At 39.4% G+C, this 137,586-nt stretch overlaps 16 protein-coding genes and 2 long non-coding RNA genes across 30 annotated transcripts in view; 4 read left to right on the top strand and 14 right to left on the bottom strand.

The window, feature by feature from the left end:
- Positions 1–3,761, bottom strand: part of ccdc191 (coiled-coil domain containing 191) — a 9,704-nt gene extending 5,943 nt beyond the window's left edge. The window contains exons 1-9 of one of the 3 annotated variants that reach the window (XM_027175084.2): positions 3,635–3,761; positions 3,410–3,509; positions 2,796–2,834; positions 2,576–2,711; positions 2,082–2,204; positions 1,591–1,993; positions 1,153–1,282; positions 420–610; positions 60–309 (exon numbers count right to left, since the gene is read on the bottom strand). In XM_027175084.2, the coding sequence (XP_027030885.2) occupies positions 60–309; positions 420–610; positions 1,153–1,282; positions 1,591–1,993; positions 2,082–2,204; positions 2,576–2,711; positions 2,796–2,834; positions 3,410–3,460 (1,323 nt within the window). In that variant the 5' untranslated portion in view covers positions 3,461–3,509; positions 3,635–3,761. Of the gene's footprint in view, positions 1–59; positions 310–419; positions 611–1,152; positions 1,283–1,590; positions 1,994–2,081; positions 2,205–2,575; positions 2,835–3,409; positions 3,510–3,634 lie in introns of all 3 variants that reach the window. The other 2 variants (XM_047808511.1, XM_047808512.1) reach the window with 2 other exon arrangements.
- A 10-nt stretch (positions 3,762–3,771) lies between these two features.
- qtrt2 (queuine tRNA-ribosyltransferase accessory subunit 2) lies at positions 3,772–14,968 on the top strand. Of its 5 annotated transcripts, none has more exons than XM_027175134.2 (9): positions 3,772–3,868; positions 4,724–4,927; positions 5,049–5,104; positions 7,009–7,085; positions 7,243–7,452; positions 8,566–8,765; positions 10,345–10,514; positions 13,306–13,411; positions 14,206–14,968. In XM_027175134.2, the coding sequence occupies exons 2-9, from the start codon at positions 4,728–4,730 to the stop codon at positions 14,426–14,428; spliced, it is 1,242 nt and encodes a 413-aa protein (XP_027030935.1). In that variant the 5' UTR covers positions 3,772–3,868; positions 4,724–4,727; the 3' UTR covers positions 14,429–14,968. The 5 variants fall into 5 exon arrangements, with proteins under 5 accessions (XP_027030935.1, XP_027030940.1, XP_027030915.1 ...); XM_027175139.2 differs by lacking the exon at positions 3,772–3,868 and adding an exon at positions 3,876–4,024 and having other exon boundaries at positions 10,345–10,496; XM_027175114.2 differs by lacking the exon at positions 3,772–3,868 and adding an exon at positions 3,876–4,024.
- Positions 14,969–24,558: 9,590 nt separating this feature from the next.
- On the bottom strand, positions 24,559–40,663 carry drd3 (dopamine receptor D3). Of its 4 annotated transcripts, none has more exons than XM_047808412.1 (8): positions 40,058–40,663; positions 37,412–37,738; positions 36,156–36,268; positions 33,180–33,316; positions 31,116–31,309; positions 29,182–29,316; positions 28,202–28,556; positions 24,559–26,784 (listed from the first exon to the last, which is right to left on the bottom strand). In XM_047808412.1, the coding sequence occupies exons 2-8, from the start codon at positions 37,697–37,699 to the stop codon at positions 26,588–26,590; spliced, it is 1,419 nt and encodes a 472-aa protein (XP_047664368.1). In that variant the 5' UTR covers positions 37,700–37,738; positions 40,058–40,663; the 3' UTR covers positions 24,559–26,587. The 4 variants fall into 4 exon arrangements, with proteins under 4 accessions (XP_047664368.1, XP_027031775.2, XP_047664369.1 ...); XM_027175974.2 differs by having other exon boundaries at positions 29,182–29,253; XM_047808413.1 differs by having other exon boundaries at positions 37,412–37,711.
- A 1,844-nt stretch (positions 40,664–42,507) lies between these two features.
- On the bottom strand, positions 42,508–44,938 carry si:ch211-161h7.8 (thiosulfate:glutathione sulfurtransferase). The gene is made up of 4 exons (XM_027175005.2): positions 44,750–44,938; positions 43,694–43,816; positions 43,176–43,338; positions 42,508–43,088 (listed from the first exon to the last, which is right to left on the bottom strand). The coding sequence occupies exons 1-4, from the start codon at positions 44,880–44,882 to the stop codon at positions 43,034–43,036; spliced, it is 474 nt and encodes a 157-aa protein (XP_027030806.1). The 5' UTR covers positions 44,883–44,938; the 3' UTR covers positions 42,508–43,033.
- A 2,069-nt stretch (positions 44,939–47,007) lies between these two features.
- On the top strand, positions 47,008–56,795 carry kpna1 (karyopherin alpha 1 (importin alpha 5)). Its single transcript, XM_027174964.2, has 14 exons — positions 47,008–47,153; positions 49,376–49,509; positions 49,794–49,907; positions 50,476–50,575; positions 50,942–51,036; positions 51,725–51,856; positions 52,667–52,755; positions 52,949–53,048; positions 53,263–53,426; positions 53,839–53,917; positions 54,017–54,142; positions 54,262–54,389; positions 54,713–54,891; positions 55,008–56,795. Exons 2-14 carry the CDS (start codon positions 49,384–49,386, stop codon positions 55,193–55,195), a joined length of 1,620 nt encoding a protein of 539 aa, XP_027030765.1. The 5' UTR covers positions 47,008–47,153; positions 49,376–49,383; the 3' UTR covers positions 55,196–56,795.
- Positions 56,796–57,764: 969 nt separating this feature from the next.
- fam162a (family with sequence similarity 162 member A) lies at positions 57,765–60,204 on the bottom strand. The gene is made up of 5 exons (XM_027174992.2): positions 59,991–60,204; positions 59,172–59,255; positions 58,840–58,951; positions 58,230–58,338; positions 57,765–58,113 (listed from the first exon to the last, which is right to left on the bottom strand). Exons 1-5 carry the CDS (start codon positions 60,040–60,042, stop codon positions 57,994–57,996), a joined length of 477 nt encoding a protein of 158 aa, XP_027030793.1. The 5' UTR covers positions 60,043–60,204; the 3' UTR covers positions 57,765–57,993.
- Positions 60,205–60,922: 718 nt separating this feature from the next.
- On the top strand, positions 60,923–63,754 carry mix23 (mitochondrial matrix import factor 23). Its single transcript, XM_027174979.2, has 5 exons — positions 60,923–61,025; positions 61,921–62,046; positions 62,160–62,306; positions 63,108–63,167; positions 63,360–63,754. The coding sequence occupies exons 1-5, from the start codon at positions 60,975–60,977 to the stop codon at positions 63,408–63,410; spliced, it is 435 nt and encodes a 144-aa protein (XP_027030780.1). The 5' UTR covers positions 60,923–60,974; the 3' UTR covers positions 63,411–63,754.
- Positions 63,755–64,455: 701 nt separating this feature from the next.
- LOC125140245 lies at positions 64,456–65,853 on the bottom strand. Its single transcript, XR_007139529.1, has 2 exons — positions 65,743–65,853; positions 64,456–65,510 (listed from the first exon to the last, which is right to left on the bottom strand). It is a non-coding gene; the product is annotated as an uncharacterized LOC125140245 (long non-coding RNA).
- A 1,206-nt stretch (positions 65,854–67,059) lies between these two features.
- On the bottom strand, positions 67,060–68,339 carry LOC113661071 (cystatin-B-like). The gene is made up of 3 exons (XM_027175029.2): positions 68,149–68,339; positions 67,436–67,537; positions 67,060–67,340 (listed from the first exon to the last, which is right to left on the bottom strand). The coding sequence occupies exons 1-3, from the start codon at positions 68,218–68,220 to the stop codon at positions 67,212–67,214; spliced, it is 303 nt and encodes a 100-aa protein (XP_027030830.1). The 5' UTR covers positions 68,221–68,339; the 3' UTR covers positions 67,060–67,211.
- A 1,652-nt stretch (positions 68,340–69,991) lies between these two features.
- LOC113661079 (cystatin-B-like) lies at positions 69,992–71,357 on the bottom strand. Its single transcript, XM_027175041.2, has 3 exons — positions 71,092–71,357; positions 70,395–70,496; positions 69,992–70,299 (listed from the first exon to the last, which is right to left on the bottom strand). The coding sequence occupies exons 1-3, from the start codon at positions 71,161–71,163 to the stop codon at positions 70,171–70,173; spliced, it is 303 nt and encodes a 100-aa protein (XP_027030842.2). The 5' UTR covers positions 71,164–71,357; the 3' UTR covers positions 69,992–70,170.
- A 571-nt stretch (positions 71,358–71,928) lies between these two features.
- LOC113661107 lies at positions 71,929–75,759 on the bottom strand. Of its 2 annotated transcripts, XR_003444973.2 has the most exons (3): positions 74,770–75,324; positions 74,222–74,426; positions 71,929–73,859 (listed from the first exon to the last, which is right to left on the bottom strand). It is a non-coding gene; the product is annotated as an uncharacterized LOC113661107 (long non-coding RNA). The 2 variants fall into 2 exon arrangements; XR_007139528.1 differs by lacking the exon at positions 71,929–73,859 and having other exon boundaries at positions 74,060–74,426; positions 74,770–75,759.
- Positions 75,760–83,037: 7,278 nt separating this feature from the next.
- On the bottom strand, positions 83,038–84,295 carry LOC125140243 (cystatin-B-like). Its single transcript, XM_047808652.1, has 3 exons — positions 84,143–84,295; positions 83,436–83,537; positions 83,038–83,342 (listed from the first exon to the last, which is right to left on the bottom strand). The coding sequence occupies exons 1-3, from the start codon at positions 84,206–84,208 to the stop codon at positions 83,208–83,210; spliced, it is 303 nt and encodes a 100-aa protein (XP_047664608.1). The 5' UTR covers positions 84,209–84,295; the 3' UTR covers positions 83,038–83,207.
- Positions 84,296–99,218: 14,923 nt separating this feature from the next.
- Positions 99,219–100,476, bottom strand: LOC125140244 (cystatin-B-like). Its single transcript, XM_047808653.1, has 3 exons — positions 100,324–100,476; positions 99,617–99,718; positions 99,219–99,523 (listed from the first exon to the last, which is right to left on the bottom strand). Exons 1-3 carry the CDS (start codon positions 100,387–100,389, stop codon positions 99,389–99,391), a joined length of 303 nt encoding a protein of 100 aa, XP_047664609.1. The 5' UTR covers positions 100,390–100,476; the 3' UTR covers positions 99,219–99,388.
- Positions 100,477–109,555: 9,079 nt separating this feature from the next.
- Positions 109,556–117,389, bottom strand: LOC113661088 (cystatin-B-like). Of its 2 annotated transcripts, none has more exons than XM_047808654.1 (4): positions 117,206–117,389; positions 110,636–110,739; positions 109,923–110,024; positions 109,556–109,827 (listed from the first exon to the last, which is right to left on the bottom strand). In XM_047808654.1, the coding sequence occupies exons 2-4, from the start codon at positions 110,705–110,707 to the stop codon at positions 109,699–109,701; spliced, it is 303 nt and encodes a 100-aa protein (XP_047664610.1). In that variant the 5' UTR covers positions 110,708–110,739; positions 117,206–117,389; the 3' UTR covers positions 109,556–109,698. The 2 variants fall into 2 exon arrangements, with proteins under 2 accessions (XP_047664610.1, XP_047664611.1); XM_047808655.1 differs by lacking the exon at positions 117,206–117,389 and adding an exon at positions 110,835–110,928 and having other exon boundaries at positions 110,636–110,716.
- LOC113661098 (cystatin-B-like) lies at positions 113,151–114,434 on the bottom strand. Its single transcript, XM_027175065.2, has 3 exons — positions 114,243–114,434; positions 113,558–113,629; positions 113,151–113,457 (listed from the first exon to the last, which is right to left on the bottom strand). Exons 1-3 carry the CDS (start codon positions 114,312–114,314, stop codon positions 113,329–113,331), a joined length of 273 nt encoding a protein of 90 aa, XP_027030866.1. The 5' UTR covers positions 114,315–114,434; the 3' UTR covers positions 113,151–113,328.
- LOC113661066 (cystatin-B-like) lies at positions 116,141–117,315 on the bottom strand. Its single transcript, XM_027175018.2, has 3 exons — positions 117,092–117,315; positions 116,522–116,623; positions 116,141–116,428 (listed from the first exon to the last, which is right to left on the bottom strand). Exons 1-3 carry the CDS (start codon positions 117,176–117,178, stop codon positions 116,276–116,278), a joined length of 342 nt encoding a protein of 113 aa, XP_027030819.1. The 5' UTR covers positions 117,179–117,315; the 3' UTR covers positions 116,141–116,275.
- A 1,697-nt stretch (positions 117,390–119,086) lies between the features above and the next one.
- On the bottom strand, positions 119,087–121,162 carry LOC113657995 (cystatin-B-like). The gene is made up of 3 exons (XM_027170152.2): positions 120,892–121,162; positions 119,530–119,631; positions 119,087–119,436 (listed from the first exon to the last, which is right to left on the bottom strand). Exons 1-3 carry the CDS (start codon positions 120,961–120,963, stop codon positions 119,308–119,310), a joined length of 303 nt encoding a protein of 100 aa, XP_027025953.1. The 5' UTR covers positions 120,964–121,162; the 3' UTR covers positions 119,087–119,307.
- Positions 121,163–122,428: 1,266 nt separating this feature from the next.
- Positions 122,429–129,697, top strand: si:ch211-161h7.4 (titin). Of its 2 annotated transcripts, XM_027177089.2 has the most exons (19): positions 122,429–122,822; positions 123,056–123,099; positions 123,239–123,309; positions 123,595–123,716; positions 124,258–124,315; positions 124,417–124,612; positions 124,703–124,780; positions 124,859–124,933; positions 125,046–125,216; positions 125,695–126,095; positions 126,277–126,663; positions 126,803–127,381; positions 127,612–127,842; positions 127,975–128,218; positions 128,307–128,377; positions 128,571–128,732; positions 128,831–128,991; positions 129,099–129,189; positions 129,283–129,697. In XM_027177089.2, the coding sequence occupies exons 1-19, from the start codon at positions 122,799–122,801 to the stop codon at positions 129,366–129,368; spliced, it is 3,252 nt and encodes a 1,083-aa protein (XP_027032890.2). In that variant the 5' UTR covers positions 122,429–122,798; the 3' UTR covers positions 129,369–129,697. The 2 variants fall into 2 exon arrangements, with proteins under 2 accessions (XP_027032890.2, XP_027032880.2); XM_027177079.2 differs by having other exon boundaries at positions 127,612–128,218.
- Positions 129,698–137,586: the final 7,889 nt, after the last annotated feature.

Below are 137,586 nucleotides of genomic sequence, written 5' to 3'. Positions count from 1 at the left end.
AAATATATGTTTGATATTATTTGACACTTATGTATATCAGTTGATGGATATTAACTCACCAGCTGAGCGGTGGTTTCTGATTGGTTCACGTTCTCTGGCTGGACTGTTATTGGTGGTTCAGTGCAGTTGTGTTTTGTTAGTTTCCCTGAAGCGGCTGCATCGATCAGGGCCTCCATTTTCCGCCTGGTTTCTTCCCGCTGGCTAATTAGCTTCTTTCGATCTTTCTCTAATCGGCACCACAATCTCCAATCATTCAGGCAGCGCCTCAGGAGCCGCCTTCGATTGCTCTGCTGTGCTAGCTGACAGCGTCTGCGGGGAGACGAGACGCACCTCGTATTGAAACCTCAGAACTAACCCAGGGCACAGTCCTCTGTGTGTGTGTGTGTGTGTGTGTGTGTGTGTGTGTGTGTGTGCATTACCTGTTCTCCAGCCTCAGCTCTTCCTCCATCCTCTCAGTTTCTCTGTTTCTTCTCCTCACCCACAACAGCACCGTCCACACCCGCCACGCCCTCAGCTGCCTTTTCCAATCACAAAAAGCTGCTGCTTTAACAACCTGCACTCTTTTCTCCAACACCACTGAGTACCAAATGGAGAAGTGCTTCTGCATACACTGGAACACACACACACACACACACACACACACACACACACACACACACACACACACACACACACACACATCCAGGTAAATCCTTGTATCTTATTTTGGCCCGAGGTTCAGCTCAATCATAGCAACTTTAGTAACTGTTGATATGGTGAACTTTTTTGGTTAGAGCCTGAAAGGGACGACGGCTTCCAGCTGCTACAACTTAAGGAATCGGTTTATTGCACTTGGGACTATAAATGGAAAAAAGGTATATATCGGTTTTTATTAACAAAATATGGACATTTACATTTACGCCATTTGGCAGATGTTCTTATCCAGAGTAATGTGAGATAAAGCTTTTAAGTCTCTATCAAGGAATACATTAAGACTGGTTCACCAAGTTACAGACTTAGGATAACGTCAACCTAATCTCTGTTCAGGGATCATTTTATTTTTTTAAATATACACATACAGCAAACGTGCTAGTTGTAGTGTTTCAGGAAGATGAAATTCTTCACTCATTGTTTGAAGATCATTGCACCAAAGCATTTAAGCATGTTCCTTACCTGCAGGTTGAGAATGCGGACTTTGGCCTCTACTTCTTGCTCTCTGTACCGCTGTCTCTGAGTGACAACGTCAGGTTCTGGTGTAACGGCTTTCTTGACGGTGATCTGTTTCTCTTTCGTCTCTTTTCCTCTGTTCAGAAATGTGTACAAAGATACGTTGTCTTTATGAGCTGCTCTATGTCTGTCAGGATTACAGCCGGTGATACACTGGTCTTACACAAGGCCGTGATAACTAGTTTTGTGGATTTAGCTCCAAATGGATAAAGTATACAATGTGTTGTACTTAAATAATAAAAAAATATAGTTATGGTAAAGTAATAAACTTAGAGTAGAATATTATTTTTCTGCATTAATAATAATTAATAATTATTCAATAAGTCATTATGTCCTACACGTGACACATCTGCTCTTTACATGAATCATTACATGATTACGAACCTCTTTCGTGCCTTCTGCTCCATGCTCCTCTTCTCCTGCATCTCTCTGCGCAGACGCACCACTTCCTGCTGCAAAAGTTCCTCCTGTCTCCGAGCTTCCTGTTTCCTCCTCCTCTGCTCCTTGCTCTCTAGTTGCTTAGCCTTCTCCAGCGCCTCCCTCCGAGCCTCCTGCTCCCTCTGCTGCTGTTTCCGTGCCGCGTCCCTCTGCGAACGTCGCTCCTTTACCTGCTTGTGGCGTATCTCCATGGTGGCTGTCGGGTCAAGTCCTCTTTTCTTTTCCATGTCTGTGTCCTGACAGAGGCTCTGTACCGTCTCACAATCCATCAGGTCTGTTCCCATCAAGTCCTGGAGGAAGTGGTGCACCTCAAAGCTCTCATCTAGAGGCTCAAGCTGGGAATATACATCTGAAAAAAGACAGATGGGGAAAATAATTGAATGTGAGCCGTTAACATTGTTTCTTTTCTTTTTTTTTTATATCACACACATCTGTACCGTGAAAGTTTCTGTAGTTTAGCCTTTCAGGTTCCTCTTCAGTCTTCTGCTCTTCCTCTTCCTCATCCATTTCAAGCTCTTGGCGCAGCTTTTTCTTCATCCAATCATCAAGAATAATCTGAGCTGTGGGAGGACAAGAGAAGAGTACAAATAAATCCCTCAAAACGAAGCACTTAATAAAGCTGTTCTGTAGACATGTAGTCATGTATGACTAGTTGCTTTTAGGTAGGTTTTTAGGAGTAGAGAGGAAACCAGTGAAGCTGTAGGAAACCCATGTGGACACATTGGGAAACCGTTGATAATGTAAACTCGGGTTATCTGTGAAGCAGCAACGCTACCTGCGGTGCAGGACTGAAATATTGCCTAAAAAATCAGCTGAGAGTAACAAAGTAACTCACCACATCTACCACTTTGCTTTTAAAAAATAGTTGGTATAACTAAAAATTATTAAACCTAAAACAATGACTAATAAATGAGAGTGTGTACATATGTACCCTCGCTGTATGCATCATCATGGTCCTGCAGCTGGACCGTGCTTTCCAGGGCTACAGTACGCTTCGGTTTACCAGCATGAGGTTTCTGAGATGAAAACACCTCAGATACAGCGAACTCCGATGCCATCTCGACCTTCTGCGAAAAGTGAAAAATGAGCAGATCTGTCATTCTGTGAATATGTATAGATTTTTTTTGACAAACACAAACTGTCACACTGACCTTCATCCATTTGCTTATATCACCATCAGTCTGACGCATCTGCAAAATCAGTCGTAATAGTTTGGGATTAGAAATAAAGAACGTGGCTGGGGTTTATCTGGTCTTTTTCTTCATAACACCTTGTTTAATATATTTGTCTGATAATGGATCTGTCTAATCTCAGAGACGTGAAATGAACCACACCGTATGCCTCTACAAAAACACAGGATTAACCAGGATGGAACCTGACTCAACACATCCAGCTTGTTTTTTTCTCCACATGTGGTACTAGATGTTTGATTAGGTTTAATAAGAGGGAAAATGAACGATTCAAATTCTGGGGTTTGTATAAATGGCTGATTAGCTGATTATGCAAATGTCAAAAACACAGAGCACTTAAACATTTAGCAGACACCCTTATCCAGAGCGACTAACATTATTTCACGTTTATACATCTGAGCAATTGAGGGTTAAGGACCTTGCTCAGGGGCCCAGCAGTGGCAACTTGGTGGACGTGGGAATCAAACCCACAACCTTCCGATTGGTGTCCCAACACCTTAACCACTAGGCTTTACCTTTACACTTCTACAGTATTGTGCTGCTGTGGTTCAACACGTGATGGAGACTAAACTTGCCTTGGAGCTTGTTTGGGTTCCAGGTTTTGAAAATCTTTTCCAGGGAAACATCTCCGACCTGGTGTGGTGACTCTGCCTTCTTTTAAGTCATCTAGTTCATCTAACATTACAAAGAGACGGAGTTCAGCCACATGGTACACAGCGTAAAATGAAACACTGTACTTAAACTAAATAAACAATGTCAAGTAAAACAGTAGCAAGCTTTTAAGACCTAAATCTATTTACCTCAACATTATAGCGACTTATCCATCAAACAGAAGCGTAGAAAATGTAGTATGAACATTAGATCGTTCTTTGTTCAGCTGCTGCATCGAACTACACTCCACTATTCTGAAGCTAAGCGTCATTTTCGTAGTCATGGCAACGGTTTTCACCAGCGCTTCCGACCTATATTTCTTTCTGTATTGTTTTTTTTATTTGATCTATATAGCATCTAAATCACGATTTGGAGGACAAAAGGTATATTTTTAAAATATATACATATCAATAATTATATTTTGACCTTGATGGAAAGAAGGAAAAAGGATTAGGGTGACGTAAAAAAGATGCGACTCGACAGTCAGGGTCGCTCATCAACGTGCGACTTGTAGTACTTGTGTTCATGTGCTAGTTCTGGTGAGTAAATGATGTTCAAACGATCCTGTTTATAATAAAGCCAACAGATTTATATGAATTGTGTTAATACGATTTATAAACGCTTGGAGCTGTTTTTTTCTGCATCTTATCGTTAGCATTAGTTAGCTGTCTGTAGCTAACGTGCTACTGCTACATTTATTAGGATGTGAGAAATTTTTAATAACTCACATTGTCTCAAATCAGCTCAGAAACAGAGTCAAGTGTTTACAAGTTTAAAATAAGTTACTATCTTGAATATTTTCTAACATTGATCCCTAATGAGAAGCCAGAGGTTGGAGGGTAGGAAAGAAAAACAAGGATGATGTGAGGAAGAAATCCTGAGGCTGAGAAATGAACCTCATCCTCATTTGGGTGACACTGGAGAGTAAATAATGTCAATGTAAATAATGTCCTTCCTACAACAGTTTATAGTTGAGTGGAGTTTGGAAACTAAGAGCTCCTGAAGGGAACAAACAGGTCAGAACAGTTTCCGAGTTCATCACAAACCCAAAACCAATGAATTCCTGCCAAAGTCTTCATTCGTCTGATCCTTCGTTATAAAGACCTGAGCGTAAAGCTGAAAGGTCACGCGGCTATGTAACAGCAGTTTTCTGTATTAACTTTTTGTTAATCTGCTTGATGTTTTCTGTAGCTGTTCGTTGATGTGGTTATTCGGTTATCTGCTTTTGACCTCACCAGTGTCATGAAGCTGGAGATATCGAAGGTGGTTCGAGGTTGCCGTCTAGGGCTTTTGGACATCATCGGGCAAAGCGAGCAGCGCTCACTGGAAGTTCCCGGATGTCTCCTGTACACTCGCTGTGCCACTGTGCCACATTTGACCCAGGACACGCTTCACACACTCCACAACCTGCCTGCTGTCACACAGGTCACACTAGAGAGCCTGTAAGTATCTGCTGTTCTGCTTACTAAATGTCTGATTGGTGCGTAAATCGGCACCTCACATCTGGAGCTCATCATCACTTTTTAGATTCACACTAAGATCTCTTCTCTTACAATTTTTTAGCGCAGAGCACCAGGAAGTCCTGGAGGAGTTTAAGCATGGTGTAAGAAAGTTTGCAGGTTGGTAAATGTTCTCAAATGACCTTTGTTTCCAAATTGTGTGGCGGTTTGGGAGAACCTTTTCAGAATGCTGCCGTGGGTGAACTTCAGGGGCGAAAATAGATTGGGTTTTTCTGCCTATAACCAACTTTGACACCTTATCTTTGAGCGATGATCAATACATTTAATTGCGATTGCACAGAAACGATTTTAATCTTGTCTCCATCACTTTTCAAAACAATGTAATATCCATGCTGTCAATATTAATGCTGTTATTCACAAGAACATATTTACTTTCTGTCAAATGTGCCTGTGTATCTGGGAATACAAAGCCCAGGAGGACAAAGGCTTTCGAGCTTTCTGTTGAGATCCAGCGAAACACAACAACAACAACCCCCAACCCAAGCAAATACAACACACACACTCAGCAAATCACTATGAATGCTAGTTTTAATTGACACTATGTGCACGACTGACATGAGAAATAACCATCTTCCTCAACCCCTTCCTACACTTCACCAGTTGTCCCGTGGTCTTAACTTTCATTCTATTTTTTCATATATATATATATATATATATACATCAAAGTGTAAAAATACATAATGCACGATGAGTCACACTCATCACCTCATCACATCTGGATTCATTTCCCTCTGTATGTTTGTACTGACTCGGGTTTCAGTTGAATTCAGTGTGCTTTTGTTTCTTTCCTTCTCCCTGAGCAAGCAGTGTTTCTGTAACGTATAACGTTCGTGCTTTATGGAACACTTCATGTGCCGCACTCTTAGTTTCTCGACGTCGATCCTCTTCATCCGTGCTTGTAAAAAAAAAGTATCAGGTGATATATTACGATTCCAGCCAGCAGCTGTACAGGATGTGCAACTCGATTTCATCAATACCTTATGCACTGCTCAGCAGAGCGCAAATCCCAGAGCCGGTTTATTCACAGTTCATACAGAAGTCTTAAAATACTATTTCCAGGGTCACCTTTTCACACTGGGAGTCGCTGACTTTTGAAGAAATAACTGTTAAGTGATTTAAGGTGGATTAACTAAATTCAGTGATATCTATCTTGAGAAGGTTGCACTATGACGTTTTCAGCAGTTCTCTTAGTCAAAACAAAACAAATCAACAAGTTTGCGTTCTTTTGAGTTCTATTTCAGTTCCTTTGAGTTCTATTTAAGTTCTTTTTTGAGTTCTATTTAAGTTCTTTTTTGAGTTCTATTTAAGTTGCAGAAATGTGAAATAATTAAAATTACCACATAAACACTGCTCAATTAAGTCAGTTCAGTTAGTGTTTAGCAAAAAACTAAAAGGAAATAAATAGATAGATAGATAGATAGATAGATAGATAGATAGATAAAGCAACAGTGTATTTGGAGTGGACTGATGCTGCACCCAAAAGTTGAGCATGAAGCATGAAATAACTCATTTTTCCTATTTTGAAACCGCAGCAGGTTACAAACGATTGCCGACGGCTTGTTACACACGGAAAGAGTTTTTTCTTGTATTGAGCAGGCAGTTAGTGAGCAAATAATTTATAATGAATGCTGGGGTTTGCTTTATGAATGTCAATGATCAGTGGGTGGGTTTAGAGAAAATGGTATTGTTGTTGAAGAGGCAGAAAAACGCACTTTTATTATACTTTATTTTTATTTATGAATTTTTTTTGCATGGTTAGTGAATAAATGCGCTGTTCTGAAAGCATGTGGGAATGTTTTTTGTTAATGACCAAAGAGACTTTTTATTCAGCGTTAACTTTGGTTTTATCCTTTTTTTCTGATTCACACAGTTACTAGCCTTTGACCTTTAATTAATGATTACAGAAAAGACTGGACCCCAGCCAGCTCAATTTACTACATTAAAGATGATTTATCATCTGACTGAAGACTCTAAATCTCAATTTGTTTCTTTTATTGCATCAGGTCTACACGACACGCTGCTCTTCTGCTCCCTCCGTGACCCCGCTGCTCCTCATCCCGCCGGCCACGTCACCAACAAGGTCACTCGCATGCCGATAAAGTGGAACTCGGTCGTTTCTTTAGCGATAAGTTCCAGTTGTAAAGATGGAGAGCTTTTATGTTTCCCTTCGATTTCAATGCCAAGCCATATGTTTATGATTGCGAGTGCGTTTTTATCTATTTATTTATTTTTTACAGACGGTGTCTGTATGGGGCAGTGGAGGAAGAATAGAAATGTCAGTGGCCAGGTTTATGGCGATGCAGGCAGCAGTTCGGCCAGACTTCTATGAGAGCATGGCAGATGGAGAGACGTGGCCGGAGAACACGACGCGGAAGAGGGTGCGTAAAGCGGTGGAGCGCACTCTCTCGCATCTGGATGAGTGTCTTGAATTGCACCACAAAGCGCAGGTACAGTACACAACATCAGCTCGCTGCAGTACATCAAAGATGCTTTCAGACTCGTCTCCTGCACAAAGTGAGAGAGGGACGGACAGACAGACAGACTGGCACGGACAGACAGACAGACAGAAAGAGAGAGAGCTTGAAGGACGGACAGACAGACAGACAGACAGACAGAAAGAGAGAGAGCTTGAGGGATGGACGGAAAGGGAGGGACGGGCAGAGACGGCGCGACCGGTAGGGACGGGCAGAGACGGCGCGACCGGTAGGGACGGGCAGAGACGGCGAGACCGGTGGGGACGGGCAGAGACGGCGAGACAGGTAGGGACGGGCAGAGACTGAACTGGAGAGAAATTGCCTTTTGTCACATTAATTGAGCAAATTAGTATGAGCAATTTTTCAGCACAGTTTTTGTTGCTCGCAGCACAATGTTAATGAGTTTAAATTGGTTTAATTAACACGACCCGAGTCAGTCGCTTAACTTTGGCCTCTTTATTGCTGCGGAGCAACATTATCGTGTTGTTCATTATTCGATTGTTTCCTTCTGATCAAGGCAGCATTTCCTTTATTTATTAGGTCCTTTTGTATATTATTACTTAACCTTTTGTGTCCGTTTTACCGGACAAAGTCCTCCTGCATGTTGCAGAACATGTCATAAAAATACTTCTTTTTAAAAGCCTTTCCCAGCTGGATTTGACGCTTGACCTTACTAAAGAGCTCACTTGAGTTCACTTATTCTTAAAGACATTTTGCATGCACAACTATACAGCAGAATCTTTTACACACGAGGGAGAAACCTTACCGATGTCCTTATAGAATTCCATTCATCTTTTCACATGCTATCTTTATTTAGTTTTAATATTAGTATTTTGAGCGTTCAGAAAAAAAACACCACACAAGCATATTATATTGAATTTCCCAACTGGCCTTTTGTCTTTCTTTACACATCACTCGTAATAAATAATGGCGATTTTAATATTAAAAGTATTCTTTTAATCTAGAAGACTTTTTTCAAAATACAAACGAGTCAAACAATTAAACTCCACACACATTGTTCGGTCGACGCACCTCGTTTAATTTGTCGTCGATCACGATGAAGTTTTTGTGTTGCTTTTCCAATAGGAGCTGAAAGGGTCTGACATATTTGGCGTAGTGGAGGGTGGAGACATCTTAGAGGAGAGGCTGAGGTCAGCACGTGAGACGGCCAAACGGCCCGTGGCTGGGTTCGTCCTGGACGGATTCCAGTCCACCTCCATGGAGCAGGAGCTGAGGGAGAAGCTGATCTCTGCAGTGACTGCAGAGCTGCCTCAGGAAAAACCGAGGTACAAACCAACACAAAGCCTTGCTCTCATATTACATGCTGTGTGTGTTTGCGTTCCTCTGTGAGTGCTTGTTGTGCTCTGCGCCTCACATCTCCCATGCTCTCAGACTCTCTTCAGCCACTTCGACCCCCCTCCCTTCCCTCCACAGGCCTCTGTGGCCACCAGCTTCCATAAGAGTGATGCAGGAGTAGAAAACAGAGTTTTTCGAACAAACTTTGTGTTGTTCTAATGACAGCATGCAGGATTTGGGCTCATTCATAAGCCAACCGGCTTTGGAGGAAGTTAGATCGAAGAAGGTTTTTAGTCTTGCTGCAAAAATATGTTTTGAATCAGGGCCAAAAAAAAGGATTCATTAACAATATATTACATTTATTGTAGAATAATTTATTGTGCTAGGCGGCACGGTGGCTTAGTGGTTAGCACGATCGCCTCACACCTCCAGGGTTGGGGGTTCGATTCCCGCCTCCGCCTTGTGTGTGTGGAGTTTGCATGTTCTCCCCGTGCCTCGGGGGTTTCCTCTGGGTACTCCGGTTTCCTCCCCCGGTCCAAAGACATGCATGGTAGGTTGATTGGCATCTCTGGAAAATTGTCCGTAGTGTGTGTGTGTGTGTGTGTGAATGAATGAGAGTGTGTGTGTGCCCTGCGATGGGTTGGCACTCTGTCCAGGGTGTATCCTGCCTCGATGACGCCTGAGATAGGCACAGGCTCCCCGTGACCCGAGGTAGTTCGGATAAGCGGTAGAAAATGAATGAATGAATTTATTGTGCTTGTAATAACAACTGTATATTCAGTATAGGAGCATACATGACTGTGGTGAGGAACATAAAGTAAGAATAAAAAGTAAAAACAAGAGTTTAGTCAAACCCTCAGTTAAATAGTGCATTTTCTTAGATAGGAATCGAAATCCGTTTGATTTACATCATAACATCAAAAACTAAGTTTTTCAACTGCATCCTGTCACATGCACACGTACACGAGTGCTTTGCTAAATTATTTATTACATGTAAATCACTCCCATCAAAAAGCGAAACGCTTCATCGTTGAACCAAGACAATCGGTCAAAGAAATCAATCCAAAGAGCTTTGTATTGATGTTTTTTTTTTGTATTGATCTAGATTTCTTTATTGCTTTTTTTCTTTCTTTCTTTGAAGTGGACAAAGAGAACCGGACCTATGTGTTTGATAGATTGTTTTTGTTTGCAGCCTTCAATGACTTCAATTCTCACTGACCTGAAAAGGTGATGCTACTAATACGACACGAAGACATCAGCTTCATGGTCGTGGAGTAATATTTCTGACTACAATTTCCAGCCCTTTATGATGTCTCTCTCAGGACAATAAAAGACTTGTTGTTTTGAGTTCCCTGGGCTGAATGTGGAGTTGAGTTTCTTTTTTTATTTCTTTGGTTTGACTTTGCTGATTCTTGCAGGAAGTTTGTTCCGCAGAGGCTTTAACAACTGCAAACTCTGTGTCTGAGGTTAAGTTTGAAAAGACCTGAAATGTCCCGATGATTCCCTTCAGGTTGTTCTTTCTTTCTCGGCATTTTGTTCTGAAGTATTTGGTGTGTGTGTGTGTGTCAGGTTGTTGAGAGGCGTGGGTCGTCCAGATGAGGTCATAGCCTGTGTGGAAGCTGGAGTCGATCTGTTTGAAGGCTTCTTCCCTTTCCAGGTGACGGAGAGAGGCTGTGCCCTCTGCTTCAAATACACCATCACACCTGACCCAGAGACTTCAGGTACATCTCCCCCTACAGGTGGGCCACTGTCACTGCACTTACCAAGCTACACACCCAGAGCCCATGTCTTCTCAAGTAAACTCAGTCAAAAGAGTTGAAAAGAGTAACTGTAGATCTCTCTCTCTCTCTCTCTCTCTCTCTCTCTCTCTCTCTCTCTCTCTCTCACACACACTTGTATTGTATACTTGTTCATCTATAGCAAGTAATTGTGCTTTAATACCCAACTGCTATTGTGAGAAATACAGTAGGTTTCATCATCATTACTTTAATATTTTAATTTTAAATAGTCTCTAGACTGCTAGCCATTTTGTAAACAATGACCGTGAGGTGAAACCCATTAAAATTAGTGGACAAAAAGAAAAGAAAAAGGTAGATCTGGCTTGATAAGATAAAATGTTCAACTGTCAGATATTTTATGGCAGTGTTGTAGTAATTATTATGGTTCACGGTAGATCATGTCTTAATTAAAAAGAACATGTTCAGTATGTATAATTCCTGCTTTTACTACTTTCTTGCATCCATGTAAAGTACATGAGCTCAACACACTGTGGTTTTTATTTAGTACACATCCTCATCTCCACTTAATTTAATTCCTGGCTGGGGAGATTTGGCCGGTATCTGACCAAAGCATGCTTTCATTAATAGGAACAGCCAGAATAATGAGTAAATGAGAAACAGACAGCTAATTAACTTGCTATTCATGTGTCTCTGCTACTACAAGGCTACACAACCAGAGAGGTTAATGAGTCAAATTTGACCTTAATAGACAAATGTCCTGACTGCTCGCCCGCCGGGTTATAAACTGCTCACCTACACGAGTGCTGATTAACTCTGCAGCCTTCCGCTCAGGCTCTTGTCTGATTCACTTCATATATATAAATACTGACACTTCTTACCATGTGTGGACTTCATATTCTTATTAAATGTTCACGGATTTTACTGCTAATGCTAGCCAGCTAGCTCTGCTGACAGGATTTCTTTCAAGTAATAAGATTTATGAGCCATATTAATGAATGATTAGAGGATTTTTAAGTTGTAGGGGTGTGTGTGTGTGTGTGTGTGTGTGTGTGTGTGTGTGTGTGTGTGTGAAATTACTGTATACTTCTTAACATATGCTAGTTCACTATTAAGTGCTAACATGGCATGATGTCTGATAGGATTAATACATTATATTAGTATAGTTTTGTAAATGTCAACTAAATGGCTAATAAATACAAGAGTCACAAAAATTCCTTTCAGAAATTCCTTTATAAAAATCACATTTATGCAAGCTAGCTAATATCTACTGTATCATGACAGGATTTCTGAGAGGATTTTTGAATCAATGTTATGTGACTCTCGTGACTCTTTACTTCTATGAACAGCTAGCTGGCTAATATTAGAGAAACAGGACTTTAGTTCATGTTGATGGATTTTCCTGGTCTTTGGTTCTAGCAATTCCAACGAATATTAAGACAAATTAACCCTTTATTGCTAATGGGTGACATTGTGCTGATGAGAGGGATGTCATGGCTTACTGGTGATGTGTTTGGATTGCTAATTATTTGATAACTATATTCCTGCTGTGTCATTTGTGTACCGTGTGGCTGTGAGGATCTGTTTGTGTAGCTCGGGAAAACAAAATAATTAAGTCGCAGCTAAGCTGAAGTGCCTTATGTCAGTCTGTTTCCCAAGCAGGAGAGAGGTGGTAATTTATTCCGTAAGCCTCTGACCACATGAAGTCCATAACCGATGTCTGTAATGGGCTGAACATCTCACCCTCGGAGTAGCGTAATTAGACTCAGTGATGTGTAAAGAGGTGCTGTGTCAGGCAGAGTAAATCGATTACGAGCGTTGAGAGTAATGAAAATCAGAGTGGTTTGAAGTTCAGCGCTGCCCCTGGGATTTTTTTTAGATTTCTTCCAAGCACATTAGCACAATCTACAGGAGGGTTTAAAGCCCAAGTTGCTCCTTCCTGATTAAGCTACTACCATTTTAAACTACAGGACACCTTTTCATCAGAACCTTTATATTTCATCTTGGGTCCATCAAAACTTTCATGCTCATTTCGCAATCTCTTGTGTTTTATATCCCAGTTCTTTAAATCTTTTATCATTCTCTTGGCCTGTCTGTTTTTACACTCATATCTTTTGAGGTAATAAAGCAAGGGATGCTTAAGTTAGGCTTTTACCTTTCTGGAGTAGTTTTTCTGATGGCATTTGATTAAATATTAAAGCCAGTGAACAGCAATTCCAGCTCTGTTTACATCCAGCTCTGTGTGTATGTGTATGTGTGTGTGTGTGTGTGTGTGTGTACACACATAACTCCGTCTACATACAAGTGTGTGTATCTATCTATCTATCTATCTATCTATCTATCTATCTATCTATCTATCTATCTATCTATCTATCTATCTATCTATCTATCTATCTATTTTAATTTACACTAATATTGGATTCAGTTCGAGTTTATTTTTACACTTTTTACAATTGACGTTGTCTCAAAGCAGCTTTACAGAACGAAAAACATAGAACAAAAGATTATTAAAAAGAATAATATAAAGATTAATGTGATACAAAATTCAAGATCAATATTGGATACATGTGTGTGTTTGTATTTATCCCCAATGAGCAAGTCTGAGGTGACTCAGTGAGGAGGAAAAACTCCCTTGAATGGTAAAGGGAGGAACCAAAGGGGAACCTCATCCTCATATGGCTGATACTGGAGGATGTGATTTATAAATATACAAATTGTGGAAGTTTTACATCAAAGAATCTAAAAAGAATTAAAGTTATTTTAATCTCTGTATGTTTGTGTGTGTGTGTGACAGTGCTGGAATCGAACGGATATGAGCCTGCTGTAGAACAGCTGAAGGAAAATGGAGACAGCAGCCCTGAAAACATGACCCAATTTGAGATGGATCTGAAGGACACAAGGTATATGGAGGATGTTTTCTCCTACTAGCTTATTATGTCCTCAAAAACCTCATTCTAGTAACAGTGACTCTCTAATCTGATCATCTTGATAAAGAGGGTGGGTAGGTGGAACCAATATTTCTCTATTTCATACCAGGCTTTTTTGGTCACTGTGCTGTTTCCACAGCAGGTCGTTCAATTTTTGACTGAGATCAGATTGGCGAGTAAATAAAGAAAGAGGTTTTTGCAGCATCATTGTTCCTGAAGCATTCATTGCTGCAGTGCCATGTGAATCACGTCCTCTGGCGGGACAGATCATTGAAGGAGGGTTTGCATATTGTTTACTGCATGTTGCATCGTTTCCAGACATCAGCAATGATGTGTTTTAGTTTTATTAGCTAAATAACAGAAGTCTGTCTTATGGCCAAATAAAGATTTTTAATAAATACACACGCAGCTTGTATTTTACCTACTACAAAATAGCAGTAAAACAGCAGGAAGCATCACTACTCATTTGTCTAATATGCAGCTTTTTAATACAGTTCCTCCTTTAAATTCTGAGATGTAATAATGATGTTAGAAATCCTGGTGTGACCTCTGATTCCGTGCACCATTATTAAACACCATATATTTAAAATAATAAGTATTTTTATTAACCAGCTTTTGGTAGTAACAGTTTGGATGACCGTTATAATGACTTCAACTCTCTAATGACTTCAGCACACAACAAAGTACTGGAACAGTGTTCAGAAGGAAGGTGGGGTTTGGATGGTTAATAAATGATAATGTGAGACGTTCAACGCTGTGTTTTCCAGGTACCGAAATGATTTCCGCCCGCTGGTGGACGGGTGTAGCTGTTATTGCTGTAAGAACCATAAAAGAGCTTATGTCCATCATCTGCTGGTGACCAATGAGCTGTTGGCTGGAGTGTTGCTGATGCTGCACAACACTGCTCACTACCTGGGATTCTTCCATGCCCTGAGGGAAGCCGTGGCCAACGACCGGCTCCAGGACTTGAAGAGCAAAGTGTTACAGTGATCAGTGTGGACTAGATGGTTCAAGATGTGAATAGTGTTGAAAATGCCCTGTCAGTTTTAGTCTTTATCCACTTCATTTAAAAGTAGGAAGTCTACAATTTGTTAGAAATTTATAAGAATGGATTCCTATTAATGATGCGATATTTTTACACACCTTGGGCTTTACATGATAAGCTGGATATGAAGAAGTTTCATAATAAATCATTCACATCAGTGTTTACTGAAAGAATGATAATCTGGTTATTTTAAAACAAGTTTTTATTCCACAAGAACAACCGAGTCAGTCGTATGTATGTTTTAATAAAAGTCAATAAAGTAAGAACAAAAGTTATGACCCCCTTTAAACAGGGAAAGTGTTATCTGTGGTAGCTGATGCACTGCAGTGGCCAAGCTGCATTATTGGAAGATTTAGAGAACAAAAATTTCTGTGAGCTTTGCATCATATATTTTATCAGCCTGGTAAAACCAGCTTTTTCACAAACCCTCAATTTATGGTTGAATTTGTGCATAATAAATCAGAATTTTTATTATTTATAAATAATATTTGCATATTATGTATATTCATTGTGTGTCGGTATGTGTAAGTAATTTACAAAAATCGTTTTAGTGCTTTATTTCATGCCATTTATTTCAGCTTCTTCTAAATGCATTTATTTTTAGCTATGAAATAAACAATGGGTTTCAGGAGATTCAGGTTTGATAAAGAACATGGTCAAGTATAAGTACACAGCACTTACGTTAGTGATCTCCTGACACCACTGACATGGATGAACTCTTTATACTGCTTTGTGCATGATAGATCATCTGGGCTGTCTCTGACGAATCATGTTAGCTTGATGTTTGTAGAGTCATGTGATTAGCCTGACATTAACAGCAGCATGTGTGACACACTTGTGCTACGTAACAGCAGGCAGTGTTTCTATTTAAAAGGTGCTGAGTGACTTTTGCAGCCTGATCATGTCACCCAATTAGCTTGACGGTTAGAATCCAGGCCAGATGATTAAAAGTCTCACTGTGTAGTCCTGGATGTTTTTCTGCAGCCTCCACACTTCCCTATATCCTCTTCTATCTTAATGATATGGAGAGGTGAGAGGATTTATTGATTTGTCGATGCGGCGTTCTAAGTCGGTATACCTTAGTAATGCTTCAAAAGAGCAGTAATTTGATTTCTGAAGCAGACCTGTCAGAGCTGCATGTACATTTCCAAGTAAAGTAAGCTTTTTATTATTTCTTTTACATTTTGAGTTCATTACTAATCCATTAAGAAGTTAAAATCTTCACTCTGCTTAAATTTCCTACTTTCATGGATAACAGTAAGTGATGGGAAAGGGACTTGGCTTTCGATTAGACCAGAAAAGTGGTTGTTTCTACTGTATAATGTTTAAATTTGAGCTATGACATGAACACACAGATTGCACTCTCACTTTAATTTTCTGCTAAGTTTTTCCCCCCAGCAATCATGCGTTGCTGGATGGAAATGACTTGGTCTATAATTAACAAACTAATATTTTGATCTTGCTGTCCTGTTAAGTAATATTTCTGCCAAAGCCTTCTTCAGTTCTGCTTGTGTTATGACAAGCCATGCATCAGTGTTTAATCAGAGTCTGTGCTGTCATGAATTTAAAAAAATTCCAAGTTTAAGTATGAAAGATAAGAGACAATTCTCCCCGGTTGCACCATAAACAGTGTAGGACATCTTTACGTCGTCTTTTGGGTCCTGATTAGAGATAAACAACATATCCAGGTTACCTTGTCTAATGTTCTACTTACCTCTGCCCTATTTTTTAGTGTTTTTCCCCCAGAGGCTTGTGAGGTCAGACAGAGTTGAAATAAAGGTCACTGATGTCGGCTGCAGTGCGCTGAATAGGTCAAAGAAGGCGCGTGACCTTCTCTGAAATCAGACGTCGTGTGCTATCTTTTAGCTATGAATTGATTTCGCTTACATCCTGCTAGTGGTGATGAATGGAGCTTGCACTCTGTTTAAGTCTGGAAAGTTAAGTAAAGTCAGAGTAATGGAGCATGACTTTGTAGGTGACTTTGTGCTGTGTCATAAATCATAGTGGTGCTTAAAATCAACAAGAAAAAGTAAAAAGTCAAAAAGGCTTAAAAGTTCCCTGTTTGACTCTTTGGCTGTCTAATGACAGCCAGCTGTGCTGTGAACACCGTTTTATTCCCTTATTGCCCTTAACCCTCAGTTGCTCAACTGTGTAATGTGAGATAAATTGTAAGTCGCACTGGGTACGAGTGCCTGCCAAATCCCAGAAATGTAGAACACCTAAACAAACAGTTGAATTGATATCTGATTAAATATGTGTACTCAATTTTGGAAATAAAGGTCTTTGATATTTCTATGAATTCAAAAAATGACATGTATACACTAACAATAGAATTTGTCATGGATTCTTTGAAAAGGGAGATTGACATTCAATTAAAAAATAAATAAATACATCTTTCCCTCTGGTGAAGCATGGTGGTGGCAGCATTGTACCCCAAATGTTTTTAAGCAACAGGGATTTGTCAGGCTAGGAGCCTAGCAGGCTTGTCAGGATCGATGGGAAACTAAACAGATCAAAGTACAGCAACAGCCTTGAGGAAAACCTGCTCCAGCGTGCTCCGGATCTCAAATCGGGATGTCCAGTGTGAAAATGATTGCCTTTAGGACAGGTCCTTGAATGCTCTTGAGTGGCCGAGACAGAACCTGGCTTTAAACCTGATGGATGATATTTGGAGAGACCTGAAAATAGCAGTACAGTGACTCAGTCCTCGGGACTGAGACCAAAAGTCTCAAGAGAAAGAAATTGGTGAAGATCTGCAAATGCTAGAAGATTTGCGATAATTGCCATGAGAACTGGCAATGAATCCGTTTTGATTTAAGTGAAATATATATAACAAGAATAAATCCTTCAATTTGAAAAAAAAAAAATATTAAAAGAAATGTTAAATTCAAAAAACAAACTGATCTGAATGAACTTTGTATAAAATCGTTAAGAGAATTGTATTGTTATCAAAATGAAAATGGATGGATGGATGGACGGATGGATGGATAGATAGATGCATTACCTCATTATCATTTAGATTTGTAGAACTGCAACAGATATTCTGAGTACATCTCTGTCTGGAAATGATAAAATGGACCTCTATTTATTTATTCAAAATCACTTCTTTGTGTTCATCCTTCCTGCGGCTGCACTGACCTGGAGATGGAAATAAATGAGAATTTTAAAATAATATGATTTCCTCAAAACATTTATTAAAACTAAATAAGGCAAAAATATTTGCAGGATTTAATACACATGAAGTGACTCCAAGGCAGAACATTTATCCCAATCTACTGTAGCCTGAGGAACTCTTATCTCAACAGATTCTAAAACTCGGAGTCTCACCTATACAGACGAGAGGAACTTAAGGTGAACCTGATCATCGTCCTTTAAAGGTGGAAAATCTGTAATGGCAGCACCGCGGATGAATAATGGGATAATATTCCAATATATTTAAAAAAAAACGGAAAAAAAAACCAAAAGCCCATTTTCTTCATCCTCCTCATTTCCTCCAGTCTGCCACTGAAGTGGACAGAAGCGAGTGAAAAGGCCAGGCTTGTGCTATTATGGGTATCAAATAGAATCAAAATGATATCAAATAAGCCTCTTTGGTTCAATGGGATGTTTAGCACAGGGCAGTTTTTTTTGGATTATATTCATGAAAGCTTAACGGTCCCTAAGAGGATTAAGATTTATTGGCTTATAAGGAAAAAAAAAATACAGGTCCTAATTTCACCTTTAGACTGTAAGCAACACAAATGCTTTGGATATGGGTGAGGTATTGGTATGCAGGGCTGTAACAGGGCTGGATGGTACGGTGATTGAAATCCAGTGTGATAAGTGAGTGTGTGAACAAGATCTTGACTGTCTGTCGCCTCACACCACCTTTCCCATTACACTGACTGATGGGGAGGTGAGCCTCATCAAACATGTATGAGTGTCTCAGAAAGAGCGTGTATAGATTTCAGGTGGATGTAAGGCCACAGCTGTGTGAATACCCAACCACGCGTGTGTGTGTGTGTGTGTGTGTTTACATGAAAGAGAATACACTGATTGATTTATGTGCATAGTAATACAATGATGGATCTTGTCCTGTTTTCATGTGCATCGCCTTGACTGCTTCATTCAAAATCCTTCCTGCTTGTGTGTATGTATGTGGAGAACGGTGCCATCTTCAGAGCTGTTCTTCCTTCATATTCACAACATGAACAGGGTTCAGGGGGTCACATAGTGAATCGTTTTCATTTCCCATCACAAATTGTAACCATACGTGCAATCTAAAGAATTTAAGTCAATGAATCACTATCCATTCAATCCACACTATGTGGAAAAAAGGTTAAATCTAACAGAGAACATTTTAGAAGTATAGTCAGTATTTGGCACGGCCTGAAACGTTCCTGCAATGTTCCTTAAGCATCCGCTGTAACGACCGTTCCCATCTGAACATTAAACTGTGGTAACTGTGAGAAGCTTACACAGTAAAATGGTGCATCAAGGAACAATTTTAGGAATAGTTATCCAAAAATGCTTTCGTAAGTTCCTGAAGCATTTCCAAAATCTTCTAACATAAAACTCTTAAGCAGTTTCCTCTGCTGAAATGTGTTGTGTTGAGAGTTTAATATTCCCCGAATGAGTCAGATTCTCTGCTGAAAGATTTTTAAGGGAACAGTTGATTTATGTATTTTATTTTTACATATATGTTATTCATATTTAGTAAGTGTTGGCTTTACAAATATATATTTAATGCTTATTTTTTTATTTGGATAGTAACCCTTGTCAGTTCTGAAAAAATGTACTTAACTTGCTTAGTTAAAAATGTCAATAATGTGATGAGTTTTTCAAGGGCTCACTTTTCCCCCCAAGGCTTAAATTGAGCCTATCCATTACATCTTACATGAAGAATGTGGATAATCTGACATCTTATCCTGGGTGTATCCCTGCCTTTACGTGTTCCCAGGAGAAGCTCCAACTACATGGTGATGTGACCAAACCTTACCCCAGATATCCAGCTGTTTCTACCTGTTCGATCATGAAGCCTTAATTAAGCCTTAATTAATTTTTTTCCCTCGCTGATTTAAGGTTTAGCATTACTTTGTCCCTTTTGGATTTGCTCTATTATTAATTATGTGCTTAAACATCACTAAATGCAGAATCACAGTATAATAAGAACTGATTCTACTAAAAGGTGGAATTTATTTTTAGTTGATGATTTGTTCATGATATGTAAAAATGATTTACTCAATAAACTGTCCTATTTCTTGTTCATATAACGTTCACCAGTTGGTCTGGATGAGTATTTGTACACAGTATGTCTGTGTGATTTGTCATGAATTAATATTTAAATTAATCTTTCTCATCCATAAAGTCCACATTTCACTGTCTGTGGTTCCAGCATGCTGGCTGTCCACAAGCTTCCGTCCCTTTTACACAAAATCCATCTGCTAAGAAAGTAATTACAGTGGATTAATGCAGCTTTTCCTTAACTGGAAATTCCATTTTCTACAACCTTCTGGAACTGGTGTGTGTGTGTGTGTGTGAGAGAGAGAGAGAGAGAGAGAGAGAGAGAGAGAGAGAGAGAGAGAGAGAGAGAGAGAGAGAGAGAGAGAGAGAGAGAGAGAGAGAGAGAGAGAGAGAGAGGAGAGAGAGCGACAGACAGACAGACAGACAGACAGACAGACAGACAGATAGAGGAAGAGAGAGAGAGAGAGCAAGAGAGAGAGAGAGAGAGAGAGAGAGAGAGAGAGAGAGAGAGAGAGAGAGAGAGAGAGAGAGAGAGATCTGGGCCTGAATTTTGCAGTGATGACTTTAAAGTAGGAAATAAAATTGGGAAAGTTTGTTGAGGTAAATTATCACACAGTTCAGGGTTGTTTTCCTCTCCTTTTTGCATGAATATGATGTGTATATTGATATGTAATTAATGATTTAGTGTGTGATTAAAGCAGATTTAAAGCAGCCACTGACTTTACATGATACAATTTAGAGTTGTTGTTGTTGTTGTTCAGTGTTGTGTGATTTTAGACAAAAGCATCTGCTGTGAGAAGTGGAAGACCATGTCTCCTTTGCCATGACTGACAAACACAGAGGCCACGCCCCCTTTAATGCTGCTGGAAAACACAGAGGCCACATCTCCTTGACTGGTGCTGAAAAACACAGAGGCCACGCCCCCTTTACCGGTGTTGACAAACACAGAGGCCACGCCTCCATTACTGGTGCTGAAAAACACAGAGGCCACGCCCCCTTTACTGGTGTTGACAAACACATAGGCCACGCCCCCTTTACTGTGTTGACAAACACAGAGGCCACGCCTCCATTACTGGTGCTGACCAACACAGAGGCCATGCCTCCTTAACTATAACTGAGCAGCATGAAAAAATGCATGAAGAAAGTGATATACGGTATTAGAAAATCCATTTGCCAAAATTTCTGGATAAAAGTAAAAACCTACCAGTAATAAATACTTTATAAAATCATACATAGCATTTTTTTTGCCCAGAGACTGGTGTGAACATGATTTATTTATTATGCATAGATTTCCTGGTCAACAGATCTCTAGTTCTGAAGAAAGTATTATTGATTACACGAGAACTACAGACATTTTAAAGGAAAATAAAAATAAAGGCACCATTTTCCCACCTAGTTTCATCAGTAATTGTTTCTAATACCAGCTCAAAAATACTGTTTCATGTTAACAACATTAAATAAAAGTCAATAATGAACATTTTATTGCTGTTTTAAAATAAACATTAAACTTCTTCTGAAAAAAATAGGTCCTTCTCAAAAAAGACTGAATTATAAACAATTAAAAAATAATAAATTAAATAAAAATTATATAAAATTGTATACATTTATAAAAATAAATTACATAAAAGAATTAATTATAAATAATTTAAAAATTAAAAAAACATTTTTGTTAAACTTTTTTTTATCAGCAGTTCAAATCCTGGCTCAGGAGTAATACTGTATTATAGAAAATATTATAGTAATATTATGTACAAAGAGTTTTGGGTGGTTTTCCCTGCTGGTTTCTGTCCACTGCATCAAATCTTATTATTTAGTGCATGAGTTTGTGAGGGAAAAAGCAAAAAAAAATGTAAGATTGCTTTTTGCATTACATACCAGTTACTTATGAATATCTTTCTCATGTCCCACTCCACGGACACGGTGGCTTAGTGGTTAGCATGTTCACCTCACACCTCCAGGGTTGGGGGTTCGATTCCCGCCTCTGCCTTGTGTGTGTGGAGTTTGCATGTTCTCCCCGTGCCTCGGGGGTTTCCTCCCCCGGTCCAAAGACGCATGGTAGGTTGATTGGCATCTCTGGGAAAAATTGTCCGTAGTGTGTGTGCGCCCTGCGATGGGTTGGCACTCCGACCAGGGTGTATCCTGCCTCGATGCCCGATGACGCCTGAGATAAGCCAACTTATTCATTTTATATCAGACCTGTTTCTAGAAAATTATAAATGTTCTAATCATTAATTCTCCTTGTTTCATTTTTAGCAACAAATTTCCTCTGATGTCGTTATCCAGCAAGGCTTTTTAATTTCATGCTGATGAAAAAAAGAGAGATTTGATGAAACTAAGAGCTCACCTTGTCTACTCTGAGAGATATAAATAAACAAACACTATAAGGAGAACTGAGAACACTGTAAGGCTTTACTGAATCCTGGCAGTAAAGGTTTTGCTTAGCATGCTCACTTTTTACAGCAGTCACACTGGCATTCGGCTAAGGAGATAAATATACCGATGCTGACGTCGGTCAGAAAGCATGACAGGATGAAAAGTGAGACTCAATGAGTTTAGAATAACAACCATTGATCTTCCTCAGTGTCTGACCACTGCTGAATCAGAGCACTGATATGGTGATAAATAGAGGCTGCAGTGTGAGCAAGCTGGAGATAATGATTTTCTCCTTATCTCCTAGTGTTTTCTGTGGCTTGTAGTCCAATGACACCTTCAATAACATAATGGATGAAAACTGCAGAATAATTAAAGCATCGTTATGATCCATCTGTGTCTTTTATATTGTAATTAGTCTGGTGTTTAATTTAAACTGAATATATTGTGGAACAAATGAGCACAACCAAAACACACATTTTATTTGAAATTCATGTTCGTCCTCTTTCTCACACAACCAAGTTTCTTTATTCTTACTATCTGTTTCAGGAAGACAGCATACTAATAAGTGTCCTACATACAGTAGTGGTGGGATGTGTCGTCCTGACAGAATGAGGATTGTTCTTTAAACAAAGGACAAAGTAGTGTCCTTCTACTACACCGTGAAGAATCTTATATTTAAATTTCCCTCATCAGACAGAATTTATTCCCTTTAGGTCCTACATGCAGCAGCTAGAAAGGTAAAACATCTGTCCTAGTCTGAATGCTGGAAATCCATAAGCTGGTAAATTTGCAAGAGTTTTGTTTAGAATTCTTGTTAAAGAAAAAGTTTAATGAGTAATATGAAAAATCGGGATTCTGTCTGCAGATATTAATACACTTATCGGACATTTTAATCGCCGTATCTACCGTGAAGGTGGATGCTGATCTCAGCTTTGTTTAAACTCACTGTCAGGACTCAGCCCGGACTTTGGCCACGTGCGTCTGTTTACGTTCCTCGTCACGTGTCTGCCCCGCCTTCGTCTGCTCCTTCCTGTCTACACACCTGTTTCCTATTGTGATTAGCCTATGTATTTAACTGTGCCACGTTGCCTTGTGCAGCATGGAATCTACTGTTGTCGTGGCGTGGCGTGGCGTGGCGTGGCGTGGCGTGGCGTGGCGTGTCGTGGCGTGGCGTGATTAAACCCCGTTTATTTCGCCATGCTGCATATGGGTCTGTTCTGTCCCGCGTTCATGACACTCACGTGTGCAGAGATGAGGTTATGGGAATCGAGCGACTCTTCGAATCAGATTCAGAAAAACCTACCTGTTTTTGTAATTAACGCCGTCCACAACAGGAAATTTGGGATGTGATGCATGACTATTTTAGGGCATTTGATTAGGGATCTTTATTTATGACTTAACCAGAATAGTAGCTTAAAGTCTTTAGACGTTACACAGAGGCTTGAATTTATTTCTAATAAGAAGGAAAATGTGGTATATGGTAAGACAGGGAGGGAGATAAAGAATGGTTTCATCTACTACTAATCAACTGTTTTTACATTTGTACATTCCGTCTTTTCCTTCCCTTGATTTGACCCTGAACCTTGGGTCGAAAGAAGCATCAAAATACTATTTCCGCGTCTGCACCTGCTCTCATGAGTTATGTTAAATACATTGTTTTTGGAGTAGCTGTATTTTAGTCACGCATAGCTTTGACCTGCTGCCCTCTACTCCTTATCACACCAAAGCCAGGTGTTTAAGCACAACAACAAATTAGGAAGTGAGTTGGTTGGTGAATACGTGTCTCTCGGGTTAAAATGAAATAGCAGGCATTCAAACCGGGGGAGAAATTTCCATAAGTATCAGCTGCTACACCACATCCACACGCTGCTGCAGCCGGTAAGGGCTGATTAATGCTGGATGAGTTTCGGAGATTGACCTGCAGAAGCAGGATTTCACACTTTAAAGTCTCATTGCTCATCATTTAGCACTTCAATACAAACACGCACACCTCCAGTGATGACTGTGAATAATGAAGCAGCACACAATCATGCAATTGGGACGACATTCCAAGCAAGCGTGTATGTTTCGCAGTTTAAGCACAGTCACATTTCCGAATGTTTGTGTGTGTAAACAGGAAAGAGCATCGACAAACTGCCAATACTTCAATACTAAACCTGCTAACTGTCTCAGGGGGACTTCATCAAATCATGTGAGTGAAGCTGGGCCTTACTTGATGTGAGCACAAAGCCTAATCGATCGCTCTCTCATGCCTCACTCTGTCTTCCTCACTTTAATGAAGTGAACTCGTATGCCTTTCTGTAATGTGAACTAAACCCACAAGGACTATGTTTTACAGAAATTTAAATGCATGATAGGGGTTCATCAATTTAATTGAAGAATTTTCACAGCTACAGGTGAATGCATAATTTAGTATACCCCCACATGGATACTGGGAATACTGGGATAGCGGCTTTAAGATGTACCGTATTAACCTGGACAGGATGCTGGTCCAGCACCGGTCACCATGTGCATACTCTTTAACACCTAGGGGTAATTTTAGTGTCACCGATCCACCTAGTTGCATGTCTTTGCAAAGGAAACCAGAAAGCCCTGGGAAACCTCACTGAGAAAATGCACAAAATGGTCATACAGACAGTAACCGAATGACATACTGTAAATGGGACCCTGGACTTATGAGTTGTGAGGCAGCAATAAGGAACACATAAGGAAATTAATTTTAATGAGTCAGTTTCATAGAAATAAATAAAAAAAGGTTTTCATTCAGCCAATAGGATCAATGTGGGTTATGTTTTACCGACGTCACTTTAAAAGTTTTTAATCTCTCATCACCTTATTAACCTTTGTCGTATCCTCCAAACTGGATTTGCCTTTAAAATGTCTTTAGAAAATAAAAATGCTCTTACAAATGTTTTTTTTTAAATATAAGCATTATTCAAAATTACATTTGTGACTTTTCCATATTTCCACATAAATTGGCTATGACATCTATTAAAAATAAACAAGAACAGTAGAATTACAAGAAATTAAATAAGAGTTACTTTGGTAAAGCGATTACTAACATTTCCTTGGAGCAGCTGGACCCTAAAAATAAAAAGCTAAAAGCATTAAAAAATATATTGCATGATATTGTTTGTACATTTGTGCTGTTTAAGAACATGTCTGCTTTCACACTCACACACACACACACACACACACACACACACACACACACACACACACACACACACACACACACACACACACACACACACACACACACAATCCCTTATAAAGAAATGCTTATAGGAAGTGATAAGCCTCTCTGACAGGACCTCACTGTGTGTAAAGGCTTAACAGAGACGAGCAGCTTGACTGGGTTAATCTGCAGTGAAGGACTTGTTAAGTTGGACAGAGGAAGAACGACGTGTGGCTGAAGAAGAATCATGGTAAATTCATTAGCTGTCTTTTGCCATGAATTACTAATTAAACAGACTGAGACGCAGCTGTCATCACTCACATTGTCATTCTTGTGAGAAGTGTGTGTGTGTGTGTATGTGCTGTGTACACCGAGATTTTCTGAGTATCTTCACAAAAAGCGGGCGCTTTTAGGGCTAAAATTTAAAATACGCTTGAGTGTGGTGTACATCTCTTGCTCTCTCTCTCTCTCTCCCTCTCTCTCTCTCTCTCTCTCTCTCTCTCTCTCTCCTTCTCTCCTCTTTTTCTTTCTTCCACTGTCCACATCCATCTCCAGAGCATCTCCAGCTGGTCTGCACTTCCTCCCTCCGTTCATCTTTCCTGTCTCATTCTCTTCTCTAACGTCTTTCCTCAAGGCTCAAGGTCATTCTTCCTAAGTGTTTCTATTTTCTATTTATCAGACCAGAGCACATGGATGTTTTTTTTTTTTTGGTTTAATTTACAATAATATAAACATGTCACAAATGTAATGGCCACCAACATAGTTTTCATGACTCTTAGGTGTCACTTCTCAATGCATTCCATTTAAATAAGCTGGTAGCGAACATTTACAAGACAATACTTTACTTCCTGTAACACCGCCTGGATGCTTTCTGAGCATTTCCATCCAAAATGGGACGTTTCAAAGACATGCAAATACAAATGAGACCAGAAACTGGAAAAAACAGCTTCTTGGAACAAAGAGCAGAACATCCATGATTTATAGAGGCTCAGATGCTGATCGTGTCCTTGAGCTCTCCTGATATGCGAGATCTTTCAGGTCTTATTACACAGAGAAGGTACCTCAAGTGATATGTAATCCATAAGCTTTTTGATGCTGATCGTGTTCTTGAGTGTTGTTTACATGATCCAAAGCACTTTTCCCTCAGCTCTCATTTCAGTGTTGAATCCAGTGGCTTCTTATGTGTCCAATTTACTGGAACTCTTAGCTGGAAGCATGAAGTGATTTAGAATATGGCCAGACAATGACCAAAGAGCGTTCAAAGGCCTTTAACATTTTGGCATTCATTTTGTCTACAGCGAGAAAAGTTTGAAGAATTCTAAAGACACGATCAGCAGGTCAGGATTTTGATGAAGGCTCGGCGAAACTCTATGTTGAATGTGGTGTAAATGACAGGATTGAGGGCGCTGTTGACGTAGCCGAGCCAGGTGAAGGCGCTGTACAGCTCGGGCGGCACGTGGCACTTCCTGCAGTGAGTGTTCAAGATGTGAGTCACAAAGAAGGGCAACCAGCAGATGAGAAAGACTCCTGGGAAATGTCCATAAACACACACACATAAACACACACACACAAACACACACACACACACACACACACACACACACACACACACACACACACACACACACACACTTTATTATCTCTTAATAAACATCAAACCAACATGGCACACTTATTAACCTCTATACCTAAGTGTGGTTATAGATTAATGTACACTAAAGGCTAGACCTCCAACACCTAGGATTTCTAAAGAATTGTAGAATTGTAAAACGGACCAGTCAGACTTTGGGCTGAGGCAGCTGTCATTAATGTGATTTAATTCCCTTCCTGATTAGCCAGACACTTCAGATTACCATCAATGCCATTCATCAAGTGTACGATACGCTGGCTTTCACAAGGCGCCGCAACAGATCGTGAGGCAGAGCACTAATTGTGTGAAATTGTTTTCTGGGAACTTAGCAAGCCATCAACCTAATTTTACAGAGCCTGACTCCGTCTGGACGACTAAATGACACTCTTCGGGGTTCCCCAGGTGGTTGTGCTTCAGGATGACAGCTTACAAAGCCGTAGCACAGAGAGATCGCCGGGTTGTGATCCGGTTTCTATTAAATTCAGGGGTGGATGAAGCTGAGAACGAGACAGGTTCACAAATCAGTGACACTATAATCCCTCATTGGATTTTTTCCCAGAAAATTACGTCAAAAGGTAAACCAGAATGAAATTCTGATAAATGTTTATCAGTAAGATACAGTATGTGAGGGCTTTTCTGTCTGTTTACTACAGTGGGCTTGCAGCCAGATTCCTAGAAGCAGGTGCACTTTATCTTTTTTTTAGCAGACGATGAGTCGCAGCAGGAAATTGAGATAGTAGGTAAAGCCTCAGCTAACTGCAAACCAATCTCTAACGACGGGCTTTTTCCCACCTGCAGCTCTTCATTGATTCACGCACATAAACCACTGCAACACAAAGCAATCCAGACCGTCCACTTTATTAGGAACACCCGTATAGCTGCTCCATCATGCAGTTATTAAAGTAGATTTCACACTGAAAATCAGAATGCAGAAAAACTGTGATTTCTGGAGTCTTCAGCATTGTTGGGACTTCAGGGACTTCAGTATTGCTGGGTTCCAACCCCCCTATTTTTTTTACACAACTCTGTCGAACTATTGCACATTTACATTTGGACGCTAAAGTTCTTCTTTTTTTAATGTACATGTGCATGTTTCCTTCTTGGTGATGGATTGTATTGTAATCTGACATATAGGTGGTCAGAAAGGTCATGTTCCCTTTTGTACAAAAATATGCTCATATATGCCTATGATCGGTTAGTGTCTATGTAATTGTGGACTATTTTTGTACCCAGTGATGATTTTAAGGTGATCCACCACCCAAATAATATCTGATCAGGGACGTTCCTACAGTTCATGTCCACATTAGTACTCACCCAGTACAATAGCCAGCATCTGTGTGGCTTTCTTCTCTCTGGACTGTCGGTTCCTGTAGCGGCTCTGGTTGTTGTGCCGTGAGACCCGAGCAGGACGAACTGTGGTGCGAGCGTGTCCGTTAGACATCTCCTTCACCTCACTTCGCCTCACAGTCGCTTGCTCTTCTTCTTGCCTCACCTCTTCATCACGGTTGGGCTCGGCTTCGGTGCGTGCAAAGGAGGCCTGGCTGATGCTGCAGTAGTTCGGCGTGTCCACCGGGGGAAGGATGGAGTTATCGACGGGGACCGTTTTAGGCCGTTTACGTCGTAGACAGCCTGATAGCAGCCGGGGACGAGCCACCTTCTCTGTGCTCTCCTGGAAAGATGACAATTGCAATTACACTATATGTGAAAATATAATGATGAATAATCAGTTAGATAGTCCATATACAGAGCAATACGCAAAACTAGAACAGTAATCCAACAACCTTTAGTTATTAAAAGTGCAGTGTGGTACAGTATTCGTAAAGATGTTTCGAAACCTTTAATGGGTATAACTAAATTCCTATTTTGTAATGCAGTATTAAATAAATATCAAGAGAAGATATCTCTGTATCTCCTTCAGTCTCCCTCACTATGAGACCGGTCCATGTTCAGTGCCGTAATAACTATCATGTTCACTGTTAAGGTTATTTGTTGGGTTGAAAATTGGTGTGAAAAATTAATATGACATTGGAGCATCAAGACCCTGTGAGAGGAACGAAGCACCTAGCGTGAAGAACCTGCGCTCAGGGATTGCAAATTTCCAGCTCACAGCTTGTATCCCTGGGGTAATAATACAGCATGACAAAGCAGTCAAAATAAACTGGGCTAAATAAAGAGCATGCTCGACTGCCGTTCATTACACAAAGGGGTCCCTCGGCACACGCGCCTATTTCAGCAGAGTATACAGTACATTTATACCAAATGTCAAGTGTTTAGCAGATGAAAGATATACACACATTTACCACATTGATCCTGATGGGAGACAGGTCACGTCTGTCTTTTTGAGCATCGTCTTGCAAACAGGTCTCCTTAGGGACAGAGTCAGAAAGAAAAGCAGAGGAAATAAGTATGAGAGGAGAAGAAAGACAAGACTGAAAGGGAGAGAAGGTTTAAAAGCGAGGTGGAAAGGTGGGGGGGGGGTAAGAGGAAGATATAAATCTATATTATATAAAGTCTTGCTTCTAATATCCATATTTATTAAAAAATAGTGCACTTCTTTAACACATAGTAACGAGATCTTGATGTGTAGCCACAGCTTCAGAAGGTGTAGGAATGAGAAAGTTAAGTGCAGACATGTTTTAATAAAGGATGATCATTGTGCTGTGTTTCAATACGGAAGAGAACTTTTACAGTGACCACCATGTACTTGTTTTTTAATGTAAAAGTGCATAATGTAAATATAAACTATATTTTACAGTTGAATTTTAAGTTTTAGTAAGGAGGGATGTCCCGTTTTGATGCTCTGTGATAAACCTATTCACATGCACATGTTATTAGACAGTGGAAAAGACTCTGTATTGCAAATCACTAAAAATAAAGAACTGACCTTATGGACGTAGTTGTTTTGTTTTTTTTATAGCTAGAACTGCTTGTGGAATGGATAAAGTCGAGCCCAAACGCATGGTAGAATTTCTTCAGGAAAAATAGGCTAGGGGGCACGGTGGCTTTGTGGTTAGCATGTTTGCCTCACACCTCCTGGGTTGGGGGTTCGATTCCCGCCTCCGCCTTGTGTGTGTGGAGTTTGCATGTTCTCCCCGTGCCTCAGGGGTTTCCTCCTGCTCGGGAAATGAGCCCGGGCCATGGCAATGAGAGCGAATGTTTTTTTTTTTACAGAATTTTAGAATTCTTTAAACAACAGACACCTTAAAAAACTTGATTGATTAACACCAAGTTAAATGGTGCAATAAGCTTTATATAAAGCTGTAGTATAGCTACCACATTCTGCTATAATACTTTCCTTTCACAGCTTTAAAAAAATGCAAGTATAAAACAAAAACACAAAGGAACACGCATCATATTCTAATTACAGAATAAAAGAAAAAGTCTTGAGTGAGAAAAAAAATGTTGCGGGTTAAAGCAGGAAGATGAAATGAAAAATTCCTGTCGACCTGTGCTGTGTTTAGGTCTAATATCCGTGTAAAAAATAGAGGAAAAGTTACTAGAGGAAAAGTTGTTAGCAAATAACAATGAAATGGCCCTGTTGGAACTGTTTCAAGGTCTCGGCTCAATTTCAGAATAACGACACGGAAACCACGTCCAGTGATCAGGGGCTTGGTTTAGATTGATCTGCTTCAGTGATAGATGATGCTTTCTAACATGCTCTGCTGGCCAAAATGGATATGAAATGGAGAAATATAAAAGCGAATTGGCATGTAACCTAAAATTGATCTGTAATGCTCCGTGCTGGAACACTAACACCTTATGCATGAGAGATTCTTCTGTTATTATCTGATGGTCATTAATTTCAGTTACGGGTGGAGAGGGGGGCATAAGGTATGCAATTATATCGATAAATATGATATGGTCATGCATTTTGGGTTGACATCAGACAGCGATTCTCTGCAGATTTGGGCCGGGACGTGTTTTGTGAAAGCCCTATCCGATTCACGTGCACGGAACATGAGTACAGCGATCATAGAAAGTAATTACATATGTGACTTCACTGGTAGGAGTTTGACGTTAAATACTGAGCATTACATCCTTGACCTTTTATGAACATCATTACAATGCAAACACTGAGCAAATCTTTAATCATCATGAATATTATTATTAATATTGATTTGAAACCTATTAAATCATCTGCATCGTTGTATGTAATGTCCATTATGTAACCAACAACCCCTCCATCCAACCTCCTACACCGCTGCATGAACGTGTGTGTTTCTCTTACTGCGGTTGGCAGTGTGGATCCTGGTGGAACTTCGCTGCTGGCTTGCCGGAAAGTTATCCTCTTCCTCCTTCTCCTGAGGAAGATGTAGATGCGCACGTAAACCAGCAACGTCACCACGAAGGGAAGGTAGAACGACACGACAGACGAATAGATGACAAAATCAGGGTTCGATATGGAGCACACCAGTGGATCATCTGCAAACACAAAGGCATAAAAACATTTTGGTAACACTATCATAAGATGATGCACGTAAGCGCATAAACTGACTAACTATAATGTAATTACAAAATGTAGATAAATGAATGGACCTGAACTTTAGGGCATTTATACTATCTAACTGCCATTATTAGCAATTACAGTCCAACAAAATGAGCTCATTTTCAGTTGCGCTCCAGACATTAAAGTCATCATGTGATAACAGTTGGAGGTGATGGTGTCAGCTGGGTCATAACAACGAATCAATACAAATGCACAGCTGAATGATTTAGTTTCTATGGTGACATACTCAAACTTTGAATGCCTAATCAGTCCAGAAGGTAGAGCAGGAGTTATTAATTGTGAACCAATGTCAGAAAACTGCTGTTTTATTCCCAGAAGGCTTCTTTGTATATCAGCCCTTACTTCTCAGCCGGAGTCTAATTAACTGATTAAGCAGATCGAGTGGCTGCAGAGTTTGCTCTGTATATCCTTTTGTAAATACTAATCAGAATTTGATTAAAAGGCCTGAAAGGTATTAAGAATTAAAAAATAAACAACAACAACTCAGCTCTGATCAGTTCTTTACTTTTGGCCTAATTGAATGTGTTGATTTTGTTTATGTCAATAGCACAGACTATAATTGATATCACAGGTTTATATTAATAGCAGACGATTTACAGTCTAAGTCTAACAACAACAACAACAACAACAACAACAATAATAATAATAATAATAATAATAATAATAATAATAATAATAATAATAATAATGATTATAAGAAATAGGGGGGGCACGGTGGCTTAGTGGTTAGCACATTCGGCTCACACCTCCAGGGTTGGGGGTTCGATTCCCGCCTCCGCCTTGTGTGTGTGGAGTTTTTATGCTCTCCCCGTGCCTCGGGGGTTTCCTCCGGGTACTCCAGTTTCCTCCCCCGGGCCAAAGACATGCATGGTAGGTTGATTGGCATCTCTGGAAAATTGTCCGTAGTGTGTGTGTGTGTGTGATTGAATGAGAGTGTGTGTGTGCCCTGCGATGGGTTGGCATTCCGTCCAGGGTGTATCCTGCCTCGATGCCCGATGACGCCTGAGATAGGCACAAGCTCCTCGTGACCCAAGAAGTTCGGATAAGCGGTAGGAAATGATTGAATGAATGAATTATAAGAAATAATTTTTATGCACAAAAATATATAAAATATAAATTGCTGATAATAACATTTTGTATAGGAAATAATGGAAAGCATCTCCACTGTCTGTAACTTGCTATAGGAAAGTCTAAGTGAGGAGAAAAAGTGTTGTTTTGTTTTCGTTTAATTGTAGTTTATTTTCTATTTTATTAACTATGAAAACATGGGAGTAACAATTTATAGCTGCTGTAACATAAGTGATAACTGGAACAATCTCATTTTGTGGACTATCCGATTCATTATTAAAACGTACCTTTAAATGAATATAAATGAATTAAAAAATATATAATGCGTTGCTCTTTAATAAATAAAATATTATAAGAGGAATAAGAGGAATTAAACAATTTGTGATATTAAAGGCAAATAATTAACTGTGGTTAAGGTGTCACTGATTATTATATCTTGTATTTAATTCATTCAGAAAAATTCAATATTGTTAACATAATTTCTAACGAACTAGTAAGTACAAAACAGGATGTTTTAACTGTCTGAAAGCAGTAACTTTGAATTCTATTTTAGAAAGGTACATTTCAGGAAAAAATGATAACAACACTGTGTTAAGAGGGTGTATATTACCACTCACACAAATTATAGCCACACAACAGTTAAGAAAATGCAGCGAATTGGATTCCCATGGTATCTTTTGGAATTCTGTGCCTGATACAGGACTTCTACATTCTCACCTGTGGTGTTGAAGCCAAACAGTAAAGGGCAGGAGACAGCGAAGGCCAGGATCCACACTGTGCCTATCATGACTGACACCCTTTTACGTGAACTGTTAGTCGTGTTGTACAGTACGGGCATGACCACGGCTGTGTACCTGCAGAGAAACAGGCAGACTGCTCAGAAACCTGATAAAGGAAGACAAAGTAAAGCATTGTTTTGAGAAATAAATATATAGCAGTGTCAATCCTGAAATATTTCCTTAAGCGGTTTCCGTAACTACTGTTAAGTAATTGCTTGAATTGTCATGATGCAGCCTTACAGAAATATATACATTTCAGATATAAATAATGTATTTTAAATTTATCCCTGGGGTCACGGTGGCTTAGTGGTTAGCACGTTTGCCTCACACCTCCAGGGTTGGGGGTTTGATTCCTGCCTCCACCTTGTGAATGTGGAGTTTGCACGTTCTCCCTGTGCCTCGGCGGGTTTCCTCCGGGTACTCCGGTTTCCTCCCCCGGGCCAAAGACATGCATGGTAGGTTAATTGGCATCTCTGGAAAAATTGTCCGTAGTGTGTGAGTGTGTGAGTGAATGAGAGTGTGTGTGTGCCCTGTGATGGGTTGGCACTCCGTCCAGGGTGTATCCTGCCTCGATGCCTGATTACGCCTGAGATAGGCACAGGCTCCCCGTGACCCGAGAAGTTCGGATAAGTGGTAGAAAATGAATGAATGAATGAATGAATGAAATTTATCCCTAATGAGCAAGCCTGAGGTCAGAAAACTACCTGAGACAATATGAGGGATATATGGTCAAAAAGTGCAATTGTGTAACCAAGAAATTAATAATAATTCTTAATTGAAGTCTATTTTGTTGACTGTTCACTGATGGAACTGTTCAACGAAGCAAACTTGGTGGTTTATAAGTTTCTGGGACCGTCTACAGTAATGCTGTGTATCTCTAGGCTGTCCATGTGGTGCCATCCTTTTGCAGCAGTAAACAGCCTCCAAGTGGTGTAGAAATAAATAAAAGATAAGTATACAGTATAGTGAGACGTGAAACTAACAGGCAAAGGAATACTGAATATGTAGTTTAGTCCCTTCTAAAACATACATTTAAATATTTTAAAATACAGCATGTCTATCAAATATATAAAGTGCTGGTGGGAAAACATTTGCAAAGACTTCAATTCATGTGCAAACTTCTTTTTTTACTACCTGATTATGTGCACTTTGGGTTATGCTACATTTTTTTATATTCTAACTCACACGCTGCTTTAAACCATTTGTTCTGCCCCAAGGGTTTTAATTATTCAACTCTTTATGTCGCTCAAAACGAGGCATATATTAACTGGCACTTTAAAATGGCAGAGGGATTTGTGTGTTTTTACTTATTGCTCTCAGTGGATTTTAGGCTTGGTGTATTGGTATTAATAATAAATTACAGACAAGTCCAGGACAGGCGTGTTATTAACACTTTCACCCCAAAGTCTGCGTCGGGCTTCGGGTTTAAATTGCTTTGATGGTATGATGTGGAGAAAGGGAGGAAAAGCAGAGAAGGGAGGGATGGATAGAGGAACGGATTGCGGAGGGATGGATAGAGGAACGGATACGGAAGAAGGGTTTAAATACAGATAGACAGACACATGGAGTGTGAGAACATGTGTAATAATCAAGATAGATTTCTGTTTCGAAACAGAATTAATATTAATGACCTTGTTTTGTAGTCTCGCCCATTTCGGTCCACATGAACCGATCCATTATTTCCCCCTATTTAGCCGATACCTCTCAGTGTCTACTGATTGCATTTTGTCTCGGAAATAATTGATATGATAATGACAATGCTGATAAAGGTTCAAACTGTGCCATTCAGCTCAGAGTGTAATTAAAATCCCCTCAGATCCACGAACACCCTCACTATTTGCACATTAATTAACTTTGAAAGTTAATTAAAAAGTGTCCGTTTTATTGTGACAAATTGTGGCCTGTTTCTAAGAAAGTCATCAAAGCAATAATTAAAATTAAAATAAATTTATATACTTTGCCTGCTGCCTGATCCTAGTGGGTTGTATTACAGTTATAGTAAAACACATAATGAATTATTATTTATATAATTATAAATTCATTATATTAATTAACATTCATGTACAAAAGCCTTACTATGCGTGAGATTTGTCCGGTTGAATCAGATTTGGGTTTGAACTACAAACATTTTTACCAATTATTCCTAAAACAAGGAATTAAACACAAAGAGAAATTTAGAAATTCTTCCAAACCCATCATAAATCGAATAAAGGAATTGCTGACAGTACAATAAGTACAGAAAAATATCACTCACTCATTCATTTTCTACCGCTTTATCCAAACTACCTCAGGTCACGGGGAGCCTGTGCCTATCTCAGGCGTCATCGGGCATCAAGGCAGGATACACCCTGGAGTGCCAACCCATCACAGGGCACACACACACACACTACGGACAATTTTCCAGAGATGCCAATCAACCTACCATGTCTTTGGACCGGGGGAGGAAACCGGAGTACCCGGAGGAAACCCCCAAGGCACGGAGAGAACATGCAAACTCCACACACACAAGGCGGAGGCGGGAATCGAACCCCGACCCTGGCGGTGTGAGGCGAACGTGCTAACCACTAAGCCACCATGCTCTGACAAAACATTTGTATTTTATATTCTATATTTTATATATTATATTTTATATAACCTTTATATGTTAAATCAAGTGAATTTTATGTATTTAACCAGGGAAAATATGTTAGGCAGCAAATTCAAGTAATATCTGATAACAACTAAGTAAACTTAAAAGTGGATTAAGGGATGAATTATGAATAAAGATGTTTCCTTTTTCAGCTATGGGACTCACACATTAAGGTAACATTAATATGTCTTTTTAAGCATTTTATTTGTTATTTTTCAGCATAACGTGGATATAGTCGGCCGAGACAGGTAAAAAAATCCTGTGAACAAATATCGGTGATGTTACCTGTCGATGCTGATAGCACACAAGTTGAGAATGCTGGCTGTACACATCATCACGTCCAACATCACAAATATATTGCAGTACAAACGGCTAAAGAGCCAAGAGCCACCGACCACCTGCAGAAATGAAGCAAGAGTTTTCATGGACTGGATCCTGGATTAACAAATACTGCATTTTTCCAGATAATCAACGGCAAATAAGCAAAAAAACAAACGAACTGGTTCTTATCTTTTATATTCCTTAGTGAAACACAGTTGTCATGGATGGTTGAGTTATATCTAATAAACCCCTGGAAGTGATGCTTCAGCTCTGAATTACAAATCTCTGCTTTCATCAACTGAAATGTTTTTCTCAATCACAAATTGTGCTATTTGTATGACACGCTCTAATGAACTGAGAGATTTAGAGTTAACAGCTTTGCTCCTCTGAAGTATCACAGAGGTTCACTGTTTACTTCAGGTTTGTATCACTGTGTAAAGTCTGGTTGGATTGCAGGTGAGGTTAAGAATCTGTTTGTAGCTGCAATAACTTATGCCATGACTGGGACTGCCTTGTTTCCTCAGATGTTCCACAACTTTAGATGTAACTATACATGGTAAAAAATAAGTAAGGTGTGTCATTATTTAATAGATTAAGTTTTAATCACTTTTAATTATTAGCAAATTGCTATGATATAAGCACAATAACAGACTTCATGACATGCTGTTTTAGAAAACGGTCAACTATCGGATGGTAAAAGTAACAGCATCACGTCAGATTGGATCACATCACCCTGGCATGGATTATTTTGCTATAACTGCATGTCCCACCCTACAGCTGGTCCTCTAATTATTGCTGCAATTTGTTGCTCTGAATAATCTTCATTGTGTTTTATTAATCTGTGGTTAGACCTCATTGTTTGCATTCAGACAAGATTCTGAATTCATTCCGTCTTTGTTTTCCAGTTCTCTGTCCAAATGACGTACAGTATCTTCTAGTTTGGCTTCTGCTCATTTTGTACATGAATTTGCTTGCGTCATTTTTTGACCTTGCCCTGTGGTCATGGGCACGGATTACAAATTTCACTGTTGCATCATGGTGCTTCATACTCCCAGCCAGATGGAGGGACCAGGACACAACAACATTCATCAATCAATTCAGTGCTAAAATGAAATATTGCCATGCTCACTTTTATTCCCTCACTTTCAGTAACCTCTTTATCCTGGTCGGGGTCAATATACAGTTTTTGATGAATAAGGTTTTGATCTCTTTTTGCTCACCTCTAAATAAACAACCCAAGGCATGACCAGCGAAGCCACCAGCAGATCAGCCACAGCCAAGCTAACCACAAGATAATTGGTTGTGGTTTGGAGTGACTTCTCTCGAACCACTGCCAAACACACTAGCACATTCCCGAATACAATCGCCAGGATTAGTAACGAATAGAGCATGGCGTAGTAGTTATGCACTCCTTCCTCCTGAGCTGGCTCCACGCTGGAGTTTGGCATCGTGTAGACGGATCTTTCCGAGTCATTCCACCACCAGTCACTTCTGTGTAACATTGCCATTTAGTGTAAAACCTGTGAAATAAGCCTGGTTTAAGGAATCTGAAAGGACAATATTAGAAGTATCATGAATTTACTGATTAATAGCAAGGTAAAACATAATTTCTTAAAACCGTAGATTGACATAAAGGAAAATAAGTGAAAGATAAGAGGTAGTGGGAGAGGGCATGGACATTAAACAGTCCAAAAGCAGAACCTGGACCTACAGTTTCCCTTGAACAGAGCTCACACCTAGACTTACTGCCCTCATGGAACAGAGGCTACAGAAGATTCTGGATTTTACAGCAAAGCCTGGATCTGTTGAAACCAACTGAACAATGACCACTGAACCTGCCCATTAATACAGGACCTGGATGTGCTGTCTCCTAATTACAGGTCTTAAAATGTCTTCAGCAAATGAACCTGCGGTCCCAAGACAGTGTCTATAGCAGAGTCAAGACTTGTTGTTTTTCAATAGATAGGAAAAGATCTTAGGCCAGTTGATTCTCGTTGGCCCACTGCTTCTTTAAGCCAGCATTTAAATAATATAATTACAAACATGAGAAATGTAATAAACATCTAATAAGCTCTTAGAAACCTTTCTGATCCTTTCTTGATCATAGAATTTTTCACCTTTTTCTGTGAAAATCCAGTAAAAATGTAGTAAAGTATGCAGAGTTCTGTAAGGACATCAACTTCTAATATGGACGTGAAAAGGGCAAATCATGGAACCACCGTATAATTACTATCCCCACTCATATTGTAACCTCAGTGAGTCATTCTTTAGGCTCAGAAAACACACTAACTATCAATTCGCAGGCATAGAAGCACAAGAGGAGAAAAACAGAAAGCTAAATGCTTTGGGGTTTTTGGGGTTTATAATACTGACAGACACTGAGAACCATGCTAGTGAGGTATAAACTCAGGCAGAACAGACTGGCTAAAGAGACACAAACAATCTTGCCAGACTAAAGAGAAGAGATTCCTCAATTCACTGTTTCATGTTCTTATTTTATTATAAATATAATGATGTTCGGCAAAACCTGTCATGTTCTCTGGGTTGATTATAGATTTGAAGTATTTGTCCTTGTCTGTCAACAACAAAGAAACATGTAAATGAGTTCATCATAAACACATATACATGCTACCATACGTTTGCTATTAGTAGACGTGTATAGCGAGTATCATAGTGATGTTGTAGTTGTATTGTTTGACTTGTTCTTATGAATTATATTAGAACTTTATTAATGTTCCTTTTCCAAACTTTGCCAATACAAATGTGCCTTTGTCAGGTCAGTAAATCACCTTTGGAATTAGACTGGTACTGGTTTGAGACAGAGTTTGAAAAAGCTGCATATAGTTTTTTAATAGTACATCAGTTTAAACTGAGTTTAATTTCAGCTGCTGCATTAATATTAGAAATAGTGTGGGTCAGTCCTCATTCCACCTCTATTTCCTCTGTTTTGACAATGCCATTTCGATTAGCCTACAGCCTCCAAGTTCTCATTAATCTCTGGAAATTTCACAAAACACTATAATGTAAGCTACATTGTGCGTAGAACGGGTCACTCTGTTAATATAGAGAATCATAGGGATTAATGAGTTTTTGTCAAATTGATAATAAACTGAAAGCTTAGGCAGACTGAATTCCAAATTTGGCTAAAGCCCATACATTTACCCCATAAGACATGAGCCTGTCTCAAATTTATTTCTCAGAAATTGGTTTTAATATATACACAAATTCTAATGTGAAATCTGTCCAAAACTGTCCAAAAGTCATTTAAACCTGGAATTCCCAATGCAGCACATCGTATCCTATGGTTGGTCTAATAGGAGATTAGCTTCCTGTGTAAACCTCCACATGACATGCTTTGACAAGTCAATAACAACCCCCTTAAGGGTCCCTAACATGCTTCTGGAGTTGTAGGAGTGGTCTTCTGATACTGGCGTAGAATGTGAAGAATCATCTATACAAAGTGTTGAAAACAAGGTATTTTTTATATTACTGTTTGATGAAACACTAACCATTATCATGCATTGATCTCAGACTCATTAAACCTTGTAAATAATATATTTGATCTGGAGAATAAGAATTATTTGCATGAATAATTAGTGTTATATATGAATGCTCTATGTGCATAATGGTTTCATATGATTTAGACAGCACATTTGGATATAGGGTAGACTGTTATTAGATAACTAACATATAACACCTGTGTCCATGGCTAAGTTGTTTCTAATGATGGTGTTTAATAAACTTTCAGCAGTTTTGCAATAAAAAAATAAATAAAAAGATTAACTCACATACACATGCACTCATAAAATCATTCATTTAATCGATAATAATTGTCTGAATATTAATAAAAGTATCCATTCTATTACCTGTGATGGTCGTTCAGCTCGGGGATGCACCTACTCCTGTGCGCTCAAACTTCCCCCGACGCTTCGCCTGTGTTCTTCTCCATTCTCCCTAGTCCTCTTCAGGATGGAGCATATAAAGCCTTCTCATCAATGCACGGTGCTGCACATCGAAAGAAACCCACAGCACTTTCTGTCATCTAGTTATTCTACTAAAATCCAGGAGTTTTTTGCGAGTCCGTGCTGAGTTGGTGAGGACGCATCTCCGTCTAGCTCCTGAGAGCGCGCGCCTTTTCCAGCTTTCCAAGTGAGAACAAACCGAGCGCTTTTCACTCTAGAGAACATCCTGCACTGATTCTTCTTTACACAAAGTCAAAAAGATGGATTTCAGAGTCGTCCATCAGTGCATTTGAAAAGAAAAAGGAGTGTTTGTGCTCCCTCTCCACGCTGATACTGGACTACAGTTTGGATAATGAAGCCAAAAACCTCTCAGATCGAAAGCATACAGGTTCACATATATCACTAAAAAAGTCTTTTTTTATTCTTCTTTGGCTTTTCTTTCGTGTTTAAACTAAAGACACTGTGTCCTCATGTAAAAGCGGTTGCGTGTAAATATCTATAAAAAACACTAATACGTCATACCACTGTAAAGGGGTGGGGGTGGGGTGGACTCTTATGTTATAATAAACCTTTTGGGAAGTGTGGAATGATCTATCTATCTATCTATCTATCTATCTATCTATCTATCTATCTATCTATCTATCTATCTATCTATCTATCTATCTATCTATTTGCATGATTTTCTATATTTTCATCTGAGCACCCTTCTGTCCATCTATCTGTCCATCCATCATCCATCCATACATCCACTGAATCATCCATGTATAGTTTTCTGTATATAACTTTCTCTTATAACCCAGCCATGCTTTCACCCATCGATCCCCTCTTTCTTTAGCTATTTTTATCTTTCTGTCTAATGTTCAGCCTGGCTTTGTCTTCATCCTTCATCCATTCTTTCATCTATCTATTCACACATCCATCCTTCCATCTGTCCATGCTGGTGTGTGTCTATCTATCTATCTATCTATCTATCTATCTATCTATCTATCTATCTATCTGTCTGTCTGTCTGTCTGTCTGTCTGTCTGTCTGTCTGTCTGTCTGTCTGTCCGTCCGTCCGTCCGTCCGTCCGTCCGTCCGTCCGTCCGTCCATCTATCTATCTATCTATCTATCTATCTATCTATCTATCTATCTATCTATCTATCTATCTATCTATCTATCTATCTGTGTCTGCCTCTGACTGTTTATCTATCTTTTCTATTTCAGCCTCAACATTAATTAATGTCTGTGCCAAGACAGAGGGACTAAATAAATCAACCCTTATTTTTTTTTAAAAAAAGGATTAACCACAGAGATATAACTCATATCATACTGATGTAAAAATAATGAAGTTCATCCCACTGCCTGACCTTTATTACAATCTAATTCATCATATTAACGTATGCAACAGCCAATTTGTGCGAAAATTATTTGTTCAGATTAAGCATTAGAGCATTGGGGAACTGCATATTGTGTGTGTGTGTGTGTGTGTGTGTGTGTGTGTGTGTGTGTGTGTGTGTGTGTGTGTGTGTGTGTGTGTGTGTGTGTTTGTGTGTGTGTGTGTGTGTGTGTGTGTGTGTGTGTGTGTGTGTGTGTGTGTGTGTGTGTGTGTGTGTGTGTGTGTGTGTGTGTGTGTGTGTGTGTGTACTGCAATCTGCCTGCAGTATTATTGTGTGGTGAAGACAAAGAGAAACTGTGATTGACATTCAGACATTGTGAAGCAAACTGGAAATCTTGATGATAGAAAAAGTTAATTTGTACTTTAGTGCAAACCGGTCCATTTATGAGCTTCTGTCGTGTACAGAAACAACACTAGAGGAATGTCTCCGTTCAAGATTAGATTGTCACAATGATCAGTAACTGCAATCTCTAAAACTCTCTATCTGTAGTTGTTGTAATTGGCTTTGTTTGCTCGTTTGTTGTTGTTTTTCACTGGTGTCTGTTGTTGTGCACAATTTTTAACCTTGACCTGGGGATCAGCCTGAGTAATGTCCTGCCCTTGAGTTGTGTATCAGTCTGACAGCAAGAATGACAACATCTATCCTGTCAGTTTAATTAGTTCCTCCACACCTGTGGCCATGATGCTAGGTCTGTAGTTCTAGCAATAAAAATAATACTATGTACTACAGAAAGCTAAACTATTGCTCTGCTGCCTCCTTCTGGCTGCTGTTACACACAGCTTGTTTGCCTGTATGGTTCATGGTTTATATTTGGTTTAAGCTTGATCTCAATGTTTCAGTGAGAAAATGTAAAATTTGTACCTTATGAAATCCAAATCTAAAATCTCTCAGAAGGATTCAGTGATGCTATTAGATTTGGGTAATGCACTATATGTACTATATCTCGATGTCTCATCGATGGCATAATAAAAAAGATATTTTTATCATGTATTTTATTTTATATTACACACATAATAACACATAGGCAGCTGCATTGATGATTTCATGATTACATTCTTTAATGGGTTCATTCCAGGTTTCTGCTGAATACCAAACACAGTAAACATAAAAAGAAAGATTCTGCCGTTTGTACTGTGATTGGACAATATCATGGAAGCAAGGCATTTTTGAGGAAAATAATTAAATAATATCGATCAATTGAAGTATTGAAGAATTATTGATTGGTATTATTTACAACACGTGATCTGAAGTGGAAGCCAAAATGAAACCTTATATTGGTTTTTAAAATTTGAATTCAGTATGCATTAAATTAAAAGGCTTTTGATGCCAAGCTCTGGTTAGATTAAGTCTTAATCCTACAAGGAGTGAACAGAATGGTAAATGCCTTTGCAAAAGGTGCAAAGAAAAGCAGATCAAATTGTAGGTGTTTACTTAAAATCTTTTTCAAACACAAAGGAAAAGTGAGAATGATGTGCTTCTCAATGTGCTTTACAGCAATTATCTACTTCTTCTCTTTCTCAGCCCATTCACTGTATCCTCCTGCATAGTGACGTGCCCTGAAAGACAGAAGCAGAGAGCGTGTTATTTTAGCAAGCCAAGCCTAGGAGGAAACTCATTGTGCATTTGAATACTTGACAACTTGCCTGCTGAATCCTAGACGCCAGGCAGTTTCAAGAGCTGTTAAACTTCTTCGGCCTTTTTGGCAGTGAAAAACGATGTCATCATCCTCCTTTTTGGGTGCCTTGACCTTGAAACGCTTTTCAAATTTCTCTGGAGAAAGCTTCAGTGATTCCTCAAGCTGTCCCACTGTTTAAGGAGGGTACGTGTCAGCATGATGGCAAGTGCATTTAGTTTAGAGTTTAAAGTTTTATACAAATTGATTTTTAGTTGAGATCAGATTTATGGGACTCACTGAAGGGTCTGAACTTATAATCATAAATAATGATTTTATTATTTAACTTGGATTATTATTAAGTGTTAACATAAAAAGGGTGATGTATTAGACCAACCGGTAATTTATAGTCTTATCTACTGTCATAGCAGCTATCACAAAAAAAAACAATACCCTTATTTTTAATCAGATAAGAGAATTCACTAGTACTCTGCTTTAATGATTAATTATGGCATACAACATCGTAAACTGAATTGAGATGTTGCTCACATGGAACATTGACAGAATCGGGAATGCGGCCTGCCTGGAACTCATCTGGATTTCGGACGTCAAATAACTGGACTCTGTGACGGGTCAGCATGACCTTAAGTTGTTCATATGTCACGACTGAGTCTGAAATCATAAAGCAAACCGTGAATTATTAGTCTTAATGAATTAATGAATTATTATTTGGGCTCACCCCAGAATTAATAAACAGTGCCCAGTGACCTATGGATTTGATCTTGATAATAGTTACACATCCATCAGCACAATAGCCTATCGTAAAAAAAGAGAAAAGGCTACACAATTTCTAGCTATAAAATGTTACAACTTAATGTTAATGAGTTAATGTTTGTTGAACTTTGTACATGATAAGACCCTAATTATTGCTTTCTTGGTGCCCTATGACCACAGAGATAGAAGCTTGTGCAATTAAGTGGCAAATTATTGGGGTAAAAGTGTCAAATAAATATTGCATATATAGTATATGATATTTATTAGTACTAGTATTAGTACTTAATAGTACCGGAAAAATTTAAAATCTACATTTAAAATGTATTCATGAATGAAAACAGGTTTATGGAAATCTGTACTTTGTTTTTAAATTAAAAAAAGAAATTGTGGATGTGCAATTGTTAGAGTGCGATCTCCATGACAATTTATATTATATATAAAATACAAATTTAATAACTTTATTACATTATAAAAAATAATATTATATTTATATATTTTTAAAACAATTTGTTGTTATTATTATTATTATTATTGTTAAGTTTTACAAATTCTTGTTGATGCACTAACAATAGTGAAAATTAAACAAATAAAAATGTAGGTTTAGATTCCAGAGAATCAAGAAAAACAAGTCCATCAACAACTTTGCAATAAAACTGTAATTCAGGGAAGTGGGAAATTTGAACAAAATTATTTATTTGTAAAGAATAATGAAATATTATTATTAAATATAATGTGCATTAAATATTATTCAGTATAATGGACCCTTATGATCAGTACTTGTAGCTCCCAACACCTATATGCATGCAGGATTGTTGTTATTTTTGTCTTTACCTAGCTTGGGTTTGTCCTTGATGGTGTGATGAACGCATGATGTTCTCAGTCCAGCTCTGAGTCCCACATAGTGAACAGGTCTAAATGCAGATGCAGATACAATAACACGCCGTAAACACTGGTAGATCGTCATATTGTCGGTAGAACCTCAATGTCACAATTTTGACAACGGTTTTAAAAATTGGATCATGAAGATGGTGTGTTAATATAGAGAGGTACTATCCACAAAGCCCCGCCCACTTTCTGTTAATCCTGTTATATTATAGACTACTGCTGAGACTCCAGGGCGTGCACGAAACATGAAGGGCTAATTATTGACCATGTATTTCAGTGTAATACAGTTTAAGTTAAAAGTATACTAAATTAGAGTCCAGCCATTCGGAAGCTATAAGGAAAAGCATTAATTCATTAATTCATATCTGTCACTTTCTGCAGCAGCTAGTGAGACTGGGGAAATAGCAATGTCAAACAGCTGCTCCACCAACACTGGCGCCCTTCAAGGTTGGGTTCTCTCCCCACTGCTCTTCTCCCTATACACCATGAATATGAATCCTGGAAATATGCGTGAGGCAGGGATGCACCCGGAATGGGAAGTGAGTCCCCGGGGAACCGTGTATACTTATTCAATCACACCTAGGAGTATTTAATATTAATATTTATTATACAGGAGGAACCTCAGTGAAATGCACACGTACACAGACAGTTCAACCTTAAAGCAGGTACCCTAGAACTGATAAACAGATTTGCAAATGTTACGGTTCATGTTCTCTGTTTGTCTCCCACTTCACAAAAACATTAGGCCAGACGGTTGTTTAAGATAAATTGCCCTAGTTAATGAGTGTGGTCTATTTTTATTGAGTCCATCCGAGCTAGTGAATGAATGTGGTCCCCTGTGACTGACTAGTGCCACATACAGGGTGTATTCCTGACACACACCTTGCCAAGTGCATACTGAATGCAGTTCAGAGACACAGTGATTCGTGCCAATGCAGTTTGTGATTGATATTAAAAGCTGTTATATGACAGACTAACCAATACCCTCTAGCTCTAACTGTATATGACCAGCTGAGGCAGCAAATTATTGACAGTGTGGCTGCCTACTGGGTTATTGGTTCTTTGGCCTGCCCGCTTTCCGTGCTTTTGGCTTCTGGTGCTTTGAACCACAAACCATTTAGGGGTAAGTAAATGCAAATAATTGCAAACTAGGCATTTGATTACAGCCTTTATTCAAGCAAACAAAATATGGAAAGCATTGTATAGGCCTCTTATATACACGTAGATGTACTGTAGTATATAGCACTAGACTTTCACATTCTAATAAATTAAAATTGAAAGATTTATAATGTATAGATTCTTGTAATGGTGCCACAGACTGCAGCCACGGTGCTTCGCTCTCCAGTTGTTTTCCTTCGCTCTCCAGTTGTTTTTCTTCCCTCTCCATTTGTTTTTTGTGTTTTTGTTGTTTTTTTGTTTTGTTTATCAAGCACTATCGGTTTTACCTGGGATGAACTGATGAATATTTGGCAGAACACACCATAAAATCTCCTAAGGGCTTTCAATTATTAGGACGTTCTGCTAATCATTGTATTAGGCAAAGCAGCGGTGCTGATCAAACGCTCCAGGACGCGCAGGCGGGGATGCGAGCCTTGTGACACCCTTGTGAATTCCCTGTATGCTTTAAACACTAATCCATCATCCCTGTCCCAAAGAAACCCAAGACGACAGGACTTAAAGACTACAGACCTGTGGCAATGACTTCTGTTGTCATGCAGTCGTTAAGCCAGAAAAACTCGTTCTGGCTTATCTGAAAGACTTCACTGGACCACTGGGAAGTGGAAACACCCTGCAGTTTGCTTATCGAACAAACTGGTCCATGGATAATGCAGTAATCATGGGACTGCATTACATCCTACCTACTACTTATAGGTGTTCCCCACTCGTCCTTCAAGAACTGTATATATCCAGAGTGAGGAAGAAGGTTCAGAAAATCACTCTGGATCCCTTACAACGTGTATTATCTGGCAGAGCCCCAAATACCAGCACAACCAGGCACAAGAACAGTTTCTTCCCCCAGGCAACAAACCTCATAAACAGTTAAATGTTCCAAAATTACGCAATAACAACGTGCAATAACCTTAGATTTATTTGTTACCACCTCCATCCTAGTACATCCATGCATCTCATACTATTCTATACCATTCTATCATCTACCGTACGTACAATTTATTTATTTTTAATTTTTTTTAAATTATCTGTCTGTATTTACATATGCGTAATCCTTGAACACGCATGCGCTGTCTGAACGCTTGCATTTGGAATAACGCATGCGCAGTAGCATAATACCGGCGGACACTTCAGATCAGTGGCCCGAACGACGAGAGGATAAATCAAGACGTTTTTACAGGTCAGTGTTTTAAAGAATCGGTATGTTTTCAGTGATTATTTATTTATATTTATTCAGCGGAAAATAATGATCAGAAAACCACTTAGAATCATTCTGGATACAAGAAAAACAAGCAATCCGGTGAAGTAGATCTAGCTAGCGACGCCAAGTAAGGCGGTTTTTTTTTTCATACCCGTTTTCGACAAGTCCCACCCCCTGCTTTCTAATTCGTTAGATATTCCCGTTTCCTGGATGCGATTAGTCTGTAAAACCGTAGGTACATGTTGTTCGGAGGATAAGCCAATCCTAACAGTAGGCGGAGCTTGTCGCAATGCGGGTGGGAACAATATTCTCGAAAAAGCCGTTAGGACGACATTGAGGCTAGCTTGCTATCATTTAGTGGTATATATATAAAATATTTTTTTTTATCGATATCTCTATTCTGTTGTCCAAGTGTACTTTACTGCTACAATATTAGATAGCGTTAGAGATAATCAAAAACATAGCAGTGTTTGTCTAAGTGTACGGCTGGTTCTGGTGCTTAAGTGCACGAGCTAACGTTAATGCCTTAGAAAACCAATAATGCTAAACATAAACAAATTGTTATTTGGCGATATTACTGAATCAAAATGTAGCTGGCTTTTGGGAAAATATGTTTTTTTTATGCAGTGTAGATGTTGTCCAGTGGGGTATTGCGCGTGTCTGTGAAAACTATACGCACATATTTCTGGAATATCATGGAATATTATGGAATATTATGGAAATTTAGAACGATTTAAGGGGGAGGAATTCTGGAGATTTTACCTTTTCCTGAGGTACTGGAAGATTGGCACACAGACTCCACACAGACAGAAATCAATATCAAACTCGAATCAAGAAGAGCGATGAGACAAATGAATTTGACCCTGGTTCAAATAATCCACAGTGTATTTCATTGTTTCATAAAATCCTTCACCTTTAATCCAACTCCACCTCAAGGTTCAGTGATGTTCTCTACACAAACAACCGCTTGTTTTTCTGCACAAACCCCTCAGCTGAACGATGCTGACAGTCTGATGTACCGAGCTGCTGAAAATGTGCACAGCTAAGCTCGGATGGACTCAATAAAATAGCCACTGCAGCGGTTTTTTGTTTCACTTCTAAACATATTTGTTTTTGTTCGTTACAAAGGGGATGGCCATAAAAGTGTTGATCGGTTCATGGTTGTAAACATATAAACTTTTTTATAAAAATATAAATTCTGGGCCAATTCAAATGAAGAGCTAGTTAAGAAGCATTAAAGGTAGGGTCTCCGATATTTGAGAAATGCTTCAGAAAACTAAGTCGGGCCACCAAACAAAAATCAAAACGAACGTGTAGCCAATGAGTAGAAAGGGGCGTGTTTTGTCAATTTGGGTGGAGAGAGTGTTCAGTGCGGATGTGTGACATTAGCAGAAAGAGCTTTTAACATTGACATGGAGGATAAAAACAAAGACAGAAAGCAAAGAAAGGCTTACGATAAGGCAAGAAGTAGGATGTGTTAATATAGGATCAGCTTTCCAGCGCTGGAGAAAACTGAAGGAGCAGGAAGATGGCCACATATTCACAGATTGGAGTTTCCCGAGTCAATAACTCCTGAGCTAAATGCTGTTACTACACAAATAACACCTCTTTTCTATCGTAGTAATGTAGAGAGGCAGCTACAACCGCGTTTTGCTAGTAACAGTGTTTCTTCGCTTTCTTTCTTTTTATCCTCCATGTCAATGTTAAAACCGCTTTCTGCTAATGTCACACATGCGCATTGAACACTCTCTCCACCATATATTGACAAGCCCCGCCCCTTTCTTCTCACTGGCTACACGTTTGTTTTGAGTTTTGTTTTGTTTGGTGCCCCAATGCAGGTTTCTGAAGGATTTCTCAAATATCGGAGACCCTCTCTTTTAATTGAATTACATGTTAGAAAAAAACAATCTGATCAGAGAATTCAACCGTCTTCTAAAGCAGAAACACGGCATGGTGTCTAGTATAAATGACTGGCTCAGCAAGTGAGTTAAACGTAAACATGCCCCCAGACAGCCACTAATTAATCGAAGGTGGCATGAGCCGTTATTATTCCAAGAAACTGTCTGCCAGTGGCGGCAATAATTTCCTAATCCGAACCAATAAATATTAGCTTTAATAATTTCAGCATTGCCGTCAAGGTTATATCCTCATAATGTTGCATAATGTTGCAGTCATTTTCTCTTTCTGCTTCTTCCCTAAAGGCTACACCATGAGTCAAGGAAAGGACAATGCACGACTCCGCAGCTATAAGAACAAATCGCTTAACACAGACGAGATGAGGAGGAGGAGGGAGGAAGAAGGCCTGCAGCTGCGCAAACAGAAGAAAGATGAGCAGGTAAGATGATGGGCAGCTTCAGGAATTTATTTAGACTCTGCATCTGCCAAAGAAATACAGAGAAGTTATCCATGTGGCAGGAACAACCGAAATTGCTCAGAATTGCTCAAGGGTGTTTCTTTAAACAATCTGGTTAGTGGTTTAAAGGCTGTAAGTAACAAGGTTGCATGCCTAGTGGGTGAAAATGATTAAGCGGTAACGCAGCAGTGTCACATGTACAATACAGTTGATACGGTTACCTGTAATTAAGTCTAAAAGCGTTAAGCATCTGTGTGACATTACAGCTGTTCAAACGGAGGAATGTGGCCACAGTGGAGGAAGACTTCACACTGGAGGAAGATGGGATGTCTGACAGTGGCTACCTGGAGTCCCAGGCCAATAACATGGAACAGATCACAGTAAGAGCTGAAGAAAATGCGCATATATCTTTATTAAAAGAAATTCACAAAGCGTAACAATTTAATAACAAGGTTTCTTTTGAAGAAAAAACCTCTGGTCACATGCTTTTTGGACATTTTTTTGCAGCTAAACTTACTTACATATAATGTTGTGTTTAGTGAATTAGGTATCTTCTACACGGTTAGAAGCTTGTTGTCAGGTGGTTAAATCAGGAGTTTAGTCAGTCAAGACAAACGAATCAAAAAAACGCTTCAAAGCTACTCTAACGCTACCATTAGAAATATAATCAACAAAAATCAAACCGCACGGTGCAAAGTTATCCTGCCTACTGCATGCAGTTGGACATAAACAGAAAAGTGCAACGCGAGAACTGAAATTAATATATCGTATGGATTAGAAACTTCCTTAGACGGCGATGATGTGAGTTTGTATCGACGCACTAGATATCTAACTAGCTCGCAATCCGTTATCATGTTACTTTAGCTACCTCTTTGTTTCGCTCGAGTCAACACAGGACTGGGCAACATATTGGAGCAGTTTATCCAGATGTTGTTTCTTGTTCTTTAGGGTGGTGTTATATCTGAGGACATGACCCAGATGATCTTCTCCAGCTCTCCAGAACAGCAGCTTATGGGAACACAACGCTTCAGGAAGCTTTTATCTAAAGGTTATAACACACACACACACACACACACACACACACACACACACACACACATCTTACTGTTTATCTGAGGACCTTTCACTGACCTAATTATTGATGCAGAAAGTGAATGCTATGCCTACATCTAATTACAGCTTTAACCTTAATTATTAATAATGAAAAGAACCATTTGGAATTTTATATTTGTTTGTTAATTAACCTGCAGTTTTTCCACATGGAGGTCAGTAAAGTCCAACACTCGTACCCTTATTGGGGGGGTTGTTGCTTCGTCCTGTCCCGTCCCCGAGATATAAACACATGCCCACACGCGCTCTCACAGTCGTGTATGTGTATAGCTGCTCATGTGTGTGGTGTCTGTCCCTTCCTTAGAGCCCAACCCCCCTATTGATGAAGTCATTGCCACACCCGGTGTAGTGGAGCGCTTTGTGGAGTTCCTGAAGAGGAAGGAGAACTGCACACTACAGGTGAAGCCCACACACACACACACACACGGCACCGAGCATTCGTTCATCTTAACCAGGCGAGTTGACGATGTCTTCCTTTAGTTACTCCCTCACCAGTATTAAGGCAGCAGACTCAAAAATTCCAGCAGTACTATAGAACTAACTCTCAAATGTCCCTCACTACGTTTGGTCCACTTTAAGAGCGAGATGATTTCCTCTTCTAAATAAATCACGTGGTCTAATTAATATAATGTTAGCAAGTAGCTTAGTAGACTTTAGTGGTGTTAAATAATCAAATAAAACAAAATGCATGAGTAGAGCCTGGGGACATCAGACCATCCTTGATCGATCCAAAGAATATTTTTTTTTCTCCAACTTTGAATTTGTTCCTTGTCATTGCTACGAGACTGAATATTCCAGTATTGGGTATATTGCTAATGTAAATGTAGGGTCAGACTGACAAACACACCATAAGCCTCAATCCTTGGATGATGAAGATCCCTATTTGAGCTCTCAGGCCCACAACAGCCATGAGGCAGAAGGAATGCTCTGGTGATAAGCTCATGCTGGAGGAATGTGTTTGCATATGTGTGTGTGTGTGTGTGTGTGTGTGTGTGTGTGTGTGTGTGTGTGTGTGTGATTCGCTTTGCCTGAAAGTTTCAGCAGTAAAAGGTCATGCTGTCGCAGTAACAGTGTTGTATCTCCACAGTTTGAAGCAGCGTGGGTCTTGACGAACATCGCCTCTGGCACATCTCACCAGACACGCGTGGTGATCCAGGCTGGTGCTGTGCCCATCTTCATAGAGATGCTCAGCTCTGACTTCGAGGATGTCCAGGAGCAGGTAAACTTAACCAGACTCCAGGTCACCAGTTTATTTTCAAAATGCAGTGTAGTTTTGTCTTCACCGCTCGTTAAGAAGCACAAAAAATGGCAGCAAAACCCTAGTCAGCTTCTCAGTAAAAGGTTTACAATCAGATTTACCAGAGGTAACCATAGCAACCACATAAGCTTTATTTTTCCCTTCTTTAGTCTCAGACTTTTAAGAATATTTCTGGCTGGCTTCGCATGTAAAGCGATCGCTTTATCCTGGTCAGAGTCATGCTGGTTTCAGGGTCTGTTCCGGGGAACAGCGGACATGCGCACATTTATTCACACATGACGTGATTAGTGGGAAGCGGGAGGAAAGCAGAGGAAGCCCACATGGACGTGGGGGGAACATGTGAAACTCCACACAGACAGTTAGGTGATCTCAGGGTCAGGATCGTGACCCTGGAACTCCACCTTCTGCACCATCGTGCTGCATGCTTGTGGACTGGCTTATTTCTTTATAGAGACACACAGACAAAAAAGGAATCATGCAATTTGGCTTCCTGTCAGCGATCTCCAGATGAACAAACACTTGCCTTGATCCTCAGAGGAATCCTGAATCTTGTTGTTTTCAAACATTTGTTCTGTTGCAAGGAATGGGAGAGAGAGTGTGTGTGTGTGTGTGTGTGTGTATGTGTGTCTTTCTGTATATATGTCTCTGTCTCTTTCTGTCACTCTCAGTCTTTTGCTATGATTCTTGCTCCGTCCGTCTGTCTGTCTGTCTGTCTGTCATGCTGTCTGACTGCCTCTCAGGATTTCCTCACGGTCTTGTGTTTGTGTGCAGGCGGTGTGGGCGTTGGGGAACATTGCAGGAGACAGCACTGAGTGCAGAGACTATGTGTTGGATTGCAACATCCTTCCCTCACTCATACAGTAGGTTTCATTGCCAAGTGTCCTGGTTTAAGACGACTTTCATCTTTATTTTGTGATGCCGCAGTGTCCGTTTTCACCTTTTACACACATTTATCAACTTTAATATGCTCCATATTTAGTATGTAGCTATTGCTTAATTCTGTAAACCTTCACTATTGTTGTTTGTATGAAGTACACCGTGTCCTGTTTACAGGCTCTTGACCAAACAGAATCGCTTGACTATGATGAGAAATGCAGTGTGGGCGCTGTCAAACCTGTGCAGAGGCAAGAACCCACCTCCAGATTTCACCAAGGTGAGCTTTACTGCTGAAGGATTAACACAAGTGTTGTTGATTGACGTTGTGCGTGTGTGCTACTAACTTTTTGGGACTCATGCTGTATATTAAGTAATAATAGGTGTGCAATCTTCGATATATTGACTTAAGGGGTTGGTAGAGTGGATATAAAATGTGTGTGTGTGTGTGTGTGTGTGTGTGTGTGTGTGTGTGTGTGTGTGTGTGTGTGTAGGTGTCACCGTGCCTCAGCGTGCTCTCCTGGCTGCTCTTTGTGAACGACACAGACATTTTGGCTGATGCATGCTGGGCACTCTCCTACCTGTCTGACGGTCCAAATGAAAAGATCCAAGCTGTTATAGACTCCGGCGTCTGCCGTAGACTGGTGGAGCTGCTACTGTAAGTTATTACATGCTGTATAACTAGTAATCTAGTAAAGATCGCGATCTAGTAAACAGTTATTAAAAGACGTACGTGCTGATATTGAATTCGTATAATCGCATTAATTGGTCAACATCCAGTAAGCTAGAAACAGGTAGAGTCACATTACCATATTTGGTAACAGTAAAAGAATTCATTTGCATATTCATGTTGTAATTTGCATATTACAGCATGTTTATTACTGTATTAAAAGCCTTAAGTCTTGTTCTGTGTTTGGTTTAATACTGCAGACTAATAATAAAACTAAAAAAAAAGCTTAAATCATCAATTGATTTGAATGAAAAATTTAAAAAATTAAAAAATTGTACGTCTTTGTGTCTTTATTTATTTATTTGTTTGTTTGTTTGTTTATTTGTTTATTTTTGGGTAGACATTCGGATTATAAAGTTGTCTCTCCTGCTCTTCGGGCTGTGGGGAACATCGTCACAGGAGATGACATCCAGACACAGGTGATAATATAAACCTAATGAAACTACGAGGTTTCACCTTTAGGAATGTGTTTAACTTGGCGATTAAAAGGATATTTCTGTTGTGTTTTACCTGAACAGGTGATCCTGAACTGCTCTGCCCTTCAGAATCTCCTTCACCTGCTGTGTAGCCCTAAGGAGTCCATTAAGAAAGAAGCCTGTTGGACAATCTCCAATATTACTGCTGGTAACCGAGCACAGATCCAGGTGTGTCTCGGTTAGGCTCAGTATGGACTTTGATTACGATATGAATGTATGTATCAGGTGTGTGTCTTTTATCTAAACAATTGTCCTCCTCTCTCGGTCTCTCTCTCTCTTTTTTGTAGATGGTGATAGACGCAGGTTTGCTTGTTCCTCTAATTAAGATCCTTCAGGTGGCTGAGTTCCGGACGAGGAAGGAGGCGGCGTGGGCCATCACCAACGCCACGTCCGGAGGCTCTTCTGAGCAGATCAGGTCAGTTATTGCTTAGAATAGAACCATGCAAAATAAAGAAAAAAACGAGATGCATGTATGGTACCTTTTGTACTTATTTGATTTTCTCACTCCAGGGTTACAAAAGATTCTTCATGAAAGTTAAGAATCAAAGGAAGCAGATGAACAGCATGATATTAAGTCATTAGTGCGGATTGTAGCGCCCACTGCTGTCACTCAGGGACGAGCACAGTCCGGTTTATAACATTTATTTACTGCGTCGGGTTCCAAGTCGCATAGAATTGAGACAATTTCGACTTAATTGTCACAATAATATGAATCGGACTTGTATTTATTTTAAACAGGCATCTGGTGGATCTGGGTTGCATCAAGCCTCTCTGTGACCTTCTGACCCTGATGGACTCCAAGATTGTGCAGGTGGCCCTGAATGGCCTGGAGAACATCCTCCGACTGGGAGAGCTAGAGGCCAAGCGAGGAGGAGGAGGAATCAACCCGTACTGCGCCCTCATCGAGGAAGCGTACGGTAAGCCGTCACATTCGGGCTTCTGCGTTTCTGCTTCCTAAAACATCTAATCATTCCACATGAGATTTCTGTGGTGTGACTTGAAGATTCATTCGCCCCTTTTCACCTTTCCTCAGGTCTGGATAAGCTGGAGTTCCTGCAAGGCCATGAGAATCAGGAGATCTACCAGAAGGCATTCGACCTGATCGAGCGCTACTTCAGCCCCGAGGACGAGGATCCTGCCTTGGCTCCTGCCGTCGACCTGCAACAGCAGCAATTCCTTTTCCAGCAGTGTGAGGCTCCCATGGAAGGCTTCCAGCTCTGAGCACCTGAAAAGCCTCAGCGGAGAGAGTGATTAATATCCATACTGATTCTAAAGAGTGTGTCGTTGCAAGAGCCTGTGTTGCTGGTCGACTTCCTTAACTTTAACCTTGACCTTGACTTTGACCTTTTCTGCTCCCTTCACACCTCCTGTCACTGGTTTTGAAGAACGGCTTCAGGAAAACGGAACCAGATCGATCCAAATAAACGACCACCAGAGCAGCTCTGGAACTCGTGAAAGACTCCCATATTGGCCACCATGCGTTAATTCCTGCCACGGAAAAGGAAAAAGATTCCCCGTCCAGTATAAACAAGCCTCAAGATGAAACGCTGCATCCAGCTAAGAGTCGATTAGAAGCTGGGTGTTGACCGCTTGGACGCACGACCTTGTTGCAATACGGACGAATCGCGACGACGGCCTGTACGCGATTCTTTTTTCATTCGTTCAGAAACACTGGACTGACCGTGTGACTGTGGGCGTGCCTGGTAGTGCGCATAACAAAACAACAACAACAGAGAGGCACAACTTGGCCAAGTCTGCCCCCAAAGACTGAAAAGACTTCAGCACTTTTCTCTACTCATTAGACCCAGACTGCCTACAAACGAGGGTAGTTCTTGCTGACGGACAGAGACAGGAGTCCAGACTTTGTGCGACTGATTGTGTGCCGCTTAACTGAATATCAGACTGTCATTCTCATGCATTCCTACGACGACTGTGCAGGCTTCTCAAAATGACACGTTTGCACCTTCTGGGAGTCGGAATCTCCCTGTGCACTGAGACAAAGACGAACTGTGTTTCTTTTTTTTTTTTTTTCCCCTCTTCCCTCTTCCTCGAGACACTGCTCCAGACCTTTCGGACTTAAAGAGGACAAATCCACGTGATTATCATCCTTTATCATCAGCAGCACTTTATGTTCAGGACACAACACTTTTAGTTCGAATGGAAACCATTTATTTCTTTCCATGCAGTACTTGGTTCTCCGCTCCTCAGGAAATGAGACGAGAAAGGCGTGTGATCGGTGTACAGCCCCGGATCGCAGGATCTTCTTTACACACTAAACACCGGAGTGAAATTTCACGGCTGATTAGCTTTTCCCCTTCTGAATCTTCCTCCACTACTCGGACTCTGGATGACATTTAGCGAGCTGAAATCTTAGCTTCTCGATGTGTCACACACACACACACACACACTTTAACACGACTGATCTCAGACCCCATGTTCAGATGACCCCATATATTAGCATCAGTAATTAGAGTGACACGAGGAAAAAAAACATTTCTTCACGTCTTATTTTTGGGGGTGAAGTCTGTTAGTACCGACTGTGCCATAATCCTTACATGAAATTAAGATTTACAACCCAGCAGCAATTAAGAAGGTAAAACCATGCAGAAATCAATCCAAAATTGAGCTTGAAACATACTGGGGATTTTGTTTGCTAAAAAAAAAAGTTTACTAGGTTTTTTTTGTTTTGTTTTTTTTGTTTTTTAATGCCAGATTCTCCCTGTGAGAGATGACCAGCTCTTCATTTTCAATACTGCTGTCGTATTGAGATCGTGTAACTGTTCTCTGTTAAGCCATTTGCATAAATGCTGTTTCATGAGTTCCCATGGCTTTGCGCTTTTCTGCACATCTCTGTCTATGACGGGTTGCCATCCGTATAAAAATCACCCACTATATATTTTTTTCCCCAAGATTGAGCTGCACTCAAACACGACTCTCGTCAGCCTGCGACTTCCTTTTTTCATCTGTCAGGGTTCGATTCAGGAGAAGAAACTGGACATAAAATTTATGATAAGATACTTGTCATTCTAAAGTTACTCACATTTTCAGGTAACTGAAGGAAATCCTTGTCTGAGAATTAATTACTAAATAAGGTAAAGCTAAGTATTTATGACAATTCCTTCATTTTATTTATTTATATTAATGTCAGTTAAGGGTCATGATACGCAGAAATACCATATGATAGAATGAAATACATGATCACTATGTTAGAATAAAGTTTGCCAAAAAAATAGTAAATCGATTTAAAAAAAAAAATACTGCACAAATTTCATTTAAAATTTTTCAATAAAATTTTATTTTTAAAATTAAAAAAAAAATCTAATATTTTTAAATTAAAACGTAAAATGAATTACAAAATCTATATTAAATGTACTTATTAATAATTGATCACAATGATATTTCTGAAAAGAATGCAGTTGATCATGATATCAATATTATATGGTCAAGTTTCCCATAAACGTGTTCTCCTGGCATGTTTAATGCCAATCTGCTACTAATCTAATGGTTCAAACCAACATTATGTCAGCATCTGGACTACTGATCATAAGGTTGCCAGTTCAAATCCCTTCACCCTCAAAATGTTTAGTTGTATAAAATAAGAAAATGTAAGCAGGTATGCTGAATGCTATAAATGTGTATCGATTCAGATTAAAAATGTCAGTCCATTCTTGTACTGCTAGCTTAAAAAACAACCACCTTTGGTTTACTAGGAAGTGCAAAGTAAATTTGTTCTAATGACAGACACCATTAAAAAAACTAAACAAGAACAAAAAAACTGACCCTGATGACATGTAGGATACGTCTCATTTAATCTCTCTTTTTTACTCAAAGAACTCTATAACAAAAATACATCAACGAAACTGAAGCAGATGATCCGTACAGTGCAGGAACTGATTGAAGCGTGCAGGAACTTGACTGTACTGCTGTTAAATTATTTCGGAATAAGTTACGCTGTTTGAATGAATCGTGAATGTGTGATGGAGCTTTAGTGTTCCTGATCAGGGATCAGGGAAAGCTCCTCACTGCGCTTTTTTCTCAGTCAGAGACGCCTCCAACTCTAGTTCCTTCTTTGCCTCTTCTCTTAACCGAGCCTTTCTCTCCATGTTCCTGCTGGTCAGGTTGTCATGGCGACCTGCAGCCTGCAGAAGCATGAACAATTTTTTTATTGACTAATGTAAATGTTGGTTATGAAAGGAATGAACTGAGATGTAGCTGGTGTCAGAGCTGTACAGTGTATTATATTATATTGTATTACCTGTTTTCCCATGATGACCATCACGATGCAGCCTCCAATAGTCATTGCTATCATGATATAGCAGGCCTTAACACGCACTTTGTTCCTGGCTGCGTCGAGCATCTCAAATCTGGAAATCGGTAACAGACTGTTTATAAGCTGTAAGTTAAAAATGCTTTTACGTTGAAAATCTGAAAGATGGCGCATACGTTACATTGCATGATACAGACAAATGCCAGCCTTGGCAATGACTGCAGCTTGTAAGTGTGAGAAACTGTTACTAAGAGCTTAATGATGGGAAATTCATACACTTCCTGAACAGCTTTTAAATAGCTTCCTTGTAGTGTAAATAAAGAAGTGCAAAGCCACACCCCTTCAGTACCGGACGGTTACAGAGGCCACACCTCCTCCTTTCTTGAACAATGTGTAACAAAGCCTTTATAACCCATTAAATGAACATGTCCAGCTCTCCATATGAACCACATCTGTTCTTTGATCTCTTCCCAGATGCCACAAATTACACCAATTAACTTTACACACACCGGGAAGTCATTTTGTTTGAGAATAAATGTCACAGGTTTTTACAAACACACTGTTTTGACTGGTTATGTAACAGGACATGAACACTTACGACACATGCTCTGGGATCTGCTCCTTGGATTTGAAGCGTCCGGACCACACGAGTATCTTCTTGTCCATCTCGGTTGGTCGGTAGCCGGGCATTTTAAACCCTTCTCTTTGTGCTGCAGAAAACAGAAAGAGAAATACCTTTTAAAGCCACCTGTCAGTGGTTTTAGTGCTAGATCTGAGTGGTGTACATGCCTTGTAAACTGCCTCAGCTGTATCTACACGTACAAATAGGTTCTATTACATGTAATTCAAATAAAATGACAACTCATGGAGCTTCTTGTTACAGAAAAATTCAATAGATATAAAAAAAAAAAATCACACTAATGTGTTAACCTTGTGTTGGCACAGAGGCTTCTTGTGGTTTAATGCACAAACTCCTACAGCTTGATGAATTTGGGGCAAACCTCTGCATCTGGCCTGTGGGTGTAGAACAGGAAGAGAAGCACATTATCAGAAGGAAAGATGCTATGTCATGTCACTGTACCTGGGCACATGATGTCCTTTTTACACGTGGTCATGTGACTGAACTATGAGAAAACTTGCAGTGTTTGAATCAATTAAAAGAATACAAAATATTTAATATATCAAAACAAAGATGTAGCAAGGAGGATGGATTATATATGAAAAAGTAGATCTTCACAACAATGATGTATAATTATAAATATTCTACCAGACAGACAGACAGAGACAGACACACACACATAGACAGATACACACACAGACAGACAGGCAGATACACACACACACAGATAGATAGACAGACAGATACACACACACACACACACACACACACACACACAGATAAATAGATAGATAGACACACAGATAGATAGACAGACAGATACAGACACACACACGATAGATAGATAGATAGATAGATAGATAGATAGATAGATAGATAGATAGATAGATAGAGACAGACATAGATAGATAGATAGATAGATAGATAGATAGATAGATAGAGACAGACATAGATAGATAGATAGATAGATAGATAGATAGATACAGACAGACAGACAGACAGACAGATAGATAGATAGATAGATAGATAGATAGATAGATAGATAGATAGATAGATAGATAGATAGATAGACACACACACACACACTCACACAGACAGGTGTTTACCTGAAACACAACACTGTTACTCACCTAAAAAGGTACCAAAAGCAGCACGAGACCTGATAATTGTGTTAAAAATCATGGCTTTAATTAACTATCTCCGAATAACAACTACAACAAAAGTTTCCTAAAACTTCGGGGAAAAGTCGCACAAAACACCAAATTAGACTGAAATCACGTCTGGTTCATGAGATGTGTCGCTGAAGTGCGTAGGCTGGCTAGCGTCTGTGTGCTACCTTCACTGGTCCCGTGGATCTGCGTTATATAAGGTTTTTCATGTACACACTCAACATTGTGTATTTGTTCCATTACGTTTTTTCTGCTTAGAGTTTCAGGTTGATGTGGTTATCTTACACACACACAACTGTGTACAAAACAACATTTAAAGTAATGCTTTGCGTGTTCATGGCTCAACGTAAAAGTCAAAGTTATGTTGTACGTTCGTTTTATCGCAACGTTGATAATAAACGTCATTGAACACTTTATGTATCATAAGGTGTAGCATTCGATTTGTTTTCCACCCGAAACACGTTTTGTAACTCACTTCGTTAACATTTTACACTTATCTAACTAACAGTAGGGTGTGAGAAACACTTTACAACGTTTAGTTGCAGTGAAGGTAACATCGAAAGCGTGTGGAGACTTAGTAGTCCGTAAAAACCGCCTGTTTAAAACGTTCAAGTACAAACAGGACATAAAAATAAAGAAGAGTTACTATAAATGTAAACTTTAATTTTTTTAACCACAATCATGTTTACATCTGAAATGCTTATTATGATTTTGTTTAAACAGTTTTTATTCATTTCTATTTTCGTAAATAGATATTTTTCACGTGTTAAATACTTTTATAAATATATACTGTCTTTTTTAAAGTAATTACCCATATAAATGTATTAAAACGAGAAACTTTGACAGGAATGTCAACCAAACTAGTGTAATATTGTTACATTAATATAATGCAGGCGCTGGTTGGGTAGCTGTTACTCACAGACATTGAGGACCCTTCGGTTTAACATGGCGGCGCCCGAGGGAACTCTGAATTGTGAGGACTTTTTAATGTTTCAGGTAAAAACTTTTGCTTTGCCTTTTTTTTAACCTAACAAGGAAATTCTGTTGAACTGAAGCCCGTCTTTGTGAGCTTGTTGCTGTTTTACTGACAGCCTCCGAAGACAGACAGTGTTCATAGAGTCACAGGCTGATTTCTACATGTCCTCTTGTTGGAGATAAAGTGCAGTAACTAGGGTGTAGAATCCGTTACTATGTCCTATATATGTATGTATGGACTGTGTATATTCGTGCATTTGTGAGCCAGCCTTGTATTTGATACACACGAGGAAAAGATGCATTTAATATTTAATCTTTTAATATTTTTCTGTACAGGTGACATCCATTTTGTTGTTGTATTATAGAACGTTTTGTCACTTTTTAGCTTGACTTTGTTCTTTATTTTTGAGATAAAGAGGAGATTCTGGCTAATATACAGTATGTAAGTTGGCATTACGAGGTTTGAGACTTTGTTTCAGTATCTCCACCTTAATGAACAATTTTATTTCAGTTATTTAATGACTAAAGAAGTGTAAACGTAGGAAGTAGCAATTTAACACAGGGGAAAAAATAACAAGCATGTCTTGTTGTCAATAGCTTTGTAACCTGTTTGTGGTGAAATGTGAATGTAAATAAATGTTTGTGGCTTTGTAACTGTTTTTTGGTCTACTGAGGGCATGTGGTAAAACATAGAGGTTAAAGTGTTGGGCTACCAATCGGAAGGTTGTGAGTTCAATCCCACATCCACCAAGCTGCCACTGTTGGGCCCCTGAGCAAGGCCCTTAACCCTCAATTGCTCAGTTGTATAAAAATAAAATAAAGTAAGTCACTCTGGATAAGAGTGTCTGTTAAATGCTGGAAATGTAATGTACTGAAGATCATAAAGACGGAACAGTCCTGTGTTTCTCTTTTTTAGGAGGTGTTAAAAGCAATGCGTACCTTTGATGACAGGATTGTCCACGCTCTCAACACCACCGTGCCCACAGTGTCCTTCTCAGGCAAAGTGGATGCTACGCAGACGTGCAAAGAGCTCTATGAGTCTGTATGTGTGCTGTTCAGTACACACTGTTCAAGACTTAATCAGATTGTGTGTTTTTTTTGTGCATGAGGAGACACTTGATAGTGTGTTTTGAATGTTTTGAATTTGTCTTCCAGCTTACGGAGTCCCATTTGAGTAGAGACAAAGCAATAAAGTCATGTATTAGAAAAACTTCAGAAGTTGTTGGGAGGTTACGTGAAGCGAGGGCAAAGGACAGCGACAACCTGTCAATCATCAAACAACTCAGGAAAGAGCAGAACAAGGTAGTGGACTTCTTACAGACTTCTTACTTCTTACAGTTCTTAAAGTTTATATAGCTAACAAACTTGCAATTCATAACTATTGAGGTTGTTTTTCATGAGTCGCAAGATGGCACCGCGGATGGCAGCCCTGGATCTCTCTAGTACTTTCTTTATTTTTGTTTACTTTCTGATTCTGATGAGATTGTGTAGGGTGTACAGACACACACACGCATATCATTATGTACTGCGGTTGTGTATTTATCACACTGAGCTAGTGTGCATATCTTATTTGCCACTAGGGGGAGACAAACCTCAACACATGAGTTGTAAGTTGCCCTAGTCCCATGAAGCGCAACCAGACAAAACAAAACTCTACCGGACAGAAAACACAAGATAGTGCTGACCAGTGTGCATTCTGTACATTGTACAAACCATTGTGCAAAGGTATAGGGTCGTAAAACATTGTGAAAAACAAGGTTGTGAACACGGGGTTCCTATATAGATATATACACTTATGTTAATGCAGCAATTATGTGAGGTATTGAAATGTGGAGGGCAAAAGAATAATTATAATGAATGTGCAAAACAGAACAAGAAATGATTGTGATCATTTAACGTTTCAAAACTTTTGTTCCTTTATATTTTCTGGTTCCACAAACAATTCAGCTAATCTTCCACTTTTAGTTCTGAGTTTGTTTTTTGTTAGATACTTATTAATTCTACTTATTTTAAATAGACCTTTTAAATTGTGTTCATTTGAACGTTTGTTTTGATTTCTAACTGCATAAACAATGTCCTTTTCTTTTGTGCCTTTGCTTGTAGTTAAAACTCATGCAGTCTGAGCTGAACGTTGAAGAAGTCATCAATGATCGCAGTTTGAAGGTCAGAATGTCCAAATGGTGTGTGTGTGTGTGTGTGTGTGTGTGTGTGTGTGTGTGTGTGTGTGTGTGTGTGTGTGTGTGTGTGTGTGTGAGAGAGAGAGAGAGAGAGAGAGAGAGAGAGAGAGAGAGAGAGAACTGTTTTCTCTCTCACACAAGTAAGTCTCAGTCAAATAGTATTTTGTTTCTTCGGCAGGTTTTCAACGAACGATGTCGAATCCATTACACCCCCCCTACGATCAATTAAACCTCCGTGCCCTTTGTAGAGATCTACAGTAGACACTGAAATGGCTGGGACTCACAACTGGAGTGAACTGGAATGCAACCAGCAACCTTCCGCAGCCGCTGTGTCTGAGCTCTATAAAACCCTCTCATCAGAATCAGTATCAGAATCAGGTTTATTGGCCAAGTGTGTCGACACATACAAGGAATTTGGTTCCAGCTGTTTGTACAGACTTAAATAACACTATAAACTCATTCTCACTGTTAGTCTGAATTCCTGTGTTCCTACCGTCACTTCTGTTCTTCATACAGCCTGGTGTACCCAAAAAATGATTTTTTTTTTTTATAAACATTTGTTTTTTTTCTCCAGTGGCCAGTGTGTGTTCAGTTCTACTTTCTCTTTACAGTTTACGTTGCAACCTGAATTACATGTGAGACCAAGTTAAGGTGTGTGTGTGGGTGGGTGTGTTCGATCTGGTGTGTGTGTGTTCAATCTGGTGTGTTTGATCTGGTGTGTGTGTGTGTGTGTGTGTGTGTGTGTGTGTGTGTTTGATCTGGTGTGTGTCGAGGGCTTGCTGTTCTTATGCTTTTAGTTGAGTTTCTTTCAACAAGTTACTGCAAAGTGTAAACCTGTTCTGTCCTGTCAGGTGTTAAATAACCCACTCCAGTGTTAAATAACCATTGCTAGCTTTACATTTCCTGGGATTTCAGCCTACAACCCATACAGCTGCACAAGTTGCATCTAATAGAGAAGGAATGCAAACAAAATATATATTTCTACCGAAAATTTATAATGAACTTTATGATAAACTGTATTTTTAAATACAAGTTTAAACACCGTCCCTGCCTGTGCGTGGTCGTGTGTGTCTTAAAGAAGCCTATGCTCAGAAAGAGTCAGAGCTCTTTGGTTTATTGTGGTTCTGTGTTCCCTGAAATTCCAGTTTCTTTCATCAAAAAACGTGTTAGACAAGATTTATAGTTTATCTGTGCAGCCAACTATGTGTGACGTTGTAGTTGTTGGTGGTAGTGGTGGTGGTGGTGGTGGATTAATTAACACTGCGAGTCGGGTTTGTCATGCAAAGCTTCTTTTATTGGCCTGCACAAACAGGACAAACAGGACCATAGTTTGAGTAAATTGCAGTTCATTAATGTATGACCATCTTAAATTAAATTAACAGCAGTTCAGAGTTCACAAGCAGTCTAATACACACCCACCCACACACACACACACACACACACCTCATTTTATCAAGTATAAAAGTTCCAAACTTAGTTAATAAGACAGTGAGTCGTCGTAAAAATGCTGCTGATTAAAACCAAACAAATTTCTTCATTTGTGCAATAAACACTGTTGGATTTAACCACACATTATTTCTGTCCTGTTCCTCAGCAGTAGTCTTGACCAAAACCACATTTCTGATGATGAATCATCAGAATCCTTTTTAAACCATATCAACAAATGAACTACCTTTAAAATCTCCTAACTGGTAGCTTCCTTTCCTGCTTGCTAAATCGTTTTAAAAAACTTAGTGGTGTTTTCTGAATTTGACAACAATAACCAAATGTTTGTTTAAATGCAGGAATGTTGTGGATATAGGGAAATGATGGTTCTGTGGTCGGACCGATCGTGTGTCAGAAACGAATAAAACACTTGAGGGTGGTGGTGTGTTTGAGGAACTAGTTTTTAGGATTGTGTGATTGAGCCTGACATGAAACAATCTTGTTTCCACAACAAAGATGGTTCCTTTTCACGTAACAAGAATGTTGCTTTGTAATTATAATTACTATAACTTAATAAATCATCCTACTCTGAAAATATTCCTTTGACAGATAACGAAGTATTGGCATGGAGCCGGCTTCAGCAAATGTAACTTAAATGTCTTCTTACATAAAACTTCATCATAACATTATCAGCTAATACACATTTATAACCTGTGTATTATGAGGCTTATATTTTTGACTGTACAAAACACTTTGACTGAGTTATAAGTCGATAAGCTGAATCAACACCTGAACTGCAGAATTCACCGGTGCTGTAGACGAGACGGGGATAAAATACGACTTCAAGACGATCAGGACGGACTGGGAACAAATATCAGACTGTTCTGTTTCTTCGAAGTGAATTCTATCGAATTAAAAGAGATTTCAAGACAAGTTCTGATTAAGCCAAACTTCATAACCTTGTGAAAAAAAAATGAGTATCGATCATTTAATGCTGAAACCTTCTGAAAGGTGACACTGAAGGTGGTGTGCTAGTGAAGCAGGTGATGAAAAGGTATAATGATTTAAACCATTTTTTATCACACATCAGCCTCATCATAGATTTTTATTTCTGTAGAAAAAAGTACTTCTTTTACATCATTGTTGGCCAGACGTCGCCTTCTTCTTCAGTGGAAGTCCTCTGTCCCACCATCCCACTCACAATGGTCAAAGGATACAGCGTTTTTTATTAAGCTTGAGAAAATAAAATATACGATAAGAGGTAATACCTCCAAGATTTTTCATTAATGGCAATCGTTTATTTCATATTTCATGGGCCTTCAGGTTTTGCCCGATTAGGTTTTCTTCTTTTGTAAATTTTAAATGACTTGTATTCGATAGTTAAAAAGGGCCAGGACCTGGGGTAAGCGGGCAAAGTTTTTTTTTTACTTTCTTTCCATTATCGTTATTATTGTTGTAGTTGTAATACATTTACTTTACTCCTTTTTTCATGAAAAACTAAAATGGGATTCTGTACTGTTATTTGACTTTGTTTACAATAAAAAGACTTCGCAAAAAGAAAAAAAAGAAAAAGAAAAAAGTACTTCTGAACCAGTTAATTGTTATGATTTATTGTATGGAACATCCAGGCGAAAAGTGCTTCACAGCTTTGCTGATTCTTCACCCGATTCTTTTTCTTTCTTAAAGGTAATTAGCAAAAATGGCTGCTGACTGTATGTGTTACATGACCATGGAAATGTTTGATATCTTGACTTATAAACATTCAGGATTCTAGACTGGAGTTTGCAATTGTTTTATTGTGTCTCTGTTCAGTATTGAATGTTTTTGTCATGTCTCACTCCACAGTGGTGATAAATATGAAGCTCAGATCAAAATAGACAATTAGAGATTTAAGTGAGAGCCAAGTGCTTGTTCAATCAGTGGAAAAGAAAATTGGTATGTGTGTGTGTGTGTGTGTGTGTGTGTGTGTGTGTGTGTGTGTGTGTGTGTGTGTGTGTGTGTGTGTGTGTGTGTGTGTGAGAGAGAGAGAGAGAGAGAGAGAGAGAGAGAGAGAGAGAGAGAGAGAGAGAGAGAGAGTGATCAATCCGGTGTGTATTTTGTTGGAATCAGGTAACACCCTGAGAAATAAAGGTACTGCATTCTTGGCCCTGTTCTCTACAGAAACCAGTGAATGGTTAGATTGTTTTTCACACAAATGTTTGTATCTTAAAAGTAAATGCCGCTTTTGCCCCAAGTGTTTGTTCATCTTCAACCTGGGAAAAAATTCCAACAGATGGAAAATCACGTCTCACACTGAAAGCCAAAAGTCCTGACTCATTTTGACTTGCAGCCAGAAATTCTGACTAAATGAACACAGTTCATATTATAGATGTATAAAAAAACAAATACCAGGCAATATATGTTCTCTGTAACCGCTGATCATTTATAAGAAATAAGGTGACTGTAAATGTAAATATTTAATATTGGCATTTTTATTTATCTGAAGAAGCTTCTAATTTCTTGTCAGTTTAGAAAATACAACTTTGTCAGCTTTAAGCAATTTCAATAACCGCCCTGTTTGTAAGCGTTATTACTGTATCATTGCAGCACAGTAGTCATTTCTGTCTTAGAAGATTTCAATGGGATCATGTTGGGTTTTGGGGGTCTGTATTCCATGAAGTTCCAGTTTTCCTCCAGCATGTGGCAACGGCTTATGGACACGCAGGTGAGCAAAATCCTGCCCACCTACATGGACCTGAAAAGCACACGTGAAAACACATACTGAACTCGATCGGATGTTATTAAAAACATATTCTAAATGAGGACTGTTTGAGTGGGTACATGTCTTACCTTGATGAAGTAATTCGTCCCAGCTACGACCTGCGTCTTGTAAGATTTAGCAGTAAAGACCTGAAATGTCTTTCCAGCTTTTTTCTCCGCCTGTGACTTTATCTGCGATTTCGAAAACAGTCTTTAGTAAGACTTGACTTATGACTTGTGATTCATCAATATGACTCCTAATAACCTTTTACTGACTCACACACATACATATATCTACAAAACTATTATCATGTGATTTGTTTTTCTATATAAAAAAAAGAGCAGCTATTTTATTATTTAGAAATACATAGACTTATTTTATTTTTTTATTTTTTTGCATCTGTGTTTTTCTTACAATTGATTTATGTCACTTTATTAGTTTGGAATGATTTTATTTTATTAAACACTAGTTAAAAGTATTCATTTGTTCCATGCATTAAATACACTAAAGAACCAGATTAAATAAATCTAAAGTTCAGATCCAAATGTAAACTATTTTACACTTAAACCAGTCACATGAAACTTTCTGCCAATCCTCTATAATGATGTCATTATTAGTACAAAATACCAGTCTTTCTTAGAACTGTACACTAAAAGGTGAGATGTGTTTTTTCCCCTGTGGAATCAGGACAGTTCAATAAACTCACTAATTAAAAAAAAATAAAAAAGAGTACATTTTAACCTTCAATATGCGTCAATTTTCTAAAAAAGTGCACGCAACAAACTCACAAAAACAAACCAACCTCATCACAGATTTTCTGCACTTCTTTATCGGCGACTATCGCCTCACCGGTCCCTCCGCACACAAAAGACATCGTTTTTGTCTGGAAGCAAGAGTAGATAAAATGTTTAATCTAAAGTCCCAGGGTTTCGCTGAAATAACCAGACACGCTTAATATAACCTGCTGCCACTCCCCAAATCATCTGACAGGAAATACGTACTAAACAAAACCACGTCCAAAATTGCACATCAGTGTTAATTCACAAAAACATAACAAGGTAATATCAAACAGAGCAGCCAATCAGGAGACCGGATCCCGCCCCTAAAGAGAATAACCAACCAATCAGGAGGCTGCTTTCTGTCTCGTTTCTTACTACGTTTCAGCACTACACCTGTATTCAGTAAAAATATTATTTTCTCTGGCTATCTTTATATTATTCAGGGCTCCAAGTTTTGAAGACAGGCAAGAGTGACATATTGTGTTTGCTTATCCCAACATACAGAGAGTTGCAATAGTCCAGTCTTGTGATAAAAGCATGCACTATGACCTGTAGGACTTTAGTATTAAGGATGGGTTTCAGCCTGGAGATCAATCTAAGTTGATAAAAATTACTCTTTACTACTGACTTAATCTGTTTGTCAAAGCTGAGGAAATAAAAAGAAATAAAAGACTGGGTATGAATGTAAATAATTGATATTTGTGAGTAATATAAGAGCGGGTTAAGCGCCACACTTTTTTTCAGTTATAGTACACAGTAAGTGTGTAAATTGGTTCATATATAAAAATTGGGGATGTGGTAGCTTAGTGGTTAACCTGTTGGACTATTGATCAGAAGGTCGTAAGTTTAAATCCCAGGACCCCTTGAGCAAGATACTTCACACTCAATTGCTCTGGGCCCTGGGATTTGCAACAGATCAGTGTGCACCATTTTAGACCACACACTTCATTACAGCCTACAAGGCATCATGTGAATAAACATTATGCTGATTACTTGATGATATTGCAAAACATCATGTGACAGCAAACCATAGCAATTTCCTAAACAACACTGATGGTGCATTTCATTCCTTTCATATAATTTACTATGGCAACTAGAAAAATAAACAAAAATAAGAACAATAGTTGGCCTTCCTGCTTATTCCCAGGAAAGTCCACTTTATCTGCGTCCAAAAATATAACGGACATTTTGTTTGTCAGAAGAATCTTATTTCTTATCAGTTTTGTAAATAACACTGAATAAATAAACATGTTGTGATTAATAACACACACACACACACACACACACACACACACACACACACACACACACACACACACACACACACACACACACACACACACACACACACACACTGTAAACCCAAATCCAATCCCAGATCCCTGTCTTTACAGTATGTGTTACATGACCATGAAAATATTAAACATTCAGGATTCTAGAGTGGAGTTTTCACCTGTTTTATTTTGTCCGTGTTCAGTATTGCATGTTTTTGTCATGTGTCACTCCACAGTGAGAGCTTTAAGACTTTTGTTGTTTCTCATAAGCATTTCTGTTTTCCCCTAATCTACTAGAGGCAAAGGTTTCATAGTAAAGTTTCAAAATGGTTTGTTTTTCACACAAATGCTTGCAGGGCTCTGAAGATTTGAAGGCAGGCAAGAGTGACATATGTTAAATATGTCTAGCAAGCCCCCCCAAAAAATATATGACATAAAACATTCCAAAATGTAATATTTGAATTAAGAAAAACATATTAAATTTAAAATGTAGTGCTAGTGGTTAGTAGCCTTATTTTTCTGATGTTTGGTTTATAAATATATGTTCTCTGTAACCGCTGATCATTTATAAGAAATAAGGTGATTATAAATGTAAATATTTAATATTGGCATTTTTATTTATCTGAAGAAGCTTCTAATTTCTTGTCAGTTTAGAAAATACAACTTTGTCAGCTTTAAGCAGGTGATATTCCATATGTAACACAATTTCGATACCCGCCCTGTTTGTAAGCTTTATTACTGTATCATTGCAGTACAGTAATCATTTTAGTCTTAGAAGTATTCAATTGGGTCATGATGGGCTTTGGGTGTCTGTATTCCATGAAGTTCCAGTTTTTCTCCAGCATGTGGCAACATCTTATAGACACGCAGGTGAGCAAACTCCTCACCACCCACATGGACCTGAAAAGCACACACGTAAACACATACTGACCTCAATCAGATGCCATTAAATACAAATTCTAAATGAGGACTGTTTGAGTGGGTACGTGTCTTACCTTGATGAAGAAATTTGTCCCAGCTACCACCTGCGTCTTGTAAGATTTAGCAGTAAAGACATCAAATGTCCTTCCAGCTTTTTCCTCTGCATGTGACTTCATCTGCAATTTCGAAAACAGTCTTTAGTAAGACTTGTCTTATGACTTGTGATTCATCAATATGACTCCTAATAACCTTTTACTGACTCACACACTTACATATATCTACAAAACTATTATCATTTAAAAAAAAAAAAAGAGCAGCTATTTTATTATTTAGAAATACATCAAATACATTTTTCTGTTTTGTTTTTGCATCTGTTGTTTTATTAAAACTGATTTATGTCAGTTTATTAGTTTGGAATGACTATTTTATTAATCATCAGATAAAAGTACTAATTTGTTTCATGCATTAAATACACTAAAGAACCAGATTAAATAAATCTAAAGTTCAGATCCAAACTATTTTATACTTAAACCAGTCACATGAAACTTTCTGCCAATCCTCTATAATGATGTCATTATTAGTACAAAATTCCAGTCTTTCTTAGAACTGTACACTAAAAGGTGAGATGTGTTATTTTCCCCCTGTGGAATCGGACAGTTCAATAAACTCACTAATTAAAAACACAGATTAAAAAAAGAGTAAATTTTTACCTTTAATATGCATCAATTTTCTAGAAATGTGCACGCAACAAACTCACAAAAACAAACCAACCTCATCACAGATTTTCTGCACTTCTTCATTGGCCTCCTTCTCCTCACTGGTCCCTCCGCATAACAAAGGCATTTTTGTGTTTGGAAGCAAAAGTAGATAAAATGTTTAATCTAAAGTCCCAGAGCTTTACTGAAATAACCAGACACGCTTAATATAACCTGCTGCCACTCCCCAAATCATCTGACAGCAAATACTTTCTAAAAAAAGCCCACGTCCAAAACTGCACATCAGTGTTATTTCACAAAAAAACATAACAAGGAAAGAACAAACAGAGCAGCCAATCAGGAGACCGGATCCCGCCCGTAAAGAGAATAACCAGCCAATCAGGAGGACGGATTCCACGCCATAGATAATAACCAGCCAATCAGAACGCCGGATCCACGCCCCTAAAGAGAACACACAGCTAATCATGGGGCTTGTTTGTTTCTACGTTTCATAGATGTGATGTGTATAATATATCTTCAGACTACGTTTTAGCACTACACCTATTATCAGTAAAAAAAATGTTTTTTTCTATATTCTTTGTTTGGATTATATAAATCATTTACCTGTGTACTGATGGGATTTATGTATAATACATTGTTATATATACATTGTTATATATATATATATATATATATATATATATATATATATATATATATATATATATATATATATATATATATATATAACTTTTGAAATATATAATAAATATATTATAAACACATCATGAGTATATATTTCCCTTAACACTGATATCATGTGTATTTATTGCAGTTTTGTAACTAACACTAAATGAAGAAACATGTGATTAATAACTGATAAATTAATACACAATACACACACGCACACACACATACATATATATATAAATGTAAACCCAAATCCAATCCCAGATCCCTGTCTATATGTGTTGCATGAGCATGAAAATGTTTGATAGCTTGACTATTAAACATTCAGGATTCTAGACTGGAGTTTGCAATTGTTTTATTGTGTATATGTTCAGTATTGAATGTTTTGTCATGTCTCACTCCACAGTGGTAATTAATATGAAGCTCAGATCAAAATACACACTTAGAACTTTAAGAATTTGGCACAACACGGAAAATGACCACTAGGGGATGAGGCTGCATCAACTTCGTTGTAGCTTTTAAGCATTAAATCCTCTAAATACACGGTTAAACTTATTTTTGTTCCAAAGCTTAGACTCTCAAGATTTTATTAAGCCCACACACAAAGCATAATATGATTTATAGCCGTCATACTAATTGAATCAAAATTCGTAGTGAACAGCAGTTCACCTCCGTCCTTTGTTTCGGCTCTCACTTCTCCATGAGGCTTCTAAAACTACACTGTTGCATCAGATTTGTAGTCCAGGGCCTAATGAATCAAACAAGCCCTGACTTGAGCCAATCGGCGCCTGTAGTGCAGAGATAGACGGCTGAGAAGCCAATGATGTCTCTCCATCCTAGGTGGGACACCCTCCCTTTGACTGACAATTGCTCCCTCCAGTAGCAATTTCATGATCCGGATCATGATCTCTTTGTTTTAGGCCTTTTAAACTGAGCATGCAGTCTTTTAATTCAAAGTTATACAGTAAACAAGAAAAACATGAACGGATGGACATGTCCGTAGAAAAATATTTTTATAGAATCCATTTTTGGGTCTTTTGACTTGAAATTTTGTGGCTATGACCCTCAGTTGTTATTTAGCTCCTAACATGTTTCACAGCAATAAGATTAATCAGTTTATCAGAAAAATCTCAGACGGAAATCAAAACCCTCCATTCTAGCCTTTGCAACTTTGTGTCAGTAAGGCCTAGACTCACTTGTATCTGAAACTAGAGACTCTCTTCTTTCCAATGAGACCAGGCTCACCCCTGTGTGTCAAAGTATGTGGGAGCTGTACCACTTTTTAGGTGGGTAGGTCATGTAGGCGAAAATCCTACAAATAGGGGGCGAGGTCCATAACAGGTTAAAAAAATAAAATTGCTAAATGTCCAATAGTTAACAAAATATTCAGGGTTATTTTTCATCTGAGGAGGAGAGACCAGCATTTCCAAGCTCTGCTTTTAGGAGGCATATCTGAATTTTTGTTTTGAAGTTTTGCTACAATAAAAGTATATACACTAAATGATACAAATGTACAGTATTATTTGACCCATTTTAAAGTTTTACTACATTTTCCTCCTGGAATCCACCTTGAAATCCTACCCCCCTATTAGGATCAGGATAATCCTGTTTTTTTTTGGATCAAAGTTATCCAAATCCCACTGACTAGTTTTCAACAAGACAAACTGATGGTTTGATCCAGATTAAAACTAGGATTGGATTTTGTAATCTAATCGGATTTCAGATTCCTTCTTTCCCTTTTGAACAACCCATTTTCAAGATTTGATCCAATCCGATAACCAAAATCCGATCAGCTTACATTTGAACAACTGGTCTAAGAATTTAAACAGCTCAAGCAGCTCAAAACAGTTCTTGAATCATTTCAAGTGTGCAGCTTGGTTTTCTAAGACGGTACTTTAGGAGAAAGCTTAAGTCCATCGAGATCCAGAAAGAGTTTTTTTAAAAACCTCAAAAGTGTATTTCAGATTTGATGGATAGTGTAGGTTTAAGGCATAAGGCATCAGACCCGTCAGAAGAGCACAAGCTTTTGTAGTATTTTCCCCTTTTGTTTTGTTCACCTTGCTTCCTTCTTTAGGACACGACTGGCTCCTCATCTCTGTTTCCATGGACAGGAATTGTCATGACATCATTACTTAAGTCTTCTTGATTGACATCCTTACAAGAGGGATGAGGGGAAATTAGAAAATTTAAAAAGTTAAATTCATGACTGGATTTGGGAACCACTGACATAGAAGTGTTGGAATGAAAATAAGCTGAGTAAATATCTTTAAATCTGAATATTTGATTTGCTGACTCTTTAAATTGCTTATGTGGCAGAAATGATATAGCTTAAAGGTATAGTTCAACCAAACATGGACATTTGCTGTTTATTTATTCACTCTAAGTCCTCCAAAATGTAGGTGTTTCTTCAGTAGAACAGATTTTTAGCTGAGACCACGCTCCTAGGTGGGTCATGAAATGCACATACTGTTGTGCGTCCAAAAAGCATTTACTTCCAACAGAAAAGTAATACCCACATCTTGGCATACCGATGATAAATAGACTGACATATCTGCGATAGCCTTCACATGTCATTTACAGGGCACCTGGTGTAATCCAGAGAAAAGCACCTCTACACCGGGCATCGATGATGTGCTCTGACTAGTGGCATCATGCTTAAGAAGGTTGTGGTCATAAGTGTTGCCAGTTGCTCTCAATGTAATGCAGCTTCTGTTTTTGTGGCTGCAAAAAAAAAGAGCAAATTAATAAATATGGAAAATTACACAATGGTGTACCAGTGATCACATATGCATGAAAGGAGGAGCTCACTATAGAGAATATCACCCAACACTAGCAGGGATTACTTTTGTGATGAATGTATCTGCTTTTTCAACACTCCAAGTAGCAAAACCTGAGAACTTGCATTATCTGAATCACTGGGGACTGCAGTTTTAGCAAAAAAATTTATTCACTGTTCAAATGAAGAAAGAATATCACCTACATCTGGTTTGGCCTGAGGGTGAGTAAATGAACAGCAAATTTTTATTTTTGGGTAAACTAACCCATCAACATGTCTGGGACTTACTTTGCTGTCTTTGAATAGGTTCTCCACCACTGGATAACTGCATCTCATCTCGTCTCCAACCTTTGGCCCTGTTAGGAGATTTGTAATAAACACTGAACTGTGGAACTAAAATACATTAGTAACAAAACCTAGATATTTTGTCCAAACAACATTTGCATTTTCTGAAATTTTAAATAGTTTGAAAATATGTAACAGTTTAAATCCACCCTCACAGCCGACTGTCGCCAACCTGCTTAACTTTAAGTCGTTAAACTGACAAAAATACAGTAAGTGTCGGATATCACTGTTTTAATAAACAAAGCTTAGTTAAGGCAAGAAAATCATATTTTAATCCTTAGCCTCGATAATCACCAAGCTATCCCCCTCTCCCACCCCCCTCTCGCTCCATGCACGCGCACAGCCAGCATGCGTCATCACGTGACACATAACTTAGCGTGATACCGTATATACTTATTTGCCACTAAGGGGAGACAAACCTCAACACATGAGTTGTAAGTTGTCCAAGCCCCATGAAGTGCAAACAGACAAAAACTCTACTGGACAACAAACACAAGATAGTGCTGACCAGTGTGCATTCTGTACATTGTACAAATCAATCTGCAAAGGTATAGGGTCGTAAAACATTGTGCAAAACAAGGATGTGAACACAGGGTTCCTATATAGATATATACACTTATGTTAATGCAGCAATTATGTGAGGTATTGAAATGTGGAGGGCAAAAGAATAATTATAATGAATGTGCAAAACAGAACAAGAAATGATTGCGATCATTTAACGTTTCAAAACTTTCGTTCCTTTATATTTTCTGGTTCCACAAACGATATTTTCTGCTTCCACTTTTAGTTCTGAGTTTGTTTTCATTAGTTACTTATTAATTCTGTTTATATTAAATAGACCTTTTAAACTGTGAGTTAAACTGAACGTTTGGTTTGGTTTCTAACTGCATAAACAATGTCCTTTTCTTTTGTGTCTCGTAGTTAAAACTCATGCAGTCTGAGTTGAACGTTGAGAAAGTCATCAATGATTGCAGTATAAAGGTCAGAATGTCCAAATGCTCTCTCTCTCTCTCTCTCTCTCTCTCTCTCTCTCTCTCTCTCTCTCTCTCTCTCTCTCTCTCTGTGTGTGTGTGTGTGTGTGTGTGTGTGTGTGTGTGTGTGTGTGTGTGTGTGTGTGTGTGTGTGTGTGTGTGTGTGTGAGAACTGTTTTCTGTCTTATCCTTTACTTTTCACCTAATTCAGAAGCCTCAGTAAACTACACTCACTAACTAGGCAGTTTATTAGGAACTCTGGTCTTCTTGCTCATTCATGCAATTATCCAATCAGGTCTGAATCTAAAACATCAGAATGGGGAAAACATGATCTCAGTGATTATGATCATGACATGCAGATTGGTGCTAGACAGATTAACTGCTTTTTACACGCGTGTTGAACAGAAAAGCTTGTCAGACTGTACAACATTGAGGGTTAGGATTCAGGAACAGAAAAACACATGTAGACAGAAGAAAAGATGCACCATTTCTTATTACTGGTTTATGTAACATACTTTTCCTAGATCAGTAAGAGAAATTTTTCAATGAAATGTTTCATTAAAACCATGTAGGTACAGGATGTGAGCTACCGATTCTACCGTAGACAGGTGTTTATTTATAACAAACACTCAGTACTGTGTTTTATTTCTATTTGTAATACTTGCTGTTCTACAAGTCTGCATAGACTAGTATTTTGTTTCTCCGGCAGGTTTTCAACAAACAATGTCGAATCCACTACACCCCCCCCCCACTCCCCCAAAGATCAATGCAACCAGCAACCTTCCGCAGCCGCTGTGTCTGAGCTCTATAAAACCCTCTCATCAGAATCAGTATCAGAATCAGGTTTACCGGCCAAGTGTGTCGACACATACAAGGAATTTGGTTCCAGCTGTTTGTACAGACATAAATAACACTATAAACTCATTCTCACTGTTAGTCCGAATTCCTGTGTTTCTACAGTCACTTCTATTCTTCATACAGCCTGGTGTACAAAAAAAATAAATGTTTTATTTTTATAAACATTTTTTCCCAGTGGCCAGTGTGTGTGTTCAGTTCTACTTTCTCTTTACAGTTTACATTGCAACCTGAATTACATGTGAGACCAAGTTAAGGTGTGTGTGTTCGATCTGGTGTGTGTGTGTGTGTGTGGGTGTGTGTGTGTGTGTGTGTTTGATCTGGTGTGTGTCGAGGCCTTGCTGTTCTTATCCTTTTAGTTGAGTTTATTTCAACAAGTTACTGCAAAGTGTAAACCTGTCTGGTGTTAAATAACCCACTCCAGTAACCATTGCTAACTGGACATTTGCTGGGATTTCAGCCTACAACCCATACAGTTGCTCAAGTTGCATCTAATAGAGAAGGAATGCAAAAAAACAAACAAAAACACACACATACACACACACACACACACACACACACACACACACACATACATATTTCTACCAAAACTTTATAATAAACTGTGTTTAAATACAACTGGTGTGGTATTGGTGTGTGTGTGTGTGTGTGTGTGTGTGTGTGTGTGTGTGTGTGTGTGTGTGTGTGTGTGTGTGTGTGTGTGTGTGTGCGTGTGTGTTTGATCTGGTGTGTGTCGAGGGCGTGCTGTTCTTATCCTTTTAGTTGAGTTTCTTTCAACAAGTTACTGCAAAGTGTAAACCTGTGAGGTGTTAAATAACCCACTCCAGTAACCATTGCTAACTGGACATTTGCTGGGCACACACACACACACACACACACACACACACACACACACACACACACACACACACACACACACACACACACACACACACATTTTTTTTTTTATATATACACACACACACACACACACACACACACACACACACACACACACACACACACACACACACACCTGTGTATATTTCTACCAAAACTTTATAATAAACTGTTTTTAAATACAAGTTTAAACACCGTCCCTGCCTGTGTGTGGTCATGTGTGTGTGTGTCTTAAGCCTATGCTCAGAAAGTGTCAGAGCTCATCTTGGTTTATTGGGGTTCTGTGTTCCCTGAAATTTCAGTTTCTTTCATCAAAAAATGTGTTAGACAAGATTTATAGTTTATCTGTGCAGCCAACTATGTGTGACGTTGTAGTTGTTTGTGGATTAATTAACACTGCGAGTCGGGTTTGTCACTCAAGGCTTCTTTTATTGGCCTGGACAAACTTAACTGGGACAAACAGGACCATAGTTTGAGTAAATTGCAGTTCAATGACGTATGACTGTCTTAAATGAAATAAACAGAGGTTCAGAGTTCACAAGCAGTCTAATACACACGCACACACACACACACACACACACACACACACACACACACACACACACACACACACACACACACACACACACACACACACACACACCTCATTTTATCATCAAGTATAAATTTCCAAACTTGCAAACTTAGTTAATAAGACAGTGATCATTGCATCTTATCGGCAGTGAGTCGTCATAAAAATGCTGCTGATCAAAACCAAACACAAATTTCTTAATTTGTGCAATAAACATCGTTGGATTTAACCACACCTTATTTCCGTCCTGTTTCTCAGCAGAAGTCTTGACCAAAACCACACTTCTGAACTACCTTTAAAATCTCCTAACTGGTAGCTTCCTTTCCTGCTTGCTAAATCGTTTTAAAAAACTTAGTGGTGTTTTCTGAATTTGACAGCAATAACCAAATGTTTGTTTTAATGCAGGAATGTTGTGGATACAGGAAAAGGATGGTTCTGTGGTCGGACCGATTGCGTGTCTGAGAAATGATGAATAAAAAATTCTCACTATTTGTCTGAATTCCTGTGTTTCTACAATCAGTTCTGCACTTCATACAGCCTCAATCAATTTGGCTCCTGTGATGGGTGGGGGGTGGGGGGTGTCCCATCCCTGTATGTTGAGCCGACCAGATGAAATAGTTGTTTCCAGCACTGACGGTCTTGTGCCAGCTGCTCTGCATCCTCTATAGCAATTCCTTGTTGTTGAAGGTCGCCCGCAAGGACGTCAAGCCATCGGGTGCAGCGTTTACCTCGTGGTCGTCTCCAGTCTGCAGCCCTCGGATCAAACTGGAGAATAGCTCTCGTTGGATGGTCAGAAGGGAGGCGGAAGACATGGCCAAGAAGCATTGAGTGTAAACAAAAACGGAAGCATTGAGTGTTACAGAGACTGAGAAATTAAATGTATTACAAACTGATTTAGTAACATGAGGAAAAATCAAGAGGAGCATTTTTGCGATCTAGACTTAAATGGTTAGAAAAAGGGGAAAAAATACTAAACATTTAATTTGGCCTTGAGAAGAGAAACAGTGAATTTGCCTTAGTCTCAAAGTTAATGATCAACGACAAAATTGTAGATAGTCATTTAGTTATTTCAAATTATGTAGCCCGGTTTTATAGTAATTTGTATTCCTCCACCTCGACCACTTCCAGTATTGATCGTTTTTTAATAAAATTTATGAGTGACATCAAAAATAGATCAGGATTCTTTGCACTTGTGTGATAAAGAAATAAATATTGAGGAGTTGAGAGAGTGTATTAACCTGCTAAAAAGCAATAAATCACCAGGCAACGACGAGCTAACAGGGGAGATCTACAGGACTCTTTCCAAAGAACTTCCACCTTTTTTTATTATTAGTTTCTATAGAAGCAATAAATAAAGGTGAATTGCCAGCTTCATTAAAACAAGGCATCGATTCCCAAACCTAACAAAGATAAGTTACTTATTGATAGTTTGAGACCAATTTGTTTGCTCAATAACGACAGTAAATTGTTTGCGATGATTTTTGCAAGAAGATTGAAACAAGGTTTAAACAACCTCATAGATGAAGAACAGTCTGGTTTTACTGTATGCAAGGCCATCATATTAGGAATAATATTAGGCTGGTCTTGGATATGATTGATTATAATCATCTTATAAATGATGACAGTTTTATTTTATTTATTGACTTCTATAAAGCTTTTGATACTGTAAATTATGATTTTATTTTCAAAGTTATTAAGTTGTTGGGTTTTGGTGATTTGTTTTTAAAAGCAGTTAAAACATTATAGAACGGATGTAATAGCTCGGTTAAACTTGCTGGTGGAACTTCACAAAGGTTTGATATCAATTGTGGAATTAGACAAGGATGCCCTCTTTCTCCCTTTTTATTTTTGTTAGTCACTCAAATTTTGGCAGTACATATTAAGAAAAGTCAGTTTAATGGTATCGGTGCTTTAGGTACAGAATTTAAACTTAGTCAGTTTGTTATTTTTAAAAAAAACGAAATTGAGGTTCCAGTTATAATTAGAGTTATTGAGGAATTCTCTGATGCGTCGGGTCTTAAAATGAATCTAGATAAATCTGCATTGTTTCCCCTAAACTCTTGCTCACTTACACATATAGAAGGTATTCCAGTTAAACAACAGCTAACTTATCTGGGTATAGTCATTTGCAAAAATGATAAACAAAGAAGCCAGTTAAATTTTGAACCAATTATTGAAAAAAACGAAAAAGAAATTTAACTTGTGGTTAATGAGAGATTTATCAATTTTTGGGAGGGTGTTGTTGTCCAAGGCAGAAGGTATTTCCAGATCTGTACACACTTATTTATACTTAGAGGTGCCCTCCACTGTGATGAAAGATTTGGATAAGATATTGTTTAAAGAAAGAGGTCATGTTCAATACTAAAGAACAAGGGGGGCTAGAGGTTCTGGATTATAGTACACTCAATAATACTTTCAAGATTAGATGGTTAATAGAATTTATGAAAAATAAAGATAGTGTTTGGAATGTATTTCCTAATTATATATTTAATTCTATTGGTGGCATAACATTTTTGTAGAAATGCAATTGTTCTGTTGATTAAATTCTGGTTAAACTGGCTGGTTTCCATAGACAGGCCCTGTTAGCATGGAATTTGATCTATAAACACAATTTTTCACCACACAGTTATTGCATTTGGAATAACAAAGACATATTATTTAAAAACAAATCACTTTTCTATCAAACCTGTCTTAATGAAGGGATTATTTTGGTAAAACAGCTATTAAATTCTGATGGGTATTTGTTGTCTTACATGGAGTTTCTTGAAAAATTCCAACTACCAGTTAAACCAAGAGATTTTGCTATTGAATTTGATGCAATTCCAAAGAGTTGTATTTCTTTTAAATAATTTCAAGTTCATTGCAAATCAATATAGATGACTTTTGTGGTAGTTTATACATCGGCAATGTTAATATCTTGAAACAAAATTGTAGCAAGAACATTATAAGAAATACCCTTTGTTTTGTTTCTTTTCCTGCAGTAAGGTTTTTTTGTCTTCCTTATTTGGCAATATATACTGGGATAAAACATGGAAAATACTGAACAAGTTTTGTGTCAATAATAAAATTAAGGAGGTGTCTTACAAAATTCTACATAGAATTTATCCTGTTAAACATGTTTTGGAAAGATTTAAGCTTAATATATGCTTGCGGATTTTGTGGACAAGATTTTGTGTATTTACTCAAGACTTTTTTGGAAAGATATGGAAAATTATATTAGTAGGAAATTGGGTTGTGTGGTAGAAATTGGTGTATTTGATGTGTCTTTTTATTTTGAAGGCGATAATTTGGAAAATAATGAACAATATATTATACAGGTATTTATTGTATTAGGAAAGTACCATATACACAAAACAAAGTGGCCCTTTGTAAACCAAATCTGTCGCATTTTATAAATGATTTAAACTTATACAGTAATCTTTTGGAAAAAGTAAAAAACAAAAAAGCTCAGAAAACGTGATATTTTAAAATAATTCAGTTTTTTGTAATTTTTTTCTTTCTTTTCTGGTAACCTATGTGACTGATACCTCTTGTTTGTGTGGCATTGAACAAAATGTGTATTTTGTGTTTGTCGTTTTGCAATTAAAAAACAAAACAAAAAAAAAACCTGGAAATAAGTGCCTGCCTTTCTAGATACACTGATTAATTCAGTTCGGGAGAAGAGATAAAAGCCCGCCAACACCGACAATCGATTGGTTGACTTACCGAAACAGACCAATCAGGATGCTCTCTGTCTGACGCACACACGCACACTAGCACACACGCAAGGTCTCTCGCTCCCCCTCCCTTTCTGCCGTGCGCGCGCTACAAGGATTGGAGCGCAGTCTCTGTCGCGCATGCGCGCTCTTGCTAGATTCCGGGAGATTTTAACTAATTTGCGGGCACCAGGATGCCGCTATCAATATGCGGGAGACTCCCGGAACATCCGGGATACTTGGGATGTCTGAATTCAGAAAACACCACTAAGCTTTTAAGCGATTTAGCAGGAAAGACAGCTACCAGTTAGGAGATTTAAAAGGTAGTTCATTTGTTGATACGGTTTAAAAAAGGATTCTGATACAAGTTTGAACACGACTTTAAGACGATCAAAGCGGACTGGGAACAAATATCAGACTGTTCTGTTTCTTTTAAATGAATTATATAGAGTTAAAAGATATTTCAAGACAAATGCTGAAACCTTATATAATGTATGTGTGTGAGTGTGTGTGTGTGTGTGTGTGTATATATATATATATATATATATATATATATATATATATATATATATATATATATATATATATATATATATGCATGAAAATGTTTGATATCTTGACTATTAAACATTCATAATTCTACACTGGAGTTTGCACTTGTTTTATTGTATCTATGTTCAGTTGAAGCTCAGATCAAAATAGATACTTAGAGCTTTAAGTGAAAAAGAAAGTGTGTGTGTGTGTGTGTGTGTGTGTGTGTGTGTGTGTGTGTGTGTGTGTGTGTGTGTGTGTGTGTGTGTGATCAATTTGGTGTGTGACCATAGAAATTAAATGGAATTTTTTTTTTCAGTTTATTTCATTGTTTCTCATAAGTATTTCTGTTTTTCCCTAATCTACTAGGGGCAAATGTTTTATAGTAAAGTTCCAAAATGGTTAGTTTGTTTTTCACACTAATGTTTGTATATTTAAAGTAAATGCTGCTATTGCCCTAAGTGCTTGTTCATCTTCAACCAGTGATACAAATCCAACAGATGGAAAATCACATCTCACACTGAAAACCAAAAGAGTCCTGACCCAATTTATATCAGACTTGCAGCCAGAATTTTTTTTTTCCCTTCCAAAAAATTCTGACTAAATGAACACAGTTCATATTATAGATATATAAAATAAGAAATACCGTATGTTATGTTCTCTATAAACGCTGATCATTTGTAAGAAATAAGGAGATTGTAAATGTAAATATTTTAATATTGGCTTTTTTATTTAACTGAAGAAGCTTCTAATTTCTTGTCAGTTTAGAAAATACAATTTTGTCAGCTTTAAGCAGGTGATATTCCATATGTAACACAATTTCAATAACCGCTCTGTTTGTAAGCATTATTACTGTATCATTGCAGTACAGTAATCATTTCATTCTTGGAAGAATTCAATGGGGTCATTTAGGGTTTTGGGTATCTGTATTCCAAGAAGTTCCAGTTTTCCTCCATCACATGGCAACATCTGATAGACACCCAGGTGAGCAAACTCCTCACCACCCACATGGACCTGAAAAGCATACGTAAACACATACTGACCTCATTCAGATGCCATTAAATACATATTCTAAATGAGGACTGTTTGAGTGGGTACGTGTCTTACCTTGATGAAGAAATTCGTCCCAGCTACGACCTGCGTCTTGTAAGATTTAGCAGTAAAGACCTGAAATGTCCTTCCAGCTTTTTTCTCCGCCTGTGGCTTTATCTGTGATTTCGAAAACAGTCATTAGTAAGACTTGACTTATGACTTGTGATTCATTAATGACTCCTAATAACCTTTTACTGACTCACACACATATATATATCTACAAACATATTATCATTTAATTTGTTTTTTCTATTAAAAAAAATAAATAAAAATAGAGCAGCTATTTTATTATTTAGAATTTTTCCTGTTTTGTTTTTGCATCTGTGGTTTTATTACAAATTTATGTCACTTTATTAGATTGGAATGACTTTATTTTATTAAACTATAGTAAAAGTACTAATTTGTTCCATGCATTAAATACACTAAAGAGCCAGATTAAATAAATCTAAAGTTCAGATCCAAATGTAAACTATTTTACACTTAAACCAGTCACATGAAACTTTGTGCCAATCCTCTTTAATGATGTCATTATTAGTACAAAATACCAGTCTTTCTTAAAACTGTACACTAAAAGGTTTGATGTGTTTTTTCCCTGTGGAATCAGGACAGTTAAATAAACTCACTAATTAAAAACACAGATTAAAAAAAGAGTAATTTTTACCTTTAATATGCATCAATTTTTTAGAAATGTGCACGCAACAAACTCACAAAAACAAACCAACCTCATCACAGATTTTCTGCACTTCTTCATCGGCGACCTTCAACTCACTGAGCCCACCGATATTCATTTTTTTTGTCTGGAAGCAAAAGTAGATAAAATGTTTAATCTAAAGTCCCAGCGTTTCACTGAAATAACCAGACACGCTTAATATAACCTGCTGCCACTCCCCAAATCATAAACAGAGCAGCCAATCAGGAGGATTCTTTGTGTCTCATTTCTGTTTCAGAACTACACCTGTATTCATTAAAAATGTTGTTTTCTCTGGCTATCTTAATATTATTCGTATTCTTTGTTTGGATTATGTAAATCATTTACCTGTGTATACTGATGGGATTTATGTATGTATGTTTATTTGTTACTTAACACTGGAGTGGATTATTTAACACCAGACAGGACACAGGGGTTTACACTTTGCAGTAACTTGTTGAAAGAAACGCAACTTCATTAAAACCAAATATAAAATTATAAGAACAGCAAGTGCACGCCTGTTACTGTTACTGCTATAATAGTGATATAGCCTTTCACTGGTCTCTGTAGGGAAAAGGGCCAGGAATGCAGGACCTTTATTTCTCAGGGTGTTTCCTGGTTTCAATGAAATAAACTGGAAATGACCTGATTGAACACACACACACACACACACACACACACACACACACACACACACACACACACACACACACACACACACACACACACACAAACACACATTTTCTTTTTCCTGGTTGAAGGTGAACAAGCACTTGGCTCTCACTTAAAGCTCTGAGTGTCTATTTTGATCTGAGCTTCATATTAATCACCACTGTGGAGTGAGACATAACATGACCCTCGGAAATTCCACAACATCATCTCTTCTCTGCTCAACCCCCCGGCTCCACCTTCTTCATCCTCCCTGACTACAGAAGACTTTGCTTCTTTCTACCAGGAGAAGATTGAGGAAATCTGCCGGACCTTCACTTCAGCCCCAACTGCACTTACATCTCAGAGTTTGCATTCCCCTACACCTTCGTTGTCACATTTCTCAACAGTGGCAGCAGAAGAGATTTTACAACTCATCCAGTCCTGCAATCCTACCACCTGCCCATTGGATCCACTCCCTACCACTATGCTCCAGACCATCTCACAAGACCACTTGCCCTTCATTTCCACTATCGTCAATAGATCCATAGCATCTGGTCAGGTACCAACTACTTTCAAGAGAGCAAGGGTTATTCCCATCCTAAAGAAAGCTGCTCTGGATCCATCAGACATCAGTAACTACAGACCGGTATCACGTCTCTCATTTCTTTCAAAAATTCTTGAACGCATTGTCTATAATCAACTGTCTGTCTATCTCTCACAGAACAACCTCCAAGATCCCAACCAGTCTGGCTTTAAAGCAGCTCACTCTACAGATACAGCCCTTTTGGATGTCTCTGAGAAGCTACATACTGCTAGATCAGCCAAACTGTCATCCGTCCTTATCCTCCTTGACCTTTCAGCAGCGTTTGATACAGTCAACCACAAGACTCTCTTATCCAACCTCAAGAGTCTTGCGATTTGCAGATCAGCTTGGGAATGGTTTGCCTCCTACCTGGAAGGACGCTCATATCAGGTAACATGGAGGGGAGTGACATCTGCTCCACACAGACTCTCCACTGGCGTCCCACAGGGCTCAGTACTTGGTCCTCTTCTTTTCTCCCTGTATACTCACTCTCTTGGGGAAGTTATATCATCACATGGGTTCTCTTACCACTGCTATGCTGATGATACACAACTTATCTTCTCTTTCCCACCCTCAGATGCCACAGCTTCTGACCGGATCTCAGCATGTCTGGCAGAAATTTCATCATGGATGACTGCTCATCAGTTAAAGCTCAATCCTAGCAAAACTGAACTGCTGTTCATCCCAGGTGATTCATCCCCAGGTCATGATCTTGCTATATCCTTGCACAACGATCTGATCTCCCCTTCAGCCACAGCTCGCAACCTTGGGGTAACCGTGGACAATCAACTGTCCTTTTCCTCTCATGTTGCTAATGTGACTCGCTCATGTCGGTTTCTTCTCTACAACATTAGAAGGATTCGGCCATTTTTGTCCACACAGACTGCTCAGGTACTTGTTCAGTCTCTTGTCATTTCTAGACTGGATTACGGCAATGCACTGCTGGCAGGTCTACCTATGAACGAATCCGTCCTCTGCAAATGATCCAAAATGCAGCTGCCCGGCTTGTTTTCAACCTGCCAAAGTTCTCCATACCACTCCCCTGCTGTGATCCCTCCACTGGCTTCCGGTAACTGCACACATCCGATTCAAAACACTGATGCTGGCCGACAAAGCCAAAAAAGGACCAGCTCCCTCTTACCTCAAAGCCCTCATCATTCCTCGCACTGCACCCCGCAACTGGTTCCACCATCTCTCGGGGTAAGAGGCAAGTATACTACTAGACTCTTCTCTGTTCTGGCACCAAGGTGGTGGAAAATCATATTTTCATATTTCAATCACATACATTAATGCTGGTTCACTAGGTTACATACTTAAGATACCATGAGTTTAAAACATTTGTTCAAAGTTACAATGAAAAAGTGTCAAAGGTTGTTTTTTTTTTTTTAATGCAAAAGATAAAGAAAGAAGTGCTAGTTGAAGTGTTTCCTGAATAAGTAGGTCTTCAATCGCCGCTTGAAAATAGCCAGGTGCTAGACAGATTAACTGCTTTTTACACGCGTGTTGAACAGAAAAGCTTGTCAGACTGTACAACATTGAGGGTTAGGATTCAGGAACAGAAAAACACATGTAGACAGAAGAAAAGATGCACCATTTCTTATTACTGGTTTATGTAACATACTTTTCCTAGATCAGTAAGAGAACTTTTTCAATGAAATGTTTCATTAAAACCATGTAGATACAGGATGTGAGCTACCGATTCTACCATAGACAGGTGTTTATTTCTAAAAAACACTCAGTACTGTGTTTTATTTCTATTTGTAATACTTGCTGTTCTACAAGTCTGCATAGACTAGTATTTTGTTTCTCCGGCAGGTTTTCAACAAACAATGTCGAATCCACTACACCCCTTACTCCCCCAAAGGTCAATGCAACCAGCAACCTTCCGCAGCCGCTGTGTCTGAGCTCTATAAAACCCTCTCATCAGAATCAGTTGTTGTTGTTGTAAAAAGGATTCTGATGATGAATCATCAGAATCCTTTTTAAACCATATCAACAAATGAACTACCTTTAAAATCTCCTAACTGGTTTATTATTAAAAAAAAAACTTAGTGGTGTTTTCTGAATTTGAAAGCAATAACCAAATGTTTGTTTAAATGCAGAAATGTTGTGGTTACAGGGAAATGATGGTTCTGTGGTCGGACCAATCGTGTGTCTGAGAAACACACGATCTTTGAATAAAACACTTGAGGGTGGTGGTGTGTTTGAGAAACTACTTTTTAGGATTGTGTGATTGCGCCTGACATGAAACAATCTTGTTTCCACAGCAAAGAGGGTTTCTTTTTACGTAACAAGAATGTTGCTTTGTAATTATAATTACTATAACTTAATAAATCATCCTACTCTGAAAATATTCCTTTGACAGATAACGAAGCATTGGCATGGAGCCGGCTTCAGCAAATGTAACTTAAATGTCTTCTTACATAAAACTTCATCATAACTGTAACAAAGCGGAGTCGTATGGATCCATTTGCAGCGTATTTATTAATATCGACAGAACAGACAGGCAGGGTCAGGCACGGCAAACACAATATCAGAGAAATGGCAAAATCGGAATTGAGGGACAGGCAGAAGGTCAGGACAGGCAGCAGGCAATCAGAGAGATGGGTAACAGAAACAAAGTCAAAAGAATCGGAACAAACAATCAGAAAAAGGCTCAGAATGACTGCGGATGCAAGTCGGGACTTCGCAATGAGATCAAGTTCATTTCCTTATTTAAGCACGTCAGCTGATGGGGAACAGCTGGCGCCATGATTAGGTTGAGCAGGGTGTAGTGGGAAGTGTAGTCTGGAAGCGCTTAGTATTCCGGAGACTATTCTCTCCGTTGTGAGTGCGGAGGTGAGGCAGGTGTGCTGATCATGATAGAGCCCCCTCCCTGCGAGCGGCTCCCGACGCGAGGACGCGTGCGATGTCGAGGTCTACCACGAGACCGGGGAGCGGGCCTGTCCGGGTGTCGTAGGTGGAAGTCAGCGGTGAGTGAGGGGTCCAGGATGTCCCCTGCCTTGACCCAGGAGCGCTCTTCCGGGCCGTACCCCACCCAGTCGGATAGGTATTCCAGGCGGCCCCGTCGGCGCCTGGAGTCCAGCAATTCGTGAACCTGGTATGCCTCTCCCCCATCGACAAAGAGGGGTGCAGGTGGTTCAGCAGAGGTTTCTGGGTCTCTCGGTGGGCCCTCCGCGGGTTTCAGCAGCGAGGCGTGAAAGGTGGGAGATTCGCAGTATGACAGGGGCAGTGCCAGGTGGTAGGAGACCGGATTAATCCGTCTGATGATTTGGAATGGGCCCACAAACCATGGGCTGAGCTTACGACAGGGCAGACGGAGGCGGAGGTCGCGGGTGGATAGCCAGACCCACTGTCCGGGGTGCTCAAGGCGGCGTCTATCGGCCTGTGCTTTTTGCCTGCGAATGGCTCGCTGAAGCTGCCGGTGTGCCGCGCTTCATGTGTCCTCGCTGCGGCGAAACCACTCGTCAACTGAGGCGTGGGCAGAGGTTGCAATAAGCCCGCGGGGAGCTGATGAGAGGGCTTAGAGGTATTGCAGATCGTACAGGCTCGGACGAACTCGTGCACGTCTGTGGCTAGAGTCGGCCACCAAAACTGGTTCTGAGCCAGGTGTATGTTGCCTGTGACGCCGGGATGGCCAGAGCTGGGGTTGGAATGTAGGAGCTCCAGGAGGCTCGTGCGCCAGTTCTTGGGCACATAGGTCCGGGATGGAGGGCAGTTAGCAGGTGGTGGTGTGTGGGCGTTAGCCTGGGTAATCACGGTCATGATGTCCCACTGGATGGGCGCGAGGATGTGGGCCTCGGAGATGATGGGCTCGAGGCTCGTGTCCGGGCCGGGTTCACGGAACATGCGGGATAGAGCATCGGCCTTGATATTCTTGGTCCCTGGCCTATAGGTCACCGTGAATCGGAACCTTGTGAAGAACATGGCCCACCTCGACTGACGGGGATTCATGCGCTTAGCGGCGCAAAGGTACTCCAAGTTCCGGTGGTCAGTGAGCACGGTGAACGGGTGTAGAGCACCCTCTAGTCAGTGCCGCCACTCCTCGAATGCCACCTTCATGGCTAGCAGCTCTCGGTCCCCCACGTCGTAGTTGCGTTCCGTCGGGGATAGCTTGCGTGAAAAGTATGCACATGGAAACATCTTGTTGGCTGGGCCCTGCCGTTGAGACAGTACGGCCCCTACTCCCGTATTAGAGGCGTCCACCTCTACTATGAACGGCCGGTCTGGATCCGGAGGGTGGAGGATAGGAGCCCAGGTGAAGCTCGCTTTCAAGCGCCGGAATGCCGTTGTAGCTTCAGGGGACCAGGTAAGCCGAGTGGATGCCTTTTTGGTCATAGAGATGAGCGGGGCCGCAATCGTACTGAAACCACGAATGAAGCGGCTATAGAAATTTGTGAACCCCAGGAAGCGCTGTAACTCCTTCAAGCTCTGTGGGCGGGGCCAATGTAGTACCGCGCGCACCTTGGAGTCGTCCATAGCGACCCCCTCGGCTGAGATGACGTAGCCTAGGAAGGTCGTGGAGGTTCGGTGGAACTCTCATTTTTCAGCCTTGGCATACAGACAGTGTTGGATGACGCGTTTAAGGACTGCCCGCACGTGCCGGATGTGTTCCTCCATGGTTTCTGAATATATGAGGATGTCATCAATGTATACGACCACCCAGTGTTCCAGCATGTCGCGGAACACGTCATTAATGAATGACTGGAACACAGCGGGACTGTTCGAAAAGGCCGAACGGCATGACTAAATATTCATAATGGCCTGATTGGGTCGAAAAGGCGGTCTTCCATTCATCCCCCTCTCTGATCCGGATGAGGTTATAAGTGCTGCGTAAATCCAGTTTTGTGAAGTATCGGGCCTGGCGGAGCTGCTCGAGAGCCGACGGCACGAGGGGGAGAGGATACCGGAACTTGACTGTCATGTTGTTCAGCGCCCGGTAGTCAATGCATGGGCAGAGGCCTCCATCTTTTTTCTTCACGAAGAAGAATACGGAGGCCGCTGGGGAGACGGAGGGTCGGATGAAGCCCTTCTGGAGCTCCTCCTCGATGTAAGCTTTCATGGATGCCATCTCTGGCTGTGACAGCGGAAAGATTCTCCCTCTGGGCGGAGTGGATCCAGGCAGAAGCTCTATGGTGCAGTCATTGGGCCGGTGCGGTGGCAGTTCGGTGGCCCGAGTTTTGCTGAAGGCTTCCGTCAGGTCTTGGTACTCCGCTGGGAGGTTGGAGGTGGTGGAGGCGGAGCATATGGAAAGCGTGGTGCTAGGTCGTGGGGTTTCCGTAGGGAGTGGCTGGTGTTGGTGGCATGCTGCGCCCCAGCTTGAGATGTGCAGATCTCTCCAGGAGATGACGGGGTTGTGAAGTTGGAGCCAGGGGAAGCCTAGGATGAGGACATGGTGCGGGGAGCGGATGATGTGAAAAGGCAGGTATTCTTGGTGGCGAGGGCCCACCTGCAGCCGGAGACTCCTGGAGATGTGAGTGATGTGGCCCTCACCGAGCGGCCTGCCGTCTACCGCCTCCACTGCCAAAGGAAAAGCACACTGGGTCTGTGTCCGGCTTCTCCGCAATAGAGGCAGAGTTGGAAGCGGAAGCGTCTTGCTTTCTCCTCAGACGTGAGGTGCATGGCGTAAAGCTGCATGGGCTCGGGATCCGCCGGTCGGGCTGTGCGAAGGGTCTCGCGCACGTGTCGGGCGGCGTACGTTGGAGGTCCACGTGTCCGCATCAAATTGTCAATGCGGATGGACAGGTCAATGAACTCCGTTAAATCTCTCCCTTCATCACAGCAGGCGAGCTCGGCTTGTAGATCCGGATGCAGCCCTTTGCGGTAGATCACCTTCAGGGGTCTCTCTCCCCAACCTGTCTCGACAGCGAGCGTACGGAATGTCAGCGCGTACTCAGCGGCGGATCGATCGCCCTGAGATATGGCCAACAAACGCTCCTCTGCGCTTTCGCCCGTGGCGGAGTGTTCGAAGACAGCCCGGAATTGGGAGAGGAAATGTTCAAACGTGGGGAAGGCGGAGCCATCCTCTCGCCAAACCGCCGTGGCCCACTCCAGTGCTTTCCCGGTGAGGAGTGTGCACACAAACGCTACGCGGCGGGCGGCGGTCGGATACAGGGATGGTTGCTGCACCACAAAGAGTGAGCACTGCATTAAGAAACCTCCGCATTTTCCAGGATCTCCATTAAACTTTTCCGGAAACGCGAGCTGCGGGCTGGTGAAGGCGCGGAAGGGGCGCCGGTGGCGGAGAGTTTGGAGCTGTGGCAGTGCCTTGCAGACCTTGTAACGCCGCAGCTAGCTCTCCGGTGAGCGAGGTGAGTCGCGTCAGCTGTTGGTGGTGTCCGGCGAGCTGCTGGGCTTCAGCGGAGAGCTGGGTGGCAAGCTGAAATACGGCTGCTGGATCGCTCGGTGGCAAAGTCTTCTGTAACGAAGCAAATGTAACTTAAATGTCTTCTTACATAAAACTTCATCATAACTGTAACAAAGCGGAGTCGTATGGATCCATTTGCAGCGTATTTATTAATATCGACAGAACAGACAGGCAGGGTCAAGCAAGGCAAACACAACATCAGAGAAATGGCAAAATCGGAATCGAGGGACAGGCAGAAGGTCAGGACAGGCAGCAAACAATCAGAGAGACGGGTCACAGAAACAAAGTCAAAACAATCAGAAAAACGCTCAGAATGACTGCGGATGCAAGTCGAGAGTTCGCAATGAGATCAAGTTCAAGTTCATTTCCTTATTTAAGCGTGTCAGCTGATGGGGAACAGCTGGCGCCGTGATTAGGTTGAGCAGGGTGTAGTGGGAAGTGAAGTGTAGTCCGCTTAGTATTCCGGAGACGATTCTCTCCGTTGTGAGTGCGGAGGTGAGGCAGGTGTGCTGATCATGACAATAACATTATCAGCTAATACACATTTATGACCTGTGTATTATGAGGCTTATATATTTGACTGTACAAAACCCTTTGACTGAGTTATAAGTCGATAAGCTGAATCAACACCTGAACTGCAGTATTCACCGGTGCTGTAGACGAGACGGGGATAAAATACGACTTCAAGACGATCAGGACGGACTGGGAACAAATATCAGACTGTTCTGTTTCTTCTAAGTGAATTATATCGAATTAAAAGAGATTCCAAGACGAGTTCTGTTTAAGCCAAACTTCATAACCTTGTGAAAAAAAGTGAGTATCGATCATTTAATGCTGAAACCTTCTGAATAAACACACTGAAGAAGGTGTACTGGTGAAACAGGTGATGAAAAGGTATAATGATTTAAACTTTTTTTTATCACACATCAGCCTCATCATAGATTTTTATTTCTGTAGAAAAAAGTACTTCTGAACCAGTTAATTGTTATGTTTTCAACAAACAATGTCGAATCCACTACCCCCCCCCCCCACTCCCCCAAAGATCAATGCAACCAGCAACCTTCCGCAGCCGCTGTGTCTGAGCTCTATAAAACCCTCTCATCAGAATCAGTATCAGAATCAGGTTTACCGGCCAAGTGTGTCGACACATACAAGGAATTTGGTTCCAGCTGTTTGTACAGACATAAATAACACTATAAACTCATTCTCACTGTTAGTCCGAATTCCTGTGTTTCTACAGTCACTTCTATTCTTCATACAGCCTGGTGTACAAAAAAAATAAATGTTTTATTTTTATAAACATTTTTTCCCAGTGGCCAGTGTGTGTGTTCAGTTCTACTTTCTCTTTACAGTTTACATTGCAACCTGAATTACATGTGAGACCAAGTTAAGGTGTGTGTGTTCGATCTGGTGTGTGTGTGTGTGTGTGTGGGTGTGTGTGTGTGTGTGTGTGTGTTTGATCTGGTGTGTGTCGAGGCCTTGCTGTTCTTATCCTTTTAGTTGAGTTTATTTCAACAAGTTACTGCAAAGTGTAAACCTGTCTGGTGTTAAATAACCCACTCCAGTAACCATTGCTAACTGGACATTTGCTGGGATTTCAGCCTACAACCCATACAGTTGCTCAAGTTGCATCTAATAGAGAAGGAATGCAAAAAACAAACAAAAACACACACATACACACACACACACACACACACACACACACACACACACACACACACACACACACATACATATTTCTACCAAAACTTTATAATAAACTGTGTTTAAATACAACTGGTGTGGTATTGGTGTGGGTGTGTGTGTGTGTGTGTGTGTGTGTGTGTGTGTGTGTGTGTGTGTGTGTGTGTGTGTGTGTGTGTGTGCGTGTGTGTTTGATCTGGTGTGTGTCGAGGGCGTGCTGTTCTTATCCTTTTAGTTGAGTTTCTTTCAACAAGTTACTGCAAAGTGTAAACCTGTGAGGTGTTAAATAACCCACTCCAGTAACCATTGCTAACTGGACATTTGCTGGGCACACACACACACACACACACACACACACACACACACACACACACACACACACACACACACACACATATGTTTTGGTAGAAATACACACACACACACACACACACACACACACACACACACACACACACACACACACACACACACCTGTGTATATTTCTACCAAAACTTTATAATAAACTGTTTTTAAATACAAGTTTAAACACCGTCCCTGCCTGTGTGTGGTCATGTGTGTGTGTGTCTTAAGCCTATGCTCAGAAAGTGTCAGAGCTCATCTTGGTTTATTGGGGTTCTGTGTTCCCTGAAATTTCAGTTTCTTTCATCAAAAAATGTGTTAGACAAGATTTATAGTTTATCTGTGCAGCCAACTATGTGTGACGTTGTAGTTGTTTGTGGATTAATTAACACTGCGAGTCGGGTTTGTCACTCAAGGCTTCTTTTATTGGCCTGGACAAACTTAACTGGGACAAACAGGACCATAGTTTGAGTAAATTGCAGTTCAATGACGTATGACTGTCTTAAATGAAATAAACAGAGGTTCAGAGTTCACAAGCAGTCTAATACACACGCACACACACACACACACACACACACACACACACACACACACACACACACACACACACACACACACCTCATTTTATCATCAAGTATAAATTTCCAAACTTGCAAACTTAGTTAATAAGACAGTGATCATTGCATCTTATCGGCAGTGAGTCGTCATAAAAATGCTGCTGATCAAAACCAAACACAAATTTCTTAATTTGTGCAATAAACATCGTTGGATTTAACCACACCTTATTTCCGTCCTGTTTCTCAGCAGAAGTCTTGACCAAAACCACACTTCTGAACTACCTTTAAAATCTCCTAACTGGTAGCTTCCTTTCCTGCTTGCTAAATCGTTTTAAAAAACTTAGTGGTGTTTTCTGAATTTGACAGCAATAACCAAATGTTTGTTTTAATGCAGGAATGTTGTGGATACAGGAAAAGGATGGTTCTGTGGTCGGACCGATTGCGTGTCTGAGAAATGATGAATAAAAAATTCTCACTATTTGTCTGAATTCCTGTGTTTCTACAATCAGTTCTGCACTTCATACAGCCTCAATCAATTTGGCTCCTGTGATGGGTGGGGGGTGGGGGGTGTCCCATCCCTGTATGTTGAGCCGACCAGATGAAATAGTTGTTTCCAGCACTGACGGTCTTGTGCCAGCTGCTCTGCATCCTCTATAGCAATTCCTTGTTGTTGAAGGTCGCCCGCAAGGACGTCAAGCCATCGGGTGCAGCGTTTACCTCGTGGTCGTCTCCAGTCTGCAGCCCTCGGATCAAACTGGAGAATAGCTCTCGTTGGATGGTCAGAAGGGAGGCGGAAGACATGGCCAAGAAGCATTGAGTGTAAACAAAAACGGAAGCATTGAGTGTTACAGAGACTGAGAAATTAAATGTATTACAAACTGATTTAGTAACATGAGGAAAAATCAAGAGGAGCATTTTTGCGATCTAGACTTAAATGGTTAGAAAAAGGGGAAAAAATACTAAACATTTAATTTGGCCTTGAGAAGAGAAACAGTGAATTTGCCTTAGTCTCAAAGTTAATGATCAACGACAAAATTGTAGATAGTCATTTAGTTATTTCAAATTATGTAGCCCGGTTTTATAGTAATTTGTATTCCTCCACCTCGACCACTTCCAGTATTGATCGTTTTTTAATAAAATTTATGAGTGACATCAAAAATAGATCAGGATTCTTTGCACTTGTGTGATAAAGAAATAAATATTGAGGAGTTGAGAGAGTGTATTAACCTGCTAAAAAGCAATAAATCACCAGGCAACGACGAGCTAACAGGGGAGATCTACAGGACTCTTTCCAAAGAACTTCCACCTTTTTTTATTATTAGTTTCTATAGAAGCAATAAATAAAGGTGAATTGCCAGCTTCATTAAAACAAGGCATCGATTCCCAAACCTAACAAAGATAAGTTACTTATTGATAGTTTGAGACCAATTTGTTTGCTCAATAACGACAGTAAATTGTTTGCGATGATTTTTGCAAGAAGATTGAAACAAGGTTTAAACAACCTCATAGATGAAGAACAGTCTGGTTTTACTGTATGCAAGGCCATCATATTAGGAATAATATTAGGCTGGTCTTGGATATGATTGATTATAATCATCTTATAAATGATGACAGTTTTATTTTATTTATTGACTTCTATAAAGCTTTTGATACTGTAAATTATGATTTTATTTTCAAAGTTATTAAGTTGTTGGGTTTTGGTGATTTGTTTTTAAAAGCAGTTAAAACATTATAGAACGGATGTAATAGCTCGGTTAAACTTGCTGGTGGAACTTCACAAAGGTTTGATATCAATTGTGGAATTAGACAAGGATGCCCTCTTTCTCCCTTTTTATTTTTGTTAGTCACTCAAATTTTGGCAGTACATATTAAGAAAAGTCAGTTTAATGGTATCGGTGCTTTAGGTACAGAATTTAAACTTAGTCAGTTTGTTATTTTTAAAAAAAACGAAATTGAGGTTCCAGTTATAATTAGAGTTATTGAGGAATTCTCTGATGCGTCGGGTCTTAAAATGAATCTAGATAAATCTGCATTGTTTCCCCTAAACTCTTGCTCACTTACACATATAGAAGGTATTCCAGTTAAACAACAGCTAACTTATCTGGGTATAGTCATTTGCAAAAATGATAAACAAAGAAGCCAGTTAAATTTTGAACCAATTATTGAAAAAAACGAAAAAGAAATTTAACTTGTGGTTAATGAGAGATTTATCAATTTTTGGGAGGGTGTTGTTGTCCAAGGCAGAAGGTATTTCCAGATCTGTACACACTTATTTATACTTAGAGGTGCCCTCCACTGTGATGAAAGATTTGGATAAGATATTGTTTAAAGAAAGAGGTCATGTTCAATACTAAAGAACAAGGGGGGCTAGAGGTTCTGGATTATAGTACACTCAATAATACTTTCAAGATTAGATGGTTAATAGAATTTATGAAAAATAAAGATAGTGTTTGGAATGTATTTCCTAATTATATATTTAATTCTATTGGTGGCATAACATTTTTGTAGAAATGCAATTGTTCTGTTGATTAAATTCTGGTTAAACTGGCTGGTTTCCATAGACAGGCCCTGTTAGCATGGAATTTGATCTATAAACACAATTTTTCACCACACAGTTATTGCATTTGGAATAACAAAGACATATTATTTAAAAACAAATCACTTTTCTATCAAACCTGTCTTAATGAAGGGATTATTTTGGTAAAACAGCTATTAAATTCTGATGGGTATTTGTTGTCTTACATGGAGTTTCTTGAAAAATTCCAACTACCAGTTAAACCAAGAGATTTTGCTATTGAATTTGATGCAATTCCAAAGAGTTGTATTTCTTTTAAATAATTTCAAGTTCATTGCAAATCAATATAGATGACTTTTGTGGTAGTTTATACATCGGCAATGTTAATATCTTGAAACAAAATTGTAGCAAGAACATTATAAGAAATACCCTTTGTTTTGTTTCTTTTCCTGCAGTAAGGTTTTTTTGTCTTCCTTATTTGGCAATATATACTGGGATAAAACATGGAAAATACTGAACAAGTTTTGTGTCAATAATAAAATTAAGGAGGTGTCTTACAAAATTCTACATAGAATTTATCCTGTTAAACATGTTTTGGAAAGATTTAAGCTTAATATATGCTTGCGGATTTTGTGGACAAGATTTTGTGTATTTACTCAAGACTTTTTTGGAAAGATATGGAAAATTATATTAGTAGGAAATTGGGTTGTGTGGTAGAAATTGGTGTATTTGATGTGTCTTTTTATGTTGAAGGCGATAATTTGGAAAATAATGAACAATATATTATACAGGTATTTATTGTATTAGGAAAGTACCATATACACAAAACAAAGTGGCCCTTTGTAAACCAAATCTGTCGCATTTTATAAATGATTTAAACTTATACAGTAATCTTTTGGAAAAAGTAAAAAACAAAAAAGCTCAGAAAACGTGATATTTTAAAATAATTCAGTTTTTTGTAATTTTTTTCTTTCTTTTCTGGTAACCTATGTGACTGATACCTCTTGTTTGTGTGGCATTGAACAAAATGTGTATTTTGTGTTTGTCGTTTTGCAATTAAAAAACAAAACAAAAAAAAAACCTGGAAATAAGTGCCTGCCTTTCTAGATACACTGATTAATTCAGTTCGGGAGAAGAGATAAAAGCCCGCCAACACCGACAATCGATTGGTTGACTTACCGAAACAGACCAATCAGGATGCTCTCTGTCTGACGCACACACGCACACTAGCACACACGCAAGGTCTCTCGCTCCCCCTCCCTTTCTGCCGTGCGCGCGCTACAAGGATTGGAGCGCAGTCTCTGTCGCGCATGCGCGCTCTTGCTAGATTCCGGGAGATTTTAACTAATTTGCGGGCACCAGGATGCCGCTATCAATATGCGGGAGACTCCCGGAACATCCGGGATACTTGGGATGTCTGAATTCAGAAAACACCACTAAGCTTTTAAGCGATTTAGCAGGAAAGACAGCTACCAGTTAGGAGATTTAAAAGGTAGTTCATTTGTTGATACGGTTTAAAAAAGGATTCTGATACAAGTTTGAACACGACTTTAAGACGATCAAAGCGGACTGGGAACAAATATCAGACTGTTCTGTTTCTTTTAAATGAATTATATAGAGTTAAAAGATATTTCAAGACAAATGCTGAAACCTTATATAATGTATGTGTGTGAGTGTGTGTGTGTGTGTGTGTGTATATATATATATATATATATATATATATATATATATATATATATATATATATATATATATATATATATATATATATGCATGAAAATGTTTGATATCTTGACTATTAAACATTCATAATTCTACACTGGAGTTTGCACTTGTTTTATTGTATCTATGTTCAGTTGAAGCTCAGATCAAAATAGATACTTAGAGCTTTAAGTGAAAAAGAAAGTGTGTGTGTGTGTGTGTGTGTGTGTGTGTGTGTGTGTGTGTGTGTGTGTGTGTGTGTGTGTGTGTGATCAATTTGGTGTGTGACCATAGAAATTAAATGGAATTTTTTTTTTCAGTTTATTTCATTGTTTCTCATAAGTATTTCTGTTTTTCCCTAATCTACTAGGGGCAAATGTTTTATAGTAAAGTTCCAAAATGGTTAGTTTGTTTTTCACACTAATGTTTGTATATTTAAAGTAAATGCTGCTATTGCCCTAAGTGCTTGTTCATCTTCAACCAGTGATACAAATCCAACAGATGGAAAATCACATCTCACACTGAAAACCAAAAGAGTCCTGACCCAATTTATATCAGACTTGCAGCCAGAATTTTTTTTTTCCCTTCCAAAAAATTCTGACTAAATGAACACAGTTCATATTATAGATATATAAAATAAGAAATACCGTATGTTATGTTCTCTATAAACGCTGATCATTTGTAAGAAATAAGGAGATTGTAAATGTAAATATTTTAATATTGGCTTTTTTATTTAACTGAAGAAGCTTCTAATTTCTTGTCAGTTTAGAAAATACAATTTTGTCAGCTTTAAGCAGGTGATATTCCATATGTAACACAATTTCAATAACCGCTCTGTTTGTAAGCATTATTACTGTATCATTGCAGTACAGTAATCATTTCATTCTTGGAAGAATTCAATGGGGTCATTTAGGGTTTTGGGTATCTGTATTCCAAGAAGTTCCAGTTTTCCTCCATCACATGGCAACATCTGATAGACACCCAGGTGAGCAAACTCCTCACCACCCACATGGACCTGAAAAGCATACGTAAACACATACTGACCTCATTCAGATGCCATTAAATACATATTCTAAATGAGGACTGTTTGAGTGGGTACGTGTCTTACCTTGATGAAGAAATTCGTCCCAGCTACGACCTGCGTCTTGTAAGATTTAGCAGTAAAGACCTGAAATGTCCTTCCAGCTTTTTTCTCCGCCTGTGGCTTTATCTGTGATTTCGAAAACAGTCATTAGTAAGACTTGACTTATGACTTGTGATTCATTAATGACTCCTAATAACCTTTTACTGACTCACACACATATATATATCTACAAACATATTATCATTTAATTTGTTTTTTCTATTAAAAAAAATAAATAAAAATAGAGCAGCTATTTTATTATTTAGAATTTTTCCTGTTTTGTTTTTGCATCTGTGGTTTTATTACAAATTTATGTCACTTTATTAGATTGGAATGACTTTATTTTATTAAACTATAGTAAAAGTACTAATTTGTTCCATGCATTAAATACACTAAAGAGCCAGATTAAATAAATCTAAAGTTCAGATCCAAATGTAAACTATTTTACACTTAAACCAGTCACATGAAACTTTGTGCCAATCCTCTTTAATGATGTCATTATTAGTACAAAATACCAGTCTTTCTTAAAACTGTACACTAAAAGGTTTGATGTGTTTTTTCCCTGTGGAATCAGGACAGTTAAATAAACTCACTAATTAAAAACACAGATTAAAAAAAGAGTAATTTTTACCTTTAATATGCATCAATTTTTTAGAAATGTGCACGCAACAAACTCACAAAAACAAACCAACCTCATCACAGATTTTCTGCACTTCTTCATCGGCGACCTTCAACTCACTGAGCCCACCGATATTCATTTTTTTTGTCTGGAAGCAAAAGTAGATAAAATGTTTAATCTAAAGTCCCAGCGTTTCACTGAAATAACCAGACACGCTTAATATAACCTGCTGCCACTCCCCAAATCATAAACAGAGCAGCCAATCAGGAGGATTCTTTGTGTCTCATTTCTGTTTCAGAACTACACCTGTATTCATTAAAAATGTTGTTTTCTCTGGCTATCTTAATATTATTCGTATTCTTTGTTTGGATTATGTAAATCATTTACCTGTGTATACTGATGGGATTTATGTATGTATGTTTATTTGTTACTTAACACTGGAGTGGATTATTTAACACCAGACAGGACACAGGGGTTTACACTTTGCAGTAACTTGTTGAAAGAAACGCAACTTCATTAAAACCAAATATAAAATTATAAGAACAGCAAGTGCACGCCTGTTACTGTTACTGCTATAATAGTGATATAGCCTTTCACTGGTCTCTGTAGGGAAAAGGGCCAGGAATGCAGGACCTTTATTTCTCAGGGTGTTTCCTGGTTTCAATGAAATAAACTGGAAATGACCTGATTGAACACACACACACACACACACACACACACACACACACACACACACACACACACACACACACACACACACACACACAAACACACATTTTCTTTTTCCTGGTTGAAGGTGAACAAGCACTTGGCTCTCACTTAAAGCTCTGAGTGTCTATTTTGATCTGAGCTTCATATTAATCACCACTGTGGAGTGAGACATAACATGACCCTCGGAAATTCCACAACATCATCTCTTCTCTGCTCAACCCCCCGGCTCCACCTTCTTCATCCTCCCTGACTACAGAAGACTTTGCTTCTTTCTACCAGGAGAAGATTGAGGAAATCTGCCGGACCTTCACTTCAGCCCCAACTGCACTTACATCTCAGAGTTTGCATTCCCCTACACCTTCGTTGTCACATTTCTCAACAGTGGCAGCAGAAGAGATTTTACAACTCATCCAGTCCTGCAATCCTACCACCTGCCCATTGGATCCACTCCCTACCACTATGCTCCAGACCATCTCACAAGACCACTTGCCCTTCATTTCCACTATCGTCAATAGATCCATAGCATCTGGTCAGGTACCAACTACTTTCAAGAGAGCAAGGGTTATTCCCATCCTAAAGAAAGCTGCTCTGGATCCATCAGACATCAGTAACTACAGACCGGTATCACGTCTCTCATTTCTTTCAAAAATTCTTGAACGCATTGTCTATAATCAACTGTCTGTCTATCTCTCACAGAACAACCTCCAAGATCCCAACCAGTCTGGCTTTAAAGCAGCTCACTCTACAGATACAGCCCTTTTGGATGTCTCTGAGAAGCTACATACTGCTAGATCAGCCAAACTGTCATCCGTCCTTATCCTCCTTGACCTTTCAGCAGCGTTTGATACAGTCAACCACAAGACTCTCTTATCCAACCTCAAGAGTCTTGCGATTTGCAGATCAGCTTGGGAATGGTTTGCCTCCTACCTGGAAGGACGCTCATATCAGGTAACATGGAGGGGAGTGACATCTGCTCCACACAGACTCTCCACTGGCGTCCCACAGGGCTCAGTACTTGGTCCTCTTCTTTTCTCCCTGTATACTCACTCTCTTGGGGAAGTTATATCATCACATGGGTTCTCTTACCACTGCTATGCTGATGATACACAACTTATCTTCTCTTTCCCACCCTCAGATGCCACAGCTTCTGACCGGATCTCAGCATGTCTGGCAGAAATTTCATCATGGATGACTGCTCATCAGTTAAAGCTCAATCCTAGCAAAACTGAACTGCTGTTCATCCCAGGTGATTCATCCCCAGGTCATGATCTTGCTATATCCTTGCACAACGATCTGATCTCCCCTTCAGCCACAGCTCGCAACCTTGGGGTAACCGTGGACAATCAACTGTCCTTTTCCTCTCATGTTGCTAATGTGACTCGCTCATGTCGGTTTCTTCTCTACAACATTAGAAGGATTCGGCCATTTTTGTCCACACAGACTGCTCAGGTACTTGTTCAGTCTCTTGTCATTTCTAGACTGGATTACGGCAATGCACTGCTGGCAGGTCTACCTATGAACGCAATCCGTCCTCTGCAAATGATCCAAAATGCAGCTGCCCGGCTTGTTTTCAACCTGCCAAAGTTCTCCATACCACTCCCCTGCTGTGATCCCTCCACTGGCTTCCGGTAACTGCACACATCCGATTCAAAACACTGATGCTGGCCGACAAAGCCAAAAAAGGACCAGCTCCCTCTTACCTCAAAGCCCTCATCATTCCTCGCACTGCACCCCGCAACTGGTTCCACCATCTCTCGGGGTAAGAGGCAAGTATACTACTAGACTCTTCTCTGTTCTGGCACCAAGGTGGTGGAAAATCATATTTTCATATTTCAATCACATACATTAATGCTGGTTCACTAGGTTACATACTTAAGATACCATGAGTTTAAAACATTTGTTCAAAGTTACAATGAAAAAGTGTCAAAGGTTGTTTTTTTTTTTTAATGCAAAAGATAAAGAAAGAAGTGCTAGTTGAAGTGTTTCCTGAATAAGTAGGTCTTCAATCGCCGCTTGAAAATAGCCAGGTGCTAGACAGATTAACTGCTTTTTACACGCGTGTTGAACAGAAAAGCTTGTCAGACTGTACAACATTGAGGGTTAGGATTCAGGAACAGAAAAACACATGTAGACAGAAGAAAAGATGCACCATTTCTTATTACTGGTTTATGTAACATACTTTTCCTAGATCAGTAAGAGAACTTTTTCAATGAAATGTTTCATTAAAACCATGTAGATACAGGATGTGAGCTACCGATTCTACCATAGACAGGTGTTTATTTCTAAAAAACACTCAGTACTGTGTTTTATTTCTATTTGTAATACTTGCTGTTCTACAAGTCTGCATAGACTAGTATTTTGTTTCTCCGGCAGGTTTTCAACAAACAATGTCGAATCCACTACACCCCTTACTCCCCCAAAGGTCAATGCAACCAGCAACCTTCCGCAGCCGCTGTGTCTGAGCTCTATAAAACCCTCTCATCAGAATCAGTTGTTGTTGTTGTAAAAAGGATTCTGATGATGAATCATCAGAATCCTTTTTAAACCATATCAACAAATGAACTACCTTTAAAATCTCCTAACTGGTTTATTATTAAAAAAAAAACTTAGTGGTGTTTTCTGAATTTGAAAGCAATAACCAAATGTTTGTTTAAATGCAGAAATGTTGTGGTTACAGGGAAATGATGGTTCTGTGGTCGGACCAATCGTGTGTCTGAGAAACACACGATCTTTGAATAAAACACTTGAGGGTGGTGGTGTGTTTGAGAAACTACTTTTTAGGATTGTGTGATTGCGCCTGACATGAAACAATCTTGTTTCCACAGCAAAGAGGGTTTCTTTTTACGTAACAAGAATGTTGCTTTGTAATTATAATTACTATAACTTAATAAATCATCCTACTCTGAAAATATTCCTTTGACAGATAACGAAGCATTGGCATGGAGCCGGCTTCAGCAAATGTAACTTAAATGTCTTCTTACATAAAACTTCATCATAACTGTAACAAAGCGGAGTCGTATGGATCCATTTGCAGCGTATTTATTAATATCGACAGAACAGACAGGCAGGGTCAGGCACGGCAAACACAATATCAGAGAAATGGCAAAATCGGAATTGAGGGACAGGCAGAAGGTCAGGACAGGCAGCAGGCAATCAGAGAGATGGGTAACAGAAACAAAGTCAAAAGAATCGGAACAAACAATCAGAAAAAGGCTCAGAATGACTGCGGATGCAAGTCGGGACTTCGCAATGAGATCAAGTTCATTTCCTTATTTAAGCACGTCAGCTGATGGGGAACAGCTGGCGCCATGATTAGGTTGAGCAGGGTGTAGTGGGAAGTGTAGTCTGGAAGCGCTTAGTATTCCGGAGACTATTCTCTCCGTTGTGAGTGCGGAGGTGAGGCAGGTGTGCTGATCATGATAGAGCCCCCTCCCTGCGAGCGGCTCCCGACGCGAGGACGCGTGCGATGTCGAGGTCTACCACGAGACCGGGGAGCGGGCCTGTCCGGGTGTCGTAGGTGGAAGTCAGCGGTGAGTGAGGGGTCCAGGATGTCCCCTGCCTTGACCCAGGAGCGCTCTTCCGGGCCGTACCCCACCCAGTCGGATAGGTATTCCAGGCGGCCCCGTCGGCGCCTGGAGTCCAGCAATTCGTGAACCTGGTATGCCTCTCCCCCATCGACAAAGAGGGGTGCAGGTGGTTCAGCAGAGGTTTCTGGGTCTCTCGGTGGGCCCTCCGCGGGTTTCAGCAGCGAGGCGTGAAAGGTGGGAGATTCGCAGTATGACAGGGGCAGTGCCAGGTGGTAGGAGACCGGATTAATCCGTCTGATGATTTGGAATGGGCCCACAAACCATGGGCTGAGCTTACGACAGGGCAGACGGAGGCGGAGGTCGCGGGTGGATAGCCAGACCCACTGTCCGGGGTGCTCAAGGCGGCGTCTATCGGCCTGTGCTTTTTGCCTGCGAATGGCTCGCTGAAGCTGCCGGTGTGCCGCGCTTCATGTGTCCTCGCTGCGGCGAAACCACTCGTCAACTGAGGCGTGGGCAGAGGTTGCAATAAGCCCGCGGGGAGCTGATGAGAGGGCTTAGAGGTATTGCAGATCGTACAGGCTCGGACGAACTCGTGCACGTCTGTGGCTAGAGTCGGCCACCAAAACTGGTTCTGAGCCAGGTGTATGTTGCCTGTGACGCCGGGATGGCCAGAGCTGGGGTTGGAATGTAGGAGCTCCAGGAGGCTCGTGCGCCAGTTCTTGGGCACATAGGTCCGGGATGGAGGGCAGTTAGCAGGTGGTGGTGTGTGGGCGTTAGCCTGGGTAATCACGGTCATGATGTCCCACTGGATGGGCGCGAGGATGTGGGCCTCGGTAGATGATGGGCTCGAGGCTCGTGTCCGGGCCGGGTTCACGGAACATGCGGGATAGAGCATCGGCCTTGATATTCTTGGTCCCTGGCCTATAGGTCACCGTGAATCGGAACCTTGTGAAGAACATGGCCCACCTCGACTGACGGGGATTCATGCGCTTAGCGGCGCAAAGGTACTCCAAGTTCCGGTGGTCAGTGAGCACGGTGAACGGGTGTAGAGCACCCTCTAGTCAGTGCCGCCACTCCTCGAATGCCACCTTCATGGCTAGCAGCTCTCGGTCCCCCACGTCGTAGTTGCGTTCCGTCGGGGATAGCTTGCGTGAAAAGTATGCACATGGAAACATCTTGTTGGCTGGGCCCTGCCGTTGAGACAGTACGGCCCCTACTCCCGTATTAGAGGCGTCCACCTCTACTATGAACGGCCGGTCTGGATCCGGAGGGTGGAGGATAGGAGCCCAGGTGAAGCTCGCTTTCAAGCGCCGGAATGCCGTTGTAGCTTCAGGGGACCAGGTAAGCCGAGTGGATGCCTTTTTGGTCATAGAGATGAGCGGGGCCGCAATCGTACTGAAACCACGAATGAAGCGGCTATAGAAATTTGTGAACCCCAGGAAGCGCTGTAACTCCTTCAAGCTCTGTGGGCGGGGCCAATGTAGTACCGCGCGCACCTTGGAGTCGTCCATAGCGACCCCCTCGGCTGAGATGACGTAGCCTAGGAAGGTCGTGGAGGTTCGGTGGAACTCTCATTTTTCAGCCTTGGCATACAGACAGTGTTGGATGACGCGTTTAAGGACTGCCCGCACGTGCCGGATGTGTTCCTCCATGGTTTCTGAATATATGAGGATGTCATCAATGTATACGACCACCCAGTGTTCCAGCATGTCGCGGAACACGTCATTAATGAATGACTGGAACACAGCGGGACTGTTCGAAAAGGCCGAACGGCATGACTAAATATTCATAATGGCCTGATTGGGTCGAAAAGGCGGTCTTCCATTCATCCCCCTCTCTGATCCGGATGAGGTTATAAGTGCTGCGTAAATCCAGTTTTGTGAAGTATCGGGCCTGGCGGAGCTGCTCGAGAGCCGACGGCACGAGGGGGAGAGGATACCGGAACTTGACTGTCATGTTGTTCAGCGCCCGGTAGTCAATGCATGGGCAGAGGCCTCCATCTTTTTTCTTCACGAAGAAGAATACGGAGGCCGCTGGGGAGACGGAGGGTCGGATGAAGCCCTTCTGGAGCTCCTCCTCGATGTAAGCTTTCATGGATGCCATCTCTGGCTGTGACAGCGGAAAGATTCTCCCTCTGGGCGGAGTGGATCCAGGCAGAAGCTCTATGGTGCAGTCATTGGGCCGGTGCGGTGGCAGTTCGGTGGCCTGAGTTTTGCTGAAGGCTTCCGTCAGGTCTTGGTACTCCGCTGGGAGGTTGGAGGTGGTGGAGGCGGAGCATATGGAAAGCGTGGTGCTAGGTCGTGGGGTTTCCGTAGGGAGTGGCTGGTGTTGGTGGCATGCTGCGCCCCAGCTTGAGATGTGCAGATCTCTCCAGGAGATGACGGGGTTGTGAAGTTGGAGCCAGGGGAAGCCTAGGATGAGGACATGGTGCGGGGAGCGGATGATGTGAAAAGGCAGGTATTCTTGGTGGCGAGGGCCCACCTGCAGCCGGAGACTCCTGGAGATGTGAGTGATGTGGCCCTCACCGAGCGGCCTGCCGTCTACCGCCTCCACTGCCAAAGGAAAAGCACACTGGGTCTGTGTCCGGCTTCTCCGCAATAGAGGCAGAGTTGGAAGCGGAAGCGTCTTGCTTTCTCCTCAGACGTGAGGTGCATGGCGTAAAGCTGCATGGGCTCGGGATCCGCCGGTCGGGCTGTGCGAAGGGTCTCGCGCACGTGTCGGGCGGCGTACGTTGGAGGTCCACGTGTCCGCATCAAATTGTCAATGCGGATGGACAGGTCAATGAACTCCGTTAAATCTCTCCCTTCATCACAGCAGGCGAGCTCGGCTTGTAGATCCGGATGCAGCCCTTTGCGGTAGATCACCTTCAGGGGTCTCTCTCCCCAACCTGTCTCGACAGCGAGCGTACGGAATGTCAGCGCGTACTCAGCGGCGGATCGATCGCCCTGAGATATGGCCAACAAACGCTCCTCTGCGCTTTCGCCCGTGGCGGAGTGTTCGAAGACAGCCCGGAATTGGGAGAGGAAATGTTCAAACGTGGGGAAGGCGGAGCCATCCTCTCGCCAAACCGCCGTGGCCCACTCCAGTGCTTTCCCGGTGAGGAGTGTGCACACAAACGCTACGCGGCGGGCGGCGGTCGGATACAGGGATGGTTGCTGCACCACAAAGAGTGAGCACTGCATTAAGAAACCTCCGCATTTTCCAGGATCTCCATTAAACTTTTCCGGAAACGCGAGCTGCGGGCTGGTGAAGGCGCGGAAGGGGCGCCGGTGGCGGAGAGTTTGGAGCTGTGGCAGTGCCTTGCAGACCTTGTAACGCCGCAGCTAGCTCTCCGGTGAGCGAGGTGAGTCGCGTCAGCTGTTGGTGGTGTCCGGCGAGCTGCTGGGCTTCAGCGGAGAGCTGGGTGGCAAGCTGAAATACGGCTGCTGGATCGCTCGGTGGCAAAGTCTTCTGTAACGAAGCAAATGTAACTTAAATGTCTTCTTACATAAAACTTCATCATAACTGTAACAAAGCGGAGTCGTATGGATCCATTTGCAGCGTATTTATTAATATCGACAGAACAGACAGGCAGGGTCAAGCAAGGCAAACACAACATCAGAGAAATGGCAAAATCGGAATCGAGGGACAGGCAGAAGGTCAGGACAGGCAGCAAACAATCAGAGAGACGGGTCACAGAAACAAAGTCAAAACAATCAGAAAAACGCTCAGAATGACTGCGGATGCAAGTCGAGAGTTCGCAATGAGATCAAGTTCAAGTTCATTTCCTTATTTAAGCGTGTCAGCTGATGGGGAACAGCTGGCGCCGTGATTAGGTTGAGCAGGGTGTAGTGGGAAGTGAAGTGTAGTCCGCTTAGTATTCCGGAGACGATTCTCTCCGTTGTGAGTGCGGAGGTGAGGCAGGTGTGCTGATCATGACAATAACATTATCAGCTAATACACATTTATGACCTGTGTATTATGAGGCTTATATATTTGACTGTACAAAACCCTTTGACTGAGTTATAAGTCGATAAGCTGAATCAACACCTGAACTGCAGTATTCACCGGTGCTGTAGACGAGACGGGGATAAAATACGACTTCAAGACGATCAGGACGGACTGGGAACAAATATCAGACTGTTCTGTTTCTTCTAAGTGAATTATATCGAATTAAAAGAGATTCCAAGACGAGTTCTGTTTAAGCCAAACTTCATAACCTTGTGAAAAAAAGTGAGTATCGATCATTTAATGCTGAAACCTTCTGAATAAACACACTGAAGAAGGTGTACTGGTGAAACAGGTGATGAAAAGGTATAATGATTTAAACTTTTTTTTATCACACATCAGCCTCATCATAGATTTTTATTTCTGTAGAAAAAAGTACTTCTGAACCAGTTAATTGTTATGATTTATTGTATGGAACATTCAGGGGAAAAGTGCTTCACAGCTTTGCTGATTCTTCACCCGATTCTTTTTCTTTCTTAAAGGTAATTAGCAAAAATGGCTGCTGACTGTATGTGTTACATGACCATGGAAATGTTTGATATCTTTACTAATAAACATTCAGGATTCTACACTGGAGTTTGCACTTGTTTTATTGTGTCTATGTTCAGTATTGAATGTTTTTGTCATGTCTCACTACACAGTGGTGATAAATATGAAGCTCAGATCAAAATAGACAATTAGAGATTTAAGTGAGAGCCAAGTGCTTGTTCATCTTCAACCAGTGAAAAAGAAAATTGGTATGTGTGTGTGTGTGTGTGTGTGTGTGTGTGTGTGTGTGTGTGTGTGTGTGTGTGTGTGTGTGTGTGTGTGAGAGAGAGAGAGAGAGAGAGAGAGAGAGAGAGAGAGAGAGAGACAGAGAGACTTGTTCATCTTCAACCTGGGAAAAAATTCCAACAGATGGAAAAACACGTCTCACACCGAAAGCCAAAAGTCCTGACTCATTTTGACTTGCAGCCAGAAATTCTGACTAAATGAACACAGTTCATATTAAAGATATATAAAATAACAAATACCAGGCAATATATGTTCTCTATAAACGCTGATCATAAGAAATAAGGTGACTGTAAATGTAAATGTAAATATTTAATATTGGCATATTTATCTGAAGAAACTTCTAATTTCTTGTCAGAAAATACAACTTTGTCAGCTTTAAGCAATTTCAATAACCGCCCTATTTGTAAGCATTATTACTGTATCATTGCAGCACAGTAGTCATTTCTGTCTTAGAAGTATTCAATGGGATCATGTTGGGCTTTGGGGATCTGTATTCCATGAAGTTCCAGTTTTCTTCCCACATATGACAACGGCTTATAGACACGCAGGTGAGCAAAATCCTGACCACCTACATGGACCTGAAAAGCACACACGTAAACACATACTGAACTCGATCAGATGTCATTAAAAACATATTCTAAATGAGGACTGTTTGAGTGGGTACGTGTCTTACCTTGATGAAGTAATTCGTCCCAGCTACGACCTGCGTCTTGTAAGATTTAACAGTAAAGACCTGAAATGTCCTTCCAGCTTTTTTCTCCACCTGTGACTTTATCTGCGATTTCGAAAACAGTCTTTAGTAAGACTTGACTTATGACTTGTGATTCATCAATATGACTCCTTATAACCTTTTACTGACTCACACACTTACATATATCTACAAAACTATTATCATGTAATTTGTTTTTCTATATCAAAAAAAGAGCAGCTATTTTATTATTTAGAAATACATAGACTTAATTTTTTGTTTTGTTTTTTGCATGTGTTTTTCTTACAATTGATTTATGTCACTTTATTAGTTTGGAATGATTTTATTTTATTAAACACTAGTTAAAAGTATTAATTTGTTCCATGCATTAAATACACTAAAGAACCAGATTAAATAAATCTAAAGTTCAGATCCAAATGTAAACTATTTTACACTTAAACCAGTCACATGAAACTTTGTGCCAATCCTCTATCATGATGTCATTATTAGTACAAAATACCAGTCTTTCTTAAAACTGTACACTAAAAGGTGAGATGTGTTTTTTCCCCTGTGGAATCAGGACAGTTCAATAAACTCACTAATTAAAAACACAGATTAAAAAAGAGTAAATTGTAACCTTCAATATGCATCAATTTTCTAAAAAAGTGCACGCAACAAACTCACAAAAACAAACCAACCTCATCACAGATTTTCTGCACTTCTTTATCGGCGACTATCGCCTCACCGGTCCCTCCGCACACAAAAGACATCGTTTTTGTCTGGAAGCAAAAGTAGATAAAATGTTTAATCTAAAGTCCCAGGGTTTCGCTGAAATAAACAGACATGCTTAATATAACCTGCTGCCACTCCCCAAATCATCTGACAGGAAATACGTACTAAACAAAACCACGTCCAAAATTGCACATCAGTGTTAATTCACAAAACATAACAAGGTAATATCAAACAGAGCAGCCAATCAGGAGACCGGATCCCGCCCCTAAAGAGAATAACCAACCAATCAGGAGGCTGCTTTCTGTCTCGTTTCTTACTACGTTTCAGCACTACACCTGTATCCAGTAAAAATGTTGTTTTCTCTGGCTATCTTTATATTATTCAGGGCTCTCAAGTTTTGAAGACAGGCAAGTGTGACATATTGTGTTTGCTTATCCCAACATACAGAGAGTTGCAATAGTCCAGTCTTGTGATAAAAGCATGCACTATGACCTGTAGGTCTTTAGTATTAAGGATGGGTTTCAGCCTGGAGATCAATCTAAGTTGATAAAAACTACTCTTTACTACTGACTTAATCTGGTTGTCAAAGCTGAGGAAATAAAAAGAAATAAAAGTATGAATGTAAATAATTGATATTTGTGAGTAATATAAGAGTGGGTTAAGCGCCACACTTTTTTTCAGTTCTACTACACAGTAAGTGTGTAAATTGGTTCATATATAAAGAGTGGGATGTGGTAGCTTAGTGGTTAACCGGTTGGACTATTGATCAGAAGGTCGTAAGTTTGAATCCCAGGACCCCTTGAGCAAGATCCTTAACACTCAATTGCTCAGGGGCCCTGGGATTTGCAACAGATCAGTGTGCATCATTTTAGACCACACACTTCATTACAGCCTACAAGGCATCATGTGAATAAACATTTGTTTGTCAGAAGAATCTTATTTCTTATCAGTTTTGTAAATAACACTGAATAAATAAACATGTTGTGATTAATGACACATAATTCACACACACACACACACACACACACACACACACACACACACACACACACACACACACACACACACACACACACACACACACACACACTCACACACACACAAAATGCAAATCCAAATCCAATCCCAGATCCCTGTCTTTACAGTATGTGTTACATGACCATGACAATATTAAACATTCAGGATTCTAGAGTGGAGTTTTCACCTGTTTTATTTTGTCCGTGTTCAGTATTGCATGTTTTTGTCATGTGTCACTCCACAGTGAGAGCTTTAAGACTTTTGTTGTTTCTCATAAGCATTTCTGTTTTTCCCTAATCTACTAGAGGCAAAGGTTTCATAGTAAAGTTTCAAAATGGTTTGTTTTTCACACAAATGCTTGCAGGGCTCTGAAGTTTTGAAGGCAGGCAAGAGTGACATATGTTAAATATGTCTAGCAAGCCCCCCCCCCCCCCCAAAAAAATATGACATAAAACATTCCAAAACGTAATATTTGAATTAAGAAAAACATATTAAATTTAAAATGTAGTGCTAGTGGTTAGTAGCTTTATTTTTCTGAGGTTTGGTTTATAAATTCATTATTTTATAAAATGTCATAAATATTTTTTATACAGGTTTAATTTTGATGCGATTTTTATTGTGTGTTTATTTTGTTTATCAATGCTAGAACTCATTCCTTTATGCCCAGTGGGTGTTTAAATCTGAACCAGTAGGGAGAGCTGTTGACAGTCTTTGTATATGTGGAGCATGTATTTTACCATCGCTGTTGAATTAATTGTAAACTCCTTTGTACTCTGGCTTCTAATTCATTCATTTGAATTGCTTGAGCGGGTTGTCTTACTTTCTCCCACTAACTTGTTAAAGTGGGGGTGGCGTAGTCATTCTCAGTTTAATGATTAAAATTAGGAATTTATATCTTATGTTCACATGCTATTGGTCACACCCAGGTACAATAGTGCTATTTTCTGATTGGCTATTGTGTAGCCTGATAAGTGTCAGGCTCGACTAAGAACTCCAGGGAAGACGCGCTTGATTCCTGCCCGGTTTCATAGAGACAGCGGTGCGGACTGACACATTTTGGGCGCTGCGGCTTATTAAGTATATGATAAATATTAAGTTTTTCTGCGTGAGAAATACAATGTGTGGCAGGAGAGCATGACAAAAAAGACCAAAATGCGTGACTGACACTCTCAATGCGTGACACTTGACAGCCGTGTGTTTGTATCTTTAAAGTAAATGCCGCTTTTGCCCCAAGTGTTTGTTCATCTTCAACCAGTGAAAAAATTCCAACAGATGGAAAATCACGTCTCACACTGAAAGCCAAAAATCCTCACTCATTGTGACTTGCAGCCAGAAATTCTGACTAAATGAACACAGTTCATATTATAGATATAATGATATAATATATATAAAATAACAAATACCAGGCAATATATGTTCTCTGTAACCGCTGATCATTTATAAGAAATAAGGTGATTGTAAATGTAAAATTTAATATTGGCATTTTTATTTATCTGAAGAAGCTTCTAATTTCTTGTCAGTTTAGAAAATGCAACTTTGTCAGCTTTAAGCAGGTGATATTCCATATGTAACACAATTTCGATAACCGCCCTGTTTGTAAGCATTATTACTGTATCATTGCAGTACAGTAATCATTTTAGTCTTAGAAGTATTCAATTGGGTCATGATGGGCTTTGGGTGTCTGTATTCCATGAAGTTCCAGTTTTTCTCCAGCATGTGGCAACATCTTATAGACACGCAGGTGAGCAAACTCCTCATCACCCACGTGGACCTGAAAAGCACATACGTAAACACATACTGACCTCAATCAGATGCCATTAAATACAAATTCTACATGAGGACTTGATGAAGAAATTCGTCCCAGCTACCACCTGCGTCTTGTAAGATTTAGCAGTAAAGACATCAAATGTCCTTCCAGCTTTTTCCTCTGCATGTGACTTCATCTGCAATTTTGAAAACAGTCATTAGTAAGACTTGACTTATGACATGTGATTCATCAATATGACTCCTAATAACCTTTTACTGACTCGCACACATATATCTACAAAACTATTATCATGTAATTTGTTTTTCTATATAAAAAAAAGAGCAGCTATTTTATTATTTGGAAATACATAGACTTAATTTTTTGTTTTTGTTTTTTGCATCTGTGTTTTTCTTACAATTGATTTATGTCACTTTATTAGTTTGGAATGATTTTATTTTATTAAACACTAGTTAAAAGTATTAATTTGTTCCATGCATTAAATACACTAAAGAACCACATTAAATAAATCTAAAGTTCAGATCCAAATGTAAACTATTTTACACTTAAACCAGTCACATGAAACTTTGTGCCAATCCTCTATAATGATGTCATTATTAGTACAAAATTCTAGTCTTTCTTAAAACTGTACACTAAAAGGTGAGATGTGTTATTTTCCCCCTGTGGAATCGGGACAGTTCAATAAACTCACTAATTAAAAACACAGATTAAAAAAAGAGTACATTTTTACCTTTAATATGCATCAAATTTCTAGAAATGTGCACGCAACAAACTCACAAAAACAAACCAACCTCATCACAGATTTTCTGCACTTCTTCATTGGCCTCCTTCTCCTCACTGGTCCCTCCGCATAACAAAGGCATTTTTGTGTTTGGAAGCAAAAGTAGATAAAATGTTTAATCTAAAGTCCCAGAGCTTTACTGAAATAACCAGACACGCTTAATATAACCCGTTGCCACTCCCCAAATCATCTGACAGCAAATACTTTCTAAAAAAAAAAAAAAACCCACGTCCAAAACTGCACATCAGTGTTAATTCACAAAAAAACATAACAAGGAAAGAACAAACAAAGCAGCCAATCAGGAGACCGGATCCCGCCCCCATAAAGAATAACCAGCCAATCAGGAGGACGGATCCCGCCCCTAAAGAGAACACACAGCTAATCATGGGGGCTTGTTTGTTACTACGTTTCATAGATGTGTATAATATATCTTCAGACTACGTTTTAGCACTACACCTGTTAACAGTAAAAAAAAGTTTTTTTCTATATTCTTTGTTTGGAATATATAAATCATTTACCTGTGTACTGATGGGATTTATGTATAATACATTGTTATATATATATATGTTATATACTCTATATATATTACTTTTGAAATATATAATAAACACATTATAAACACATCATGAGTATATATTTCCCTTAACACTGATATCATGTGTAAATGAAATAAAAGACTGGGTATGACTGTAAATAATTGATATTTGTGAGTAATATAAGAGCAGGTTAAGCTCCACACTTTTTTCAGATCTACTACACAGTGTGTAAACTGGTTCATATATAAAGAATAGGATCCGTGTATGTTAAATCGTTCCGTCAATTATGTCAGTAGGAATAGTGACATGAACAAATCAGTGTACATCATTTTATACCACACTTCCCTACAACCTACAAGGCATCATATGACAGATTTAAGTGTACATTACGCTGATTACTTGATGAAATTGCATAATATCATGAGAAAGAAAACTATAGACATTTCCTCAAACAACACTGAAGGTGCGTTTCATTATTATGCCTTTCGTATTATTTACTATAGCAACTACAAAAAAAAAAAAAGAACAATAGGTGGCCTTCCTGCTTATTCCCAGAAAACTCCACCTTATTTGCGTTAAAAAAGATAATGGACATTTTGTTTGTCAGAAGAAGCTCATTTATTGCAGTTTTGTAACTAACACTAAATGATTAAACATGTGATTAATAACTCATAATTAATACACAATACACACACAGACACACTGACACACACATATATATATATATATATATATATATATATATATATATATATATATATATATATATATATATATATATATATATGTGTGTGTGTGTGTGTGTGTGTGTGTGTGTGTGTGTGTGTTACACGACCATGAAAATGTTTGATAGCTTGACTATTAAACATTCAGGATTCTAGACTGGAGTTTGCAATTGTTTAATTGTGTATATGTTCAGTATTGAATGTTTTTGTCATGTGTCACTCCACAGTGGTGATTAATATGAAGCTCAGATCAAAATACACACTTAGAGCTTTAAGAATTTGTTGTTTCTCATAAGTATTTCTGTTTTTTCCTAATCTACTAGGGGCAAATGTTTTATAGTAAAGCTCCAAAGTGGTTACTTTGTTTTTCACACAAAGGTTTGTATCTTTTAAGTTAATGCTGATATTAAACATATTGCCCCAAGTGCTTTTTCATCTTCAACCAGTGGAAAAAAAATCCCAACAGATGGAATTTCGGTCCTGACTCATTTAGACTTGCAGCCAGAAATTTGTTTTTTCCTTCCACAAAATTCTGACTAAATGAACACAGTTCATATTATAGATATATAAAATAACAAATACCAGGCAATATATGTTCTCTGTAACCGCTGATCATTTATAAGAAATAAGGTGATTGTAAATGTAAATATTTAACAATGCCTTCTTTATTTATCTGAAGAAGCTTCAATTTCTTGTCAGTTCAGAAAATACAACTTTGTCAGCTTTAAGCAGATGATATTCCATATGTAACCTTTCAATAACCGCCCTGTTTGTAAGCGTTATTACTGTATCATTTCAAAAGTAATTTCAAAGTATTCAATGGGATCATGTTGGGCTTTGGGGATCTGTATTCCATGAAGTTCCAATTTTCCTCCTGCAAAAGGCAACATCTTATAGACACGCAGGTGAGCAAACTCCTCACCACCTATATGGACCTGAAAAGCACACGTAAACACATACTGACCTCAATGAGATGCCATTAAATACAAATTCTAAATGAGGACTGTTTGAGTGGGTATGTGTCTTACCTTGATGAAGAAATTTGTCCCAGCTACCACCTGTGTCTTGTAAGATTTAGCAGTAAAGACATCAAATGTCCTTCCAGCTTTTTCCTCTGCATGTGACTTCATCTGCGATTTCGAAAACAGTCTTTAGTAAGACTTGACTTATGACTTGTGATTCATCAATATGACTCCTAATAACCTTTTACTGACTCACACACATACATATATTTACAAAACTATTATGATTTAATTTGTTTTTCTATTAAAAAAGAGCAGCTATTTTATTTTATTATTAAGAAATACAAAGACTTATGTCACTTTATTAGATTGGAATGACTTTATTTTATTAAACTATAGTTAAAAGTACTAATTTGTTCCATGCATTAAATACACTAAAGAACCAGATTAAATAAATCTAAAGTTCAGATCCAAATGTAAACTATTTTACACTTAAACCAGTCACATGAAACTTTGGGCCAATCCTCTATAACGATGTCATTATTAGTACAAAATAAGAGTTTTTTTTTTTTTACTTTTAGTATTAATCTATTTTCTAGAAATGTGCACGCAACAAACTCACAAAAACAAACCAACCTCATCACAGATTTTCTGCACTTCTTCATTTGCTTCCTTCTCCTCACCGGTCCCTCCGCATAACTGGGTTTTTTTTGTCTTGGTCATCTTTTTTTTGGCAAAAGTAGATAAAATGTTTAATCTAAAGTCCCAGAGCTTTACTGAAATAACCAGACACGTTTAATATAACCTGCTGCCACTCCCCAAATCCTCTGATAGGAAATACGTACTAAACAAAACCACGTCCAGTGGTTCCATAGATATATATATATCTATGCAGTGGTTCACAAAAAAACATAACAAGGAAAGAACAAACAGAGCAGCCAATCATGAGGCAGGATCCCGCCCCAAAAAAGAATAACCAGCCAATCTGGAGGCCGGATCCCGCCCCTAAAAAGAATAATCAGTTAATCAGGAGGCCGAATCCCGCCCCTAAAGAGAATAACCGGCCAATCAGAAAACCAAATCCCGCCCCTAAAGAGAATAACCAGCCAATCAGGAGTTTTTTCTGACTAAAACAAACAACTGATCAATACAAGGACATCCTTTGTAAGTTCTCCAGTAGAAGGTCTTAAAAAAAACAACAACAATCTGTCTATGGTTTGAAGGCCATTTGTTATCAGGTATAAAGTCTGGTCACATAGGCAGTACCTTTGGGTTAAGTTCCAGAAAACAGCTATGCTACAAGAACATCTTCAATCAATGGCGAAGTTTGATTTTGACATTGGTGGGGACATAATTTATTTGACATTGGTGGGGACAACATTCCCCGTATTTTGTGCATAAAACTGTTATAAGAATACTTTCTTCCTCACATACCGGTAACCTGCATAAACACGTTGCATATTGCTTCATACAACGGAATATAGCTGCAGCCGAACTCAACACATTAGCGAGAAAGACAAAGCCAATCAGACAGCGACGTGGGTTAGAGAGGCGGGACTCAAAAAAGGCAAAGGCCAATCATTTTAGAGAGTTGAGTTACAGAGGCGGGATTCATTGCAAGGAGTAAATCTGTTAACCGTTTGTGTTGTGTTCCACAAGTTGCGCTATTTTTTCCAGAACGCCGTATAAAATATTTTCAACTTATTTAATGATTCCTGGATATATGTTAAATGAAATAAGTAAAAAAGCACAAGACACAGACGGATATCAGTGGTTATGTATAAATATATATATAAACACCATTACCCTGAACTTGGTACAAGGCTGCCAACTCACGCAATTGACCCAAGTCTCACGCTCTCACCGCCATATTCTCACGCAGACTCTGAGGGAAATACACAATTTATTCCCATAAACTGTGTAGTCAGCCGTTCTCCCTCCCATCTGCACCGTGTGAACTAAGGAAAATCTAACACTTTCCTTTCATTTCATTACAAGTATTGCATTCTTCAATACATTGACTCCATTGTGAAAAAGTCCCAGCAGAGGTTGTACTTCCTTCCCCAGCTGAAACAGTTCTACACTGCCATCATTGAACCCATCCTCTGCACTTCAGTGACTGTTTGGTTTAGCTCAGCTATTAAATTCGTCCTCAGAAGACGAATCATTGGCGCAACACTCCCCACTCTCCAAGATCTGTACTTCTCCAGAGTGAGCAAAAGAGCAAAGAAATTCACTCTGGACCCCTCACATCCAGCACACTCACTCTTTGAACTGTTTCGATATGGTTGATGCTACAGATCCCTGAGCACCAATGACCAGACATAGCAACAGTTTCTTCCCTCAGGCAATCCATCTGATGGACACTTGACATACACAGAACTGACAACACTATTCTTACATTATTTACTTAAAATTGACTTATATTTCTCTTACTTATATTTCAATTTGCACATTTATATTTCAATTTGCACATTTTTTCCACTGTACATACAACTGTCTATATTATATACTGTATGTGTTCATGTCTTGTCATGCCATTCTGTTTACACTGTGGAGCTTCTGTACCAGAACAAACAGGACATAAAAGAATTTTATAGATATAAAAAATAACAAATACCAGGCCATATGTTCTCTGTAACCACTGATCATTTATAAGAAATAAAATGGTTGTAAATGTAAATATTTAATATTGCCATTTTTTATTTAACTAAAGAAGCTTCTAATTTCTTGTCAGTTTAGAAAATACAAATTTGTCAGTATTAAGCAGATGTTATTCCATATGTAACCTTTCAATAATCACTCTGTAAGCGTTATTACTGTATCATTGCAGTACAGTAATCATTTTAGTCTTAGAAGTATTCAATTGGGTCATGATGGGCTTTGGGGGTCTGTATTCCATGAAGTTCCAGTTTTTCTCCAGCATGTGGCAACATCTTATAGACACGCAGGTGAGCAAAATCCTCACCACCCACATGGACCTGAAAAGCACACGTAAACACATACTGACCTCAATCAGATGCCATTAAATACAAATTCTACATGAGGACTGTTTGAGTGGGTACGTGTCTTACCTTGATGAAGAAATTCGTCCCAGCTACCACCTGCGTCTTGTAAGATTTAGCAGTAAAGACATCAAATGTCCTTCCAGCTTTTTCCTCTGCATGTGACTTCATCTGCGATTTCAAAAACAGTCATTAGTAAGACTTGACGTATGACTTGTGATTCATCAATATGACTCCTTATAACCTTTTACTGACTCACACACATACATATCTACAAAACTATTATCATGTAATTTGTTTTTCTATTTAAAAAAAAAAAGAGCAGCAATTTTTATACTTAGAAATGCATATTCTGAATTTTTCTGAATTTTGTTTTTTCAGCTGCGGTTTTATTACAGCTGATATTGATGGGAATTTTTCTGCCTCGCCTTCTCAACCATCTCTTTATTTTGTCAACGTTTAGATACAGGTTGTTGGCTCTACACCAGGCAGTTAGCTGTTTCACCTCCTCTCTGTATGCGGACTCGTCGTCCTTGCTAATGAGACCCACCAGAGTGTTGTCATTTACAAACATGATGATGTAGTTGTGCTGTGCATTACTACACAGACATATGTCAGCAGAGTGAACAGCAGTGGACTAAGCACACAGCCCTGAGGGACCCCAGTTCCCCATCCAGACTGACTGATATCCCAGTCAGAAAGTCCAGGATCCAGTTGCAGAGGGAGGTGTTCAGTCCCAGCAAGCTCAACTTCTCAGTCAGGTGTTGAGGGATGATTGTGGTGAATAATGAACTGAAGTATATGAACAGCTTTTGTACATATGTATCTTTTTTGTCCAGGTGGGTGAGGGCCAGATGAAGGTTCTTGTCTTCATCCAGGGAGCGTTTCAGACGATATGCAAACTGCAGGGGGTCCAGTGAAGGTGTTAGCTGTGTCTTGATGTGCCTCATGACAAGCACTTCATCACGATGGGTGTGAGTGTGACGGGATGATAGTCATTGAGGCAGGAAACTTCCTGTAGACTACTTTGGCTTGGGAATGAAAGAGGTTGTCTTGAGGCATGTAGGAATGACGGCGCTACTCAGGGAAATGTCGAAGCTGTCAGTGAAGACATCCTGATAGCTGTTCTGCACATACTCTAAGCATTCTACCAGGAATGTTGTCTGGTCCAGCTGCCTTCTGTGGGTCAGACACCTGGACGGTGGGCCAATTTTTACTATGAACTGAACACCTGAACTAAAGGTGGAATGTATTTATTTACTTTTTTCCTGTGGAATCAGGACAGTTGAATAAAGTCACTTATAAAAACATAGATTAGATCTCATCATTCCTTGTCCCTTGATTGACCCCCTGAAAGAGTAAATTTTTAACTCTAATATTCATCTGTGTTCTAGACATGTGCACGCAACAAACTCACAAAAACAAACCAACCTCATCACAGATTTTCTGCACTTCTTCATTGGCCTCCTTCGCCTCACTGGTCCCTCCGCATAACAAAGGCATTTTTGTGTTTGGAAGCAAAAGTAGATAAAATGTTTAATCTAAAGTCACAGTTACTGAAATAACCAGACACGCTTAACTTAACCTGCTGCCACTCCCCAAATCATCTGACAGGAAATACGTAATAAACAAAACCACATCCAAAACTGCACATCAGTGTTAATTCACACAAAAAACATAACAAGGAAAGAACAAACAGAGCAGCCAATCAGGAGACCGGATTCCGCCCCTAAAGAGAACAACCAGCCAATCAAGAGGCCGGATCCCCCCCCTAAAGAGAATAATCAGCCAATCCGGAGGCTGCTTTTTGTCTCGTTTCCTACTACGTTTCAGAAGTACGCCTGTATTCAGTAAAAATTATGTTTTCTCTGGCTATTTGTAATTCTTTGTTTGTATTTTATAAATCATTAACCTTTGTATACTGATGGATTTATGTATAATACATACTTATTTGTTTCTATTTATCTTTAGCTTTTCAGTTCCACTGCGAAATATCAACAGCCGGAAACATAACTCTAGAAAATAGTTCCGCAAACTTTGGTTCCTACGTTTAATGCTGCATCCGTGTAAATTACATGTGATTTTAATCCCCTTTCCTTCTTTTTCCCCTTTGTTATTGTTGATTCTTCACAAATTAAGAATATATGCTTATTTAAATTTGCTGTTAAATAGTATGACTACACAGTTTAAATAGTTTATATAGTTAAAAAACACTAACTTTTGTCATTATTTTCTGAGGTTAAAGTTAGTCATTTATGCTGATATTCGTCTCATCAATTGCGCTAAAAGTGTTAGACGTTTTACATTTTTTTATAGTGTATTATTTAATTTTCTGATTCGATTTGCTATTGATTGTAACATGAAGTATCTCCATAAGACACGTGTGTAAAACGTCTACTGTCATAATTATTACATACATATTCTGTTGTTGTTGTTGTTGTTGTTTTATTTGTCGTTGTTGTTATTATTATATTATTTGTTATTGTTGTTGTTGTTGTTGTTGTTGTTGTTGGTGGTGGTGGTGGTACCATTCAAGGGAGTTTTTCCTCCCCACAGTCACCTCAGATTTGAGGTTGGGGATAAATACAAACACATTTAAATATATTTAATATTAATCTTGAATTTTGTATTATATTAATCTTAATATTATAATATAATAACATATTAGTACATATAATTACTATTATATTAATAACTTCTTTATAATAACCTTTTGTTCTATGTTTATGTTCTGTAAAGCTGCTTTGAGACAATGTTTAAATTTGAATAAAAGAAAATAATTTGAACCCATTTTCGAGCCAATAATTTTGAAGTTTTGAACTTTCTAATAAAATGTGTATTAGCTTTGATACATTTCTACGTCACTTATAATTTAATTGTGTTTTTTTCTTAAGCTTACATTAGGTTAATTGTGACATGATTATTATTGTCCACTAGGCGGCGTTGGCTTTTATTCATGAGCTCTAAACCGAAAGCGCGCCGAGGAAGAAGAAAGAAGTGGACGCGGGAATTTGTTTTGACAACTGTTAGCTAGTTAGCTAGTTAGCGTGTCGTTCTTTACGATTTATTGGGTCTTGAAAAAGAAAAAAAATACATTAATATTTTAAAAGTCTCATTTATAAACAAGGAAATGTTAACTTTGAGAATTTTCCAAACTGAGCCAGCTTGTCAGCTAATGCTAGCTAGCTAGCTAACAACTCTTGAAATCAATGAGTATTCGTTGCTTGGCTAAGCTAAGCTAAGCTCAGCCCATAAGCCTGTGGAGATTTTGTGGAGAAAAGTCAAGAATAACCTACAGAATAAACCCCACCGGCGGTGACGCTTTTTTTGTTTATACAATGGAGCGAAAGATGACGAATTTGGTCAGTAGCTAAATGTTGGTAGGAAAATTGCTAAGTGTTTATCTGTGGTGCTAAAAACATTAGCTTTATAACTGATATTGATGTAAATAAACCAGACTAGTTCATACAAATCCGTGTACAACATGTATGATAGCGTGATACTTGATGATAAGATTAGTATAGATAAAGTTTATTCATATTTTTCAGTAAACTCACGTTATCTTATTTAACTGCCTTCTTTAATGTTCTTGTAGGGAAGAGCGAAAAAGAAACTTCGTTACTTTCAGTCAGATGAAAGGTCAGTGCTAAACATTTATTTAGCAAAACATGGTGAATTAATTTGTCTTCTCAAAGGAGTAAATCAAAACTTGTTTGTGTGTGTGTGTGTGTGTGTGTGTGTGTGTGTGTGTGTGTGTGTGTGTGTTGTCTTTCCCCAGCACTCCATGTCATCTGAAGATTAAAGATGTCTTCAGTATGAAAGACCTTGATAATATTTTTGATGATTTAGGTAAGTTTTTTTTTTCTTCCTTTTTTTCTGAGGAATATTTCAGTTTTCGCCTTTTTTAATCGCATTAACACTTGCATGCAGGGATGGCGTGGGTGTGTAAGAAGAAACAAACTTTAATCCCTCGCTTTTTAAATATATTGCCAGATTATATGCTGTTGTCTATATGTGGGTCACAATGGATCATTTTCTGGAACATATTCAATTCCGATCGCCTTTAATCTAATACTGAATATATCCCAATATATCATCTGTCACTGACTATGTACAAACTTTGTTGTCCTGTAGATTCTGCTCCAGGGACGCCCCTGCTCTCGCCGCTGCCCAAGAGCCCGGGGTTAGAAGAGCAAAATAAACGAAGCCATTCGAAGCCATTCACACCTTTCAGAAGGGAGATCAGTCCCCTCAAGGTGTGTTGGGTTTTATTTGCTGAAATTCATTACTCAGAAATATACATATCTCATTACTGTGGGGAATAAAAAAAAAAGAATAAACACCCCATATGGTCCAGATAGGCATGAATAATATAGTCAGCTTATTACAGACATTTGTAAATCTTAGCTAAGGGGGTGTGCAAGGGACGACATCCTGTACATTCATTGCAGATATGATTGTGTCTAGAATCTTATCAGAGATCTTACCTTGTCATCGCAGGTTGTTAGGATTTATCATTTAGTTAAGGTGATAACCAGTGATTGGAATACGAATAATGTGATTAATTCACAGAAGCCACTATTGTCTTTGTGCGCTATTATCAATCAGGATAAGAACGGATTTATGTGCAAATCGTATGCATGTGCGTTCACTCACGAAATGATACTTTACACGGATTACTGCACTTTTATATCTCTAATATACTTTTGTGTTTAAATTGCTTTTTTTAATAGTGTTTAGAAGGTGCCCTTATCCACAGGGACTTAAAGAAGTCTCATCTTTCATTCTTATCCCTAGGGTTCAGATGATTTGGTAGCCGAAGCTGACATTCAGGTGGACCATTTAAACGATAAAGGTAATAGCATTTTTTTACACAGCGTGTAAGGCTGCAGTTTGTATTTGTCTGTTTCAAATGGCTTTCGCTTGTGTACTTATTTTTCTGTACGTGTCTATCAGGAAGTCCACTTGAAGAAATTGCTCCTATTAAGACCTCCAGTCCGATCGAGCTGTTGGCAGTCGAACATATTGCAGATGATGCAGAAAAGCCTGAAACCTCTCCACTGCTATTTGGAATTGAGGATGAGGAGCCAGTTGACTTTAGAAAACCACTAATGAATCAGAGATCAGAATCTCCAAAGGACTTTCCATATAGGTGAGAATATCAGAATTGGATTTTTTGCTAAATGTTATTGATTAAAAAAAAAAAGTCTATTATGTTTTAAATTGTGAAACATTTTTACAGGGACAAGGAATTATTGGAGTCTCCTCCAGCGCAGCTAAAGTTTGGAAAGCCCACAGAACAGAACGATCCTGTAACAAGGTTAGATAATTGAGTGTAGATTCCTGGATTTACTTATCTGTGCATTCAAGTCTTCACTACTTCTTTCTTTCTGTTCAGCACAACACCACAAAAAGCACCAGAAGCACCAGATCAAGTTTGCAAGACCTCAGCTACGGAACCTGAGTCGCAAACGTGAGAGCTGAATTTTGCAGAAATATTTAGTAAACAAATTAGCAACGGTGTGCAACAGATATTTAATAAACCTGCTTTCTCACAATGATATTTTTGTTGTTGTTGTTATCAGGGATAGACACACAAGTTTATCTACCATAGTTTTGATTCAAAAGCATCAGCCTGAACCTCTTCCAGAGAGGCAACCTAACAAGCAGACACAGGAAGTGGCTGTGGAAGTTGGGCTTAAACAGTCGCTGTTCCAGAAAAAGCTTCGAAATTCATTACAACCTAAAGCTTCAGCGTGAGTCAGTTTTTTGTTTACAGTTTGCGATATAATGTACCATGCACTAAAACGATTAAACTACAAAGATAAACGTTCACTGCAACACGAATAATACAACATTGGTATGATTTTAACAGTGCTGTATCTCTTCTTTTTGTCAGGAAGCTCTTCTTTTTATCAGAACAAACAGTTTGCTTCAGAATACACCCTAAATATAAATGGCAGAGAAGTCAATTGTGTGAATGTGTATTGATTCCCTTTTATCTCCGCCATTCTCTCCACACCTCAGATCAGTTTCTCGTTCATTTTCCCGCTTGGAAGATGATGTGCTGATGTAGTGCCCTCACTTTTACTGCAGTTTCTACCTTATGTAGTTCTCTGTGATGTATAACAGGGGTTACTGTATAGTAAACATAGCTGTAGAGTGTTTTGTAGACACTTTATTTTTTGACATTCCCTGAGCTTGAAACTTGATTAAATTCCCTTTCATTATTAGTTTCAGGAAGCAGGAAACTGTGAAACAACCAGCTCGCGCTCCTTCACCACACGTTCAAGAGGAAGACTTCGTGATTCTAGAAGACGACAGTCCCATTCGCTTCACAATTCCCAGGAAGGCTGAGATTAAAGAAAAACCTGCACCGGAGAATAGGTCTGTGGAGCCGCATGCGAAAGGGAAAGCTTCTTCAAAGGAGACCAAAGAAGCTGAGAAGCTTGAAGATGGACCCAAAAAGAAAAGAAGGGCAGAGTGTGGAAGGTCTAGTGATTTTTCCACTAAAGACCTCATGGTTCAGTCAGAGAGGGAGGACAATGTCCACAATGATGTGGGAGGCGGAGAAGAGATCTGTCTTTCTCCAGACACCAATCAAGATGCTGAGATACCTGGTGCTACACCAGTTGGTAAGGACAGCTACAGTGAGAGTCTGAAACAGAGCAAAACTGATTAGTTTGGTTTGGATTTAATTTATACTGCATATAATTAAACCAGCAAAAATAGGATATATATAAATAAGCTATGCAGAAGAAGGCAAATATGTGTGTTTAATAGCAAGGTTTTTGTTTCTTACCTTTTTTTTTACAGTAACGGGTAAAAAGTTACCAAAAGGCAAATCATCCAAGACTGAACAGCAATGCAGCAAAGATGGTAATGATGTTTGTGCCAAAAGTCCAGCTGAAAAGCCTAAAGCCAAAACGAAGAAATCGGCGAAATTGGTTGCTAATACTAATACGGAGGAAGAAGAACCTGTGTCAAGTGTGAAGACAAAACCCACCAAAATAAAATCTGCCATTAGGGCAGGTGTGTACGAGTCGACAGGTTTAATCTCTGCAAAACCTAAGAAGCCAGATGAAGGCAAGAGCGTGATAAAAAATAAGAAACGGGTTAAAGGGCGGAATCCCGAGGTGCAAGATGAAACTGAATCAACACCGGACCCTGTTGTGCAACCGGAGGTTCAGGGTACGAGTACAGGTACGGCAATAAGTATGATAAAAGTTTGAAACCCTTTGTTTAAAACAGTTTTCATTTTCAGAACTGTATTGTATTCTGTACATTCTGTTTACATCTTGTTTTATTTCTTAACTAATTATGGCTCTTTTTTTTTTTTTAGTTTATATACCAGCTAAAAAAGCAAAAGAGCTTTCATGTAAACAGGCTGCTATAAAGAAGCCACGAAATGTAAAGAAGACAGAGAAAACTAATGAAATCAAGGAGCTTGTGTTTGAGCCTGATGTTTCTGCAGAAGCTTCAGTAAGCAGCAAGAGAAAGAGAAAACCACCTGGAGAATGGTGGCTCACACAACATGAGGAAAACATCACGCAGGAGCAGCAAGAGGAAGTTCAGTCTTCAGTTCATGTCAAATCCAGACGGAAAGCCCAAAAGAAAGCTCCAGTATTTACAGACTCGCCCGAGCAAGAGTTATCAACAACTTCGCAGGAAGTCCAGAACAAGCCTGTTGCTGTTCAAAAACTGCCCAAAAAGGTGGCAAAATCTCAGTCTATATCTGCTGGTTCTCGGAAAAGTCCTAAATCAGCAGGTGGCAGACGGAAAGCAAAGTCAGGAGCTCAGGAAAGGCGTGAAATGAGACAAGCTCTGCCGGTTGAAGAAGAAGCAAGTGATCATGAGGGTTCAGGGCAGCTCAGTCCGGTGTTATGTAGTACACTTCCCAGACAGCGCAGTGTTACTCCAGGTAAATACACTGATTTTTTTTTATATATATATTATTAATCTCAAAATTTATTCCGGGGAATTCTTAAAGCCGAACACAGTCTAGACAATTTTAGCGCCTAATTTGGAAGATCTGCTTCAACCCGTCCCAACCTCTGTGACCACTTGAGAAGTTTGAGTGGTTCAGTGATATGATTTTATCTTTATTTATGAATTAACATTTATAAACATGCATTGACTATTACCTTACAGGAGATAAAAGGGTGTTTGATAAGATCTACACACGGGAAGGTCAGAGTGGATCAGCTCAGAAATGTTCTCAGATGCTACTTGACGAGGTGAAAAGTGTTCCTGTAAAACGTCAGAGAACATCACCACAGAACTGGTGGGAGGTCCCACAGTCTCAGGAACCTGCTGAGAGCTCTCTGTCTCCACGAATTTCTTCTTCACGAACATCTAGACCAGAGATGGGACCTCCACGGAGTGAGTTTTCTCACATGGCCAGTTTGCAAAAGACACTGGGTCGTGGCCAGAAAAAAAACAAAATGAACATGATTAACACTCCCAAGACAGTCAAGAGATCGTTGGCCACATTTGATGCCCTATATGATACAGGGAATCCGGGCCCCTCTACAGAGAGAGGACGTGGAGCGAGGCACAAGGGCCGCAGGAACTTGCTACACTCTCTGGAGGATCAGTCAGAGCAGTCGAGTGAGAACGTACACAACGACTGTCAGCAGCAGGCGAGCAGCCACGCTACCTTTGACGTGTGTGTGAGTGGTGTTGTCTCAGAGTCCAGTGCTGATTGGAGGAAAAGTTATCCTCAAGCATCAAGTGGATCTAACAGAGCATCTGATTAGTAAGTTACCTTTAAACAAACATATACAGCAGTATTAATTAGTCTGTAATGAGATTCATCTGATCTCCTTTTTCCTTTTGTGACTTAGTGACATTGCTTTCAAAAGTGGTCCTTCATCACTAATTGAGCTGGAACGGTATGAAGAGCTTGAGGATGCTGGTAAGTGGTAGATAATTAGCCTCAATATATTTTGCTAATTAGAGGTGTTTTTCCAACTGGGGTATTGGGGGGGGGGGGTAGTTTGCATCACATCTGCCATCCTTTACACATGTTGTGTAGGAACATCAGATCATGCTGTAACGTACACTAAACTGGTCGGCTTTTTCAACTATTTATTTTGCTTTAATTTCAGAATTGCCATCATCTAGAATAATTCCTCAAACGCGATTCACACCACGTGTTCTGTCCGAATGTGATCTGTGTGGCCCTCCACTGAAGCCCATTGTTCTCGATAACGAAGACTGGGATAACCTCGGCATTTGGCTCACTCACATCTGGCCAAACACCTCAAAGGGTAAATTCTCATTATTGAGAGCTATTATTGTCGCATAGTAACTAAATTGATTTATGTGCTTATATTAACATAAGTATCTATTTACTGTCTATTACTAGACAGTAAAGGCATCAGCCCAGATGACTTCCATTGGCACTCTCATGCCGGACGAGCCATGGGTCATATGGTCGACCTTCAAAGCAACACCTTCTCAACTGGCAAGATTTTACTGGGCTCGTATATGAAGAAACCTGCTCAGATTGATCATGATGCAGTTATTGTGAGTGGTGTGTGTGTCTAAATGACACAGTATTTTGTTAATATTCACAAAGAGGTGATTACACTTTCCATCAGATATAAAAATGTTTGGGCTTTTTTTCCCTTTAGGTATTTCACGTAGCATCAAGTTGCGTGAAGGTGGAAATCGATGGCGTTAAAGAGATCCACAATTCAGGACAAACATTTATGACAGCTTGTGGTAAAAAATTTTATATATATATAATGTATTTGGTTTGTTCAGCCCATTTTTGTTGATAGGTTTTTTAATATTCTTCTCACGTCTCTTTACTAGGGCAATCCTACAGTATTCACAACATGTGCCAGGAGCCTGCGGTTTTGTGGTATAACAGGATGTTTCCAAATCACACAGTGAACTGACATGGCAAGAAGCATGACTGCAGGAAATCATGTCCTTTGATACAAGTGTCCTATGGATATGATGAGCCTAAAATATCGATGTTGTAACTTGATGTAAATATATTGTTGTATTTTTAAAGTCATGCGGATTTGAAAAAGCCTAACGGGCTCATTGTTTGCCTTTAAACGGACAGTTTTTTAATGTATATAAGACTTGTAGCACCATTACAGATGGTATAAGGAAAGACAGTATGATTCTCATTGTTAAACTTGTTATTTAAAGCACCGCATCCTGTTTTTACTATAAGACAAATTTTGATGCAATTGTCAAATAAATGAATTTGTCAGCAGGGGGCATTGTATCATAATGCATGTCTCCCTCAGTCCTTGGTTGGAGAAAAAAAATTCTGAACGTCGGCAAACATACGCTAGAGGAATCCTGATTACCTTCAGCATCAGTATTTGAAGTGAACCTCACCCACGTCTTGGGCGTTGAGCACATGAACGTTATTATTGTTCAATTCTAACAATGCACCAGTGATGAATCTGCATAGAAATGTGTTCTATTAGAAATGATTGAGCCGCCACGACCGCTTGCAAACTGTCCACTGAACCAATGTGGGATTCACCTGGGATCATGCTTCAGTTGCAACATTTCACATGCGGAAATCATCATCTCATCATTATAATCACCTCGGTGCACGTACAAGAAGTCTTGGTCGAGATGTAGGATGCATTTTCTGCAATTTGCATTTGTTACTAATACAGATGTGTTTCAGAGGCTTCACTCTACTATGCACAGAGTCAGTCAGTCCTGTTATGGTCATGTTATGGTCATGTTTAGCTGAATTTAGCACTTTGTTTATGCTGACATTAAGCCTGCTTATAGAGATTATGTGTGCTGCTCAAAAGTCTGAAGACTAACGTTGTTGAAAAGGCTTCAGACTCAGAAATTGACAGTTACAGAGATGTGATCATAACGACACATTATTGGATTTAAAGTCAGCAAAATATCAATCAGCATTAATTAGATATCTTAATCACCTGCCCATCCCTTCACCCACCCATGATGTCTTTCACATGTGAGCCACGGAGCACGTGACCTGCCGCTACTTTATGTTTTACTAGAAATTCTTTAAAAAAAAAAAAAAAAAATCAAAGGATTAAACAATTCATTGAGTCCTGGTATTGAGACATAATCACTCGGGTGATTTCATTTACATTTACATTTACAGCATTTGGCAGACGCCCTTATCCAGAGCGACGTACATAAGTGCTTAAATCTCTAACATTGAATACATTAATGCTGGTTCACTAGGTTACATACTTAAGATACCATGAGTTTAAAACATTTGTTCAAAGTTACAATGAAAAAGTGTCAAAGTTTTTTTTTGTGTGTGCAAAAGATACGGAAAGAAGTGCTATAGAAGTTCTATTTATTCAGAGCTACATTTAATCTTGTAGAATGTCTGTAAAGTTAGCTCCTCTTATCATGTGGGTCTGTCCCTTCCCATCTTTCATTGCAGATTGTCATGTTACCAAGCAAGCACAAAGCCTTCTGTCCTCAGGACTGTCCTGTACTGGAAAACCTAAAAGTAACAGTTTTGTTGCTTTCAATCAAGATTCTTCTTTCAAAAAATATTACATCCGTGTTTCCTCGTAAAACAAATGAAAAAAAAATATATCGACAGTTACCACTTTTTTCCCCACTGTACATTTTGCATGTCCTTGTGTAAGATATTGCTTTATTTATTAAAGATATTGCTTTATTGCTTCCTGAAATTCTCACATATTAGAATGATCACATTTATATCAGTCAGACCAAATGAATTCACACCAATCAGAACTGAGAATTGAACAGTGTTGTGTTGTAATCTGAAGTAACAGACTTTCCACCTTTTTGTTGAAAGGTTTTCTGTAAATTCTAATGAAGTTTAAAGTCCTAAGCAATTCTTTCACACACTGTTTCACATTCCGACGTTCCAACATTTACCGGGTCGAGTAACATGGATCTGAATATCATCAGTAGACTGTTTCCTTCATGTCTTCCCTTTAATCCCAAAGCCTTTCTGGGTTTTATAGACAGCAACTAAAGCATAGAAAAGATCAGAGCAGAAGAACAAGAGGATGAATCTGTTCTTTAAAGTGAGTGCCAACTGGCTGCATGGAGTCAGGACTCGAATGAGCGTTGATTTTTCTGCAAAATCTATGAGTTTCAGTTTCCTGTCAGTCTAGATAAAGCTGAGGCAGATAAAAAAAACCTTTAACCCCCATTTGTTAACTCTAACCTTGGACTACTCCAAAGGTTAAAAAACAAAAAAGGTGACCTTTCTGGGCCTATATACAAATACCTGCAGCTATTGTCCTCATGTGTCTCTTGGCCTTTACGCTCAGCTAAACATATGTGTTTTAAAAACAGTTAAACTAGAACAAAATTTTAGGGAAAATAATTTCCTGACGTAAACAAAACCAGCAAATCAAGTGTTTTTTTTTTTTTTTGAAGTACACAAAAGCAGCGTAATGATTTAAATTACAGGCTCCTGGCAGCACTGATTAGTGCGTTCTCTCATTTTTAGAGAATGTAGCAGGCGGGAGTTCAGCGTAGATGAAGGCGATGGGAGCGGGAGATGAGAAATCGACTCGCTTAGTTTACTCAAGAAGAGGCTCCACATTTTTATCCTCCCCGATACTTTTCACTCATGTCTTTGTCAGATCAAACCCAGGTATTTAGGCACTAAGTGAACATCCTGAGCTGAAAATAGTTACACTGAAGTTTGGGGTAAACGCTTCAGTTTTCAGCTGTGTTAGAAAAATGACAATTTCACAACATGTTAACATATTAAATGTGTCATGGTTTCTTTAGGTTTGTGACCAGCAAAACAGAAACATTGCCATGATTAAACTTAATAAAGAATAGTTCAATGTGAGGCAGGTAAGAGTTCTACACCCGCTGGCCAGAAGTTTATGGACACTTGACAGTCAACCCCTTTATGTACAGTATTTGGATTCCAGATTTTGTTCTAAACTCAGTGATAACGTAGTACTGCTGGCAAGACCATCCATTTCCACCAGATGTTGGAGTATAGCAGGACATTCAGGTTCTTTCCCTCAAACTTTAACACACTACAGTATGTCTTCACAGAGCTTGATTTGTGTCCTACAGCATACAAAGACATTGTATGCAATTATTTGTTGTAACAGTTTGGGAAAGAACCGAATCGTGTGTGTGATGGTCAAAGGTGCACAAACTTTGTCCATGCGGTCTGTCATTTTGACAATTTAAAAAAATTGCAGATCTGAAGTTCCATATGTCAGGTAACAAAAAATGTTATATTGGTTACAGCGAACTTGTTTAGAATGATCTGTGGGTTTGCTGTAATCTGTTAAAAAATGTTTTTTTTAAGTACATGACAATTAACATTTAATAAGTTTGGCTTTTTTGTAAACAGCTGAAATTTGAACTGTAATGTAGACTGCTTTTATATGTAAGTTTTGTACTTTAGACATTTCTATTCTATTTTATGAAAAAATCTCTTTTCATGAGTTTTATGACATAACAGGAAAGTAAAAGTTTAATTTTTTCATTCATGGTCAGGAAGCATTTTATCCTGTTCAGGATTGTTGTGGATCCGGAGTCTATTCTAGAGCTGCGTCATACGGTATGAATCATTTCAAAATTCTCCAAATGACTCTCTTCATTTTAACAGAAACTTTGAAGGTCAAAATGAAATGTAGAGGACTGAGAAGTAAACAAATCTTTTTTTGTTGTTGTTTTACTTGTAAGTGTACTTGAGTAAGAATATTTAATTTCCGTAATACTCGCATGAAGTACAGATCTTTCAAAAAGTAGTAGTTATATACAGTAAAGCGTTAGAGTTACACCAGGAATTGTCCACCGCTGCTGAAAAACCGACAGCTCGGAAAAGCCTATTAGTATACAAGGCTTCAGCATCAGTTTTGATCTTATCTGCCAATTTTGTTTTTTAAGTGCAGTTGATAGGCTGAATTTTTTTGTCACTGAATTATAAAAGGAAATGATGTTAGAAATTATTATAGAAATTTTAGATCTTCAACTTACTGCTCTCAGTTTGAGAATTTACTAATGGCGTAAGTTTGATTTTGACATTGGTGGGGACATAATTTATTTGACATTGGTGGGGACAACATTCCCTGTATTTTGTGCATAAAACTGTTGTTATAAGAATACTTCCTTACTCACATACCGGTAACCTGCATAAACACGTTGCATATTGCATCATACAACGGAATATAGCTGCAGCCGACCTCAACACATTAGCGAGAAAGACAAAGCCAATCAAACAGCGATGTGGGTTAGAGAGGCGGGACTCAAAAAAGGCAAAGGCCAATTATTTTAGAGAGCTGAGTTACAGAAGCGGGATTCTTTGCAGGGGGTAGATCTGTTAAACCCACTAGTTGCACTATTTTTTTACAGAACGCCATTGTAAAATATTTTTCAACTTATTTAATGATTCCTGGATAAATGTTAAATGAAATCAGTAAAAAAGCACAAGACACAGACGGACATCATATATCATATATAGGCTTGGTCGAATTATTGCTAGGGACAATTGAGTGTTCCCTGGATATTGGTAGGGACATGTCCCTACCGTCCCTACCCAAATCGACACCCTTGGAATTTACTGAAAATGTGTTTGGCTCTCGGGCTATAAATTCCTGCCTTAGTTTTTGCAAAGCAGTAGCACTTTGGCTTCTCCAAGTGTAAATGTTATCATGCAGAACTCACCTTGACCAATATGTTTTTATGAGTTCCCTTTATTGTTTACCTTCACCCTTCGGGCCCAGCCTGCAGCAGCCTCGTCTGTCAGCCTGTCCAGAACTCATTAAAAACACATTAGCCATGTAAGGAGTTATATTTTCAATATGATCTTCACTTATACGTCAGATGTAAACAACGCAGCTTTGAACAAACGAAGGAAACGATCAGGCCCGTAATGTAAATGGAGTTTATTTGTTCCAATGCTTAAAGCTTATCAAAGCTGTGGTGAGAACTGCAAAGGAAATCTGTTTCTCACATTAATAAATGACACTCGAGCATTCAGCCCGCCTTTAAAGGCTCGATATTCTTTAGTATTTTACCACAATCGAAAATCTTATACAGTTTTTGTAACACTCTGTTAGCTGTTACGAGGTTATAGAGGTTGTACGTGCTGGTAATAAGGTACGAGATTAACAATAGAAAAGCTCCTTTTTTAAACAGCGTTTTCTTTCCAGGAATGTTTAATTAGGCAGAAAGTTCAGAAGGTGCAAAGAACATGGCTGTAGGCTAATTAAATCTGAGTTATATTAGCCTCATATGATGTTTTACATTTGCTGGAATTAGCCCTTAGTTTGGTAAAATGTTGTTTATCACATAATAAATGACAGGTTTCGTGAATTATGAAAATTATACATTTAGGACTGCCGTAAATGAGCAATGCAATATGGCTCCTATATCCCAAGGCACTGAAGCAAACATCCCCTTTGCTGCTCGGTCTAATTAAAACTGCAAACTGCAGTGAGCGTGGTTGAAAAATTTCCTCGATTGTTTGGGCCGAATGCTTTTCTTCAGGACTTTGACAGGATTTCTAAGAAGAGTGAAAGAATACTAGATCCATTTGTCAAACCAAAGGAACTTGTATTATTTTGCCAGAATGCCATATTGAAAATATAAATGAAGCAAGGATTTGCGTTCGAATGTGCAAAATAAACGTTTAATAAATCCATTCGAATGTGCAAAATAAACGTTTTTGTCTAGGTACGATCGTCCGAAACGTGTTCTTCCATGCTCCTCACTGTTCTATTATTTACGCAGTACTGGAGGTGATGCTCCTGAAGGAAAGTGACTTTCTGGGCTAATCTCTGTTTTTTCCAAGGCTCCGGTGACAATCGATTTCCTATAGCTGTCAGCTACAAGCTGCTGCTCAGAACCGGTGTGAACGTCACGCTCGCGCTCGCTCGTTAACGGAAAACGGAAACAGGCATCGCATGTCAGAATCTCTCTGAGCCGGTAACATTTCTTTTTTTCAGTAATCTCTCCTGATAAATTGTTTTCATGGCCCGTTTAGATAGCTTGTGTGTTTGATCCCGGGTGAGTACTTAGAGCCTGATAATGGGCACTTGAGATTTGTTCAGTCCCTTGTGTGTCGCGACGTGCTGGGGGTGATGAGCCGTCTGACTCGAGCTGTCACATTCATTTGTAACGCTCCAACTGTGGGTCCTGGGAACTTGGCGGACAAATGTACTATCCGCTTTGCCTGCTTCAGTAACTCCATCAAAAGAGGCGTCAGCTGTGATGTATGCCTAGCCACAGGGGGAGCTCAGAAATGAGCATGTGTACGGCGGATCCTCAGGTGTGAAGAAGGCAGGTCCGGAATGTACAAACACTCACTTATGGATCGGAGTCGTCTTTGGAAACGTCCTTTAGTTTTGTTGTTCATGTAGAACCCAACCATCTTTGGACCAAATCCATTTTTGCACCAGCGTACAGCATCGGATGGCTGTTTTCTCATTCGAGTTGTTTTCTACAGAGAAGATTGGATTTCAGAGTGAAATGATGAAACATATACTGTAGTTTTTCATCAGTCACATGCAGAAAAAAATACCACACTGGAAAGCATCGTATTTTGCTATGTAGCTTGTCTTGAGCTTATTCTGTTCATAAAATAATTCTTTCGTTTATTTCCACCTGAGTATGAGCTGAGAGCACAAATTCATTCTTCAACAGCACTCTGACTGGAAATATACATGCACAAATGACCGGAATATAGAGCTTCACTGATTGACCGAAGGAACGGTTTTCTTTAATCAAAACTTTTAATTCATTCATTTAATCTTAACCCCTGTATAACAAACTGTGATATCCAAGGTGGCACATGTTTCCTCTTGTTAAGCCAACCTGTAGATTTATTTCCAAATGCCACATGTCTCATGATAGAGCAGTTCTACATGATCTGCCAGATGCATTGCTCATTATAAAGCCAGAGTCACAATCTGACCTGGCATCCAGCAGGAGCTTATTTATAGAACTGTTTTTCTCACCACCTCTGAAACCTGGGTATACATTTAGTATTGTGAATCATTACAGTTATTTTATTTTTTTCATACATTTGTTGTCCATATAATAAGACATCATGACATATACTGTATATTCGGCACTGTTGCTGTAAGATATCATAACAATCGCATTATTAAGATGTGTGTAAAACAAGCACAAGACCAACATAACACTGCCTTCACAATGAAAATGAGTTTTCTCCATGTGGCTGACAGACTGGTCACTAATACGCATTCCTGATTTAATTATGTTCCTGCTAGTTAATAACTGATGCGCCGGATATCTTTTGTCTTGTCGTAAACCCATTTAGCAATGTGGTCAAATACGGCTAATATTGTTGTATCCTGATCTGTAAAGGAGCTAGCAAATCTATTTCCCTATAATACCTATAGATTATTTAGTCCATCGTTACATCATCGTAATTTGTGAAAAATTCTCAGCTAAGTTGGTGACTTATTAAGTGACTGATCAAATCGTATCGTAGCAGATTCAATATTATCATCGAATATCAGAATGTTGCCTTGTGAGTCATGTGGAAGACTGAAGATTGTGTGAACTTTGGTTCAATCAGCTGTTAATTATTTCTCTTATTTGTTTTGTTATCTAATAAAGATCTTAATTTAAGACATGCTAGTTACTTTATTAGCCATTTATTCCATATGATGTAGAAAAATACTGAAGTTATGGTTTGTTCCTGTTATATAATGGATTAAGTCATAACAGTTAAAGGAACCTTGATCTCTTCGTATCACTTCGTATCTTTAAGTAATCAGAGGCAATGGGATTATCACTTAATGAAAGACTCTTCCTGACATATTGGCTCTTGTTATTGAAGAAGCCATGATCCTTATGGGAAACAGTGATCTGATTCCCCCAAACACAGCCCGATATCTACGCTGATCTGAATTTATAATGATGAAATGTCATGAAACCTCTGAGTCAGAAGGCCACTGATCTATTGATGCATAAGTGCTTAGAAAGCTTCCTTACCGAAGACGTCCGTGTATATCCGGTGATGCAATCTCTGACTTTTATTTCCTCTGATATTTAATTTGTCCCTTGTCTCATTTAATTCTACTGACGAGTTCAATCAAGGTTTCTAATTAACACACTTTCAAAGGAACTAATTAAAAGGAGATCGAATGTACAGGTAAAGACTGATGA

The sequence above is a fragment of the Tachysurus fulvidraco genome, chromosome 25, assembly GCF_022655615.1.
Source record: "Tachysurus fulvidraco isolate hzauxx_2018 chromosome 25, HZAU_PFXX_2.0, whole genome shotgun sequence".
Classification (NCBI taxonomy): domain Eukaryota; kingdom Metazoa; phylum Chordata; class Actinopteri; order Siluriformes; family Bagridae; genus Tachysurus; species Tachysurus fulvidraco.
This window is presented reverse-complemented; position numbering and strand designations above follow the sequence as displayed.

What these genes read in the sequence shown, in the direction of transcription:
- qtrt2 (XM_027175134.2), top strand. Translation starts at nt 4,728, where the DNA reads ATGAAGCTGGAGATATCGAAGGTGGTTCGAGGTTGCCGTCTAGGGCTT. An exon ending in CTGCCTCAGGAAAAACCGAG is followed by an intron (nt 8,766 to 10,344) that starts GTACAAACCAAC and finishes TGTGTGTGTCAG; the next exon opens with GTTGTTGAGAGGCGTGGGTC. An exon ending in ATGGATCTGAAGGACACAAG is followed by an intron (nt 13,412 to 14,205) that starts GTATATGGAGGA and finishes TGTGTTTTCCAG; the next exon opens with GTACCGAAATGATTTCCGCC.
- drd3 (XM_047808412.1), bottom strand. Translation starts at nt 37,699, where the DNA reads ATGGCAATGTTACACAGAAGTGACTGGTGGTGGAATGACTCGGAAAGA. An exon ending in CTTGGGTTGTTTATTTAGAG is followed by an intron (nt 36,269 to 37,411) that starts GTGAGCAAAAAG and finishes TCATTTCTGCAG; the next exon opens with GTGGTCGGTGGCTCTTGGCT. An exon ending in TCAGGATCAATGTGGTAAAT is followed by an intron (nt 28,557 to 29,181) that starts GTGTGTATATCT and finishes TCATCTTTCCAG; the next exon opens with GAGAGCACAGAGAAGGTGGC.
- si:ch211-161h7.8 (XM_027175005.2), bottom strand. Translation starts at nt 44,882, where the DNA reads ATGACGATCTACCAGTGTTTACGGCGTGTTATTGTATCTGCATCTGCA. An exon ending in CAAGGACAAACCCAAGCTAG is followed by an intron (nt 43,817 to 44,749) that starts GTAAAGACAAAA and finishes TTATGATTTCAG; the next exon opens with ACTCAGTCGTGACATATGAA. An exon ending in TGGCGTCTAGGATTCAGCAG is followed by an intron (nt 43,089 to 43,175) that starts GCAAGTTGTCAA and finishes TCTGTCTTTCAG; the next exon opens with GGCACGTCACTATGCAGGAG.
- kpna1 (XM_027174964.2), top strand. Translation starts at nt 49,384, where the DNA reads ATGAGTCAAGGAAAGGACAATGCACGACTCCGCAGCTATAAGAACAAA. An exon ending in ATCCTTCCCTCACTCATACA is followed by an intron (nt 52,756 to 52,948) that starts GTAGGTTTCATT and finishes TCCTGTTTACAG; the next exon opens with GCTCTTGACCAAACAGAATC. An exon ending in CACCTCCAGATTTCACCAAG is followed by an intron (nt 53,049 to 53,262) that starts GTGAGCTTTACT and finishes GTGTGTGTGTAG; the next exon opens with GTGTCACCGTGCCTCAGCGT.
- fam162a (XM_027174992.2), bottom strand. Translation starts at nt 60,042, where the DNA reads ATGATTTTTAACACAATTATCAGGTCTCGTGCTGCTTTTGGTACCTTT. An exon ending in TGCTTTTGGTACCTTTTTAG is followed by an intron (nt 59,256 to 59,990) that starts GTGAGTAACAGT and finishes CTACACCCACAG; the next exon opens with GCCAGATGCAGAGGTTTGCC. An exon ending in AGCCTCTGTGCCAACACAAG is followed by an intron (nt 58,952 to 59,171) that starts GTTAACACATTA and finishes TGTTTTCTGCAG; the next exon opens with CACAAAGAGAAGGGTTTAAA.
- mix23 (XM_027174979.2), top strand. Translation starts at nt 60,975, where the DNA reads ATGGCGGCGCCCGAGGGAACTCTGAATTGTGAGGACTTTTTAATGTTT. An exon ending in AGGACTTTTTAATGTTTCAG is followed by an intron (nt 61,026 to 61,920) that starts GTAAAAACTTTT and finishes TCTCTTTTTTAG; the next exon opens with GAGGTGTTAAAAGCAATGCG. An exon ending in GCAAAGAGCTCTATGAGTCT is followed by an intron (nt 62,047 to 62,159) that starts GTATGTGTGCTG and finishes TTTGTCTTCCAG; the next exon opens with CTTACGGAGTCCCATTTGAG.
- LOC113661071 (XM_027175029.2), bottom strand. Translation starts at nt 68,220, where the DNA reads ATGTCTTTTGTGTGCGGAGGGACCGGTGAGGCGATAGTCGCCGATAAA. An exon ending in TGCAGAAAATCTGTGATGAG is followed by an intron (nt 67,538 to 68,148) that starts GTTGGTTTGTTT and finishes TCGAAATCGCAG; the next exon opens with ATAAAGTCACAGGCGGAGAA. An exon ending in GGACGAATTACTTCATCAAG is followed by an intron (nt 67,341 to 67,435) that starts GTAAGACATGTA and finishes TGTGCTTTTCAG; the next exon opens with GTCCATGTAGGTGGGCAGGA.
- LOC113661079 (XM_027175041.2), bottom strand. Translation starts at nt 71,163, where the DNA reads ATGCCTTTGTTATGCGGAGGGACCAGTGAGGAGAAGGAGGCCAATGAA. An exon ending in TGCAGAAAATCTGTGATGAG is followed by an intron (nt 70,497 to 71,091) that starts GTTGGTTTGTTT and finishes TCGAAATTGCAG; the next exon opens with ATGAAGTCACATGCAGAGGA. An exon ending in GGACAAATTTCTTCATCAAG is followed by an intron (nt 70,300 to 70,394) that starts GTAAGACACGTA and finishes TGTGCTTTTCAG; the next exon opens with GTCCATGTGGGTGGTGAGGA.
- LOC125140243 (XM_047808652.1), bottom strand. Translation starts at nt 84,208, where the DNA reads ATGAATATCGGTGGGCTCAGTGAGTTGAAGGTCGCCGATGAAGAAGTG. An exon ending in TGCAGAAAATCTGTGATGAG is followed by an intron (nt 83,538 to 84,142) that starts GTTGGTTTGTTT and finishes TCGAAATCACAG; the next exon opens with ATAAAGCCACAGGCGGAGAA. An exon ending in GGACGAATTTCTTCATCAAG is followed by an intron (nt 83,343 to 83,435) that starts GTAAGACACGTA and finishes TATGCTTTTCAG; the next exon opens with GTCCATGTGGGTGGTGAGGA.
- LOC125140244 (XM_047808653.1), bottom strand. Translation starts at nt 100,389, where the DNA reads ATGAATATCGGTGGGCTCAGTGAGTTGAAGGTCGCCGATGAAGAAGTG. An exon ending in TGCAGAAAATCTGTGATGAG is followed by an intron (nt 99,719 to 100,323) that starts GTTGGTTTGTTT and finishes TCGAAATCACAG; the next exon opens with ATAAAGCCACAGGCGGAGAA. An exon ending in GGACGAATTTCTTCATCAAG is followed by an intron (nt 99,524 to 99,616) that starts GTAAGACACGTA and finishes TATGCTTTTCAG; the next exon opens with GTCCATGTGGGTGGTGAGGA.
- LOC113661088 (XM_047808654.1), bottom strand. Translation starts at nt 110,707, where the DNA reads ATGTCTTTTGTGTGCGGAGGGACCGGTGAGGCGATAGTCGCCGATAAA. An exon ending in TGCAGAAAATCTGTGATGAG is followed by an intron (nt 110,025 to 110,635) that starts GTTGGTTTGTTT and finishes TCGAAATCGCAG; the next exon opens with ATAAAGTCACAGGTGGAGAA. An exon ending in GGACGAATTACTTCATCAAG is followed by an intron (nt 109,828 to 109,922) that starts GTAAGACACGTA and finishes TGTGCTTTTCAG; the next exon opens with GTCCATGTAGGTGGTCAGGA.
- LOC113661098 (XM_027175065.2), bottom strand. Translation starts at nt 114,314, where the DNA reads ATGCCTTTGTTATGCGGAGGGACCAGTGAGGAGAAGGAGGCCAATGAA. An exon ending in TGCAGAAAATCTGTGATGAG is followed by an intron (nt 113,630 to 114,242) that starts GTTGGTTTGTTT and finishes TCAAAATTGCAG; the next exon opens with ATGAAGTCACATGCAGAGGA. An exon ending in CTAAATCTTACAAGACGCAG is followed by an intron (nt 113,458 to 113,557) that starts GTGGTAGCTGGG and finishes TGTGCTTTTCAG; the next exon opens with GTCCACGTGGGTGATGAGGA.
- LOC113661066 (XM_027175018.2), bottom strand. Translation starts at nt 117,178, where the DNA reads ATGACCAAGACAAAAAAAACCCAGTTATGCGGAGGGACCGGTGAGGAG. An exon ending in TGCAGAAAATCTGTGATGAG is followed by an intron (nt 116,624 to 117,091) that starts GTTGGTTTGTTT and finishes TCGAAATCGCAG; the next exon opens with ATGAAGTCACATGCAGAGGA. An exon ending in GGACAAATTTCTTCATCAAG is followed by an intron (nt 116,429 to 116,521) that starts GTAAGACACATA and finishes TGTGCTTTTCAG; the next exon opens with GTCCATATAGGTGGTGAGGA.
- LOC113657995 (XM_027170152.2), bottom strand. Translation starts at nt 120,963, where the DNA reads ATGCCTTTGTTATGCGGAGGGACCAGTGAGGCGAAGGAGGCCAATGAA. An exon ending in TGCAGAAAATCTGTGATGAG is followed by an intron (nt 119,632 to 120,891) that starts GTTGGTTTGTTT and finishes TTGAAATCGCAG; the next exon opens with ATGAAGTCACATGCAGAGGA. An exon ending in GGACGAATTTCTTCATCAAG is followed by an intron (nt 119,437 to 119,529) that starts GTAAGACACGTA and finishes TGTGCTTTTCAG; the next exon opens with GTCCATGTGGGTGGTGAGGA.
- si:ch211-161h7.4 (XM_027177079.2), top strand. Translation starts at nt 122,799, where the DNA reads ATGGAGCGAAAGATGACGAATTTG. An exon ending in AGCGAAAGATGACGAATTTG is followed by an intron (nt 122,823 to 123,055) that starts GTCAGTAGCTAA and finishes ATGTTCTTGTAG; the next exon opens with GGAAGAGCGAAAAAGAAACT. An exon ending in GGACCATTTAAACGATAAAG is followed by an intron (nt 124,316 to 124,416) that starts GTAATAGCATTT and finishes CGTGTCTATCAG; the next exon opens with GAAGTCCACTTGAAGAAATT.